We start from the raw sequence: 141,233 nt of genomic DNA, 5'->3' as shown, positions 1-141,233 counted from the left end.
TAGGCCATCACAGTGTACAGGAAGAATTCGGAGCAGCCCAGGAAGTGGTAGGAGAAGAGCTGGACCATGCAACCTCTCAACGAGATAATCTGGCCACCTTCCACAAACCCAGCTATCATCTTGGGGACAATCACAGAGGACATGGAGATGTCCAGGACGGCTAAGTTGCAGAGCAACCAGTACATTGGCTTCTGCAGCTGCTGTTTGGATGCTACAGCAAGAACAACAAGGGTGTTTCCAATGATAGTCAGCAAATAGATGAGCAGGAAGAAGAGGAAGACAGGGGCATGTAGCTTTTTAGGGTATGGAATGCCCAAGAGGACAAACTCCGCCAAAGAAGTTTGGTTTTCACATGCCATCCATGGGATATTGCCTTCTGCAAAAGAAAATTGATAGAGGTTTTTAAGGTTCAGGGGGGCAGGATAGTGAGGAATATAAGAATCATCTCTAGGTACAGAGACAGAGATTCTATGGATATAATATGTATGCACAAAACGTAAATAATTTTCTTCCTGCCCATTCATTGAGATCCTCACCTGAGGCCCCTCTGATCCTTCCTGTCTTCATCCAGATTTTAAAACCTGGTCCGATTTCCCACTCACCTTACGCCACTCTCACGTTCCTCTTCTCAGTGGGGCTTCCTTCTGATTTCAACTATCTGTCCCGGGGCTGCAACTAGCGTCGGCTTTTTTGCGCAGCAAACAGAAACCTCTAAAAACCAGTTTCTGTTTGCTGCACAAAAAAGCCAATGCTAGTTGCAGCCCTGGGGCAGATAGTGTGAAATCGGAAGGAAGCCCTGCTGAGAAGAGGAACATGAGAGCGGAGTAAGGCAAGTGGGAAATCAGTCCTGCTTTCCTTGCATGGTTCCAGATGAAAGGCTCTATTGGCACAAGTGTGAAAACCTATTAAATTTGTCAGGCTTTTAGGTGACTCCCCCCCGCCCCCCGCACAACAGACAGTGTTGGGTTGGATCCGAGTACATAGTTGTGGATAGATCTGGTTTAAAATTAAATAAGTGACAATTGGACTACCAACATACTATACACAGCTTGATCAAAGATGGAATATGACTTTATATGAGAAAAGCTGGATTTCTGGATTTTCAGCCTGGCACTCTGAATCTATTCTCTGATTTCTACTATCATACTGATTATAACAGCAGGGAAGAGATGAACAATTCAAAAGATTTTATGACTACTATACTCTCCATAAGGCAGGGAGTTTTTTTTTAGCAGAATTGGCAAAGGAACAGATGGGAAAATTCCTGGAGAATTGTAAAGAAATGGAAAATATGGAAAATATACAAGAACGGAGGTATCAAGGAGCACAAAATCTGCCTGAGAAGTGGGCAAAAATGAAACAACAATTGCCTGAGATTGCTTTGCGTGATTTTAAAATGAATGCAGTTTATGCACTTATGCAGGAGAAACAAAACCTACAGTTCACTGAGAGAAAGAAAAGGGGGAGTAACATCAATTTGGTTCCAAAGCTTTTTGTAAAAATGCTCAGCAATGAAAGGGAAAAATCAGTTGACTCAATTAAAATCTACAGCCTCAGAGCAAGTCCAACAACAAGGATTATGATCTGGAAGGATTTAGGAAGAAGAAAATATAAACTCTTACCATACAGTGGGTTGACATGAGCATAATATTATGGATCTGACATAACATCTTGGAATGGATATTCTGATTTTCGAACTAGGGGATCTTCATTTTTATTCAAACTACAAGAAGAGATTATAAGACTATTCTCTAACGGGCACAATATCATGGGACTTAATTTTGAATCCCCCCCTTTTTTAAGGATTCTTCAAACATAAAGCAGGATTATTTGGTTTTTTATTTTTCAAATTGAATGGGCAGCTTGTTTTGGTTTGGTGTGATTTTCTGCAGAACTCAAAGTCATAATGAAGTTTAACAAAAAAAAAGAGGGGTTTTAATGACTCTAACAACTTGTAAAACTTTTTAAAATTTAAATATACGCTAATGTAAGGCTAAAAAGTTAAACTGTTTAATTAGAATTTGGACTATTGTAGCTAGAATTACATACACACATACATATATATAAGGAAAGTGTGTACATATCTTTATAATATTTTTGCTTTTTCTTGAATGGTTGGTGAGGAGATGCTCTTTGTTCATTCCCATGCATTGAGATGTCTGCCAATGAATTAATCCACTAAGAGCTTTTTTCTTTGTTTTCCAGGGAACTAAATGAGTACAATTTGATGGAAGTGAGATGAATCTTTCCTATAGATCAAGGTTCCCCTTTCTGTTTAGTGTGAAGTTGTGGGAGCAATTGGGAATGGCTAGCACCTTCTGAGATGAGGGCTGCTGTAAAAACAGCATTCCATGGGTTTGTGTGTTTTTTTCTTCTCCTCCCTTGCTTACTTTTTCTTTTTTCTTTTTTGAAAACCCATCCTTTTTGTTTAATAAAGAGAGCTAACTTTTCAAGTAGATGCCTAAAGTTAACAACATTTGTTAATAAGACATGAGTATCATCTAACTCAGAAGCCTTTCATGGTTAATGAGAAGTTTGTTTTATTTTCGTTTAGCCTTGAGATTTCTTTGTAAATTAGATAGAGATGCAGCTGCTGTTGCTATATATTGAAACCACTTGGTTAATAAGCTAGTACTGAGGACCAGAATTTGAACCTTTCTTTCTCTTCTTTTTTCCCCGTCCTTCTATTGTTTTATGTAGATTAAAGATACATAGATTTGGTTTTGTATGATCACAGATACGATAGATAAGAATCTGGAATCTGCCACTAAATAGTTGGTAAAACAGGAGGATTTTACAGTAATATCAAAAGATCATAAAATATTTGTAGACTTTAAAGGTAATATCTATGTATTAATTTTGAGTACTTGCAGGTATAATGAATTATACTTTTTCTTTTGTTTTTCTTGATGTAGTAATAACTGTAATCTATTTCTTTATTATCTGTATCCTATCCCTGATCCTTCCCCCAATTCCCTAATTTTGCCTATAAAATTTAATAAAACTTGTTATTAGAAGGACAGAGGTGCCATTCAATCACAGCGGAGTGTCTTGTCACTTGGCAGAGGAGAGAGGCTAATTTTTCAGTCCCTCTAGAGACTCGCACTTTGCCTCCTGCCCTGTTCTTGTGGGTACCTTGGCTCCCAAGAGCAGATTTAGGGGGACCTCAGTGGGCAGCAGTAGGACCGTGGAGGCCAGTGAGTCCTGCTGCCTCAGTTTTAGTCTGCTATCATTGGTTTGTATCCAGTCATAAGAACATAAGAGAAGCCATGTTGGAGCAGGCCAATGGCCCATCCAGTCCAACACTCTGTGTCACATAAGAACCTAAGAGAAGCCATGTTGAATCAGGACAATGGCCCATCTAGTCCAACACTCTGTGTCACATAAGAACCTAAGAGAAGCCATGTTGGATCAGGACAATGGCCCATCCAGTCCAACACTCTGTGTCACATAAGAACATAAGAGAAGCCCTGTTGGATCAGGCCAATGGCCCATCCAGTCCAACATTCTGTGTCACACAGTGGCCAACCCCCCCCCCCCCCCCCAGGTGCCTTCAGGAGGTTCAAGACCTTCAGTATGTTTAATATGTACCCAACTGAGCCACCATTTATAATTTTTTTGCAATCTATCTAAATGTATTGTTTATATTGGTCTGGTTTTAAATGTACATTTTAAATTGTTTTTATTATGTTGTTATCCGCCCTGAGCCCTTCTCTGGGAAAGGGCAAAATAGAAATAACCTAAATTAAAAAAAAAAAATAGTACAGGGTCTACTGTAAACTCCAGGAGGATCAGCTACATCAGGGGTGCGTGGCCTAATAGGCGAAGGAGTTCTTGCTACAAAAAAAAGTCCTGCTAGTATTCATTAGGGCTAACTCTGCTTAACTTCTGAGTTTTCATGCGGTTAGGCCATCTTGGGCCATCCATTTCAGGGCAAATATATAAATACAGTTCATATTAAAAGGTGCTTTTTGGAAGGGCCTGATCCTAACACAGATTCCTAACGTTTTCACAATCATTTAAGGAACACCTTCTCTTCTCAAACAGCTCTCACTATAAGGCCCCACCAGGTGCTTAATGCACGAGCCAATAGTTATCCTGTACTCAATTTGGTGTAGTAGTTAAGTGCACGAGCTCTTATCTGGGAGAACCGGGATTGATTTCCCATTCCTCCACTTGCAGTTGCTGGAAAGGCCTTGGGTCAGCCGTAGCTGTTGCAGAGTTGTCTTTGAAAGGGCAGCTTTTGTCAGAGCTCTCTCAGCCCCACCCACCTTGTAGGGTGTCTGTTGTGGGGGAGGAAGGTAAAGGAGATTGTAGGCCACTCTGAGATTCAATGTGAAGGGCTGAGTATAAATCCAATGTCTTCTTCTACTCTAAACTGTCCCCCTTTCCCCAAGTGGTGGAAATATTTATCCAGTTTCCACTAAGACAGCAATCTAGGGTTGCCAAGTCCAATGCAAGAAATATCTGGGGACTTTGGGGGTGGAGCCAGGAGACTTTGGGGGTGGGGCCAGGAGACATGGGGGCAGAGCCAGAAGCAAGGGTGTGACAAGCATAATTGAACTCCAAGGAAGTTCTGGCCATCACATTTAAAGGGACAGCACACCTTTTAAAATGCCTTCCTTCCTTAGGAAATAATGAAAGATAGGGGCACCTTCTTTTGGGGCTCATAGAATTGGACCCCCCGGTCCAATCCTTTTGAAACTTGGGAGGTATTTGGGGGAGAGGCACTAAATGCTATACTGAAAATTTGGCACCTCCACCTCAAAAAACAGCCCCCCCCAGAGCCCCCAATACCCGCAGATCAATTCCCCATCATTCCCTATGGGAATCGTTCATGGAGGTGCATAATGGCTGTGGGGGTGGGGCTTCCCCCGCCGGCCAGCTGGCTGGGGGAGGGGGGAAGCCTGTAAAACCGGGGGATCCCCCGCTGGGACCTGGGGATTGGGAAGCCTACAGCAATCAGAGGGCGACTCTCACTATGTTGTTTTAAAAAAACTGGTTTGCTAAAATACTACACTTTTCTACCCATCAGACACAACTTGTGATTTCTTTGCATAGGTTTTTTTTCTTTCAAGTTACATGTCAGTTGGGTTGCCTGCAGGGGTCATTTTGTAGAAAAATAGGTGGCAGCCTCATTAGCACAACTCATTAGCATATGCTGCCCCCCAGCCAAAAGCAACCCAATACAAGAAAGGAGAGCCCTGGGCGAGCGAGGCCTGCTTGGGCTGGCTAGAGATCCAGCCAGCCCAAGCAGGTCTTGTTTGCCTGCGGCTCTCCTGGGCCACCCCCCCAGTCAAAAGGCCAGCAAGCTACCCGCCACGCAAAATCACATAAGAGGTGGAGAAAGGGCAGTGTGGGCTTCTCTAGGGTTTAATGAGGGCTGATGGGGGTGTGGCAAAGCCCTCGTGGTTGCCTGGCTGCCCGCTCTCCTAATCTAGGGATTGTTATGCAGCTGCACCTACTATTTAATGGACAAGGTAGGTGGGGAGGAAGAGGAGAACCCTCAGAAAGGTTCAGGAGCTGTGCTCCTGTGAGCTTCTGCTGAATCTGAGGCCTGGTTGCCTATTCTATTAGTGATGGGGTGGTCATGATGGCATAGATTAATATTTGGGGGGGGGGGCGGGGAAGCCACTCAGATTCACTCACAGGCAAACGACCTCACTGGCAGGCAGGTGTAGCTTTGTCAGGATGCATGAAATTAAGTAAGAGATTGAAGGATGAGCTTCGGCAAGATGTCTCTGTAAGAGGTGTAGCCTGTTCGGGCACACTCTGTAGAACATTCGCTTCAAGTCTTGCAGTCTTCTTCTGGCAGGTTCTCCATCTTGGAATCTAAAATCATCTCCAGCACTCTCTCCAGATCATCCTCTAAAGAGTCTCTTCACTATGCTTGAAGACTTTGCCGTTTTCCAAATATTTGAGCTCAACGATGCCATTGCTTTGGATGTGTAGAAAGCTTTGAAGAGGTGGGAAGTTAAGGACCAGTTTGCCTCTCTCCTTTTAAAGCATCTTTTGCAGAAGGAGGCGATGCACCAAAACCCTAACCAGACTGATTTGCTCATCAGGGGAGACTTTCTGCTGATATTTACCTCCAGCTACTCCCAGCAGGTTTTTAAAAAATGCTACATCATCCCATGTCCTCTGGATTCTTCTCTTCTCCCTTAGGATATCATTATTCTTCTTCAGGATCATGGCACTTAGTTACTCCATGGAGAATCCAAAAGGATGGCTTTATTCTTGAATGAAAACCAGATGGGAAGAAATGAAAGGATGACAGATCCCTTTAAGGAAGAAACTTTTGAAGAAGAACCTACAGATTTTGAAAGTGAAGTGAATGCTGCATAAGGAGGAACTGGGAGAAACAGTTCACCAGAAGTAGATGGGATATCAATAGAGCTATTCCAAGTCACAGAAACAATCTATCAAATGAAAAACAAGAATCTGCCGACAAATATGGAAAACAAGGCAATGGCCTATAGACTGGAAACGCAATCTATAACCCAGTTCTAAAAAAAGGGCGATGTCAAAGATTTCAATTATCAGGTGTATATGACAGCAAAGCTGGCATTTGAGTTTATTGCAAGCTCTGGTCCATGCTCAAATGTGATGTTGTATTATTGTGGATGAGGAGTTGTTTGAGATTGTGGGGTTGTCCGTGTGCAAGAAAAAGTTTGCCCCTCAGTACTTACGAAAGAGAGCTGTCATTGTCTAGTAAGGGTTGTAAGTCATTGTTGATGCTGTAATGGACTGAAGCAGTTAGCCTAAGTAAGCAGGGAACAGCTTGCTCTGATTGGCTGAGCCACAGCCATGGATACCAAATGTATCAATTTGTAAGAAGGCTTGTGTGAGGGGAAATCACAGTGGAGTTCAGCTTTTGTACTGAAGCAGTTCAGAGTAGGGAGTTAGCTCTGAAGGAGTTCAGTTGTGACAAGCAACTGGGAAGGAGCTGAGAACAGCCTGTGGGCTGAGTTCCTTGTGAGACTGAACTGATTTTAGGATTTCTGTCTGAGAAAGAGAGTTATTTGGAAGAAAGGGCAAAGCTAGGCTCTTTCTGTGAGGAAACTCTCTGAGTGAAAGCAGAGGAAAACTGAAGGCTCTGCTGAGGAGATCTGTCAGCACTTCAGGGCAGACTCCTGGTTCAATTAAGAACACACCAGTACACTGGGAGAGAGGCTAGATCATTGTGGCTGAGAAGAAATCCCAGGAGATAGACAGGGACACTAGCTGGCGGGGGAACACACAGGATTGAGGGACTTATGAGATAGCACTCAAAGGTGTGAGCCCTGAGGTATCACTCTAAGGTCTGGAGTGTGTCTGTATGCTAGTTAGAGAGTGTCTGTGTGGGGAAACTTTTGGCACAAGTCAGATAGTCCTTGGTGTGAAAGACAGAATGTGTGGCCCTTTTTTATTTTATAATCCTTCTCTGATTAGAGTGTTCTTAGTGCGAAGGAGGCACTGCCTGTCTGTTTAGAATCTGTTTGTTTTATAGATCTTAAGCCTGCCAGTAATTTTATAGAACTTCAACCTGCCAACATCTCTGGTGATTAAAGATTGTTTGTTTAGTTGAACTTATGCCTGCCAACTGATTTGTTAACAATCAAACCAATAACTATTATTTTATTTCCTCCCTTGCATTTTGTAAACCAATAAATATACTTTTTGGATTTTGAATTTGAAAAAGTCTGGTGCTTAGTCATTTTCTGACAGGATTTTAGTTTGTGTGCCTGAGGTACTGGGCGAAGGTGACTGAAAAGACCACAGTGGTCACTTTCCGCAAGTTGACCCTGACGGTCCCTCACAGATACATTTAACTCTTTTGAGCTGAGAGTTGTGTGTGACAACTAGTGGTGTTCTGTTATTATCTTTTTTTGGGCCTGTCTTGTAACAGGTATCACTCTGGCTTTGTTAATCTGTTTTCTGACTTCATCAGGTGGGTACTTTAGTTCCAAAAAGGTTTGTTGTAGATCCCCCAGGTGAGAATCTCTGTCAGTAGGATTGGAGCAAATGCAGCTGTAGCGTAGAGCCTGGCTGTATACAATGGGTTGTTTACTGTTTGGGATGGTAGCTGGAGGCATGCAAGTATGTTTGTTAGTCAGTAGGTTTCTGGTGTAAGGTGGTGTCTATGCATCCATTGTGTATTTTTACAGTAGTGTCCAGGAAATGCATTTCTTGCATAGATTGGTTCATCCTGAGAATGAAAAAAACTAGGGTTGCCGTTCTCCAGGTGGGGCCTGGAGATCTCCCACTTTTACAACTGTGGTGGTGGCACTACTATTAGCTACAATCTACTTCTGCTGCAAATACTATTGGTATTATTCTTAGTATATGTTATACTGTGTTATACAGGTGGCAGAGATGAGCTCCCCTGGAGAAAATGGCTGCTTGGAAGGGTGGAGTCTATGGCATTGTCCCATGCTGAGGCCCCTCCCCAAACCCCGCCCTCTCCTAGCTCCACCTCCAAAGTCTCCAGGTCTTTTCAGAGCTAGCCCTAGACTGTCTGGTACCCTAGGCAAGGCTAATTTATGGTGCACCCCTGGCATACTGATAACATTACCGAATCTCATGGGGGCACTGAATTGGGCACCCTAGGCAATGACTGGTGCTCTAGGCAATCACCTAGTTTGCCTAGTGGCGAGGCCAGCCCTGAGTATTTTCCAACACAGACCTGGCAACCCTAAAAAAGACCCAGCCAGTTATGCTTGAGCAACAGTAACAAGCATACTTGGTAGTGGCGGCGGCACTACCGTTAGCTACAATCTACTACTGCTGCAAATACTATTGGTATTATTTTTAATATATGTTATACAGTGGAAAGTTGAGGAGGGACAATCGCTCAGTGGTAGAGCATCTGCTTGGTTCAATCTCCGGCATTTCCAACTGAAAAGGGTCCAGGGAAATAGGTGTGAAAAACCTCAGCTTGAGACCCCGGAGAGCCGCTGCCAGTCTGAGTAGACAATACTGACTTTGATGGACCCAGGGTCTGATTCAGTAGAAGGCAGCTTTATATGTTCATATGAAAGTTCTGAATTTGGTGTTGTTCCCTTATTGCATTGTAAAGTCATTTTAACATGATCTCTTAACAAAATAGCCTTTGCTTTAGTTTCACTTTTCAGCTGTTATATTGGTTCTTGGCTGTGTCTGTTTATTAGACCCAGCAGGACCCAGACCAGGCCTTGCCTGTGTTCTAATAAAATTCTGTTCCAATACTGGGTGCTGTGGAGTTATTGTACCATATTTCCTCAAAAGGAGAAAAAGAAAAACCTCTGCATGTAAGTTGACTAAAGGTAAGACTGTAAGTCATATAATCTTTATTATATAACATTCAATATACAATAAACAACATAAGACTACGGGAGAATATAATTGTGCTCACTTTTTGCACTTCTTTTGCACCATAATTGTTCATAAGGAGTACTGGATCACACTGTTTCAAATTCAAAAACCAGAGAGACTGGCTTAAACACAAACAAACAAACTTCCCCTCCAAGAGACAAACTACTAGACAAGGTCTTGGATAAATTAACTAACTGACAGTGTAACCCTAAATGGAATTATACACCCTTGCAATCCTAAACGGAACCCTACCCTTCTAAATTGATTTATGTTTACATGGGAATACAAACACGGATTTCCTTAGTCTTTATTTCATCACATTTGCTCTTTAGTGTGAAATCTCGATTCCTTTCTTCTTTCTGTACTTCTCAAAACATCTTCAGAAAGTATTTCAGAGGCAAAACCCAGGGTCCCTTAATTCCATATTTCAAATGTTTTAAATCAATAACATAGAAGCACACAGGCCTCATTTTGGGCGGGAGTTAGGCTTCCCAAATCCCCCGCCTGGGCGGGGGACCCCCGATTTGGAGCCTCCTCCCCCCGCTCGCCAAAAATCTGGAAAGCAGGGGGGAATGGCGGCCCTTCCTACCTGCCCGAGACAAGACGAGCCGAGCGCGAGTGGGCCTCTGGCTGGGTTGGCTGCCGACCGAGGTCTTGCGCCGGAGGGGTGGGCTGGAGCTGGGCACTCCCTCTCGGAGCCCTTTTCTGTCTGGTGGCGGCCACGCAGCTTCCCTTCCCGTCTCAGCCCGGCTGGCTGGGGGCTCTTCCGCGCCCTGGTGGTGGAGCGCCGACTGTCCCCGGAGGGAGGGAGGGAAGCACGCGTGTGGGCCTCTTCTGCGGCGGCCCTTTGCTTTTGCAGGCGCTGCGCAGACAGAGAGCAGTGGGCAGGTCTTTGCCTGCAGCCGCTTGCCCGGCTGTGTTCTCCCCCCCCCGGGCCAGTGGCAGGCCCAGCCAGGTGGGCATCTGGCCAGGGCGGTGGGGCAAAGGAAGGCTGCCTTTCTACGGGCCTCTCCAGGAGCCGAGCTGCCCTCTCGCTTGGAAGCTGCCTGGGCCTCGCCAGCCCCTGCAGCCGGGCGCCTACCTGGCACCCCCCTGGCCCTTCTGGGCGCGCAGTCGGTCTGCGGGGGCAGGGGGAGAGAGGCCAGCCGCTGCTGCCTTCCCTGCCTGCGGCTGCTGCCCAAACCCCCTAAAGTTCCCTGGCCTGGCTGGGGTGGCAGGTAAAGAGCAGTGGCCCTGGGCAGGCTGCGTGATCCTTGTGACGTCACCGGCTCCATCCCTTGCAGTCAGAGCAGCTGTGCCAAGGAGAAAAAGCGGTGCTGCCGCCCGCGGAGCAAGGGGCTGCACACCAGCCTGGAGCTTGGAAATGACATTTTAAAAGGTATGCTGTCCCTTTAAATGTGATGGCCAGAACTCCCTTGGAGTTCAATTAGGCTTGTCACACCCTTGTTCCTGGCTCCGCCCCAATGTCTCCTGGCTCCACCCCCAAAGTCTCCTGGCTCCACCCCCAAAGTCCCCAGACATTTCTTGAATTGGACTTGGCAACCCTAGCGGGAGTTCACAGGAGTGGAGCTCCGAAACCTTTAAATTGTATTGTGCTCTTTCTTTCTTACCCTCTCCCCCAAAATACTTGCTTCTGGGCTCCATTGTTCCTGTGAGAATTTCACTGAACTCTAAGATTTGACAAACTTTCTAATATTTCCCCCACAAAAAAACCCGGAAAATAACCAAAACATATAAAGCAGACAGATGGCAATCTTCATCATCTCTGGCATCTCTTTTTCTATAAAATGACCCCTGGAAGTACACTTTCCCGATATTAACCTCATCCGATTTCCAGTAATAGGGCAAGGATAATGGGAGCCCTGGCTTCCTATTCCCGCAAAATTATGATCCACTCCACTGTCTGGTAGAATTTGGGCAGCATTAGAAGCAAAATTCTAAACAAAGCACCAATTAGTATTTCACAAATATAATACATAGCACACCAGCTACAAATTTCACAAATATAATAAACGCACACCAGCCACAAAACAAATTTCTGATTCTGTAGTCAAGTCTAAAATTGGCATAAACCTCCTTATTACAATATTATGATAAGAACTGATAAGTGAGGCACAGCTCCTGGCACCATCGCTAACTAGGTGCCCCTCCGTGGGTAACTGCAGATTTTTGTCCATTTCCATCACTGTTGACTGCTGTCGAAAAAAGCTCAAGATGAATTATATTTATATCCCTTGTGGCTACAGGGGATCCAATCTGTGCGTGGTCAAATCAGTCCTTACCGGGTACATGTAAAAGTCAGAGTGGCATGTTTCAGTGAAGCGGAGAGAAAGACCATCTGCTGAAGAAGGTTTTTGTTTGTTTGTTTGGAAAGGACAATAATATGCATGAATCTGAATATTTTACCAAACATAGTCTGTATCCTAGTCTGTATTGAGAGCCAGTTTGGTGTAGTGGTTAAGTGTGCGGACTCTTATCTGTGAGAACTGGGTTTGATTCCCCACTCCTCCATTTGCAGCTGCTGGAATGGCCTTCAGTCAACTATAGCTTTCAGAGAGGTTGTCCTTGAAAGGGAAGCTGCTCTAAGAGCTCTCTCAGCCCCACGCACCTCACAGAGTGTCTGTTGTGGGGGAAGAAGATAAAGGAGATTGTAAGCTGCTCTGAGACTCTGATTCAGAGAGAAGGGCAGGGTATAAATCTGCAGTCTTCTTCTTTTTCCTCAGTTCCAGCACTTATTCATAAGGGATCTCTGAGGGTCATTTTCTATTCCTTTGTTCTCTGTCTTGTACAGAAAAGTCAATATCCCTCAGAATTCCCTTATCAAAATTCTCTGGTGCGAGAAATGACTTGGTGACAACAACGCACAAGTGTGAACGGTGCTGCGGGTACAGCAAGAACCTCTTCTCAAAACCATGGAATGCATGCCACATTCTTCTGAAGTAGTCGACAATTTTCAAAAGCAGCATGCCTCTGGGCAAAAATAACTCAGTTCACAAAGGAGACTGTTTTATCCAAGGAAATAGACATTCTGAGGAATTGTTACCCCTGGTTCTGATTAATAGTCTACAATTTCGTCTTTATAATCTCTTGTATCCCATGTGAATATCCATTTCTTATTCCCAACACCCTCCACTCGTTCCATGTCCCTCGGTTCAAAAGGGGCTTTACTCATGAGATTACCTTTGATCTTGAGTTAATGGCAAATACCAGAAGGCCTCACTAAAAAGATCGTAACTGATTTCTCACCAGGCTTCTTCTGGGTGAAGAGCCCTTTTGCTCCTGGTGCTTCTTTCAGTTTTCGCACAAGCTACTGTGGAGATCCTCTTACAAGTAGTTTCTGCTTGCTGTAGGGAAGCGGTGCCCCAGCTCCTAGCTCCGCAGCAGCTTGTGCGAAAATGAAGAGAAGCACTGGGGGAAAAGGGCTCTCCACCCGGGACAAGCTCTAGTGTGAAATCCGTCTGTTTCTTTTTGTAGGGATTTTTCTGTAGCAGGAACTCCTTTGCATTTTAGACCACACTCTCCGATGTAGCCAATCCTCCAAGAGTAGGCTCTGTAAGAAGAGCCCTGTAAGCTCCAGGAGGATTGGCTACATCAGGGGTTGGAAGAATGTCCTTCCAAACTGTAACGGAGGGTTTCCCAAGGGAATGTGAATCCCACCTTGGGTGGCAAATTGACCCTTCCATTAGATCACACATTGGAAAACTGAAGTGAGGATGGCAACACAAAGCGGTTCAGACAGTTCTTTGCCTACACTGACTGTCTTGTTGTCTTAGAGTTTCTTTTTCCTTTTCCCCCCTTGTTTTCCCATTCTTTGATCCTAGTTTCACTGCTGGTGGAGTTTATCAGTTTTGTAATCCCTCCTTAATCTTAGGAGAGCCAGTTTGGTGTAGTGGTTAAGTGTGCAGACTCTTATCTGGGAGAACTGGGTTTGATTCCCCACTCCTCCACTTGCACCTGCTAGAATGGCCTTGGGTCAGCCATAGCTCTGGCAGAGGTTGTCCTTGAAAGGGCAGCTGCTGTGAGAGCCCTCTCCAGCCCCACCCACCTCACAGGGTGTCTGTTGTGGGGGAGGAAGGTAAAGGAGATTGTGAGCCGCTCTGAGACTCTTTGGAGTGGAGGGCGGGATATAAATCCAATATCTTCTTCTTCTTCATCATCTTCTTAGTGAAATGGTGGACTATAAATTATCATAGCCATCACCGCCACCACAACCACCACTATTGTCACCTTCTTCTTCTTCATCTTTGCTATCTTCATCATTGTCTTCATGATCGTCTCCCAAGCTATTTCCGAAGTCATCACCATCATCGCCATCATCATCATCATCTCCTTCTTCTCCTTCTCCTCCTCCTCTTCCTTCTTGATCATCGTCATCAACACCCCAGCTGACATTACAGATATTTCCAAAGTTCATTTTCACTAAAACAGTTCATGGCTTATCTCCTAATAATTTACTGTCGATTTCTTTTTCCATCCCTGTTAGCTACAGAGGAGGACATTATCAAATATATACTCTTCTGACCCCAAATGTTTTCGTTATCATAGAAGCACATGCCACGAGGTGCAAATCTTAGTATGTAGATATGAGAAAATTGCATTAAGCATCAATGCTGTGGTGAGTTACAGCCACACACACACCGGAAGGAAAACACAGGGTTGAATCCATATAGGCTTTTTACTCAAACTTGCCCAAATTAAAATTTTACTACACACTCCATCCCACAGTGGTTTTGTACATGCAGGTCTCATGATCCTGAGCATAGTCTTTTGGGCACTTGGAAGACACCTTTTTTCCCTCAACAGCAAAATGACAGGTTGGATCCAACTAGGACAGACAACATCTAGTTTCGTCCTATAGGCACCCAGCAAATCACTTCCTACATGGGGTTTACGCAGATACTAAGTAGCATCATCCAATGAAAAGCTGTTAAACTACTGGTATTTCCAGGGGTTGTTTTGTAGAAAAATAGGTGGTGAAGCTCATTAGCATATGCTGCCCCTCCCCCAGCTAAAAGCAACCCAATGCAAAAAAGGAGAGACCCAGGCGAGTGAGGCCTGCTTGGGCTGGCTAGAGATCCAGTCAGCCCAAGCAGGCCTTGCTCACCTGCGGCTCTCCTGGGCCACTCCTCCCCTCCCAGTCAAAAGGCCAGCAAGCCACCCACCGCCCAACATCACATAAGAAGTGGAGAAAGCGTGGTGCGGGCATCTCCCGGGGTTAATGAGGGTTGCTGGAGGCATGGCAAAGCTCTTGGTGGCTGGCTGGATACCCGCTCTCCTAATCCAGAAGTTGTTATGCAGCTGCACATGCTATTCAATGGACAAGATAGGTGGGCAGGAGGAGGGGGAACTCTCAGAAGGGATCAGGAGCTGTGCTCCTGTGAGCTCCTGCTGAATCATGCCTGGTTATTTCTCTTACTACACCTGCTGTTGCTGCTGCTTGCTGTGTCAGGTGGTACTGAAATAGTCAAAATCATCTGAGAACTTCCTCTCCCAGTTGGATGTAGAGCACATATTCGAACTGCTGTGAGCAGCACACATAAACACACATGTACCTGTCCTATACTGAATAACATTATCAGTCCATCAAATCAGTATTGTCTACCCACACTGCCAGTGGCTCTCCAGGATTTCTGGTAGACGACTTTCATATCACCTACTACCTGGTCCTCATAAATTGGAGATACCAGGGATTGAAATTGGGACCTCCTGCATGCCAAGCAAATGCTGTACCACTCTGCCGTAATGTCTCCCCAAGGGAAGCAACGAGGGTCAATAGACAGAACACATGCGTGAATGTCACAGATGACTCTTTAAACATCACTAGGTTGGCCCTTTCCACCTTTTTTCACTTGATCTTGCTCCATTTCTGTCCACACTTCAGCCTTAGTGTAGAGGTTGACAAGATTATGCATGGGATAGAGAAGTTAGGGAAAGAAGTATTTTTCTCCCTTTCCCACAATCTGAGAACTCGTGGACATTCAATTAAATTGCTGAGAAGCTGGGTTAGAACGGATAAAAGGAAGTCCTTCTTTACCCAAAGGGTGATGAACATATGGAATTCACTGCCACAGGAAGTGTTGGCTGCTGCAAGCATAGACAGCTTCAAGAGGGGATTGGATAAACATATGGAGCAGAAGTCCATCAGTGGCTATTTGCCACAGTGTATTGTTGGAACTCTCTGTCTGGGGCAGTGATGCTCTGTATTCTTGGTGCTTGGGGGGGGGCACAGTGAGAGGGCTTCTAGTGTCCTGGTCCCACTGATGGACCTCCTGATGGCACCTGTTTTTTTTGGCCACTGTGTGACACAGAGTGTTGGACTGGATGGGCCATTGGCCTGATCCAACATGGCTTCTCTTATGTTTGGCCTTGGTCCATGTTAGTCGTATAATTTCCAACCCAGCCCAAAGGTTTCACCAGTGGGAAAGCTGATTGGACCCAACCCACTGAACATGTCTTTCTCCGGTATTTTATTTTTAAAAACAGTATATGCTTGTATGTGATGTTTGCACATAGTGTGCTTGCTAAATGAAGTTTTGTGCAGTAATCATGATTTGTAGGGTTGCTGCCAGCAATTATTGTCGGCGTTTAGGGTATAGCCACGGATAAGCAGAGATGGCACCATAAAGAAAACACTTTTATTGGACTTTAGAGTAATAAATATGAAGAAATTGAAGAATAAATAAGTGATACTTCAAAGCAAGATCTTGTAATGACAGTTTATATTTTGTACCTCATTGACAACAGGTGATAACTGGTGTAATAGAATAGAATATACAGTATATTGTGTGCCTGCTACAGAGTGACAACATCCAAATATAAGTGGATATTGTGCTGTGAATGCATGACTGCAATTATTCTGAACTGGATTACACATGATAATATCATTGTAAATGATTGCTGTTATGACAAGAATAGCACAATATTTAGACACAGATTTAGATTATCGACTGTGTGGACATTGAACAAATTTGCAGCTTTCCGTATATTCCGGCACTGACTGTTAACACCAGCTACTCAGTAAATGTTGCAGGTTTGCACCGGGAATTAACTAAAAAAGCCCTCTGTTTTCTTCTTTGCTGTCCCACAAAAATTACATTTGACAAATGAATCTCCATTAACACCAAGGTTTCCGCCTGCATAATTTATGTACGCCATCTTTCATCTCCTTATTCCTCAGTGTGTATATGAGGGGATTTAAGAAGGGAGTCGCTGCAGCATAGAACATGACCACCACTCCATCAAAGGAGTCCTGAGATGGTGGACGCACATAGTTGTATACCACAGGAACATAATATATTACCACCAAGGTGATGTGGGCAGTGCAAGTGGAGAAGGCACGCCGTCTCCCTTTAGAAGTGGGAATCCTCAGGATGGCAGAGACAATATATATATAGGATGTCACAATCAAGAGGAAACAGGCCATAGCTACAAACCCAATGTCAATCAAGGTCACCATCTCGTTGAGGGATGTGTCTGCACAGGCCAACTTCAGCAAAGCAGGGATGTCACATAATACATAGTTCACCTGGTTTCTCCATCCATATGGCAAGTGGGAGGTAAGGGAGGAATGTATCGCACCGTGGATGGAACCTCCAAACCAGGAACCAACTGCAAGGCAGAAGGAAACTTGGTAGGTCATGATAGTGCCATAGTGCAGGGGTTTACAGATGGCTATGAAGCGGTCAAGGGCCATCACGGTGTACAGGAAGCATTCCGTGCAGCCCAGGAAGTGGAAGAAGAAAAGCTGGGTGACGCAGCCTGCAAAGGAGATGACCCCATTGTCCATTACCAGCCATGTGATCAGTTTGGGCAACGTCACAGAGGAAACCATCATGTCCATCATGGACAAGTGACAGAGGAACCAGTACATTGGCTTGTGCAACTGAGGTTCCTGAGCCACCACTAAGAGGATCAAGCTATTGCCCGAAAGGGACAGTATATACATGAGGAGGAAGAAGAAGACAAACAGGAATTTCAGGTCTTCAGGGTAGGGGAATCCCAAAAGTTCAAAGTTCTCAAACACTGTTGTTGCATTTTCACACTCCTTTTTGGCAGCATCGACCATTGCAGAACAAAATGTATGTAGCTAATCCATGATTACTAGAAAGAAGAAAAGGTCACTGTTAATAATTACTGTTTTGAAGCAGTTATTAGATTCTTGATAGTCTAGAAATTATATTAAGAACAAACAAGACATTTTTCACATTCATACATTTCCAAAGCAAATATACTGTAATTTTAAAAACCCTGTGTTCTATAAACTTCCCCAATTTACCCTAAAATAGCATGTTGCTCTAATCATCTTTTTTAAAATGTCAGAATATGTTTTTCTGTTCTTCCATTTTTGTCTCACAGCCATCCAATGAAATTTTTTGGTGAGGAAGAGGAAATCATTCAAGGTTACCCAGTGAACTTTATGGGTTACATCAAATTGGAATGTTGGATATTGTTCATTTTAGCACGACACTCTCAACTATTTCAGCACACTTGTTGTCCAGTATGAAATCTTGATTCCATCCTTTCACCATCTCAGAATATCACTATCCTCCAGCGGTTTTGGGGAGGCAAAACCCAAGGTTCCTTAACTTCATATTTCAAACATTTCAAATCAATAAAATATAAATATTTCCCACTGCAAAGTTACCAGATTGCCAATAACAAGAACACCCGGATTCTTGACTTCCTGCTCAAGCAACGTTATGATCCGCTCTTCCATCTGGTAGAACTTGGGTAGAATTAGAAGCAAAATTTTAAACAAAATACCAATTAGTATTTCAAAAATACGTAAGTACCTATATCCATATCAGCCTCCCAAACAATTTTTACCCTGTCTTCAGTTGCAAAATTGGCACAAACTTGCTTATTTCAAAATGAGGGTATGAACCGATAAGAAACTCACAGCTACAGGCCTGGATATAACACCAGCTGATAAATTACCCCAGCATGCACAATTGCATACTTTTGCCCAGGGCTTTTTTTGTAGCAGGAACTCTTTTGCATATTAGGCCACACACCCCTGATGTAGCCAATCCTCCAAGAGCTTACAGGGCTCTTAGTACAGGGCCTCCTGTAAGCGCCAGGAGGATTGGCTACATCAGGGGTGTGTGGCCTAATATGCAAAGGAGTTCCTGCTACAAAAAAGCCCTGCATTTTGTACATTTTCCCCTTAACATAACATAAGAGAAGCCATGTTGGATCAAGCCAATGGCCCATCACACAGTGGCCAAAAAAATTTAATAACTATACATATATATGTACACACACACACACACACACGTATATATATATACACACTGTGGCTAATAGCCACTGATGGACCTCTGCTCCATATTTTTATCTAACCCCCTCTTTAAGCTGTCTATGCTTGTAGCCGCCACCACCTCCTGTGGCAGTGAATTCCACATGTTAATCACCCTTTGGGTGAAGAAGGACTTCCTTTTATCCATTTTAACCTGACTGCTCAGCAATTTCATTGAATGCCCACAAGTTCTTGTATTGTGAGAAAGGGAGAAAAGTACTTCCTTCTCTACTTTCTCCATCCCATGCATAATCATGTAAACCTCTATCATGTCACCCCGCAGTCGACGTTTCTCCAAGCTAAAGAGCCCCAAGCGTTTTAACCTTTCTTCATAGGGAAAGTGTTCCAACCCTTTAATCATTCTAGTTGCCCTTTTCTGGACTTTTTCCAATGCTATAATATTCTTTTTGAGGTGCGGTGACCAGAATTGCACACAGTATTCCAAATGAGACCGCACCATCGATTTATACAGGGGCATTATGATACTGGCTGATTTGTTTTCAATTCCCTTCCTAATAATTCCCAGCATGGTGTTGGCCTTTTTTATTGCAATTGCACACTGTCTTGACATTTTCAGTGAGTTATCTACCACGACCCCAAGATCTCTCTCTTGGTCAGTCTCTGCCAGTTCACAAACCATCAACTTTTATTTGCAGCTGGGATTTTTGGCCCCAATGTGCATTACTTTGCACTTGGCCACACTGAACCTCATCTGCCACGTTGATGCCCACTCACCCAGCCTCAACAGATCCCTTTGGAGTGCCTCACAATCCTCTCTGGTTCTCACCACCCTGAATAATTTAGTGTCATCCGCAAACTTGGCCACTTCACTGCTCATTCCCAACTCCAAATCATTTATGAACAAGATAAAGAGCATGGGACCCAGTACTGAGCCCTGTGGCACTCCACTGCTTACCGTCCTCCACTGCGAAGACTGCCCATTTATACTCACTCTTTGCTTCCTATTAATTAGCCAGTTTTTGATCCACAAGAGGACCTGTCCTTTTACACCATGAGCGTTTTCGCACTGACCTTAATCGGGAGTGACGTCCCTCTTCACTGCGCAGCGTCTGTGCAGATTTCGCACTAATTGCGAAACTGGTTTTTGGCCAGTTTACATTTGCGACGCAAAAGCCGCGGGACTTTGCGGGTCTTCCGGGTTCTGAGGAGCAATTAGTGCGAAATCCGCGCAGACGCTGCGCGGTGAAGAGGGACGTCGCTCCCGATTAAGGTCAGTGCGAAAACGCTCCATGACTTTCGAGCTTTCTAAGGAGCCTTTGATGAGGAACCCTTCACAGTAGCTGTTGAGAGAAACTGAAGTTGTTTTATTTTTATGTCCCTTATTGGTTATGGAGTATCCAGTCTATGCCTGATCAACACATTCCTCATTTGGTACATGTAAAAGTTAGATTGCTGTGTTCCAGTGAAGCTGAAAGAAGTACCAGCAGTGGAGGATTTTTTTGGGGAGAGAGAGGGAGGACAATAATATGCATGAATCTAGATATTTTACCAAGTACCGTATGTATCCTTAATTCCTTTGCTCTCTGTCTTGTTTTCCAAACTCCCTGATCAACATTCTCTGGTGCAAGAAATGTCTTGATGACCCACACAATCATGAACTACATTGGGTGTTCCACAGGAACCTCTTCTTAAAGGCAACTGTGGGGTGCTTTATTCTTCTGAAATAGCTGGCAGATCTCAAAAGAAACAGTCCTCTGATAGAAGTAACAGTTTTTTCTAAGGAAACAACATCTCAGCTTCTGATTACTATTCTCTACATTCATCCTTATATTCTTTTGTGCCCCACCTGAATACTCATTTCCTGACCCCTTAGTTCTCCACTTATTCCCTATTTCTGCATTTATGAGGACCTTTCCTCACGAGACTTCTTTTGTTCTTGAATTAATAACAAGCTCCAGAAGGCCTCATTAAAAAGATTGTTTCTTTTTCGGCAGAACACAAGCATGTCCTCCCGAGCTGTAATGGAGGGTTTTCCAAGTGCTTGACAACTCACATAAGAACATAAGAGAAGCCATGCTGGATCAGGCTAAATGGCCCATCCAGTCTAACACTCCATGTCTCACAGTGGCCAAAGAAACCAAGTGCCATCAAGAGGTCCATCAGTAGGGCCAGGACACTAGAAGCTCTCCCACTGTGCCCCCCCAAAGCACCAAGAATACAGAGCTTCACTGCCCCGTACAGAGAGTTCCAACAATATGCTGTGGCTAATAGCCACTGATGGACCTCTGCTCCATATGTTTATCCAATCCCCTCTTTAAACTGTCTATGTTTGCAGCCACCACCACCTCCTGTGGCAGTGAATTCCATGTGTGAATCACCCTTTGGGTGAAGAAGTACTTCCTTTTATCAGTTCTAACTCGGCTGCTCAGCAATTTCAACGAATGTCCATGAGTTCTCGTATCGTGACAAAGGGAGAAAAGTACTTCTTTCTCTACCTTCTCTATCCCATGCATCCACTTTGGGTGGCACAACACTGTCCCTCCCATTGGATCACACATTGGAAAACTGAAGTGAAGATGGAGTCACATTGTGGTCAGAAAGTTTGTTTTGCCTGCATTAACTTTCTTGTTTCTTTAGACATTTTCCTTTTTTCTCATTTGTTTGCACCGTTCCAGTTCTTCAGTCCTACTCCCAATGCACTGTTCATTAAGTTCCTTTGCTACCCAATTTGAATGGTTTGGACCACTTTTCTCATCATCCTGAATTCTCAGTGAGAAAGGCAAGCTATAAATGAAGATCAGCATCATCATAATCTCTCTGACTTACAGTCTAGATGCTTCGAAAGAACATTTGCGGTGGGGCAGTAAATCAATTCATGGTTCATCTCTTAGTACTTTACCATTTCTTTTCCATCCCTGTTGGCTACGGGAGAGGCCACCCAGGATCAAAAATATACCACTCTGATTCCAAGTGTTTTAATTATCATTGAAGCACATACAACAAGGTGCAAATCTTGGAATGGAGCTATGAGAAAGTGAAACACTTTCATGGAGCATGATTAGACCAGGGTGTAAATTACAGGACAGTACATGTCGATTGAACATTAGGAGTAACTTCTGCGGGGCAAGAGCAGTTCAATAATGGTACAAGTTACCTAGGGCTGGGTGGGCTTTCTGGAGAACATAAGAACATAAGAGAAGCCATGTTGGATCAGGCCAACGGCCCATCAAGTCCAACACTCAGTGTCACACAGTGGCAAAAAATGTTACATACACACATACACTGTGGCTAATAGCCACTGATGGACCTCTGCTCCATATTTTTATCTAAACCCCTCTTGAAGGTGGCTATACTTGTGGCCGCCACCACCTCCTGTGGCAGTGAATTCCACATGTTAATCACCCTTTGGGTGAAGAAGTACTTCCTTTTATCCGTTTTAACCTGTCTGCTCAGCAATTTCATCGAATGCCCACGAGTTCTTGTATTGTGAGAAAGGGAGAAAAGTCTTCAAGAGGATGCTGGACCACCATCTATGGAACGTTCAAGCTTGGGGATCCTTGCATTGACTTGGGGGCTGGGTTAGATGGCCTATAAGAACCCTCCGGCTCTCATTTTAGGACTTATGATCCCCTTAATTTCAGCATGAGAGTTGGTTGGCCCTGGGATGATTCATAGAACCATTATGAGACTGTGAACACTTGCCAGAATGTGGCAAGTTTTGATCTTGAGATATACTAGGATATTAATGAGATGGCTGAACAACAATTTAATTTATTTATTATTTATTTATTACTTTAAATTTTTATCCCGCCCTCTCTGCAAGCGGACTCAGGGCGGCTAACAACATACATTTTTACAATTTAACCAATAAAACTACAATTTAAAATTATTTAAAACACTTAAACATTAAAACATTCCATTGCATTTTTGGTGCTGTATCACTATGATATAATTTAACATAAATGTAAATGTAAATGGTGATCATGGTACTCTTTAATGGTACTCTTTTAACAACAAAAGATTAGAAGAAGCAGAAGCAGAAGAGTGCAGATTTATACCCCACCCTTCTCTCTGAATCAGAGACTCAGAGCGCCTTACAATCTCCTATGCCTTCTCCCCGCACAACAGAAACTCTGTGAGGTGGGTGGGATTGAGAAGGTGCTTACAGTAGCTGCCCTTTCAAGAATATAAGAGAAGCCATGTTGGATCAGGCCAATGGCCCATCCAGTCCAACACACACACACACTGTGGCTAATAGCCACTGATGGACCTCTGCTCCATATTTTTATCTAACCCCCTCTTGAAGCTGGCTATGCTTGTAGCCACCACCACCTCCTGTGGTAGTGAAATAAGAACATAAGAGAAGAAATAAGAACATAAGAGAAGACAACTCCTGTGAGAGCTATGGCTGACCCAAGGCCATTCCAGCAGCTGCAAGTGGAAGAGTGGGGAGTTAAACCTGGGTCTCCGAGATAAGAGTCTGCATACTTAACTACTACACCAAACTGGCTCTCATAAGATATGCTTATGGCAGGCAAGAAATTTACTGAGGCATCCATGAGGGTATGGAAAGATTAAATGTGGTAAATATCAGTCCGTTATTTATTTATTTATATTAAGATTTATACCCCGCCCTTCTCACCTAAGTGTCTCAGGTTATTCATGGGTATGATGTAGGAATTAGTTTATGGAAAGTTTGTGACCAACTATATAAACATAGACATTAGAGAACTATTTTAGACAATAGATGCTCACTAAGGGGTTTATTTATCTTCAAAGAATCCGCATATACGAAGAAGAATTGCAGATTTATACCCCGCCCTTCTCTCTGAATCAGAGACTCAGAGTGGCTTACAATCTCCTATATCTTCTCCCTCCACAACAGACACCCTGTGAGGTGGGTGAGGCTGAGAGAGCTCTCACAGCAGCTGCCCTTTCCAGGACAACCTCTGCCAGAGCTATGGCTGACCCAAGGCCATTCCAGCAGGTGCAAGTGGAGGAGTGGGAAATCAAACCTGGTTCTCCCAGTTAAGAATCCGTGCACTTAACCACTACACCAAACTGGCTCTCATGTAGAAATGTAGACAGTTTGCAGTTGTTACTGAATGTTCTATTGACAGAGATTTCTCAGATATGTTAAATTCAGAAATGGAACACATGAAAGAGGCACTATATAACAGTATGTCTGAGAAGCAGGGGTGGAATTCTAGCAGGAGCTCCTTTGCATATTAGGCCACACACCCCTGATGTAGCCAATTCTCCAAGAGCTTACAAAAAAAAAGCCTTATAAGCTCTTGAAGGATTGGCTACATCAAGGGTGTGTGGCCTAATATGCAAAGGAGCTCATGCTGGAATTCCACCCCTGCTGAGAAGAATTTCTATGACCAGAAAGTAGACTTGGAGAAGGAACTAGAGGTGTAGCATCAGGAGTTAACAGATATGAAATATTGGAAATCTTAGAGAGAAATTGAGAAATTACAAATTTCATGGGAATAAAGATGACAATCTATCTCCTTAATATACCAAATGCAAAAAAGGCATTCATCAGCTAACACATTTAAAAAATCCTTGAGAAGGTTACATGGGATCTCCCAACAAACTCAGGGCCATCACAATTGCTGCGGGATGCATAGGTATTACTCATAATATATATAACATGTAAAAATATCACATATGCATCTTTAAGCATCATTGAACATCTATTTCACAAGAGATTTGTATTCTGTTAAAGAGAAATACATATTCAAGTGGGTCATTCAAACACTGAATAATCTCTAGTTGGAGTTTCCTGAAGCAGTCGTATGTTGAATTACCCTTGAGCTTTACTTCTACAGTGGGAGGTCCAGCCACACAAACTAGAATTAAAACACCGGCTTGAATCCATGTAAGCCGGGGGTGTCAAACATGCGGCCCAGGAGCCAAATCAGGCTCCTGAGCAACTGGCCTTCTTCCTCTCTCTTGCTTCCTTTTGCATCACAGCTTGCCTTACCAGGCTTGCTCACTAGCACAGGAGCTACAGAGCAAACCCTCTATTTTCTCCATTGGCTGAGCCTCCTTCCTTGGGGAGGAAGACAGGGAGGGAGAGCTTGCTTTGCCAGGCTCTCTCAACCGCAGAGCAGAGCTACTGAGCCAAGCCTCTCTTCTTTCTGTTGGCTGTGGCTCCTCCCACCCCCGTCCCCCGGGGAAGGAAGGAAAGAGCCAGTGCTTCCTTTGCCCAGGTCCCTGGATCCATTGGGAGAGATACAAAGAAAACACCTTTACGACCAAGCATGTTTTATTCTACGTTTTTTAAAAAATCTTTGTGTTTGTCTCTGTCCTTTATAAAGTTTATATCTCTGCTACCTGGCATTACATTTCATGACCCACATGGCCCGGCCTGGCAAGGTCTCATTTATGTCAGATCTGACCCATATAACAAATGAGTTTGACACCCCTGAATTTTTAAACTTTTCCCTTCATTTAGCCCACAACCTCTCCTTTCTATAGCTCCCATCCCACAGGGCTGTAGTTCATGCAGGTTCCATGATCCTGAGCATATTATTATTATTATTATTTATTTGATTTATATCCCTCCCTCCCCACTGAGGCAGGCTCATTTTGGGTATTCAAAGGGACACTTTCTTCTTTTGGAGGTTCCATAGCTCTGTGGAAAAGCATCTTCTTGGCATGCAGAAGGTCCCAGGTTCAATCCCCAGCATCTCCAGTTAAAAAGGACCAGGCAGTAGGTGAAGTGAAAAACCTCTGTCTGTGAACGTGAACAGGCATTGCCCGTCTGAGTAGACAGTACTGACTGTGATGGAAAGGTACTCTGATTTAGTAGAGGGCAGCTCATGTATTCTTCTTCTTCTACTTCTTCTTCTTTTTCCCCATAAGGAGAACTGTTTGGATCCAGCTCACAGAATTCTGTCTGTGTTCAAAGAAAAGAAGCAGGATTTTATGCTCACTTAACATCTCAATCGCGATGAACAAGTAGTTGTCAAAGGAGAATACAAATCAGGTGACTGTGGCACACTTAGGTTGCCCACTGTATTGACACGCAACAAATTTGCTTGTTAGACAGTTTTATGATGGCTAAGGTGTCTCAATAGGCCTATTGATGTCTAGATTCCAGTCCCCACTCAACCACCAAACTGGCTGGGGGACTCTGTGTCAATCTGTCTCTCTCACCCTAATTTACCTCACAGGGTTGCTACTAGGAAGAAGAAGAAGACTGCAGATTTGTACCCTGCCTTTCTCTCTGAATCAGAGACTCAGAGCAGCTTACAATCTCCTTTATCTTCTTCCCCCCACAACAGACACCCTGTGAGGTGGGTGGGGCTGAGAGAGCTCTCACAGGAGCTGCCTTTTCAAGGACAACTCCTGTGAGAGCTATGGCTGACCCAAGGCCATTCCAGCAGCTGCAAGTGGAGGAGCGGGGAATTGAACCCGGTTCTCCCAGGTAAGAGTTCGCTCGCTTAATCACTACACCAAACTGGCTCTGCTTCCTTCTCCCTTCAGGATAATGTGGAGGAGTGGAAAACTATGTACACCACACTAAGATACGTAGAGAAAGGACATAACAAAAAGATAATGAATAACTAATGGATGTTCCTTTTCTGGCACCTAATATCTGCTACTCCATGAATACAGAGTTTTCTTAATATTTTTACTAAAAGGATTAACAGAACCAAACCCCATGCACTTGATCTTTCAGCAAAACATCCTACGGCAGAGTTTCCACAGGCCGTCTTTCATCTCTTTGTTCCTCAGCGTGTATATGAGAGGGTTTAAGAAAGGAGTCACTGCAGTGTAGAACATGCCTACCACTCCATCAAAGGAGTCCTGAGATGCTGGCCGCAGGTAGTTATAAAGCACAGGAATGTAATATATCAGCACCAAGGTGACGTGAGCTGTACAAGTGGAGACCGCACGGTGTCTCCCTTTAGAGCTGGGAATCTTCAGGATGGCAAAGATAATATATACATAGGATGTCAAAATCAAGAGGAAGCATGTCATGGCTAGAATTCCAGGGTCCAACAATGACAACGTCTCAATGAGGGACGTGTCTGCACAGGCCAGCTTCAGCAGAGCTGGGATGTCACAAAAAATGTAGGACACCAGCATCCCTCGGCCAAACGGCAAGCGAAAAGTAAGGGAGGTCTGTATCACGGAGTGCAGGGAGCCTCCAAACCAGGCGCTAGCAGCCAGACAGATGCAAACTCGGTGGTTCATGAGAGTGCCGTAGTGCAGCGGCTTGCAGATGGCCACAAAGCGGTCCAGGGCCATCACGGTGTACAAGAGGCATTCCGCACAGCCCAGGACGTTGAAAAAGAAGAGTTGGGATACACAGCCTGCATAGGAGATCACCCCATTGCCATTTACCAGCCATTGGATCAGTTTGGGTACCACCACAGAGGAGATCATCATGTCTATGATAGACAGGTGGCAGAGGAACCAGTACATTGGCTTGCGCAAACCAGGCTCCAGCGCTACGAGTAAAATGATCAAGCCATTTCCAGAAAGGGACAGAATATACATGAGGAGGAAGAAGAAGAGCAACAGGAATTTAAGGTCCTTGGGGTACGTGAATCCTAAAAGTTCAAAGTTATTAGGCGTATTTGTTGCATTTTCACACTCCATTCAAGCAGTATTTACGGCTGCCTGAAGTCCACGAGCAATAATCTCACCCAGACTCATTATGGCAAAGGAGCGTATGGTGATATTTACTTAACGAATTATCTGACTCAAAAAAAGAACATAGCCATGTGCAATTATTAATGGTTATTTAGAAGCAATTACAGGATAATTGGTGTTTAGTTATGTTTTATATAATAAATAGTAAATGATACATCACAATTGACTCAGATAACCTCAAAATAGAGTTCCCAGACCCAAATTCACTTCCCTTGGCTGTAGATGTCTCCTTTTTAGTCTTGGAAAGGCAGGATTACTCTATAAATTTTGACTTCTGCTTCCGACCAATAGTTCTCTGAAAGCCACTGTTCTTCAAGAGCTCTTCGAAGAGAGAAAAATCCCACTATTTTTTATTCCCGGTTTCTTTTTTTTGCCCACTAGATCATTACAAATAGGACAAGAATGCCGGGAATTTTAATTTTAATCTCAGGCAGAATCACCCACTCACTTTCAGCCTGGTAGTATCTACTCTGAAAATGTCAGTTCCAAAATGCTGATCAGGATATTAAACTTTCAGAAATATGCCATTTTCTGTTACATCCTTGAGACAGAAATAGTTATAAATTTGCTTGTTTTAAAATTTAGTGTATGGAATAATAAATAAGAGCTATTTTTGCAGTTTTATCCCTCTTCAGTTGATGCAGTCAATCTTGGAAGCAGTTGAACAAAGCGACAGATCCACACAATAACTTAGATTTTCATCTTTTAGGGTAACAGGCAAGCCAGTCTGTGCTCAGTCAGTTCTGTCCTCATCTGGTAGATATCAAAATCAGATCTGTATCTTTCGGTGGAGGTGAGAGATGGTCTACCAGCTGAAGGTCTTTGTAAGTACTACCGTACATAGACATTTTCATAAAACAGTCTCTGTTCTTGTGTGTCTCATCATGCTTGAAAAGGTGACCTCCCTGGCTTATACTTCTATGAACAGCAACAAAATGGCAATTTATCAGTCAACATTCCCAGTTTCTGAACCTTTCAGTGAGAGATGATTTAGCTGACAATGTGCAATCATGAATGCACTGCACGTCTTCCAATCTGGAAGTAACCAATGATCGAATATGTCTGAAGAACCTGCTGACTTGGTATAAATAACTTCGTTCAAAGAGGAGAGTTTCTGGTCTCAGAAAAACAGATTTTTCCAATGAATATTTTTCTCTCTCGATCTGATTAATATAGAATCCCCCTTTATCTTTATAGCCATTCATGCTTTGTGCAAATTGCCTTTATGTGTCTCCTCTGTTCTCCACTTATTTCATGTCTCTTGGTTTAGAGGGACATCTACTCATGAGACCATTTGTTCTTAAGTTCATGGCAAATTCCAGAAGGTATTAAAAATGTCTTGCCTTTTGGTGAACTCAAGGGAACCATGGTGCAAAGGGAATTTTTCAAATGGTCCATGGGAACATTTCAAATGATCACACATTGGAAAACTGAGGTTCGGATGTGGCCACCTGAATATTCCACAATGGGCACAATTCCCTGATTCCCAGTTTGATATTACCTATACTTTAAAAGATCATTTGCAGTTATAAACTAAATCAGGAGCTCAGCTCATAGCACTTTTCTATCTCTGTTGGCTATGGGAGGGACAACCGAAGACTGAACTTACCCATGGGTGTTACCCAGCAATGAACTACATGCAACTAAGGACAACAATAATTTCTTAGAATGCAGTGCTGTCCCATATTAATCACTTCATTTCAGGAGGTAAACAAGTGATTAACTTTCATCTGAATCAAGGAAATCTTGAAGAACTGCCTCTCAAGAGCTGTGTCTGTGCCCCCAGCATTAGAGGTGAAGCAGATGATTACCAGAGACAAGGCACTTTCTGTGGTGGCACCTCAACTTTGGAACCCCCTCCCAATTGAGGCTCACCTGGTGCTAGGGTTCCCAACCTCTATGAAGGACCTCCAGATAACAACGATTATCCCCTAATAGATAATGGCTGCTTTGGAGATTGGGTGCTTTGGCCTTATTTACTTATTTATTCCTTTAGTTGTCTATCCCGCCCTCTCTGCAAGCAGACTCAGGGTGGCTAACAGTGAATTTAAAAACAATTGAAGGTTACAATTTAAAACAAAAAAATAGCAATTAAAATACATCTCATGGTGCTGCTCAAAACTTCCATATAGGCAGGATTATAACTTTCTTTCTTTTGACAGTGATCTTATAGTGATCATAATTCCTCATGAGTGATGTCGCTCAATAGTGTAAGATGGCAGTCCTCGCCCATTTAGGTATTAAAGGCCTGTTGGTTAAAATGGAAAGCCCATTTCTGATCCCTTCCTTGCAGTGGGATATAGGCAGTCCTTCAAGTTTTACAGACCCTGTGGAATTAGGAGAGATCCTGCAGGGTCTTTTTGGCATCTGGAAGGGCGTTCTACATTGTTGGTGCTGCCACTGAGAAGGCCTTAGCCCGTGTAGAGCACAGTCTGGCCTTCCTTGGTCTGGGGATAGATAGTAGGTTTTGTGTCCCTGAACACAGTGCTCTCTGGGGAACATATGGAGAAAGGAGGTCCCTTATATCTTGCTGAGCTCCCCCTCCCTAGGCTGCTTCCCCCCAAATCCCCAAGAATTTTGCAACACAGAGCTGGTAACCCAACATGGAACCTACTTCAATTCCTTTTAGGCACCAGATTAAAACGCGTCTTTTTAACCAAGGTTTTTCAGCAGGGGCTTTAACTTATCAGCTTTCTAGTTATCTATTCTGTTTTATGGCTTGTTATTTTACTGGCTTGCATTTTTATTGTTATTGTATTGTCTTGGGTATAAACAAGGAGAACACAACCGTGAATATATTAGCCAATCGATATCTTATCAGATTTATACAAAACGACAAATTTTTACACAATGTGAAACTGCATGTGCATCACAATGTATCATTCAAAATGGCCACAAAGGTGACAAATATCAATTTCCATAACTCACTAGTAAAAGCAAACAGACTTCTCTTGAGTAAGCAGCATCTCCATTTGCAATCGCACATTCCAAAGACCGTTGAAATTATTGCAGTTCCTCCAGAAGTCACAATAAATCACTACAATTGGCAAATAGCTTCACAGTTCATTTCCAAAATACTTTCTGTGTGGAATTAAAGTGTTTGTGCGATGACAGAATGCCGTTTTCACAAATTTATTGGACTCCTCGTCAACTGGCTAAAATGGTAAGCATGTTTCCGATCCCTTCCTTGGAGAGGGGTATAGGCAGTCCTTCAAGTTTTGTTGTATCCTACAAGTGAATGCATGTTACATTTGCACAAGCTGCTTACTTGAGAGTGGTCTGTTTGCCTTTACTCGTGAGCCGTGGAAATTGATACTTGTCACCTTTGTGGACATTTTGAATGATATATGGTGGAGAGTCAGTTTGGTGTAGTGGTTAAGTGTGCGGACTCTTATCTGGGAGAACCAGGTTTGATTCCCCACTCCTCCACTTGCACCTGCTAGCATGGCCTTGGGTCAGCCATAGCTCTGGCAGAGGTTGTCCTTGAAAAGGGCAGCTGCTGTGAGAGCCCTCTCCAGCCCCACCCACCTCACAGGGTGTCTGTTGTGGGGGAGGAAGGTAAAGGAGATTGTGAGCCGCTCTGAGACTCTTCGGAGTGGAGGGCGGGATATAAATCCAATATCTTCTTCTTCTTCTTCTTGCTGAACTGAGGAAACCTTTGAGTATTAAACATACTCATAGTGTGATCCTAAGACCCGGGCCTTGGATTCAGCAGGAGCTCACAGAAGTGCAGCTCCTGAACCTTTCTAAGGGTTCCCCCTGCTCATCCCCACCTACCTTGTCCATTGAATAATAGGTGCAGCTGCATAACAATCCTTGGATGAGCTCCACCACCTATTTTTCTACAAAGCGACCCCTGCTAAGACCACTTTCCTAGAATAAGCCCCAGGGAACAGATCTGAGTAGGATTCAGAATAGATCTGCTTTGGACACCTTTCTTCATTAGCAGCACCTTATCAGGCTAGGTGGTCCCTAATGTTTACAGTTGGTGGCTTTGCCCCCCCCCCAAAAAAAAATACAGAAAAGCAACTGGGGGTGGGTGGAAGGTGCTAAGTCAACATAAAACATTTGTGCAAATCTTTGTTTTATTTTATAACATACATCACTCAGTCTGCTCCACCCCAAATGAACTTTTTAAAAACCAGCTCTTCCAAATCAACAACTGGGGAAAATAAGCACACTATGACTTATTATTATTATTTGGAAAACGTTATCTCGTTCATTAACATATACAATTATGAACAGTTTTGCAATATATATTTGACCCCTTTTGTTAGGGAACAGTGCAATATTATTTTAGGGTTTGTAGAATCTTTCGGGATCAAGTTGAGTGATGCACAGCAGCCAAGAAGGTCTGAGCGCCTGCTCCGGCTGCAACGCCACTGAGGATGTTCTCCGCAGCTGAGAACGAAACGTCTGGAAGGAAAACTTTCTCCAGTAGAACACGGCACTTGATCCCGAAAGATTCTACAAACCCTAATGATGTTACCAGCCGTGAAAACCTGAAATCTTTGACAATATTATTTTATTAGTAAGGTGACTCAAAATATTGATCTGAGCAACAAGAAAGATGTGTGCTACAAACAAATAGGTTTCCGAGGTGGGGAGGTGATGGCTAAGGAATTGTTCTAACTAGCGTATATACTTCTTTAAAGCATTTCTCTTTCACCACTCTCATGGTTTGAGGCTATGCCACATGATTTTTAAACTTAACAAAACCAGCTGTAAGAAGCATAAAGTGTAAATTTCATATGTCAGCATTCCTAAAGCCAAAATATTTAAATATCCAGAAATGTCATTGGCAGAGAGCATATAATATGCAGAGTGCTTCCCAATTTTTTGCTTAACGGATAAGGAATGACCTGAACCTCAAGAAGAAGGCACACTTCTGGAGTTTACCCAGAATTTCCTGATCTGAGCAACAAGAAAGGTGTGCTACAAACAAATGGGTTTCCAAGGTGGAGAGGTGATGACTAAGGAATTTCCTGACCCTTCTTTTGGATATTGCAACTTGGTGTCAGGGGTGTGGCCTAATATGTACATAAGTTCCTGCTGGGCTTTTTCTACCAAAAAAGCACTGAGTGAAAGGCTATTTTAGAACATGAATGTTGTTTCTTTGTTTTTAGGAAATCTATGTGCCTAACCTGAGGAGGAAGAGACCATTCATTCCCTTAGGTGGAAAGGATCTAGTATTATGTTTGCTTTGACTCTATTCCACAATCATTTCGAGAATACATGAGGAATGTGACATCATGTCTAACAGGAAAGAGCCATCAAGTCACAGCTGATCTAAGGCAACTTCATATAATTTTCAAGGCAAGAGCCAAACAAAGTTGGCTTGTCATTGCCTGCCCCTGAATGACAACCCTGGACTTCCTTGGAGGCCTCTCATCTAAGTATCAAGTGCAGCTGACCCTGCTTAACTTCAGAGATCTGATGAGAGAAGCTATCCTGGGTCTTCCAGCTCAGGGAGGGCAGTCTGCTTAAGGAGTCATTCTATTTGTTATCAGTGCATTTAGGATTGGTCCACTTACTTTAAACTCAGTGTGCCTCCAACTTTCACAGACATATTGAATTCTAGCTCTTTCTAAGTACACCGTTGAGTTCTGGGGGTCTTCAGTCCCTTTCACATAAGACTATTCAGGTACAAAAGTGTGGCTAGCCTTCTGATATGTGAAAAGATAGTGGGACAGGAACTGTATTCCTCCACTTGCTTTGGAAAAGGAACAAGAAAGGCTTCCTGGTTCTGCTTGTCAAGCAATGTTAATCTTTCTTCTGATATTTTTATGCTAACTGAATGTATCCATACGACTATATGAATGTTACTAACCCTGAGCCAAGCTGAGCACATCAAAGTAGAAGATAGTAATTCGCACCCCTATCACTGTTACTAACAAATGCAAGAATGTGCCTTTGAAGATAAGCGCCACAAGGGACAGGTTCCCATGCCTGGTCCCAGGGTAAAGAAACCACAGGAGATAAGCAAGGAACCGTGTGAAGATTCACACGTGAATATAGCTTTGTTTAGAGAACCTTTGATGTGCCATCTTTAAGTATGCCCTTCACTGTTACTGTGTATCAGTTCCAATACCTAGCTCACTAGAGGCATCTTGGATTATCAATAAACCATACTTTGTTTCAATTCAAGGACTGGTTACTTTGAGATCTAATTGCTTGACACTGCTTCAATGACACTGATATAAATGTTCTGATAATGGAGTGTCCAAATCAAACACAACCAGCTGTGTTCATCATCTCTGGCTTCTCATTCCCCAAAGAACTGAAGGTGCCACTGTTACTCTTCTTCTTGCTCATGTACCTTCTGACTTTCTGTGGAAATTCCCTGATTGTCTGGGTGGTGGCATCTGACGTCCAGTTGCACAAGCCCATGTACTGGTTCCTTTGCCATTTGTCCTTCCTGGATATGACTTTCTCCTCCATTGTGGGCCCCAGATTGATTGCAGGGTTCTTCCCTGCTGGTAAGATAATCACTTCTGGAGAATGTATATGTCAAGTATTCTCTCGGAATTCCATCGGCTGTGCTGAATGTCTTTTTTACACCATTATGGCTTACAACCGCTTCATTGCAATCTGCAAGCCCCTCCACTACAGCCACATCATGCATTGGAGAGTCTGCCTCACCCTCTGTTTCGGTGCCATGACCGGAGGCTGTGTGCACTCAGTGTTAGAGATGACCCTCACCTTTCAGTTGCCCTATGGATGGAACAACCAGATTGACTACATCTTTTGTGACCTCCCTGCCCTGCTGAAGCTGGTTTGTGCAGACACAACACTCAATGAGATGGTGACCATAGTGGACATCGGACGTGTGGCCATGGCCTGCTCATCCTTACCCTGACCTCCTATGTCTATATTGTCTCCTCCATTTTGAGGATCAGCAGCAGCGAAAGGAATCGCTGGGGCTTCTCTACATGCTTAGCCCTTATCACCATGGTAGTTATCTATTATATCCCCATTGTTTTCTATTCCTGAGGCCAGAAACTCAGGACTCCATGGATGGTGTGGTGAGCATGTTCTACACCATAATAACCCCGTTTCTGAATCCTGCCATCCATACATTTAGGAATAAGGAGATGAAGGCTTCTCTGTTAAAACTGTGGGTTGGGCATCCCGATTAAACAGCAATATGTTTTTATGGCTATGTGCTTCAAAGCTGTCATCACCAATCAACTCAGCTTGGTTTCACCAATGTTGATTGGGCTGATTATCAGATTGGAGCTGAGGGTGGGGGGGGGGGTCACAGCGGCTGTAGATATTCATTTGGTTCACTTTGAAATGGAGCATGGGAATTAGAGAGAAATGCATGGCATATATATAATAAACAAGATAGAGATTGAAGTGTTTATTTAAATAATTCTAGGCATCCACAATACCACAGTTTAGCCCAAATTTTTCCAACCGATTGTTATTTTACCTTGTTAAACTGGCTCTGTGGAGCCTGAGGTACATAGACTCTCTTCTTTCTCCTATTCAGCCAGCATGGTGGAGTGGAGAGGTTCTTAATCAGACTAAAACCACTCTTTTCTGTATTGGTGGACTGGTTCTTTGTCAGACTAAAACTTGGAATGTCAGTTCAGGATGAGGGTTCAGATGCCTACTCAGGCATGATGTTCACTGTATGACTTTAGGACACTTGCTAAGACTCAGCCTAGCCCACCTCATAGTGGAGATAAAATGGGGGATGACAATCGTATGCAAAGTACCTTGAGTTCCACTGAAAAGTTGCTGGCAAGATATGTTAGGTTGACTGTCATAATGTGACGGTTTAGCAGCCGGAGCTCATTAGCACAACTCATTTGCATATTCCACAAACACCTGACATCACTGGAAGGTGTACTACATTATATCAGATCAGTTTCTACCTTAAAATGCTTCTTGAATTATAATGGTCATAATAAAACCTTACTCCCATCATACTTTCTAAATTACTTTTCTCCTATGGGGCCTCTGTGGCCTGATGAAGATTTCCATCTGTCTGCTTTATATATTTTGGCTATTTTTCCATTTGTGTGTGTGTGTGTGGGGGGCGAAATTAGAAAGTTTGTTCAATCTTAAAGTTGTTAAATGCTCACAGGGCATTTGAACAATGGAGCCCAGAAGCAATTTTTTGGATGGTGGACATGTTTAAGAAAGTAAAAGCACAATAAAATTTAGTGGTTCCGGAGCACCGCTCCTGTGAGCTCCTGCCCAAAATGAAGCCTGGTTTAACTTGTAATTTATGAATCTTCTATTACTGGAAGGGCACCTTTGGTTTCTATCCTATGGCTGAATACAACCTATAACTTACTATTTGTCATTGTGTCAAAATGTTGCCAGATTGGTGCAATCCGGGCATTGGAAATAAGGGCATATTCAAGACCTACAGCCTCCCTCGCACACACCTTGGATTAAGCAATATAAGTATTCATTACAACAGGGAAAATACAATATGGCACACACTGGGTAGTGTGCTCCCCACCCCCAACTCTTTCCCTTCCAAACCCAACACTCCAGTCAGTGTCCCAGAAATGCTGTTTTCTTGTTGAAGCTGGTCAAGACACAGTCCCTCAGAAGCAGGCCTCAAGAGGGAAGGGAAGTTCTCAGGGCCTTCTCCCTCACCATTCGAGAGGAGAAATCAGCTCCAGTTCATAGGCAGGCAGTCTGGAGGCTAACTCCTCCAAAAGAAGTGATTTCCAAAAAGAGAGGGCCTGTACCAGACAAAACTTCTTCAGCTGAAGCCTTTCAGCAATTCAGTCATTCGAGAGACTAAACAACTAGGCCTCATGTTCCACATCCTACATCTTCTTTCTTTTTCTTCCAGTCCTCCTACACTCACGCCTCCTAATATGCAAATTGAGCAGTTTAATGGCTCACCCCAACAGCATATCTCCCCAAACCTCTACACAGGTGTTCCTCCCACAAGTGCAAGCAATGGACCCCCTTCCAGACTCACCCTGACCTACCTCCAGAAATCCATGCAACAGTCACCTCCAGGTTAGACTACTGTAAATTGCTCTGTATAGGGCTACCTTTGAGACTGACCCGGAAATTACAACTGGTCTTGAAAGTAGTGGCATGGGTCCTTATGAGCAGTTAAAAGTTGCCAGCTGTGATGGACTCAGGCAACTTAGCTTGAGAAGCTGGGAACAGCCTTGCAACGTTTGGCTGGGAAGCAGTCATGGCAACTGAAATGCAGCGAAGTGAAAGGGCTTGCAGCAGTAAAAACGCTTCAGAATTTAGTCTTCGAGGAGAAGTCTTCAGTGAGATATAGAAGTGTGAAGGCTGGGACTTACGCTAGTCAGTTGTGGTGTGAAGCAACTGGATGAGGAGCTGAGAACAGCCAGTGGGGCTGAGTTCTTTGGGAGACAGAGCTGGGCTGAGCTTCTGTCTAAAAGAAAGTTTATAGGCAGAAGGAGGCAGAACCAGGCACCTTCTGAGAGAGAAACTCTCTGTGGGAGTTCTGCCAACACATCAAGGCAGACTCCTTGTCAAACTGAGATGATTCAAACACTCTGAAGGGAGGACTGGATTCTGGTGGACAGTGGGGATTCCCAAGATTCAGACTAGAAAACTAGCTGGGGCTGAGACACACAGGAGTGAGGGACTGGTATTATTAGCTCTCAGAGGTGTGAGTCTTGTAAGCTAGTGTGTATGTCTGTGTGGGAGAATTAATCTGGCACCAGTCAGGAGTTCTCAGTGTGTGTGGAAAAGGAGTGACTGTCAGTTTATTATTTTTATGATTTGAGTAGCCAGAGCATAGGGCTATATCATCTGAACTGCAAAGCATTCCTAAAGCCCAGTGGGCACTGCCTGCCTGTCAGAGAGTTCTGCAGAATTCTAAAGCCTGCCTGTTTGGTAGTTTAAATATCTTATGCCAGGGTTATATATTTAATTTTATCTCAGCCTGACAAATCTCTTTGTTTAGTAATTGATTATTTTGCCAATCATCTGCCTGCCAACTGATTCGTTGCTATTGATCAGGGCTTTCTTGTTGAAAAAGCCCAGCAGGGACTCATTTGCATATTAAGCCACAACCCCTGATGTCACCATTGTTTCGCACAGGGCTTTTTTTGGTAGGAAAAGCCCAGCAGAGACTCATTTGCATATTAGCCCCCACCCCCTGACACCAAGCCAGCTGGAACCATGTTCCTGTGCATTCCTGCTCAAAGAATGCCCTGGATCTAATCAATAATATTTTAACTCTCTCCCTTAACTTTTCTGGACCAATAAATCTTTTTTGTGATTTTTGATTTTAAACTGTCTGGCACCTAGTTTTCTTTAGTTCTGACAGAATTTCTGTGTGTGTGCCTGAGGGACTGAAAGAAGGTGACTGGGGAAAAATTTATAGTGGTCATCTTCCTAAGCTGACCCTGACTGGTTCCTCACACCAGCCTTCAAGTGCGATTGCCGCTGGGATTGGGAGTTGTAGTGTGGCTGTAACTTCCTGTGGCAAATTTGCGGAAGAAATAACTTCAAGTTTGTCTGCAAGGGTGTGTTTCTGTGTGGGGGAGGTGTGAAAATAAAGCTTTCTTTTCAGAAGCACAGATCTACCTTAAATCAAAATATTACCAAAAAATATTTCAAAGCACCCCCAAACCCAACTTAGCCCCAACAGTGGTCCCCCGTGGTGAATTCACCATGTGGAACTGACTATATAAACCTTCCAGAGAGGTTTTTGATGGTTTTTCATGTCAGTTACTCAAATCACTGGTTGCATAACTTTGACAAAGCCAGAGAGCTTACAAAAGGATATAGCTAATCATTCAGAAGGGTATTTTTTCCCCCTGTGTACTTTGTAGCACACAGAAATATATCATTCCTCCAAACAGTGTCTTTAACAACACTCACTGGAATTAGTGGAAAGGGTTCATCATAAACATCATAATTGTCACCAGCGGACATCTCTGCAAGACTTTGGGGAAATGACCAAAGTGGCAGCTACTGACTCACAGATAAAACTGTATAAAGACATTTGAGAAAGTAGAATGTGTTCCCGCTGATTGAGAACAGTCATCCTACACTTCATTTCTAGCAGCAGGTGAACCTGTATTAAAGACGATCTCTCATCTAGACACATAGTTCTGCCTGGGTTGTCTGTGCACAACAGCCTTCCATGTACAAATTCTCTTTCTTAACAGACAATATGATGGAAGCATTTTCATTGCATGATGATTGAAGCAGTTCGAAAACATAGACCTGAAAGAGTAAAGCAACATCTCTACAGAAGGTAAAAGAAAGAACGCAGTAGAAGAATCAAGTAAGAAGAGTTGGGAAAGACTTTCGTCAAGTAGGTTCTGGTTTACATGCCATGATATCAAAGCATTTCTAGAAGCCACAAGATTCTTCATTGTTTGGACTACAATCCACAATCATCGGCAGTTTTGGGGAAGGAAATTTTGGCTCCTCCATCATCCTCTGTGCTCAGGATGCTGAGGCTAATGCATTTGCTGAAGCTTGACTTACATCACTGAGCCAGGTATTCCATCTCTATAACCTTTGCAAACTTATAGCAGAAACAAACCGAAATGTTAGGTAGCCAGCAAGTAACAAGTAAGCTGTGCTAGGATTTAGGTTACCTTTGTACCTAAATTAAGGAGGAGATCATTCCTTTAGTTGGAAAGGATCTAATGGTGTGTCTGACTCTATATTCCAAGATCAATTCCAGATTGTGGGAGGAGTCTGATGTTTAATGGGGAAAGTGTCATCAAGCTGATTTAAGGCAACTGTGTAGAGCATTCCAGGTAAGAGTCAGACAAAGTTGGCTTGGCATTACCAACCTGTATGACAACCCTGGATTTTCTTGGAAGTCTCCCATCTACGTACCAACCGCAGCTGACTCTGCTTAACTTCAAGAGATCTGATTAAAGAGGCTATCCTGGGTCTTCCAGGTCAGAGAGCGCAGTCAGATTAAGGAATCAGTCTATCGCTTTATTTGTTATCAGCATATGTAGCCCTGATCCACTTACATTAAACTCAGTGTGTCTCCAACATTCTCAAACATAATGAATTCTAGCTCTTTGTAAATACATTATTGAGTTCAGGGGATCTTCAGCCTAGAAGGTCATCCGTTTCACATAAGACCAGGCCTCAGATTCAGTGGGAGCTCACAGGAGCGCAGCTCCTGAACCTTTCTGAGAGTTCCACCTCCTTGTCCATTGTATAGTATGTACATCTGCATACCAATCTCTGGATGAGCTCCACCACCTATTTTTCCATAAAATGACCCCTGCATAAGACTATTCAGGTAACCTCATGTGGATAGCCTTTTGTTATGAGAAAGGAACTGTAACCCTGCACTTGCTTTGTAAAAAAGTCTTCCTGATCGTGCTTCAAGGACCCTAATATAACTGTTCTGATAATGGAGTGTCCAAATCAAACACAGCCAGCTGTATTCATCATCTCAGGCTTCTCATTCCCCAAAGAACTTAAGGTGCCACTATTACTTTATTTCTTCCTTATGTACATTTTGACTCTCTGTGGAAATTCCCTGATTGTCTGGGTGGTGGCATCTGAGGTCCAGTTGCACAAGCCCATGTACTGGTTCCTTTGCCATTTGTCCTTCCTGGATATGGCTTACCCTTCTATTGTGGTCCCCAGATTGATTGCAGGGTTCTTCCCTAGTGGAAAGATCATCTCCTTTGGAGAATGTGTATGTCAGGTATTTTTTTTCCATTTCCTTGGATGTGCTGAATGTCTCCTTTACACCATTATGGCTTATGACCGCTTCATTGCCATCTGCAAGCCCCTCCACTACAGCCATATCATGCATTGGAGTGTCTGCCTCAACCTCTGCTTGGGTGCCATGATTGGAGGCTGCATGCACTCAGTGTTAGAGACGACCCTAACCTTTCGATTGCCCTATGGATGGAACAACCAGATTGACTATGTCTTTTGTGATATCCCTGCCCTACTAAAGCTGACTTGTGCAGACACAATACTCAATGAGATGGTGACCATGGTGGACATCGGCCTTGTGGCCATGGGCTGCTTCATTCTTATCCTGACGTCCTATGTCTATATTGTCTCCACCATTTTGAGGATCAACAGCAGTGAAGGGCGTCGCCGGGCCTTCTCCACGTGCTCAGCCCACATCACAGTGGTCGTTATCTATTACGTCCCGATCGTTTTCCATTACCTGAGGCCAGCATCTCAGGACTCCGTGGATGGTGTGGTGAGCATGTTCTACACCACAATAACCCCGTTTCTGAATCCTGTCATCTACACATTCAGGAATAAGGAGATGAAGGCTGGTCTGTCGAAACTGTGGGTTGGGAATCCCAATTAAACAGCAATACGTTTTTATGGCTATGTGCTTCTAAGATGTCATCACCAATCAACTCAGCTTGATTTCACCAATGTTGATTGGGCTGATTATCAGATTGGAGCTGGGGAGGGGGGGTCACAGTGGCTGTAGATATTCATTTGTTTCACTTTGAAATGGAGCATGGAAATTAGAGAGAAATGCATGGCATAAATATAATAAACAAGATAAAGATTAGAGTGTTTATTTAAATAATTCTAGGCATCCCCAATACTACAGTTTAGCCTAAATTTTCCCAACCCATTGTTATTTTACCTTGTTAAACTGGCTCTGTGGAGCCTGAGGTACATAGACTCTCTTCTTTCTCCTATTCAGCCAGCTTGGTGGAGTGGCGTGGTTCTTAATCAGACAAAAAACCACTCTTTTCTGTATTGGGGGACTGGTTCTTTGTCAGACTAAAACTTGGAATGTAAGTTTAGGATGAGGGTTCAGATGCCTGCTCATCCATGAAATTCACTGTATGACTTTAGGACACTTGCTAAGTCTCAGCCTAGCCCACCTCATAGTGGAGATAAAATGGGGGATGACAATCATATGCAAAGTACCTTGAGTTCCGTTGAAGAGTTGCTGGCATGATATGCTAGGGTGACTGTCATAATGTGATGGTTTTACTTGTAATTTATGAGTCTTCTATCAGTGGAAGGGCACCTCTGGTTCCAATCCTATGACTGAATACAACCTACACCTTGGTATTTGTCAGGGTGTTAAAATGTAGCAAGTTTGGTGTAACTGGGCATTGGGAAAAAGAGTAGATACAAGGCTTAGGGCCTCCCACTCACATACCTTGGCTTAAGCAAAGTAACTATTCATTACAACAGGCAAAATGCAATATGGCACACTGGGAAGTGACTCCCCACTCCCCAAACTCTTTCCCTTCAAAACCCAACAGCCCAGTACAGTGTTCCCGCTATGCTGAGTTAGTGTGAGCTACCTCACAGATTTTAGCCTCTAGCTCATACATTTTTGTCTTAGCTCAAAAATAGGGTTGCCAAGTCCAATTCAAGAAATATCTGGGGACTTTGGGGGTGGAGCCAGGAGACGTTAGGGGTGGAGCCAAGGTCAAGGCTGTGACAAGCAAATTTGAACTCCAAAGGGAGTTCTGGCCATCACATTTAAAGGGACGGCACACCTTTTCAATTCCTTCCTTTCATAGGAAATAATGAGGATAGGGGCACCTTCTTTTGGAGCACATAGAATTGTACCCCCTGGTCCAATATGTTTGAAACTTGGGGGGTATTTTGGGAAGAGGCACTAGATGCTATACTAAAAAATTGGTGCCTCTACCCCAAAACACCCCCCCCCCCAGAGCCCCAGATACCCGCAGATTAATTCTCCATGATTTTCTATGGGAACAAATCTCCATAGGGAATCATAGAGTTCCCAGCAGACATTTCCCTCCCTCCCCCCGCTTTCTGACGACCCTGAAGCGGGGGCAGGGCCTCCAAACTGGGGGGATCCCCTGCCCCCACCTGGGGATTGGCAACCCTACTTAAAAAAGATGGCCCCAGAGCACAATAATTTATGCAGCAGCACACAGCTTTAATGTCAGTAGCTCACAAATTTTTGCTCACAAGGCTCTGCAGATTAGAGGGAACATTGGTCCAGTAGTCAGTGTCCCAGAATCGCTGTTGAAACTGATCCAGCCACAGTCCCTCAGAAACTGGCCTCAAGTAGGAAGGAAAGTTTTCAGGGCCTCCTTCCTCGCCATTTAAGAGGAGTAATCAACTCCAGTTCATAGGTGAGCGGTCTGGGGGCTAACTCCTTCAAAAGAAGTGTGATTTACAAAAAAGGAGAGCCCACACCAGACAAAACTTCTTCTGCCGAGGCCTTTCAGCAATCCAAAATGACTAGGCCTCATGCTCCACACCCTACTTCTTTCTTTTTTCTTCCAGTCCTCCTACACACACTACTCCTAATATGCATATTGAGTAGTTTAATTGTTCAACCCAACCCATAGCTCCTCAAAGCTCTACACTGGTGTTCCTCCAACTAAGCCAGATCAAGCAATGGACCCCCTTCCTGTCTTGCCCTGACCTTCCTACAGAAATCCATGCAACGGTCACCTCCAGGTTGGACTACTGTAACTTGCTCTATATACGGCTCCTTTGAGACTGATGCAGAAATTGCATCTGGTTCAGAAAGTAGTGGCCCAGGTCCTTATGGGGGGACACAGAGTTCCCAGCCTCCAACTGCAATTGCCACTGGGACGGGGAGTTGTAGTGTGGTTGTAACTTCTTGTGGCAAACTTGCAGAAGAAATAACTTCAAGTTTGGCTGTAAGGGTGTGTTTGTGGGAGGGAGGGAGGTAAAAATAAACCCTTTTTATCAGAAACACAAATCTACCATAAACCAAAGCACCATTACAGAAAAATATTTCAAAGCAACCCAAAACCAGAGCTTAGCCCCAACAATGGTTTCCCCATGGAAATTCACCATGTAGAACTGGCTATATGAACCTTCCAGAGAGGTTTCAGATGGTTTTCCATGTCAATTGCTCAAATCACTGGTTTTATAACTTCACCAAAGCCAGAGAGATTACAAAAGGATGTAGCTAATCAATCTATAGCAAATAGAAATAGACCATTCCTCCAAACAGTGTGTTTAATGACACTCCATGGAATTAGTGGAAAGGGCTCATCATAAACATCATAATGGTCAACAGTGGTATTGTCTGCAAGACTTTGGGGAAATGACCAAAGTGGCAGCAAGTGACTCACAGATGATAAAACTGTATAAAGACATATGAGAAAGCAGAACGTGCTGGTGAAGAACATTCATCCTACACTTCGTTTCTAGCAGCAGGTGAATTAAATATGAACACTTATACATAGTTTTGCCTGGGTTGCCTGTGCACAACACCCTTCCATGTACACACTCTCCTTCTTAACAGACAAAATGATGGAAGCCTCTTCAATGCATCTGAAGTAATTAGAAGAAACAAATTAAAAAAGGTAAAGCAGAGAACGAATAGACAGAAAGCAGTAGGAGAATCAAATAAGAAGAGATGGGAAAGACTTTCGTCATGTAGGTTCTGGTTTACATGCCATGGTATGGACGTGTTTTTGGAAGCCACAAGACTCTTCATTGTTTGAACTTCAACCCACAATCATAGACACTTTTGGGGAAGGAAATTTTGGCTCCTCCATCATCCTCTATCCTCAGGATGCTGAGGTTGATGCATTTGTAGAAGCTTGACTTACATCACTGAGCCAGACATTCCATCACTATAACCTTTGTAAGTTTAGGAGTGAAACAAACTGAAATGATAGGTAGCCAGAAAGTAACAAGTAAACTGTAACATACTCAAACAGGAGACGCGAGTCGGGCAACCTTCTTTATTCGGAGCACGTTGCAAGAGAGGGAACACGCGGGCCGGGTCCCGCTTATGTACAACTCCCGGTACAACCTTCTAGACAGGCCAGCCCAATCCTGGCCTGTTAAACTTCCCGCTGCAGTTGGTGATTGGCGGGGTTTATGCGCCCTGTGTTGGGGCGCCTGGGGACAGCCCAGTCGCCTCTGCGCATGGGCGCGTCTGGCTTGGTTGAGTGTACTTGCGTTGTTATGTTGTCTCGCCATGGCGATACACTACACTCCTCCCCCCCTAGTTATTGTACATAGTCCCTTAGGTAGGCGGGAGGCCGGCGTTCCCTGGTAGATCGTCTTGGGGCGGCTTGAGGTGCAGGCACGTCTTCTGCGACGGGGGCTTCTGCGGGAAGCGGTGCGGCAGCGGGCTGTTGATCCGGCTCTGCTGATCATTCGGGCTCTGCTGGCCCAGGGGTCTCGCCAGTCGGTAGGATCGGTGCGGATGCGGAGTCCTCTGGTTGGGGCCCGGCTGGCTCTCCTCCGGGTCTTGCCCCCTCCGCTTCGGTAGGCCCTTCTGGGAGCGTGCGGCGGCGCAGTTGATCGATGTGCCGCCGTAATACCTGGCTCCCCTCTGTGGATACCTCGTAGTGGCGGGACCCTGTTACCCTCAGCACCCGGCCCGCCACCCACTCAGGCCCCCTGGCGTAGTTACGGGCGTATACTGGATCGCCTGCAAAGAACCCCCTGGCTGCGTCCCTGACCTCTGGGGACCCGCGGATGTCTGACGCTCGGTCGGGGTGTAGCCTGTCTAGTCGAGTTATAAGCTTCCGCCCCATGAGGAGTTCGGCCGGGCTAACCCCCGTGACTGGGTTGGGGATTACTCTGTTGTCGAACAGGAAGGCGGCTAGTCTGTGTTCCCAGTCGCCTTGTACGATTGGCCCAGGGCTTCCTTAGTGGTGCGTACCATGCGCTCTGCCTGCCCGTTAGTGGCTGGATGGAACGGGGCTGACCTTACGTGCCTGATCAGGTACCTCTGGAGGAACGCCTGGAATTCCCCAGAGGTGAAGGCGGCCCCGTTATCCGAGACAATAGTGTCCGGGATGCCGTGGGTGCACAGTGCCCTGCGCAGCGCTCGGATTGCTGCTGCTGATGACGTGGATGCCACGGGACAGACCTCCAGCCATTTGGTGTATGCGTCCACCATGATCAGGAAGGTCTGTCCCTGGAAGGGCCCCGCGAAGTCGAGGTGGAGCCTGGACCATGGTTTCCTGGTAGATTCCCACCGAGTGGTGGGGGCGCTGGGAGGTTCGGGCCGCGACTCCTGGCACACCTGGCACCTCCGGACCCAGTTCTCGATCTCCTCGTCCATCCCCGGCCACCAGACGTAGCTCCTGGCTAAGGCCTTCATCCTGACTATGCCGGGGTGGGTCTCGTGGAGGGACTCCAGGACTCGCTTCTGTAGTGGGGGCGGAACCACCACCCTGCTTCCCCATAATATGCACCCTTTGTGGGCTGCTAGTTCCTCCCTCCTCGATTTATAGGGTCTAAATTCTTCCCCCATGTTCCCTTCTGGCCACCCCCTCACCACCCAGTCGAGAACCCTAGCCAGTGTCTTGTTTTTCCCGGTGGCCTTGGCGACCTCCGCAGCGTGGAGGGGCTGTTCCGGGAGTGACTCGATCGACATGACGTGGTGTGCGGGGGCAGAATCTGGGCCCATGTCTGGTTGTGGCAAGCGGCTGAGCGCGTCTGCGTGGCCCATGGCCTTGCCTGCTCGGTGGACCAACGTGTACATGTATGAATTTAGAAATTGGTTCCACCGCAGTACGCGCTGGGACAGTATTTGAGGGGTTTGACGGTCCGGGGCAAGCAGACCCAAGAGCGGCTTGTGGTCGGTGGCTATTGTGAACTTGCGCCCGTATAAGTAATCATTAAACTTATGCACCCCCGCAACGATGGCCAGAGCCTCTTTATCAATTTGAGCGTAATTGCGCTCAGCCGGTGATAGTGTGCGGGAGTAATAGGCCACCGGCACCTCCCTCCCATCCGGGAGTTGGTGCCCCAGGACTGCGCCCACCCCATATGGCGATGCGTCGCAAGCCAGGATGACCGGGAGGTTCTCGTCAAAGTGGTGGAGCACCGCATTAGAGACCAACGTGTCTTTAACCACCTGGAACGCGGCGGCATGGCGTTTGCCCCATACCCAAGGGGCGTGTTTGTCCAGCAGCCTGTGGAGGCGTTCCGCCAAGGCTGCCTTGTGGGGGAGGAACGAGTGATAAAAATTTAATAACCCCAAGAAACTTTGGAGTTCCGCTTTGCACGTGGGGGCCGGGGCTTGTACAATGGCTCGTGTTTTCTCCTCCGTCGGGTGGATTCCTGCTGCGTCTACCGCGAACCCTAGGAACTCCACTCACGGAACGCCCAGTAAGCACTTTTCCCGCTTGACTTTGAGCCCCGCTGACTGGAACCGGCGGAGCACTTCTTGGAGGCGGTTGTTGAATTCCTCCGGGTCGGGAGCGGCGATCAGAACATCGTCAAAAAACGGTTGGACTCTGGGGATTCCTTTAAGGAGAGCATCCATTATGCTTTGGAAGATCCCCGGAGCCACGCTCACCCCAAACTGTAGCCTCCGCACCCTGAAGACCCCCCGGTGTGTGACAATGGTTTGGGCCTCTGCTGTTTTATCATCTACCGGAAGCTGCTGGTAGGCCTGTGCCAGGTCCAGCTTCCCGAAGATCTTTGACCCGGCTAGGGCTCCCAGAACGTGGCTTATTACCGGTACCGGGTACGGATTATCTTGAAGTGCCCTATTTATGGTGCACTTATAATCAGCGCAGATCCGCACCTCTCCGTTGGGCTTAACCGGCGTGACTATTGGGGTTTCCCACGTGGCATATTCTACGGGTTCCAGTACCCCTTGAGCCATAAGGCGGTCCAGTTCGGCCTCTATCTTTGGCTTGAGCGCGAATGGAACCCGCCTGGCCTTGAGCCTAATCGGTCGGACTGTGGGGTCCAGCGGTAGGGAAATGGCCGGCCCCTTGTAGCTACCCAGGGATCCATCGAACACGTCGGGGAACTCGCGGCATGCGTCCCCAACCCCGCTGGTGGATAGGATTTGCCCCACCCCTTCCAGCCGTATTCCCAGGGGTTTGAACCACGCCAAACCCAACAAGGTGGTTAGCTGGCGCTTGACCACCAAAATGTCCAACTTCCCCCTGAAGGACCCCCGCTCTACATGCACCCGGGCCCACCCCGCGGTCTGGACCGGGTTCTTCTGGAAGTCCCTCAAAACAAAGTCCGCCGGTCTTGTCTGGAACCACCGCCCGGGGCACAGGTATCTCAGGGTCTCTTCCGATATAATCGAGATGGACGAACCCGAGTCCACCTCCATTTGGCATGGGGCTCCCTCGATTAGGACCACCATTTTGATTTTGTTGGGAACGCATGGGGGCAAGTTCAGTACCTGAAGGGAGGTGGAGGCGGTGGATTGGTACTCCGCCGACTCTTGGTGGGTAGTGGGCTTCCGGCGGCCGGCTCTGGCCCGGCAGGCCCTCGCGATGTGTCCGGTCTTCCCGCAACTACGGCAGTCCCAGGTCCGGTACTGGCAGTCCCTCCTGTCGTGGGGGTCGCCACAACTGGCGCACTTGGGGGCAGGCTGCCTCTCTGCCGCTGGAGGACGTTCGGCCGCTCGGGGGCGCTGTGCAGCTCAGTTGGGCCGGCCGGCTGGCCGGCGCAGCTGGTGGGCTTCTCCCTCTTCTTGGCGGTCCTGGTCCAGATCCTCGTGGTGCACGGCGTCCGACCGGGCCTTGGGGAAGGTCTTCGAGGTCCTCTTGAACGCCACGGCCTCGCTGAAAGCGCTCTGTAGGGTGAGCTCTTCCTTGGCGAAGAGCTTCTGTTGGAGCCTCTCGTTGCAGAGCCCCCACGTGAAGCGTGCAGTTCCCGGCGATCCTGCGGAGGGCCGCCAGGTAGTCGGCGGCCGATTCTCCCGCCGCCTGGTCCCTTCTGTGGAACAGGAACCGGCGGGCCACCCGCGATGGTTGGGGCAAGAAGTGGCCGGTGAGGAGTCTGCTGACTTCCGCGAAGGACTTCTCCTTGAGGCGAGCGGGGGCCGAAAGACCCTTCGCGATCTCGAAGGTGGCCGCCCCGCAGACGCTCAGGAGGACGTCCCTTTTCATGCTGTCTTCCGTGACCTTGTTGGCCCTCAGGTAGCATTCGACCCGTTCCAGGTAGGACTCCCAGGCCTCTGGATTCGCGGGGTTGAACTGCTCGACGTGGCCGGTGCTTCCACCCTGGTTAGCCATCGTGGCTGCGGCGGCGAATGGTGCCCTTGGTCTCCGATGTAGCCGATGAGGCTAGGATCCCATCCTCGTCGCCACTGTAACGTACTCAAACAGGAGACGCGAGTCGGGCAACCTTCTTTATTCGGAGCACGTTGCAAGAGAGGGAACACGCGGGCCGGGTCCCACTTATGTACAACTCCCGGTACAACCTTCTAGACAGGCCAGCCCAATCCTGGCCTGTTAAACTTCCCGCCGCAGTTGGTGATTGGCGGGGTTTACGCGCCCTGTGTTGGGGCGCCTGGGGACAGCCCAGTCGCCTCTGCGCATGGGCGCGTCTGGCTTGGTTGAGTGTACTTGCGTTGTTACGTTGTCTCGCCATGGCGATACACTACATAAACTGTAGTAGCTTTTAAGTTCTCTTTGTACCTACATAAAGGGGGAGACCATTCCTTTAGTTGGGAAGGATCTAGTGGTGTGTCTGACTCTGTATTCCAAGATCAATTCCAGATTATGGGAGGACTTTGATCTCTTATGGGAGGGCAGTGTTTTTAAAGAATCAATCCAATGATTTGTTTGTTATCAGTACATTTAGTACTGATCCACTTACTTTAAACTCAGTGTGTCTCTCCAACTTTCACAAACATATTGAATTCTAGCAACTTATAAATAAATTTGCTGTTAAGTCCTTGAGGTCTTCGGTCTATCAAAGCTTTCCTTTGCAAATAAGACCACTCAGATACCCATGAGTGGATAGTCTTCTGTTATGTGAATTGATGTTGGGACAGGAACTGTAATCTTGCACTTGCTGTGGAAAAGGGGAGGGGGGACTCTTCCTGAACCTGTTTCAGCAACCCTGATGTAAATGTTCTGCTAACGGAGTGTCCAAATCAAAAAGCACCGGCTGTGTTCATCATCTCAGGCTTCTCATTCCCCAAAGAACTGAAGGTGCTACTGTTACTCTTCTTCTTGATCATGTACATTCTGACTCTCTGTGAAATTCCCTGATTGTCTGGGTGGTGGCATCTGATGTTCAGTTGCACAAGCCCATGTACTGGTTCCTCTGTCAGTTGTCCTTCCTGGATATGGGTTTTTCCTCTGTTCTGTTCCCCAGATTGATTGCAGGTTTATTCCCTGGTGGGAAAATCATCTCTTTTGGAGAATGTATATGTCAAGTATTCTCTCTGAATTCCATCGGATGTGCTGAATGTCTCCTTTACACCATTATGTCTTGCGACCACTTCATTGCGATCTGCAAGGCCCCCCACTACAGCCACATCATGCATTGGAGAGCCTGCCTCACTCTCTGTTTGGGTTCCATCATCGGAGGCTGCGTGAACTCAGTGTTAAAGACGACCCTCACCTTTCAATTGCCCTATGGATGGAACAACCAGATCGACTACATCTTTTGTGACATCCCTGCCCTGCTGAAGCTGCCTTGTATGGACACAACTCTCAATGAGATAGTGATCTTTGTGGATGTCAGCTTGGTGGCTGTAACCTGCTTCATCCTTATCCTCCCCTCCTATGTCTATATTGTCTCTGCCATTTTGAGGATCAGCAGCAGTGAAGGGCATCGCCGGGCCTTCTCCACATGCTCAGCCCACATCACTGTGGTAGTAATCTATTATGTCCCCATTGTTTTCTGTTACCTGAGGCCAGCATCTCAGGACTACATGGATGCTGTGTTGAGCGTGTTCTACACCACAGTAACCCCATTTCTGAATCCTGTCATCTACACATTCAGGAATAAAGAGATGAAGGCCACTCTGTCAAAACTGTGGGTTGGGAATCCCAAGTAAACCACAGCATGCTTATATTGCTGTGTTCTGCCCTAAGCTGTCATCATTAATCAACTCAGTTTGGTCTCACCAAATGTTGGTTGGGCGGAATATCAGAGTGGAGCTGGGGAAGGGGTCACAGTGGCTGTAGATTTGCATCTGGTTCACTACAAAATGGAGGCTGTGAATTAGAGAGATATGCATGGCATAAAAACAAAACAAAAACAAAGTCGAGATTAAAGTGTTTTTGTTTTACGTATTTTAAGGCAAAAGCAATTTCAGAGTTTAACTCAAATGTTGCCAGCCCATGGTTATTTAACCTTGTTGAACTGGCTCTGTGGAGCCTGAGGTACCTAGGCTGGTTTCACGCTGTGAAACTAACATGATTTTATCCTGTTCTGAAAAAATCCACTTCAGTTTCAGTGACAGGATCCCAGCAGCTGTCTGTGGTTGCCCATTTGCACTGCTAGCCCAGCTCAACCACGGACCACTGCAGAAAGGGTCATTTTTTCTAAAAAGGGCCCCTGAGGTGCACATGTCCACTTCAATCAGAGAAGCGGACAAGAGCACCTCAGAGAGGGGTGAGGGGAAAAAAAATCCCAACCTTGCCGGAAATGACTTGACATGATCACACAGCTCTTCGGCTTATGAGTCGCTCCAGGGCATTCAGACAGCAGCCGATTATGCATTCTACATCTGATTCAGGGGGAGGGTTGAGGGGAAAATCCAGGCAGCTTCTTGATGCGGATAGGAGGCATCTGGAGACGGGGTGCATATGGGTGCGGCTCAGAGGGCAGATGTGCTGGTGTGATTGTGCACTTTTAATCCGAATGGGAGGTAGGGCTAGGTCGGGGCAAATCTCCTGTGTGAAACTACCCCTAGACTCTCATCCATCTCCTGTTCATCCAGCGTGGTGGAATGGAGTGGTTTTTCTGCAGACTAAATCCACTCTTTTCTTTTTTGGTGGATTAGTTCTTTGTCTCCGCCATTTTGAGGATCAGCAGCAGTGAAGGGCGTCACCGGGCCTTCTCCACGTGCTCAGCCCACATCACTGTGGTCGTTATCTATTATGTCCTGGTCGTTTTCCATTACTTGAGGCCAGCATCTCAGGACTCCGTGGATGTCATCTACACATTCAGGAATAAAGAGATGAAGGCCGCTCTGTTAAAACTGTGGGTTGGGAACCCCAGTTAAACAGTACCATGCTTGAATGGCTATGTTCCACTCTAAGCTATCATCACCAATCACCTCAACTTGATTTGACTAATGTTACTTGGGCTGATTATAAGAGTGGAGCTGGGGAGGGGGTCAAAGTGGCTGAAGATATGCATCTGGTTTACTTCAAAATGGAGGCTGGGAATTAGAGAGATATGCATGGTATATATAATATAAACAAGATAGAGATTAAAGTGTTCTTTAATAATTCTAGGCATCCACAATACTGCAATTTAGCACAGATGTTGCTAATCCATGATTATTTTACCTTGTTGAACTAGCTCTGTGGAGACTGAGGTACATAGACTCTCTTCTGTCTCCTATTCAGCCAGCAGGGTGGAGTGGAGTGGTTCTTAATCAGACTAAAACCATTCTTTTCTTTTTCTGGTGGATTGGTATTTTGTAAGAGTAAAACTTGGAATGTCAATTTAGGATGAGGGTTCAGATGCCTACTCAGACATGAAGTTCACTGTATGACCTTAGGACATTTGCTAAGTCTCAGCGTAGCCCACCTCAAAGTGGATATAAAATGGGTGGATATAATCATATGTAAACCACCTTGAGTTCCATTGAAGAGTTGCTGGCAAGATATGCTAGGTTATCTATCATAATGTGATGGTTTAACTTGTAATTTATGAGTCTTCTTTGCGTGGAACTGGTTCCAGGTCCAAGGCTGAATCAGGGGCGTAGCTAGGGCTTTGGGGGCCCGGGGCCCAAGATTTATGTGGGCCCCCCTATGTGTGTGCACGCCGCCAGAAACAGGATATGATGTCACTTCCGGTGATGTCACTTCCGCAAGATGGCCACCACTTGCGAGGGAGCCCTGCTGGAAACAGGAAGTGATGTAACTTCCCCAAAATGGCCACCACTTGTGGGGGGGAAACAGGAAGTGGTGTCACTTTGCGGGCGGCACCCCCCCCCCCAAGATGGCACTGCTGGTGCGATCTAGGTCATGTGATTGATAACCTGATTACCCCACCACACCATGTGACAGGGGGAAATGCCACAAGCAGCCTGCTGGCCCAGCTGTTCCCCTTGTGCCCTGAACTTGTGGGACTTCTATATTAAGCAAGCTTACAAGAAAAACAAGGAAAACAAAAACAGGCATACTGATGTGGTTTTCAACAAGCAAAGCTATAAGGAGGTCCCCATGGAACGTCTAATCACTTAGATTTTCTCCCAAGCTAGGATTTCCCTTGCCTTTATGCTAGTTGCTACTATCAGATCTTTCCAGGGATCCCTGGATGTCCCATAAGTAAGAATAAGCCAGTCAGCTATTTGTTAAAAGCAGTTCTTTATCTATTCCACCCTTTGGGTGAAGAAGTACTTCCTTTTATCCGTTTTAACCTGACTGCTCAGCAATTTCATTGAATGCCCACAAGTTCTTGTATTGTGAGAAAGGGAGAAAAGTACTTCTTTCTCTACTTTCTCCATCCCATGCATTATCTTGTAAACCTATATCATGTCTAGGCTTCCCAATCCCCAGGTCCCAGAGGGGGATCTCCTGGTTTTACAGGCTTCCCCCCTCCCCCAGCCAGCTGGCCGGCGGGGGAAGCCCCGCCCCCAGAGCCATCATGCACCTCTATGAACGATTCCCATAGGGAATGATGGGGAATTGATCCGCGGGTATCGGGGGCTCTGGGGGGGCTGTTTTTTGAGATAGAGGCACCAAATTTTCAGTATAGCATCTAGTGCCTCTCCCCAAAATACCTCCCAAGTTTCAAAAGGATTGGACCAGGGGGTCCAATTCTATGAGCCCCAAAAGAAGGTGCCCCTATCCTTCATTATTTCCTATGGAAGGCATTTAAAAATTTGTGCAGTCCCTTTAAATGTGATGGCCAGAACTCTCTTGAAGTTCAATTATGCTTGTCACACCCTTGCTCTTGGCTCCGCCCCCAATGTCTCCTGGCTCCACCCCCAAAGACTCCTGGCTCCACCCCCAAAGTCCCCAGATATTTCTTAAATTGGACTTGGCAACCCTAATCATGTCACCCCGCAGTTGACGTTTCTCCAAGCTAAAGAGTCCCAAGAGTTTCAACCTTTCTTCATAGGGAAAGTGTTCCAGCCCTTTAATCATTCTAGTTGCCCTTTTCTGGACTTTTTCCAATGCTATAATATCCTTTTTGAGGTGCGGTGACCAGAATTGCACACAGTATTCCAAATGAGACTGCACCATCGATTTATACAGGGGTTTATGATACTGGTTGATTTGTTTTCAATTCCCTTCCTAATAATTCCCAGCATGGCGTTGGCCTTTTTTATTGCAAACGCACACTGTCTTGACATTTTCAGTGAGTTATCTACCATGACCCCAAGATCTTTCTCTTGGTCAGTCTCTGCCGTTCACAACCCATCAACTTGTATTTGTAGCTGGGATTCTTGGCCCCAATGTGCATTGCTTTGCAGTTTGCACTTGGCCACACTGAACCTCATCTGCCCACTCACCCAGCCTCAACAGATCCCTTTGGAGTGCCTCACAATCCTCTCTGGTTCTCACCACCCTGAACAATTTAGCGTCATCTGCAGACTTGGCCACTTCACTGCTCACTCCCAACTCCAAATCATTTATGAACAAGTTAAAGAGCATGGGACCCAGTACTGAGCCCTGCGGCACCCCACTGCTTACTAGCTTGGTGTCAGGGGGTGTGGTCTCATATGCAAATGACTTCCTGCTGGGCTTCTTCTACCAAAAATGCCCTGCAAAAACAATAGTGATGTCAGGAGGTGTGGCCTAATATGCAGATGAGTTCCTGCTGGGCTTTTTCTACTCAAAAAGCTCTGGTAATGCATGACATTTTCTCTGTATAAAAAAACCCTTGCTTACAAGAGCTAGGTGACTGGTGTCTGTACATTTCAAGTCAGTGTCCCTAAGAGCATAAGAGAAGCCATGTTGAGTCAGACCAGTGGCTCATCCAGTCTAACACACTCTGTGTCATACAGTGGCCAAAAAGACCCAGGTGCCATCAAAAGGTCCTCCAGTTGGGCCAGAGCTCCAGAAGCTCCCCCACACTGTTGCCCCCCAAGCACTAAAAATGCAGAGCATCACTGCCCTAGACATAACAACGTAACAGAAGCCATGTTGGATCAGACCAACGGACCAACGGCCCATCCAGTTCAACACTCTGTGCCACACAGTGGGCAAAGCCCAGGGGTTATCAGGAAGTCTACCACAAGCAGGGCCAGAACTCCAGAAGCCTCCCCCGACCACTGTTGCCCCCCAAGCTCTAAGAATGCAGAGCATCACTGCCCTAGACATAAGAACATAACAGAAGCTACATTGGATCAGGCCAATGACCCATCTGGTCCAACACTCTGTGTCACACAGTGGCCAAAACCCAGGTGCCATCAGGAGGTCCATCAGAGGAGCCAGTACACTAGAAGCCCTCCCACTGTGCCCCTCCAAGCACCAAGAATATGGAGCATCACTGCCTCAGACCTAAGAACATAAGAGAAGCCATGTTGGATCAGGCCAATGGCCCATCCAGTTCAACACAGTTCAACACACTGTATCACAGAGTGGCCAAAAAACCCAGGTGCCATCAGGAGGTCCACCAGTGGGGCCAGAACTCCAGAAGCCCTCCCACTCTTGCCCCCCAAGCACCAAGAATACCCGGCACCACTGCCTCAGACATAAGAATGTAAGAGAATCCATGTTGGTTCAGGCCAATGGCCCATCTGGTCCAACACTCTGTGTCACACAGTGGCCAAAACCCAGGTGCCATCAGAAAGTCCACCAGCAGAGCCAGACCTTGGCCTCTTATCCAAATGAAAGAGCAATTCGATGTAAGTAAAAACATGCTAAATACATACAGCAAAGTTGCCAGGATGCAGTCCTCTTGAAATATGTCTAATGCATTCTCAGCCCACAGAAGACTGTCTCTACTCCAGATCCCACCCCTGCCCTCCCTCGGACAACTTACAGGCCCTCCATTTTGAGACTGAATTGCTAATTCAGTTTCACAATGACACAAAGCTATCCAATGTGAAAAGGCACATTGTCGCCAATGTTGGAATTTTAATTTAAATGCTGTCCTTTCGGGGGGGGGGGGGATAAAAATACCATTGCTTTGGAGAGGCTCAAAGAATTCTTTGGGGATCCACACACTAGGATATTTCTAAATCCATTCAAAATTAGTCACCACAGCCCCAGATGGTTAGCATATTGAAAACGAGAAGAAGGGGACTCTAAGCTATTTTTCTCCTTCGTGAAAATTGGATTTCTAATTGTTAGGAAAGAAGGTTCCAAAGTCACATTTAGAGGGGGGAAAGATGCAAGTTTCTGGTTCCACTGGTGAACGGTATGTCTAGTCATGAAGCAATGTATCAAAGAACTTGTGTGTGTGTGTGTGTGTGTGTGTGTGTGTGTAATTTGGGGTATAAGCTTTAGAAGCAATAGTAGGAAGTTTGAGTCCAGAGGCACCTTTAAGGCTAAAGAAAGTTTAATTCTGGGTGTATGCACACTTCCTTACATTCTGGGTGTACGCACACTTCCTCAGATACATTATCAGGAGTTGACAAAATTCCTTTAAGTCAGGCGCCCAAGTGTTCCGAGCATTTTAAACAAAGCAGGAGTCAAGTTGCACCTTTAAGACCAACCAATTCTCATTTAGAACGTAAGCTTTCGTGTGCTCTTAAGCACACTTTATCAGACGAGGAATCCAGCACAGTGAGCAAAGCCATATATAGCTGAGCAGAGCCATTCATAGCTGGTAGGCAGTTTAAAGTCAGGCCATTAATAACAAGGCTTATGCTGTATGTGAAGAGCATCACATATGCTCAAGTGACATCTTGGAGGCAAATGCAGAATACTTGAGACTGTTCCCAGCTTGCCCGGACATGTCCAGGCGACAAGGTTTCCGCCCAGGGGAGGGAACATTTGAAGAATCCCTTTCCCTAATGATGGGCCCTGGCTCCAACTCGCAAGCGCCCTTGACAGCGGCAGGGACTGGAAAAGGGCAGAAACCAGCCACGATGCTATCCCATGCCCTCTTACCTGGCCCCACGGAGGATAGCGGCAGCTGCTGTCTGGCTGCCGCTTCTGCAGACATGCCCAAGTCGGAGCACAGGCCCGCGCACGGCTCTCCTCGGACTGGCGCCTCCCCTCGGCTGAAAAGGCGCGCCAACGCCGGCCTTCTTTCCCGCAAAGAACCGGCCTCAAGAGGTCAGAAAAGAGACTTGCTCTCGCCGAGAGAAACGCCTCGGGACCGATTGGGGCAAGGAAGGGAGATAATCATGACCAGTTGGGACTTCGCGTTGGTCTGGCAACTCATGGAACCTGGGATAAGGCCGCACGCGCGCATTCTGAGGCGAGGGAACGAGGGAGGGGGGTGGAGAAAAAGCGACGCGCCTTTCCCGCGCTTTCAGCCCGATTGCATGAGAGAGAGGGGGGAAAAAGGGGAGAGGGGGAAGGGAAGGGAACGAGGAGCCCCGCCGTGCGCGCGCGCTCCCCCTCGCAGCGCAGCAACATGGCTATTGTTTGGGAGCCCCCTTGGCAATGCGGGGACCCCACGGACCTGGGGCGGCCCGCCCCGCCCGCCCCCCCTCCCAACGCCATTGGGCTGAATACAACCTATAACTTGGTATTTCTCATTGTGTCAAAATGTTGTCAGACTGGTGTAACCCGGGCATTGGAAATAAGGACATATTCAAAGCTTAGGGCCGCCCACTCACACACCTTGGGTTAAGAAACTATTCATTATAACAGGGGAAATATGGCACATCGGGTAGTGTGCGCCCCACTCCCCAAACTCTTTCCCTTCCAACCCAACAGTCCAGTATTTTTATTTTTAAAATTAAATTTAATTTAATTTATATCTTGCCCTCCCCGCCGAAAAAGGCTCAGTAGTCAGTGTCCCAGAAGTTCTGTTTTCTTGTTGAAGCTGGTCCAGTCGCAGTCCCTCAGAATCAGGCCTCAAGAGGGAACGAAAGTTCTCAGGGCCTCCTTCCTCACCATTTGAGTGGAGAAATCAGCTCCAGTTCATAGACAAGCGGTCTGGGGGCTAACTCCTCCAAAAGAAGTGATTATCGGAGTGGAGCTGGAGAGGGGGTCACAGCGGCTTTAGATTTAGATCTGTTTCACTTCAAAATGGAGGACATCAATTACAAGCGCCACAATGTTGTTTGAATTGATTCTAATATTGGCAAGTTTACTGTTTTTAATACTGTAATTTAATACTGTTATTCTGGTTCATTGTTAGCCCCCCTGAGCCCATTCATGGAGGGGGCGGGATCTAAATCCAAAGTAAATAAATAAATAAAAAAGAGAAATGCATGACATAAATAAAAGAAACAAAATAGAGATTGAACTGTTTTTCTTTTAAATAGCTTTAAGACAAAAACTATTCCAGCATTTAACCCAAATGTTGCCAACCCATGAGTATTTCACCTTGTCTGTGGAGCCTGAGAATAGACTCTTCCATCTTGTATTCAGCAAGTGTGATGTTTTTGTTTTGTTTTTTGGCCAGACTAAAACAATTTTTTTCTTTTTTGGTGGAGTGGTTCTTTGTCTGGCTAAAACTTGGAATGTCAGTTGGGGATGAGGGTTCAGATGCTTACTCAGCCATGAAGTTCACTTTCTAAGTCTCAGCCTAACCCATCTCAGAGTGGAGGTAAAACAGGAGGATACAATCATATGTAAACCAACTTGAGTTCCATGGAAGAGTTGCTGGCAAAATGTGCTAGGGCGACTGTCATAATGTGATAGTTTAACTTGTAACACATGAGTCTTCTGTGAGTGGAAGGGCACCTCTGGTTCCAATCCCATGGCTGAATACAACCTATAACTTGGTATTTGTCCGTGTGTCTGTAATATAGTGGGTTCCACACAGTGATGAGGTGAGGTGGTAGTGATCATAGCTCTTTTATTAGATACAGCATAGTATAGCACTGCACTCAAAGACTGAAGACTGGGCCAACGGGGCCAACTATATGTACACTCAAGGTTCCCGCGCTAGCATGCTATTGGACCATTCAAACCAGCAGGGGGTTCGTGACTGGAGTAAGGCAGAAGGGATTTGGATCCTACTTCCTATTGTTCCTGAGCCCCCAAGCTTAGTCCTACAGGCTCCAATGAGCCAGGCAACAACTCCATACATTAGTCACAATTCTGATCACATATACAACAGTGTCAAAATGTTGCCAGACTGGTGTAACCCGGGCATTGGAAATAAGGGCAAATTCAAGGCTTAGAACCTCCCACACACACCCCTTGCTTTAAGCAATATATAACTATTCATTACAAAAGGGGAAATACAATATGGCACACTGGGTAGTGTGCTCCCCACCTAGGCTTGCCAATCCCCAGGTCCCAGCGGGGGTTCTTCTAGGCTCCTTTCCGCCCCCAGTCAGCTGGCTGGCGGGGGGAAGCCCCGCCCCCACAACCATCATGTGACTTTCCACCTTCGGAGGCTTGTCTCTATTAGAAAGCCTTCCTCTTTGGATGGTGTGTCTGCGTCTTTGAGGCTGAAGGGGAGCAGGGGGGGAGGAGGCAGAACAACATGGCTGTGAAAGGAGCCCAGACCCTTCGTTTGTTGCACAATCTTTGCAGAGGTTATTTGCATAGTGTGAAGGTAAACGTGAACCTTTGGTTGCCCTGTGTTACTGTGAAAAACTTGGAAATTCAGCTACTCGTGGTAGAGGTGCCAATTCCCAGGTTGGGGCAGGGGGTCCCTGGTTTGGAGGCTCTCCGGAGCTTCAGGGTCATCAGAACCAAGGGTGGGAGGGACGGAAATGTCTGCTGAGCCATAGGGTATAATGGAGTATTAATCTCAGAGTATCTGGGGCTCTGGAGGGGCGGTTTTTTGAGGTAGAGGTACCAAATTTTCAGCATAGCATCTGATGGGTCTCCTCAAAATGCTCTCCAAGTTTAAAAAAGATTGAACTATGGGGTCCAATTCTTTGAGCCCCAAAAGAAGGTGCTCCTATCCTTCATTATTTCTAATGTAGGGAAGGCAAACCCAACAGTCTAGTTGTCAGTGTCCCAGAATTGCTGTTTTCTTGTTGAAGCTGGTCCAGTAACAGTCCCTTAGAAGGAAGCCTCAAGAGGGAAGGTAAGTTTTCAGGGCCTCCTTCCTCAATATTTGAGAGGGGAAATCAGCTCCAGTTCATAGGCGGGAGGTCTGGGAGCTAACTCCTCCAAAATAAATGATTTCTAAAAAGGGAGGACCCACAATGGACAAAACGTCTTCAGCTGAGGCCTTTCAGCAATCCAGTCCTTTGAGAGACAAAATAACTAGGCCTCATGCTACACATTCTGCTTCCTCTTTGTTTTTCTTCCAGTCCTCCTACACACACTCCTTCTAATATACAAATTGAGTAGTTTAATTGCTCAGCCCAACAGCATATATCTCCACAGCTCTACACTGGTGTTCTGCCAACTAAGCCAGATTGGGCAACCAGCCTCCTTCCTGTCTTGCCCTGACCTACCTCCAGAAATCCATAGTCTCCTCCAGGTTAGAGTACTGTAACTTGCTCTACGTAGGGCTACATTTGAGATTGACCTGGAAATTACAACTGATCCAGAAAGTAGTGGCCGGGTCCTTATAGGGACCTAGATTTGCCAGCCTTCAATTGCAATTGCTACTGGAACTGGAAATAGCAGCGTGCTTGTAACTTCTTGTTTCTTTGTCAGAGTGAAATTTGGAAAGTTTAGGATGAGGGTCCAGATGCCTACTCAGCCATGAAGTTTACTGTAGAGAGAAATGCATGGCATAAATAAAATAAACAAAATAGAGAAGGAAATGGTTGTTTGTTTTTTAAATAGTAACTTAAGGCAAAAACAATTCCGGAGTTTAATCCAAATGTTGCCAACCCATGGTTATTTTACCTTGTTGAACTGGCTCTGTGGAGCCTGAGTGTAGACTCTTCCATCTCCTATTCAGCCAGTGTGGTAGAGTGGAGGGGCTTCTTGTCAGACTACAACCATGCTTTTCTGGTGGAATGGTTCTTTGTCAGACCAAAACTTGGAGTGTCAGTTTAGGATGACGGTTCTGATGCCAACTCTGCCATAAAGTTCACTGTATGACCTCAGGACACTTGCTAAGTCTCAGCCTAGCCCACCTCATAGTGGAGATAAAACAGGGGAATACAATCATATGTAACCTTGAGTTCCATTGAAGAATTGCTGGTGAAATATGCTAGTTGACTGTCAAAATGTGATGGTTTAACTTGTAATTTATGAGTCTTCTATGATTGGAAAGTAGGGTTGCCAAGTCTAACTCAGAAAATACCTGGGGACTTTGAAGGTGTGGCTGGGAGACTTTGGAGGTAGAGCCAGGAGACTTTCCCATTCCCTAAAATAAACACATAAAAATACAGCAGTACCATTCCCCTGAATACAGTCTTCATTTCCTCATCCTTCAGGATCTGGCTGTGCTTCCTCTCTCTCTCTCTCTCTCACACACACACACATACAAAGCAGCCAAAATAAACACTGTTGGAAGCACACATTTTGTGGCCTCACTGGGGCAATTTACTCACCATGGGAGTTGTTGAATGCTGCATACTCAGCCAAGTTCTTCAGATAACGCAGGGAAACCAGAGGTTCTACTTTACTCTTTACCAGGGGTCGTTTTGTAGGGGGAAAGGTGCAGGAGCTCAGCGGCATATCTCATTTGCATATGCCCCGGGATTTGTGTGCAGTGGGCAGAAAACTCCCCACTGCATGCAGACCCTGGCTGGAGGTTCAGGAGCAGTGCTCCTGTGAGCTTCTGCTGAATTGAAGCCCTGCTCTTTATTCTCTATTTCAGGGGTGGCCAACGGTAGCTCTCCAGATGTTTTTTGCCTACAACTCCCATTAGCCCCAGCCAGCATGGCTGATGGCTGGGGCTGATGGGAATTGTAGGCAAAAAACAACTGGAGAGCTACTGTTGGCCACTCCTGCTCTATTTTACTGTGTAAACCACTTCTGAAGGGACTGTAAAACAAACGGAGGGGCTGAGATCCTTCCCTTTCCTTTCTCACAACAGCCACATTGTTCTGCAGGATCACCCCACCCCCATTCTGCCTGGCTCCAGAGACTTAAAGGCACACACACCTTTCAAAAAGCAAGCCATTCCCAAGAATCTTCAAAGCCTTCCAAGGTTGAAAAGCACGTGGGGGCTGTTGAGGCAGGGCTTCCTCCCACCAGCCAGCTGGCTGGGGGCAGGAAGGAGCCTGCAAAACCGAGGGAATCCCCCACTGGGACTTGGGGATTGGCAAGCCTAGTGGAAGGGCACCTCTGGTTCCCATGGCTGAATATATAAAAGATATAACTTGTTATTTGTCAGTGTGTCAGAATGTTGCCAGACTGGTGTAACCCAAGCATTGGAAATAAGGGCAAATTCAAGGCATAGGGCCTCCTTTCTTAAAGCCCCTCTCCCACTCACCCACCTTGGCTTAAGCAAAGTAACTATTCATTACAACATGGGGAATACAATATGGCACACTGGGCAGTGTGCTCCCTGCCCCCAAACTCTTTTCCTTCTGAACCCAACAGTCCGGTAGTCAGTGTCCCAGAAGTGTTGTTTTCTTGTTGAAGCTGATCCAGCTGCATCCCCTCAGAACCAGGCTTTGAATGGGAAGGAAAGTTTTCAGGGCCTTTCTCCTCACCATTCAAGAGGAGAAATCAATTCCAGTTCCTAGGCAGGCAGCCTGTGGGCTAATTCCTCCAAAAGAACTGATTTCTGAAAAGGAAGGGTCCACTCCAGACAAAATTTCTTCAGCGGAGGCCTTTCAGCAATTCAGTCCTTTGAGAGAAAGAAATGACTAGGCCTCATGTTCCACACCCTTTTCTTCCTGCTGTCAGGACTTGTAACCTTTCTGCTTGTTTGCTTTAGCCATACTGACTCCATGTTGTAATTTAGAGTGCTTGACAACGGTCATTAACCCTGGCCCCACTGCTATGCCAACTATTTAGGGCACACATAAAATAGTTGAGACCGTGTGAATAATTGCTTTATTGTGCTTTGCGGCTAGCATAAAATGTAACCAACGGCCAGGAGTCGCCATTACTGTTATTTCGTTACTCTGGTACTATAGTTCTTCAATAAAAGTCTTAACTTGTAACAAGTATTGGACTCGACTGAAGTTCCTCCAAGTCCTGACATTATAACAGTAATCCCTTTGTCTTGGACTTATCTGTACTGGCAACCTGGCCCGATGGCGGCAAAGGCTCCAGACAACGGAGAGCCCAACATTCCACCCGATGAGGAACCCCTCGACCCGAAGGTAACGGGGGCGAGGAGAAAGCTGAAAGTCCCAGCGCCTTTCTCTGTGGATGCCTTCCCTCCCCGAACCTGGAGCCCGAGGAAGTCGACGGCCGCAATGGAGGCCGCGGAGCAACGTTACCGGATCCTCGCCACAGGCGGCGGAGAGGACGAGGGGGACGAGCCCAGGGACGAAGGGCTCGGCACCTACGGCGGAGGGGACCCAATCCGAACACTATGCAACGAACTGTTCGATTGGGTGAAGGAGATCCACGACGAGGTCCACGCATCTCGAACCCTGATGGCCGAGGAGATGCAGCAGAACCTGGGGGCGATACACGACCAGATACGCGCACTCCAGGGAGCAGGACCCGTGGGCCCGATCCCGGGCGGAGGGGCGCCCGCGGGGCCCCCGGCTGGACCTCCCGCAGGCCCCCCGGGCGGGGGAGTACCACCAGCCGGACCACCAGCGGGGCCCCCGGCAGGACCTCCCGCGGGTCCCCCCGCAGGACCGCCGGCAGGACCACCAGCCGGACCGCCCGCCGGTCCCCCGACCGGGCCACCCGCAGGTCCGCCGGCCGGGCCGCCCGCCGGTCCACCGGCTGGACCGCCGGTGGGCCCCCCGGCCCCGCCACCCGGCGGGCCGATTGCCCCGGCGCTGCCGGCCCCGATCGCCCCGGCCGGGGGCGACGGGGGAGGAACCAGGGAACTGAAAATCACGTTCGATGGAGACGGGGACGAAGTGGAGTATTTCACAATCCAGTGCAACACGTTCTTCACGCACTGGGGAGTGGGCTACCCCACAGAGGCGAGCCGGGTCGACCACATCGCCTCCAAACTACGAGGGCCGGCTCGGAAATGGTACGTAGGGCTCTACACGGGGAGGAAGCCCGAGCTAGCCACGGTGGCCGATTTCCTACAGGCGATGCTCCGACAGTACGGAGACCCCCTACGAGAGGAGAAAGCCATCGTGGCCCTACAAAGGATAGAACAAGGCAACCGCACCACCCGCGAGTACGCTACCGAGTTCATGGGGCTCTGCGCGGCGGCCCGGGGTTGGAACGAAGTTATGAAATATACCGCATTCAAGAACGGCCTGAACGCGAACATCCTCGATCGGTGTTACCACCAAGGAAGGCCAGACACCCTGGTGGGCTGGATCCAGCTGGCAGGAGAGGTGGAAACGGACCTCCAGCACGTCGGAATGCGGCGGCAGCAGCAAAGTAAGAAGGGAGGGAAGCCAACCCCCTCCCCCAGCAAAGCCGAGGAAAAGCGAGGCCCCATGACTTCGACCCCCTCGGCCACTGCGCGGAAATGCTTCCGATGTGGGGACCCCAACCACCTGGCCGCCAACTGCCCGGTGAAACCAACACCAACCCCGACGCCGCCAAAGCCAGCATCCACGGCACAAAAGAAGAAAGGTAGCCGCTTGAAGGAGCCCAGTCGGGGCGCTGTCGCCACCTCCTTGGCGATTGACGAGGATATTACCACCATAGAAGAATCCAGTGAGGAGTCCTGGGAGCAAGAGTCGGCGGGAAACGACAGCGACCTGCTTTAATTGGTGCCGCGAGGCAGGTCGACCAAACGCCGGCACTACTAACGGTGAGAATTACCGGGGGGCTATTATTTATGGCAGTCACCCTCTTGAACCCCAATCTCAAAAGATTCATGCACGCCAGGGCCCTGATCGACTCCGGGTGCACCCGAGACATCATCACCCCGCGCCTGGTGGAGGCGCTGGGGCTAGCCACAACCCCCCTTCCCCACCCCATCCAATTCGAACAAATGGATGGATCAATTATGAGGGGAGAGCCTTGCACACTAGAAACCCAGGCCACCCCCATGGGAACGGAGGAACATTGGGGAGTAGAGACTTTTGTCATAGCCCCATCCTCCTCCTTCGATGTAGTGATGGGAGCCGGGTGGCTGGCCAGGCACCAACCAGACATTCGATGGGCCGAGCAGATTGTGCAGTTCCCGGACTGGCGGTGTGAACACCACCACTGGAGGGCCGAGTGGGGCCCGAAAGCACCCCCCCAGAACGAGAGACTTTGCCTCACACTTGAGGAAGTGAGGTCGATACCCAAAGAATACAGGGACTTGAAGAAAGCCTTTAGCGAACGGGAGGCCGACGAGCTCCCCCCGCACTGCCCGACGGACTGCGCTATCGAACTAATCCCAGGGCAGGCGCTACCAAAGGCAAAGCTGTACTCGATGGGGTGGGCAGAGAAAGCGGAACTGAGAAAATTCATTGATAAAAACTTGAAACGGGGGTTCATCCGACCAGCGACGGCCCCCCATGCGGCCCCGGTCCTGTTCCGCAAGAAAAAGGATGGGGGGCTTAGACTTTGCACAGATTTTCACGGGATAAACGGGATTTCAAGTTCCAATGCTTACCCGATCCCGCTGATAAGGGACCTATTGAACACTGTGGCCGAGGGAAAGATTTTCACCAAGCTCGATCTCCAAGATGCGTACTTCCGCGTGAGGATTAAAGAGGGAGACGAGTGGAAAACAGCATTCAACACTCCCATGGGACAATTTGAGTACTTAGTGATGCCCTTCGGGCTTCAGGGGGCACCAGGGGTTTTCATGAACTTCATAAATGAGGTGTTAAGGGAATTTTTGTACAAGGGGGTGGTGGTGTACCTTGATGACATCATTATCTATTCGAAAGATCTAGAATCGCATGTACCCCTGGTGAGAAAAGTGTTGACAACCCTGTGTAAAAACAAATTGTATGCCAAATTGTCTAAATGTGAGTTTCACAAAACAGAACTAGACTACTTGGGTTTCCGAGTGTCAGGGGAGGGACTAGCCATGGACCCCGCCAAAATTCAAGCGGTTCTAGACTGGGAACCCCCCAGAACCCGACGGCAGCTACAATCCTTCCTCGGGTTCGCAAATTTCTACCGCGGATTCATAAAGGGGTTCGCCCGGGTGATGCTCCCCCTCACGGAGCTCCTCAAAACGAAGGGAAAAGGGGATGAAGCAAAAAAGCCCGGCGCGCGCTTAACTTAGACACCAGAATGCCACCGCGCCTTCCAAGAGCTCAAACAACTCTTCACTTCTGAACCAATATTGGCTCACCCCAATGAATTAAAACCCTTCGTGGTGCAATGTGACGCTTCCGACGTCGCCGTAGGAGCCATATTGATGCAGAAGAATGAAGGGGGGGAACTACGCCCCTGTGCATATATCTCCCACAAATTTTCCAATGAACAAAGGAACTGGTCAGTCTGGGACAAGGAAGCCTTTGCAGTAATGTTTGCCTTAAAAACCTGGAGATCTTGGCTAGAGGGAGCCCGAGTCCCCTTCGAAATCTGGACTGACCACAAAAATCTAGAGGCCCTCACCGGCCGCCGTAAACTGACGGCCAAGCAGATCTGATGGGCGGGGTTCTTTGCTAAGTTTGACTTCGTGTTAAAATACATCCCCGGCACCAAAAACTTTTTGGCCGATGCGCTATCGCGCCTGCCTCAGCACGAAAGCCAGAGAGAGGAGGTAGTCGATTCTCTCATCCCCCCCTCTGCAGTCGCAGGAGGGGTCACCACCCGCTCAGGGAAACAGACTGGGACCCCTGAACTACCCAGAAAAGAGCATTTCGCCACAGAAGCAGAACTAGAAGGAGGCGAACGCCCAGAAGGGCTCGAGAAGGGCGAGGGGGGGGTCTGGCTTCACAAAGGGAAAATCTACGTGCCGAAATCCTTGAGAAAGGAAGTTTTGGAACAATGCCACTCTAACCACCTAGCGGGCCACTTTGGGTATGTGAAAACCCTTAATCTAATCATTCGGCAGTTCTGGTAGCCCCGATTAAAAAAAGATGTCTCCGAATTCGTGTTCACATGCCCCACTTGCATTATGTCCAAACGGCGGGGGTGGGGGGAAGCCACCGGGCCACCTCGTCCCTCTCCCCACGGCTAGTCGCCCATGGGCCGTGGTGTCAATGGACTTTATAGTAGAACTACCCCCTTCCCAAGGGAAGACAGTGATACTGGTGGTGGTCGACACCTTCTCTAAACAAGCCCATTTCATTCCCTGCAAAAAACTCCCCACAGCCAAGAAGTTGGCCCAATTATTCTTTAATCACGTGGTCCGACTACACTCATTCCCTGAAAAGGTCATTAGTGACCGCGGACCGCAGTTCGTTGCCAACTTCTGGCGGGAGTTTTGCAAATTGGCCGGCATCGAGCAGGGACTTAGCTCCGCGTACCACCCGCAAACGGACGGACAGACGGAGAGGGTGAACAGGCTTCTGGAACAATACTTGCGGTGCTACATCAACTACCAACAGACAAATTGGGTAGAGCTTTTGCCCTTTGCGGAGTATGGGTACAATAACAGCTTTCATAGCTCTACCAAGACCTCCCCCTTCCAAATTGTCAATGGGTATGAAGGGAAGCCTTTCCCCAACCTCCCCTTACCATCCGGTCCTCAGGGGGCCACTTCATGTCAACAATGGTGGGAAGGACTGAGGGAGGGGTGGAAAGTAATTCAAGAGAATCTGGAGGAGGCAAAGAGGGAGTACAAACGGCACTTTGACAAAAAGCATGCCCTCCAGTGGGAGCTGAAAGAAGGGGAAACGGTGTTTCTATCCACCAAAAACCTGCCCCTCCCGCAAGGGTGTCGAAAGCTTGCGCTGAAATATCTAGGTCCATTCAAAATCAAAAGGGTGATCAATAAACTGACGGAAGTGGGAGGTGAGAGCCACAGTAAACACAAAAGCAGGAAGGGCCTATGCCAGATCAAGCAACGAATCCCCTTCCTGTCTCACCCTAATCTATTTACAGAAATCCATGCCACAGCCAAATCCAGGTTAGACTACTGTAACTTGCTCTACACAGGGCTACCCTTGAGGCTGACCTGGAAATTACAACTGGTCCAGAAAGCAGCGACCTGGGTCCTTATAGGGACTTCGAGTTGCCAGCCTCCAAGTGCAATCGCTACTGGGACTGGGAGTTGTAGTGCGGTTGTAACTTCCTGTGGCAAACTTGCAGAATAAGTAACTTCAAGTTTGGCTGTAAGAGTGTGTTTGTTGGGGAGGGGGGAGGGTTGAAAAGAAACCATTTTTATTAGAAACACAACTCTACCTTCAACCAAAACACCGTTATCAGAAAACCGTTCAAAGCACCCAATAAACAGAGCTTAGCCCCAACAATGGTCCTACCCCAGTGACTTCACCATGTGCAACTGGCTATATCAGGGGTGTCCAACGGTAGCTCTCCAGATGTTTTTTGCCTACAACTCACATCAGCCTCAGCCATCAGCCATGCTGGCTGGGGCTGATGGGAGTTGTAGGCAAAAAAATATCTGGAGAGCTACCGTTGGCCACCCCTGGGCTATATGAACCTTCCAGAGATGGTTTTCAATGTAAGTTACTCAGATCATTGGCTGCGTAATTTAGCAAAAGCCAGAGAGATTATAAAAGGATGTAGCTAATCATTCAGCAGGGCTTTCCCCCTTCTGTTTGCTACAAATACATAATTCCTCCAAAGAGTATATTTAACAACACTCACTGGAGTTACTGCAAAGGGTTCATCGTAAACATCATAATTGTCACCAGCGGACATGTCTACAAGACTTTGGGGAAATGACCAAAGTGGCAGCTAGTGACTCACAGACGATACAACTGTATAAAGACATATGAGACCATAGAACGTCTTTTTGCAGATGGAGAACATTCATCCAAAACTTCATTTCTAGCAGCAGCTGAACCTAAATTAAAGACGACTTCCCATCTAGATAGATAGCTCTGCTTGGGTTGTCTGAGCGCGACAGCTTGCCCTGTACAAATTCTCCTTCTTAACAGACAATAGGATGGAAGCATTTTTGTTGTGTGATGTTTGAAGCAGTTGGAAGAAATAGATAAAAAAGGGTAAAGCGACAACTCTACAGAAGATGGAAGAAAGAAAGCAGCAGAAGAATCAAGTAAGAAGAGATGGGAAAGACTTTGATCAAGTAGGTTCTGGTTTACATGCCGTGGCATGTAAATGTTTTTTGGAAGCCACAAGACTCTTCATTGTTTTGACTGCAACTCACAATCATCGGCACTCTTCGGGAAGGAAATCTTGGCTCCACCATCATCACCTGTGCTCAGGATGCTGAGGCTGATGCATTTGCAGAAGCTTGACTTACATCACTGAGCCAGATATTCCATCTCTATAACCTTTATAAGTGAAACAAACTGAAATGATAGGTAGCCGGCAAGTTACAAGTAAGCTGTGCTAGGATTTAGGTTATCTTTGTACTTAAATCAAGGGGGAGACCATTCCTTTAGTTGGGAAGGATCTGGGGGTGTGTCTGACTCCATATTCCAAAATCAATTCCAAATTATGTGAGGAGTGTGATGTCAAACGGGAAAGTGTCATCAAGCTGATTTAAGGCAACCGTGTACAGCGTTCAAGGTAAGAGTCAAACAAATTGGCTTGCTATTACCTGCCCCGGCATGACAACCCTGGACTTACTTGGAGGCCTCCCATCTAAGTATCAACTGCAACTGACCCTGCGTGACTTCAGAGATCTGATGAGAGAGGATATCCTGGGTCTTCCAGTTCAAGGAGGGCAATCATTCCATTTGTTATCATTCTATTTGTTATCAGTACATTTAGCACTGATCCACTTACTTTAAACTCAGTGTGTATCTAACTTTCACAGACATATTGAATGCTAGCTCTTTCTAAGTACACTGTTGAGTTCTGGGGGTCTTCAGCCTAGAAGGTCATCCCTTTCACGTAAGACTATTCAGGTATTCAAGTGTGGATATCCTTTTGTTATGTGAAAGGTTGGTGGGGCAGGAACTGCAATCCTCCACTTGCTTTGGAAAAGGAACAAGAAAGCCTTCCTGATCTTGTTTCAATGACCCTGATATAAATGTTCTGTTAATGGAGTGTCCAAATCAAACGGTGCCAACTGTGTTCATTATCTCTGGTTTCTCTTTCTCCAAAGAATTGAAGGCGCCACTGTTTCTCTTCTTCTTGCTCATGTACATTCTGACTCTCTGTGGAAATTCCCTGATTGTCTGGGTGGTGACAACTGACATCCAGTTGCACAAGCCCATGTACTGGTTCCTCTGCCATTTGTCCTTCCTGGATATGGCTTTCTCCTCCATTGTGGTCCCTAGAGTGATCGCAGGGTTCTTCCCTGGTGGGAACAGCATCTCTTTTGGAGAATGTGCATGTCAAGTATTCTTTTTTTATTTCCTCGGATGTACCGAAAGTCTCCTTTACACAGTTATGGCTTATGACCGGTTCATTGCTATCTGCAAGCCCCTCCACTACAGCCACATCATGCATTGGAGAGTCTGCCTCACCCTCTGTTTGGGTTCCATGATCGGAGGCTGCCTGAACTCCGTGTTAGAGACGACCCTCGCCTTTCAATTGCCCTTTGGACGGAGCAACCAGATTGACTACGTCTTTTGTGACATCCCTGCCCTACTGAAGCTGGCTTGTGCAGACACAGCTCTCAATGAGATGATGACCATAGTGGATGTTGGGCTTTTGGCCACGGCCTGCTTCATCCTTATCCTGACCTCCTATGTGTATATTGTCTCTGCCATTTTGAGGATCAGAAGCAGTGAAGGGCGTCGCCGGGCCTTCTCCACTTGCACGGCCCACATCACTGTGGTCATTATCTTTTACGTCCCGGTCGTTTTCCATTACTTGAGGCCAGCTTCTCAGGACTCTGTGGATGGTGTGGTGAGCATGTTCTACACCACAATAACCCCATTTCTGAATCCTGTCATCTACACATTCAGGAATACAGAGATGAAGGCTGCTCTGTCAAAACTGTGGGTTGGGAATCGCAAGTAAACATCAGCTTGCTTCTATTGCCCTAAGCTGTCATTGCAAATCAACTAAGTTTGATTGCACCAAATGTTGATTTGGCTGTTTATCTGAGTAGATCTGTGGTGAGGGTAACAGTAGCTGTAGAATTGCATCTGGTTCCCTTTCAAAATGGAGGACATGAATTAGAAATAAATGCATGGCATAAATAAAAAAAACAAGGTAGAGATTAAAGTGTGTGTGTTTTTTAAAATAACTCAAGGCATCCACAATAGCAGCATTTAGCCCAAAGGTGTCAAACATGGAGCCTGGGGACCCCATCAGGCCCCAAGATGGCTCCTATCAGGCTCCCAGGCAACTGACTGTCATCTGCTTCCTTCTCCCTCTCTCTTGCTTCCTTTTGCATTACATCTTGCTTTGCCAGGATTGCTCAGTCGCACAGGAGCTACAGAGAAAAACCTCTATTTTCTCCATTGGCTGAGCCTCCTCCCTTGGTGAGGAAGGGGGGAGGTACAGCTTGCTTTGCCAGGCTCTCTCAATTGCACAGCAGAGCTACTGAGCCAAGCCTCCCTTCTATTGGCTGAGGCTCCTTCCTCCTGTACCCTGGGGAAGGAAGGAAAGATCCATACCTTCCTTTGCCCAGTTCCCTGGATCCCATGGGTGAAATACAAAGACAGCACCTTTAAGACCAACAAGTACTAGTGTTTTAAGCATGTTTTATGTTTTTAAAAATATATATATTTAATTGTGTTTGTCTGTATCCTTTATAAAGTTTATATAATAGCTATATACATGGCCCAGCCCAACATGGCCCAGCCCAGCAAGGTCTCATTTATGTCAGATCCAGCCCTCATAACAAATGAGTTTGACACCCCTGGTTTAGCTCATACGTTGCCAACCCACAGTTATTTTACCTTTGTCAGCAAGCCCACAGCTACAGTGGGGCCTGGGAGGGGCCAGACCCATCCTTTCAAAATTCCTCTTACAGCTATATGACCCTTCCAATGGAGGGCCCTCAGTCAGTCCCCTTTGCTGACTGCCACAATGAACAAGTAGTAGGATTGCTACAGGTCTTTTTTACTTTTTTCTCTCCCCTTCCCTAACACAGGGAGAGCAAAGGGTGGTGGGAAGAGTCAAGAAGTCTCTGTCTCCCTGAGGGAGGGGCACGTAAGAAAGGGGTGGGGGGCCAGAGCTGCTGTGACTACCCAGGCAAAGGGGGGCTAGCTTGTGGAACTCAAGGCAGCTTACGGTTCCGAGAGCCCTGGGCTCCCAGAATGGGTGGCCCCCCAACTCCCCCAAACAACAAATCCTCCTGTGGGCCCCACCAAATATGAAATCCTGGCTATGGCTCTCTTTGTTCAACTGGCTCTCTGGTACATAACTCTCATCCATCTCCTATACAGCCAGCATGCTGTATATGTCAGAACTTGTAACTTTTACTTTGCTTGCATTGACCAAACTGACTCCATGCTGTAATTTAGAGTGCCTGACACCGGTCATTAACCCTGGCCCCTCTGCTATGCCAAATATTTAGGGCAGTAGGGCAGGCGGCAGATAGTCTCTGCTTAGCATCCACAGGTGCCCTTTGAAGGCAAACCGTTTGGCCTTCACAACAGGGGAGCATCCTCCCTTCTGATAACGAAAGCTGGGAAGACGAGACAACTGTTTGAGACCGTGTGAATAATTGTTTTATTGTGCTTTGCTGCTGGCATAAAATGTAACCAACTGCCAAGAATCGCCATTACTGTTATTTCGTTACTCTAGCACTGTAGTTCATCAATAAAGATCCTAACTTGTAACAAGTATTGGACTCGACTGATGTTCATCCAAGTCCTGACAGTATAGGTCTTCATCAGACTAAACCACTCTTTCCTTTTTTGGTGGAGTGGCTCTCTGGTACATAACTCTCATCCATCTCCTATACAGCCAGCATGCTGTATAGGTCTTCATCAGACTAAACCACTCTTTCCTTTTTTGGTGGAGTGGCTCTCTGGTACATAACTCTCATCCATCTCCTATACAGCCAGCATGCTGTATAGGTCTTCATCAGACTAAAACCACTCTTTTCTTTTTTGGTGGAGTGGTTCTTTGTCAAACTAAAACTTGGAACGCTAGTTTAGGATGGGGGTTCAGATGGATACTCAGCCATGAAGATCACTGTATGACCTTAGGACAGTTGCTAAGTCTCAGCCTAACCCACCTCATAGTGGAGATGAAACGGAGGATGACAATCATATGTAAGCCGGCTTGAGTTCCATTGAAGAGCTGCTGGGAAAATATGCTAGGCTGTCTGTCACAAGGCGATGGTTTAACTTGTAATTTATGAGTCTTCTATGAGCGGAAGGGCACCTCTGGTTCCAACGGCTTTCTCCTCCATTGTGGTCCCCAGATTGACTGGAGGGTTCTTCCCTGGTGGGAAGATCATCTCTTTTGGAGAATGTGTATGTCAGGTATTCTTTTCGCATTTCCTCGGATGTACTGAAAGTCTCCTTTACACAGTTATGGCTTACGACCGCTTCATTGCTATCTGCAAGCCCCTCCACTACAGCCACATCATGCATTGGAGGGTCTGCCTCACCCTCTGTTTGGGTACCATGATCGGAGGCTGCCTGAACTCAGTGTTAGAGACGACCCTCACCTTTCAATTGCACTTTGGATGGAGCAATCAGATTGACTATGTCTTTTGTGACATCCCTGCTTTGCTGAAGCTGGCTTGTGCGGACACAACTTTCAATGAGATGGTGGCTGTAGTGGACATCGGCCTGGTGACCTGCTTCATCCTTATCCTGACCTCCTATGTCTATATTGTCTCCGCCATTTTGAGGATCAGCAGCCGTGAAGGGCGTCGCCGGGCCTTCTCCACGTGCTCAGCCCACATCGCAGTGGTCGTTATCTATTATGTCCCGGTGATTTTCCATTACTTGAGGCCAGCATCTCAGGGCTACATGGATGGTGTGGTGAGCACGTTCTACACCACAGTAACCCCGTTTCTGAATCCTGTCATCTACACATTCAGAAATACAGAGATGAAAGCTGCTTTGTTGAAACTGTGGGTTGGGAACCCCAAGTAAACAGCAGCATGCTCATATGGCTACGTTCTGCCCTAAGCTGTCCTCACAAATACTCAGTTTGATTTCACCAAATGTTGTTTGGGCTGATTATCAGATTGGAACTGGGGAGGGGGTCACAGTGGCAGTAGATATGCATCTGGTTAACTTCAAAATGGAAGGCAAGAATTTTAGAGAAATGCATGTCATAAATAAAGTAAACAAAATAGAGATTTAAATGTTGTTGTTTTTTAAAAAAATAATAAGTCAAGACATCCACAATACCCGTGTGTAGATCAAATGTTGCCAACCCATGGTTCTTTTGTCTTGTCGATCTGGGTCTGTGGAGCCTGAGGTACATAGAGGGTATGGAGGGTCTACTCATTAAATTTGCAGTTGACACCAAATTGGGAGGAGCAGCAAATACACTGGAAGATAGAATTCAACCAGATCTGAACATGCTAGAAAAGTGGGTGGAAGTGAATATGATGCAATTCAACAAGGATAAGTGCCGAGTTCGACATCTCAGTAACAAAAAATGAGAAACACACATGCTGGATGGGGGATACATTTCTAGGTAGCAGTGTGTGTGAACGAGATCTTAGGGTACGGGTGGACCATAAGTTAACTATGAGCGGCCGGCGTGGTGCAACTACAAAAAAGGCAAATGCCATCTTGGGATGTCTCGACAGAGGCATAACTTCCAGATTGCAAGACGTCATGGTTCTACTGTAGACTGCTTTGGTTAGGCCACACGTGGAGTGTTGTGTGCAGTTCTGGAGGCCTCACTTCAAGAAAGATGTGGGCAGAATGGAGTGGGTGCAGAGGAGAGTGACAAGGATGATCACGGGCCTGGAGTCCTAGCTCTATGAGGAAAGACTGAGGGACTTGGGGGTGTTCAGTATGGAGAAGAGGAGGCTGAGGGGGGACTTGATGGATCTCTTGAAGTATCTGAAGGGCTGTCACTTTGAGGAGGGCAGGGAGCTGTTCCTTTTGGCAGCAAAGGAGAGGACTCATAATAATGGATTTAAATTAAGGATGGGAAGGTATCGACTGGGTATAAGGGAAACCTTTTTTGCAGTAAGAGTTGTTCGACAGTGAAATCAGCTTCCAAGGGAGGTGGTGAACTCCCTCTTGCTGGAAATCTTTAAGCAGCAGCTGGATGAACACGGGTCAGGGACGCTCTAGGCTGATCTCTCACTGAGCAGGGAGTTGAACTACACGTCCTGTATGGCCCCTTCCAAGTGTATGATTCTATTCTCATTCATCTCCTATTCAGCCATGGTGGTGGAGTGGAGTGGTTCTTCACCAGACTAGAACCTGGTGAAGAACCACTCCACTCTTTTCTTTTTTGTTGGAATGGGTCCATGTCAGACTAAAACTAGGTGTCAGTTCATGATGAAGGTTCAGATACTTACTTAACCATGAAGTTCACCATATGACCTTAGGATACTTACAAAGTCTCAGCCTAATCCACGTCATAGTGGAGATAAAATGGGGGAAGACAATCATATGTAAACCACCTTGAATTCCTTTGAAGAGTTGCTGGCAAAATATGCTATGTTGATTGTGACAATGGTTTCGCTTGTAATTTATGCAGGGGTGGAATTCTAGCAGGAGCTCTTTTGCATATTAAGCCACACACCCCTGATGTAGCCATTCCACAAGAGCTTACAAGGCTCTTTTTGGTAAGCTCTTGGAGGATTGGCTACGTCAGGGGTGTGTGGCCTAATAGGCAAAGGAGCGCCTGCTAGAATTCCACCCCTGAATTTCTAAATCTTCCATGAGTGGAAGGGCTCCTCTGGTTCCAATCCCATGGCTGAACTGAACCTATTACTTGATATTTCTCAATTAGTCAAAATGTTGTCAGACTGGTGTTCCTCCAACTATAGATCAGGCAACTGACTGCTTTCCTGTTTTGCTCTGACCTGCCTACAGAAATCCCTGCAATGGTCATCTCCAGGTCAGACTACTGTAACTCACTCTACATAGGGTTACCCCTGAGACTGAACTGGGAATTGCAACTGGTCCAGAATGCAGAGACCCATGTCCTTATGGGGACCCCTTTGATAGCACATATTCAGACCAGTTGTTTGCCAGCTGCACTAGCTCCAGGTTGAATACTGGATCAGGTTCAAGGTTCTGGTATTAACCTTTAAGGCCCTGTGGCCTGAGGGTAATGTACGTATGGGACCATCTTTCCTGGTATGCCTCCCAAAGAGCATTATACTCTGGAGAGCAAATCCTTCTGGTGATCTCTGGTTGTTCTTGACCAGTGGACTTCATTAAAGGTTGCTGTCTCCACACAGGACAAACACTCTAAGCCAGGGGTGGCCAAGGGTAGCTCTCCAGATGTTTTTGCCTACAACTCCCATGCTGGCTGGGGCTGGCTGGAGAGCTACTGTTGGCCACCCCTGCTCTAAGCAGTTTTTCAAAAACTAAACTCTATATCCTGTAAACTTGATTCATTGCAAATATATATATATATATATATATATATATATATATATGTGTGTGTGTGTGTGTGTGTGTGTGTGTGTGTGTGTGTGTAAATTCCAGTTAGTTATAAATTATCCTCTCCAAGAGAGATCAAAACAACTCTTTGAGGAGATAAATTTAAAAAAACCTCAAGAGGTATAAATCTAGACTTGACTCGACAAGATTTTAGCAAAAACTATATGAGAGCAGACAGTCAACGGCTAAGGTACAGAGAAACTGACTTGCCAGAAAGCAGGAGAAAGCCCAGTCTCAAAACTTCTCAACAGCATTGTTGACTTCTGTGTTAAAAAGCAGAGACAGACCTATATATATATATATATATATATATATATATATATATATATATATATATATATATATATATATATATATATATATATATATATATTTGGCCACTGTGTGACACAGAGTGTTGGACTGGTTGGGCCATTGGCCTGATCCAACATGGCTTCTCTTATGTTCTTATGTGACGCAGAGTGTTGGACTGGATGGGCCATTGGCCTGATCCAATATGGCTTCTCTGTTGTTCTTATGTGACACAGAGTGTTGGACTGGATGGGCCATTGGCCTGATCCAATATGGCTTCTCTGTTGTTCTTATGTGACACAGAGTGTTGGACTGGATGGGCCATTGGCCTGATCCAACATGGCTTCTCTGATGTTCTTATGTGACACAGAGTGCTGGAATGGATGGTCCACTGGCCTGATCCAACATGGCTTCTCTTTTGTTCTTATGTGACACAGAGTGCTGGACTGGATGGGCCATTGGCTTGATCCAACATGGCTTCTCTCATGTTCTTATGTGACACAAAGTGCTGGACTGGATGGGCCATTGGCCTGATCCAACATGGCTTCTCTTATGTTCTTATGTGACACGAAGTGCTGGACTGGATGGGCCATTGGCTTGATCCAACATGGCTTCTCTTATGTTCTTATGTGACACAAAGTGCTGGACTGGATGGGCCAGTCTGGCCTGATCCAACATGGCTTCTCTTATGTTCTTATGTGACACAGAGTGTTGGACTGGATGGGCCATTGGCCTGATCCAACATGGCTTCTCTGATGTTCTTATGTACTTCTGATCGGGACACCATGGGAGGGGGGTTCCTGCGTGCCCTCCCCATGACATTTTTGGCAGTTGAAACAACTGGGGAGCTGCAGAGGGCGTAGTTCACTCTGCCAGGAGGTTGTGCGTGCACTGAATTTTTGCAAATAACACCCGCCCCTGCAGCCCATAGGTGGAAGTAACAGCCCCTCCCCTCTGTGCATCATGGTTACAATTTCAATGGAGCCCATGCCCCACTTTATACACAGCAATTGCCATTGGGACTTGCAGTAGTAGTGTGGTTGTAACTTCCTCTGGAAAACTTACGGAAGAAGGCGGGGTGGGGGGACCAAATCAACCATTTTTTAACAGAACCACACATTGACCTTAAACCAGAACACCATTACCTAAAAATATTTCAAAGCACCCCAAAACCAGGGCTTAGCCCCAACCATGGTCCCTCCCCAGTAACTTCACCATGCTGAACTGGGTATATGTTTTTGATGTTTCTCCATGTCAGTTACTTAAACCACTGGCCGAGTAACTTTGCCAAAACTGGCAAGCTCACAAAATGTTGTAGCTAATCATTCAGCAGGTTTTTTCCCTCTGTAGCAAACAGAAATATAACATTCCTCCAAAGTGTCAAGAAGAAGAAGAAGACTGCGGACTTATACCCTGCCCTTCTCTCTGAATCAGAGTCTCAAAGCAGCTGACAATCTCCGATATCTTCTCCCCCCACAACAGACACTCTGTGAGGTGGGTGGGGCTGAGAGGGCACTCACAGCAGCTGCCCTTTCAAGGACAACTCTTGCAAGAGCTATGGCTGACCCAAGGGCCATTCCAGCAGGTCCAGGTGGAGGAGGAATCACACCCGGTTCTCCCAGATTCGAGTCCGCACACTTAACCACTACACCAAACTGGCTCTCCCTGGAGTTAACAACACTCCCTGGAATTAGTGGAAAGGATTCATCATAAACATCCTAATTGTCACCAGTGAACATGTCTGCAACGCTTTGGGGAAATGACCAAAGGGGAAGCTTGTGTCTCCCAAATTATGAAATGGTATAAAGGAATATGACAAAGCAGAACATGTTCCTGCTGGTGAAGAAGATTCATCCCACACGTCCTTCCTAGCAGTAGGTGAACCTGAATTAAAGATGACCTCTCGTCTAGGTACATCATTCTGCCTGGGTTCTCTGTCCACAACAGTCTTCCATGGACAAGTTCTCCTTCTTGACAGATGATATGATGGAAGCACTTTCATCGCACAGTGATTGAAACAGTGGGAAGACATAGATGTAAAAGTGTAAAGGAACGACCCTACAGATTGTAGAGGGAAGAAAACAGTGGAAGTATCAAGTGAGAAGAGATGGGAAAGACAAATAGGTGCTGGTTTAAATGCCATGATATGGAACTGTGTTTAAGAAGCCGTAAGGTACTTTGTTGTTCTGACTGCAAGCCATGACCATGGAATGGAAATCCTGCCTCCACCAACATGTATACTCAGAATGCTGAGGCTGAGGAAGATGCATTTACAAAAGCTTGAATTACAATTCAGAGCCAGATATTCCATCAGCAGTGAAACAAACTGAAATGACAGGAAGCCAACAAGTAACAAGTAAGCTTTGGTAGCTAATAGTGTCTTATTAAAATATGACCCTTTATTTTCTACCAGTTAGAAATTCTATTAGAGCCATAACAGCTCACTAAAATAACCATTTCACCAGCACTGATTAAATTAGGTCTGTGGCCTTGAGGAGGTGTGAAGTCGGTGTTAAATCTTTGGAAAAGCATGCAAAATTCGTATGGATGTCAGAAGCTAGTTTTGGTGTTCTCCTGTACAATGGTATGAGTCCTCCTGAAGTCTGAAGTAATCCAGTCAGCTAAAAGAAAGGCCAAAACACCAGGATCTCTGCATCTCATTCCAGGATGTTACTAGAAAGCAGTTCATGGAGCTTAAATAGGTAAGATGATATCTTTTTTTTTTTTGGTTTTAACTTTTTATTACATTTAACAACAACAACAACAATATATATATATATACAAAACATAAACTTAGGGATGTAGACCGCGGGATGCATTATATACTTATATCATTAGAATACAAATCCTTTGTTATTCTTATTATCTTTTCCCCATAACCATTCATACAATAAGTTCCATTTCCCTTCTATCTATTTGTCTATTTGTTAATTTCTTCTCTTAATATCTCCATCAGAGCATCTACCTCAGCTCAGTCTAGAACCAACCAAAAATACTTTCTTTCTTCTGCGCTATGATCCAAAAGAACATTTGGCATTTCAAGTCATCTTACTTTGTTTATAAATTACATAGTATCAATTTAATTCCCTGCAACAACAACAAAAAACCCAGCAAGTTCGGAATACACTTTCATACAATAAATTCCATTTTCCTTCTATCTGTTTGTCTATTTGTTAATTTCTTCTCTTAATATCTCCATCAAAGTATCTAGCTCAGCTAAGTCTAGAACTAACGGGGGAAAAAAAACTTTCTTTCTTCTACACTGTGGTCCAAAAAAGAAGAAAAAAAAAACATTGGCATTTCAAATCATCTTACTTTGTTTATGAATTGCATGGTATCAATTTGTTTCCCTGCAACAAAGCAACCAGCAATTTCGGAATACACTTTCTTCAGTTTTATTGGTGTAATATGCCAACGATATAACTTTAATGATTTGTCTCTCATCGTCATTGTCTCTCATTCTTTCATTTTCCTCTATATACACTTATATAAACTTCTCTCAGCAGGAGGTGTTCCTTGAAATAAATAAGGCAAGCTCTGTAGCCATTTTCTATATCTTTCTCCAATTCCTTTTTCTTCATACCAACAACTGGTGTCAAGATCTCTACTATCACCTCCTTTATATCGTCATACCTATCCTCTGGAATATTCTGCATTCCTGAAATATGCACTACCTGTGCCGTTTCTATTCTCACTAATCTGTCCCCTTCGTATTTTTGAACTTTTTCAATCTCCTCCGACTTTTCATTCACTACTTCCAACTTTCCTTCCACATATTTTGTAGATTGTGTCAAGCCATGAATCTCTTCCTTTACTTCCGTCAGTTGCTTTTGCAGGCCATCTAATTTCTTATTTACTCCATCTAATTGTTCTGTCAGATTTGCCTGCACCTGACTCAATGCATTCATAAAATACAGTTGCATAGAATTCTGCAATTCCTTTATAACTTCCTGTGAGGACATTACCTCCATCAGTTTTAAAGTTGCCGATAGCGGGACTAACCTATCTGTTTTGTCTTTCTTGTATGTCGTACTCATTTTTCTATTGTCCAAGGTCTTCCTGCCGCCCCAATTCCAATTCATATACTACTACTTCGCCTTACTTCACTCAAAATTCATACATCACCTTCCTTTAACACTCTCACATGCCAGTTGGTTTTTATATCCTTAAATTACTGTTCTTTACCACCAAACACCCTTCACCCGAACATTCACATTAACTCATTACATATAGAAAATCATATAGAAAATCAGCAGTAATCAAATTAACAATAGTTAATTATTCAATCCATTAATTATTTGTTAACTGTCTCTTTTGAATCCTTAATGTTTCCCAACCGCTTATCCTTCTGTCTTCCACTTCTTCTTCTCCCTTTTCTTCCTCTTCTTAATCTCAATCTCTGCTCCTCTTTTCTGCTACAAGTTCAAAAAGCCAGTTCAGTAAATCCATTCCTGTTCTTCCACATCTCTGCCAACAAAATTCCAGCCTCTCCACCTCACCTCCGCCCTTGCATTCCTGGAAACTCTATACTACATCAAAAGCCTCCCATCTTTAGCTCCTTGTCTCTTTAAGAAAATCGCCATGCACGAGCATATGGGAAAAGGGAGAGGAAAAGAAGTTCATGAAGGCTCCCCTTAAATCATCAGAAATCTCCTGCTTCTTTCCTCTTTTCCCCCTTTCTTCACCTCCTCTGTCTCAGTGCTCTTCACAAACTTTGACAATCACAGCCAGTCTGCGACTCCCAAGCTCCGCCGTTGCTGCCAAGGTAGTCCTCCACCACTCCTCCACTTTCTGCCTTTGTGTATTCGCCAAACCAAGTCTCTTCCCCCCAGCTTCAGACTCCACTCGAAAGTAGGGGCAAAACAACTCACTTAGTAAGTTCTTTCCTTCGTTTATATCTCCAGTTTTAGAGTCAGATATACTTTCTTTTCCCCTTCTTTACCATTTATTCTGTCCTCCAAATGCCACTTCGCCTATTCCCCTTCTCCAGTGGTCACAGCTAATTCGCCATTAAGGCGTCTGGTCTATCCGGGCTTGAAGTAGTATGTTGAATGGGCTCTATGCTCAGAAAAACCGGCACAGAGCACCCAGCACTCCTCCGCACGAGTGCCCCTCCAACAGGGGCACCACCGAGTTCTTGCCAGCTGAAGAACCCCCCCAAAAAGACCAGCACAGACGCTGCAGAGCCGGAGCTCCGACAAACACATCTGTTAGCACCATGTCGTTACCGGAAACAAGATGATATCTTAAAACGTGTGTTGTTCCTTTATTTTTAGGATATCTTTGTACCTAATCTGAAGAGGAAGAGACCATTCCTTTAGTTGTGAAGGATCTAGCATGCTTTGACTCTATATTCCAAGATCAGTTCCAGATTATCTGAGGACCGTGATATCTAACAGAAAAGTGCTAACCTCAAAGAGTTTTCAAGGCAAAAGACAAACAAAGGTGGCTTGCCATTGCCTGCCCCTGCATAACAACCCTGGACTTCCTTGGAGGTATCTCATCTAAGTACTAACCCCAGCTGACCTTGACAAGAGAAGCTATCCTGGGTCATCCAGGTCAGTGCGGGCAGTCTGATTAAGTAGTCAGTCTTGCTGGGGGGAAAATGTAAAAGACTGGGGAAGGCAATGGCAAACCACCCCATAAAAAGTCTACCATGAAAACGTTGTGAAAGCAATGTCCCCCAGAGTCAGAAACGACTGGTGCTTGCCCAGGGCACCATTCCTTTCCTAATGGTTTAAGTGTTATCTGTACAAGCAGCACCAATCCACCTACTTTAAACTCAGTGTGTCCCCAGCTTTCTCAAACTTATAAAATTCTAGAACCTTCTAAATATGGTGTTATCAGGTTCTTCAGACTAGGTCATCTCTTTCACATAAGACTATTCAGGAATACGAGTGTGGATAGCCTGCTGTTGTGTGAAAGGATGTTGGGACAGGAACTGTAATCCAGCACTTGCTTTGGAAAAGGAACAAAAAAGTCTCCCTGACACTGCTTCAATGACCCTGATATAAATGTTCAGCTAATGGAGTGTCCAAATCAAACAGCGCCAACTGTGTTCATCATCTCTGGTTTCTCATTCCCCAATGAACTGAAGGTGCCACTGTTACTTTTCTTCTTGATCATGTACATTCTGGCTCTTTGTGGAAATTCCCTGAGTCTCTGGGTGGTGGCATCTGATGTCCAGTTGCACAAGCCCATGTACTGGTTCCTCTGCCATTTGTCCATCCTGGATATGGCTTTCTCCTCCACTGTGATCCCTAGAGTGATCGCAGGGTTCTTCCCTGGTGGGAACATCATCACTTTTGAGGAATGTTTATGTCAGGTATTCTTTTTGCAGTTTCTTGGATGTGCTGAAAGTCTCCTTTACACCGTTATGGCTTACGACCGGTTCATTGCTATCTGCAAGCCCCTCCACTACAGCCACATCATGCATTGGAGAGTCTGCCTCACCCTCTGTTTGGGTTCCATGATCGGAGGCTGCCTGAACTCAGTGTTAGAGACGACCCTCACCTTTCAATTGCCCTATGGAAGGAGCAACCAGGTTGACTACGTCTTTTGTGACGTCCCTGCCCTGCTGAAGCTGGCATGTGCAGACACAACTCTCAATGAGATGGTGATCTTTGTGGATGTCGGCCTGGTGGCCGTAGCCTGCTTCATGCTTATCCTGGCCTCCTATTTCTATATCGTTTCCGCCATTTTGAAGATCAACAGCAGTGAAGGGCGTCGCCGGGCCTTCTCCACATGCTCGGCTCACATCACTTTGGTGATGGTATTTTATGTGCCAGCTATTTTCCATTACATGAGGCCAGGGTCTCAGGACTACATGGATAGTGTGGTGAGCATGTTCTACACCACAATAACTCCATTTCTGAATCCTGTCATCTACACAATCAGGAATACAGAGATGAAGGCTGCTCTGTTGAAACTATGGGTTGGGAATCCCAAGGAAACAGCAGCATAGTTGTATGGCTACGTTCTGCCCTAAGTTGTTATCACCAGTCAACTCCGTTTGATTTCACGAAATGGTGTTTGGGTGGATTATCAGAGTGGAGCTATGAAGGTGGTCTCAATGTCTGTAGATTTGCATCTGGTTCACTTCCAAATGAAGGACTTGAATTGGAGAGAAATGTGTGGCATAAATAAAATATAGATTAATTTAAAAAAAATAACTCGGGGCATCCTCGATACCCGAGTTTATCCCAACTACGCCTTTTCAAACCGGCTCTGTGGAGCCTGAGGTACAGTAGATTCTCTTCTGTCTCCTATTCACCCAGTGTGGAGGAGTGGTTAGAGTGTCAGACTAGGATCTGGGAGTTGCCAGGTTCAAATCCACACTCGGCCATGGAAGCTTGCTGGAGGACCCTGGGCCATTGAGTCTCAGTTTCAGCTCCCTCTGAGGATTCTTCTGAGGGAAAAAATGGATGAGAGGAAAGTAATGCAAGCCGATTTGGGTCCCCATTGGAGAGAAAGGCGGAGAATAAAGGAAGTAAATAAGCTAAATGGTGTTGAAAAGTCCTGTCTAGTCACAGCCAGCTTACTGAAATCCCACATGGTTTTCAAGACAAGAGACGTTGAGAGGTGGTTTCCCATTGCCCATCTCTGTGGAATGTCCCAGAATTCCTTGGTGGTGTCCCATCATGACTGACCCTGCTTAGCTTCTGAGATCTGATGAGATTGGGCTAGCCTGGGCCGTCCACATCAGGGCAAATAAATTATAGACAAAAACCATTAAAATCACTGGATAAAATATTGTGCCATTGCTGGGGAGCATGAGAGATGCTCTGAGGGCTTACAGTTCTCAAATTGTGGACCGGGACTGAAAAGTAGGCTGCCGATCCATGCCAATAATGCCAGCCCTAAATAGAAGGAACAGGGTAAATTTTGGGAGACATGTATGAAATAGCCATGAAATACAGCCTGTCACTCAATAGACAGACAGACAGACAGACAGACAGACAGACAGACAGACAGACAGACAGATAGATAGATAGATAGATAGATAGATAGATAGATAGATAGATAGATGAGAGGGGGGAGTGAGGGAGAGAAAGGGAGAGAGATAGAGAGTGAAAAAGAAAGAAAGAAAGAAAGAAAGAAAGAAAGAAAGAAAGAAAGAAAGAAAGAAAGAAAGAAAGAAAGAAAGAAAGAAAGAAAGAAAGAAAATGGAGAGCCAGTTTGGTGTAATGGTTAAGTGTGCGGACTCTTATCTGGGAGAACTGGGTTTGATTCCCCACTCCTCCACTTGCAGCTGCTGGATTGGCCTTGGTCAGCCATAGCTCTTACAGAATTGTTCTTGAAAGGGAAGCTTCTGGGGGAGCTCTCTCAGCCCCACCCACCTCACAGGGTGTCTGTTGTGGGGAAGGAAGGAAAAGGAGATTGTGAGCTGCTCTGAGACTCTTGAGTTTCGGAGTGGAATGTGGGAAATAAATACAAAATAATAATAATAATAATAATGATAACAACAACAACAATAATATTATTACTGTGAGATTCCTTGTTTTAGGTTGCTGAGTGTGGGACAGAGAATAGAGTTGCTGTACAAGGGGGGCCCAAAATACAGTAATAAGCGGGAGAAGGTTGCCAACCCCAGGATGAAAAATTCCTGGAGATTTGGGGATGGAGCTGAAGGAAGGTAGGTTTTGGGGAGGGGATGGAGCACAACAGGATGTAATGCTATAGAGTTCTCTCTCCAAACTGCCGTTTACTCTGGAGAACTGATCTCTGTTGTCTGGAGATCAATTGTAATTCAGGAGATCTCCAGGCTCCACCTGGAGGTTGGCAAACCTAAAGAGGGACCCCTTCAAAAAGTCTGAGAACTACTGCAGAAGTCCAGTCAGACCAAAAAAAAAAAATTACCCCAGCAAACAAAATAAATCTATACTACCTCCAAATAAATCATTTAATAACACTCACTGGGATTAGAGGAAACATCTTAACTCTCAATAGGAACATGACTGTGAGACACGTGGGAGGAGTACAGTGGATGCTTGGGACATGCAGATGATAAAATAATGTAAGACTTAGGAGAAAGTAGTCTGTGTTTCTGGTGGTGGAGAACAGCCGGCATTATCTTTACCAGTAGATGCATCTCCCAGAAGATGCGCCTGAATGATCTCTAGCAAAAGATACACCTGAATTGAAGAAGAACCTCCATCCAGAATGCTTCCTCCTATTCAGGTTATCTCTCCTTAAGTGAAAGTGTGTAGCAAGCAAAAGTATCATCATCTAATTAAAACATTTGGAAGACATGGATTTGAAAGAGTGAAGCAACTTCTGGCCTGAAGATCAAAGAAATTAAACAGCAGAAGAAACAAGACAACATTTTGGCCAAACAGACTCTGGACCAGTTACCGTAATATGTGACAGTCTTTGAGAAGCCACAAGATTCTTTGTTCTTGGGGGGGGGGGGAGGGAGGCAACAAAAGGCATTGTTGCCTTTCTAGAAGGAAATCTTCACTTCAGAGTCTCATGTCCAAAATGCTTCACTTTCAGATATTGATCCTGAGGAAGATTTGTTTGCAGGCGCTTAACTCATTTTAATTAGTGAGAAGCAGATCTTCCATTGATAAACATCTCAGATAAGTTTATTGGTGGAACTAACGGAAATGTTAAGAAGTCAGCAAGTAACATGTAAGAACTTGTAGCCTGTGGTATCTCACAAAACTGTTAAGCTTGCTCAAAAAAAAAATCCATTGATAGTTTCTATCAATTCTTCTAGGACAGAGCAACAAGACAACAAGAGGGGCCAATTAAAGTTGGGTTCATGTCCTTGCTGAAGTGGGGAGATAGGTTATGAAGACCCTTTCAAACTTATACTTACAAATGTAAGTAGACTTGTTGTGGGGGAGGGGGTGAAATGCAGGTTTTGGCACTGTGCTGGACAATATCCGGTTCCTCTTGCAGACTCCTGAAGTCCAGCAAGCTTCAGAACAGGCCCCCCAAGTCATAATTCTATTGCCAGTCATTAGAGATCAACAGTACACCAACTCTAAATGTGTGAAGAGGGAACCTTAAAACTTTGGGTGCTCTCTCGTTATTTTGAGAGTGTGTCTACATTACATGAGGATGGGAATTTGTTGCTTTAGGAGAAAGGGTTCTAGCAGGGTCTACTTTGAATCTAGAATCGACAATCATATTCTTGACTATATGAGAATGTCTCAGTGCTCAATAATCTGACTACTCTCACTAAATCTGTCACTCATCCACTTCCTTTAAACTTGGTGTTTCTCAATTTTATTTCTAACCAAGCACCTTTTAAATATATGTTAGGTTCTGGAGGACTCCAGGCTAGCATGGCCACCAGTTTCACAAACTGATTGTGAAATGCCTTGTGAATGGTTGTGAAGATAACCCACCTTTGCATGCAAGAATGTGCAAATAGGAATTGTAATCCTAGGATCTGAAATAGGATCTGTAATCCTACATTTGTACTGGAAGAGACAGAGAAAAAGATTGTGGGCATCTTCCTAAGATGTGTTCTCCATGAATGGAGTGCCCAAATCGGACAGCACCTGATGTGTTTGTCCTTTCCGGCTTCCCATTCCCCAATGAACTGAAGGTGCCGTTGTTACTCTTCTTTTTCTTCATGTATATTCTGACTCTTTCTGGGAATTCCTTGATTGTCTGGGTGGTGGCATCTCATCCCCAGCTGCACAAGCCCATGTATTGGTTCCTTTGCCATCTGTCCATCCTGGATATGGCTTTCTCCTCCGTCGTTGTTCCTAAAGTGATTGCAGGGTTCATTCCTGGTGGGAAAATCATCTCTTTTAGAGAATGCATGTGCCAGGTATTTTTTTTACAGTTCTTGGGATGCACCGAAAGTCTCCTTTACATCGTGATGGCTTACGACCGCTTCATTGCTATCTGCAAGCCCCTCCATTACAGCCACATCATGCATTGGAGGGTCTGCCTCACCCTCTGTTTGGGCATAATGGTTGCAGGTTGCCTGAACTCAAGCTTGCAGACGACAGTCACCTTACGACTGCCCTATGGATGGAGCAACCGTATTGACTATGTCTTCTGTGACAATCCTGCCCTGCTGAAGCTGGCTTGCGCGGACAAAACTCTCAACGAGATGGTGATCTTGGTGGACGTTGGCCTGGTGGCCATGGCCTGTTTCTTCCTCATCCTGACTTCCTACGTGTACATTGTCTCCGCCATTTTGAGGATCAACAGCAGCGAAGGGCGTCGCCGGGCCTTCTCCACTTGCACGGCCCACATCACTTTGGTGATTATATTTTATGTGCCAGTCGTTTTCCATTACATGAGGCCGGGGTCACAGGACTACATGGATAGTGTGGTGAGCATGTTCTACACCACCATCACCCCATTTCTGAACCCTGCCATATACACCCTCAGGAATAAAGAAATGAAGGCCATTCTCTTAAAACTGTGGCATGGGAATCCTAAGTAAAGGAAAGTTCATCCACCCATGCTGCCTGTCACTCTGGCCAGGGGCACCAATCAACTGAAATGTATTTTCCTATGTGGTGAGCTTACCGTGTGAAGGGTTGATGCGGTGGTTGCAGTCCTAGTGTTGTCTATAAGATGAAGACGAAGATTGTAGATTTATACTCTGCCCTTATCTCTGAATCAGAGTCTCAGAGTGGCTTACAATCTTTTTTATTTTCTTCCCCCACAACAGACACCCTGTGAGGTAGGTGGGGCTGAGAGAGCTCTCCCAGAAGCTGCCCTTTCAAGGACAGCTCTGCAAGAGCTATGGCTGACCTAAGGCCATTCCAGCAGCTGCAAGTGGAGGAGATGGAGGTTCAAACCCGGTTCTCCCATATAAGAGTCTGCACACTTAACCACTACACCAAAGTGTCAAGCATGACCTGTAATCAGCTTTCATACAGGCTTCTCTGCTCCATCTAGAAAACACCTGTGTTAAGGTTTTGAGACAGCTGCTAGAATGTGGGATGATAGTAAAAACTGGGGGGAAAATAGAATTGCATAAGATATAAATAATGCAGGACAAGCAATTGGTCTAATGTAGTTATTTGAACATTTATTTGATAGCTAACTATTATATTGTGTGTAATTTGGGTTTTTTTTTTTGCAAGATGTACCTAATTAACTTTCCCCGATATTTTTATATGTGTTACTGTCTTTCTATTTACCTGGAATAATATAATTCTTTTCTAAATAAAGTATTCTTTTCTAAATAAAGTAATACAGGGGTATTAGCTTGCAGTAAAAGAAGCTACATTTCTTCAGTGCAAGCAGCTGTGTGACTAGTTTTATCATATTATATGGTATTGTATGATAGACAAAATATAGTTTCATATGAAGGCAGGATTATGCAAGAGATGTCGGAGGAGCAGTGTTCCCTCTAAACTGAGTCAGTTTAGGTTTTTACCCTCCCAGGTTTTTATCCTCCAGCTCACACATTTTTGTCTCAGGTCAGGAAAAATAGCCCCAGAGCAAACTAATCTATGCAGTAGTTCACAACTTTAATGTCAGTAGCTCACAAAGTAGAATTTTTGCTCACAAGACTCCACAGCTTAGAGGAATTATTGTTTAAGATATAGTGTAGCAAATCTATGCAGAGTTATTTCATGTAGACTGTATGATTGGTGGCCGGTAGGGTCAATGGGACCGCACGGGTTAGAGGTTTTGGGCTTTGAATGTTGTTTGCAAGGGCACCCTATCTTCTGAGGAGCCATTGCAGTGACATGGAGAAGAAGGGGAGTTGCGCTTCATGGACGGAAACTCGGTCCATCAATGGAAACCTTCAGGTGATGCAATGACAGTTTCTGGGCTCTTCCCAGTCTCCAACCTTGTGAAGGGAGGAGGGGAGCCTTTTATCCACTGTTTGGCTCTTCCCTTGGCCAGTCCTTTCTTCTTACTGCAACCCCCTACTTGATCTTTGAGGTTTCGTTTGTGATTCATAGTTAAACCATGAATTGAACCATGACCCAAGAGGCCAGTTCATGAACTGGACCAGTTTGTATTGGTTTGTGAGCCATTTAAGGTTAAAAACAGCAGGGAGCAAAAAGCAAGGGTTGAAATAAATTAGCCTGATCCAACATGGCTTCTCTTATGTTCTTATGTATTTCAACCGTGAATAAATTAGCCAATCGATATCTATCAGATTTATACAAAACTACAATTTTTTACACAATGTAAGACTGCATGTGCATTACAACGTATCATTCAAAATGGCCACAAAGGTGACAAATATAAATTTCCATAACTTACTAGTAAAAGCAAACGGACTTCTCGTGGGCATTCAATGAAATTGCTGAGCAGTCAGGTTAAAACGGATAAAAGGAAGTAATTTTTCACCCAAAGGGTGATTAACATGTGGAATTCACTGCAACAGGAGGTGGTGGCGGCTACAAGCATAGACAGCTTAAAGAGGGGGTTGGATAAAAATATGGAGCAGAGGTCCATTACTGGCTATTAGCCACAGTGTGTATATATGTATGTGTGTGTGTGTGTGTGTATATATGCACACACACATATATTGGCCACTGTGTGACACAGAGCGTTGGACTGGATGGGCCATTGGCCGAATCCAACATGGCTTCTCTTATGTTCTGGAGAGCCAGTTTGGTTTAGTGGTTAAGTGTGCTGACTCTTATCTGGGAGAACCAGGTTTGATTCCCCACTCCTCCACTTGCACCTGCTGGAATGGCCTTGGGTCAGCCATAGCTCTGGCAGAGGTTGTCCTTGAAAGGGCAGCTGCTGTGAGAGCCCTCTCCAGCCCCCCCCACCTCACAGGGTGTCTGTTGTGGGGGAGGAAGGTAAAGGAGATTTTGAGCCGCTCTGAGACTCTCTGGAGTGGAGGGTGGGATATAAATCCAATATCTTCATCTGCCTCACAGGTGTCTGTTGTGGGGGAGGAAGGTAAAGGAGATTGTGAGCCGCTCTGAGACTCTTTGGAGTGGAGGGCGGGATATAAATCCAATATCATCATCATCATCATCATCATCATCATCATCATCATCATCATCATCATCTTCTTCTTCTTCTTCTTCTTCTTCTTCTTCTTCTTCTTCTTCTTCTTCTTCTTCTTCTTCTTCTTCTTCTTCTTCTTCTTCTTCTTCTTCTTCTTCTTCTTCTCTCTTCTCTCTTCTCTCTTCTCTCTTCTCTCTTCTCTCTTCTCTTGACCAAGCAGGGTCTCCACTCACATATTCCAAAGACAGTTGAAATTATTGCAGTTCCTCCAGAAGTCACAATAAATCACCATAATTGGCAAATAGCTTCACAGTTCATTTCCAAAATACTTTCTGTGTGGAATTAAAGGGCGTTTTCGACAGAGCTTACCGCGGAGCGACGTCCCTCTTCACCGCGCAGCATCTGCGCGGATTTCCCACCAACTGCTCTACAGAACCAGGAAGAGCCGGACCTTTTGCGTCGCAGATGTAAACCGCTAAAAACCAGTTTACATTAGCGACACAAAAGCCAGGCTCTTCCTGGTTATGTGGAGCAGTTGGTGGGAAATCTGCGCAGACGCTGTGTGGTGAAGAGGGACGTCGCTCCGCGGTAAGCTCTGTGGGAAAACGCCCAATGTGTTTGTGCGATGACAGAATGCTGTTCTCTCAAATGTATTGGACTCCTCCTCCTCTACCTCTGATGGAGCCCAGCCAGCTAAAATGGAAAGCCCATCTCTGATCCCTTCCTTGGAGAGGGGTATAGGCAGGCCTCATTTTGGGCAGGAGCTCACAGGAGAGGAGCTCCAGAACCTCTAAATTTTATGGTGCTCTTTCTTTCTTAACCCCCCCCCCCCCAAAAAAAAAGTACTTGCTTCTGGGCTCCATTGTTCAAACCCCCCAGGGAGAATTTCACTGAACTCTAAGATTTGACAAACTTTCTCATATTTCTCCCTCACAAAAAATGGGGAAATAACCAAAACCTATACAGCAGACAAATGGAAATCTTCCTCATGCCACTGTGGCCACAGAGGAGAAAGTAATTTCAAAAGTATGATGGGAGTCAGGTTTTATTAGGACAATTATAATTCAGGAAGCAGTTTAAGATAGATGCTGAGCTGGTATAATTTAGTATCCCTTCCAGTGATGCCAGAGGTGTGTGGCATATGCAAATGAGTTGCGCTAATGAGCTCTAGCACCTCTTTTTCTACAAAAGGACCCCTGGATGTAGGCAATCCTTCAAGTCTTGTTGTATCATACAAGTCAATACATGTTACATTTGTACAAGCTGCTTACTCGAGAGCAGTCTGTTTGCATTTACTAGTGAGCTGTGGCAATTGATAGCTGTCACCCTTGTGGACATTTTGAATGATATATTGTAACGCACATGCAATTTTACATTGGGTAAAAATTATAGTTTTGTATAAGTCTGATAGATATTGATTCGTTCATTTATTCACGGTTGTGTTCTCATTGTTTGTGCCCACCCGGAGGCTGGCAACTCTAGGCACAAGAGACCTAGCCTTAGGTCTGGGAAGCTGTGCCTCTCCAAGATACCTTAGAAGTTGTGGGAGTGAGCCTGGGAAGCTTTTGGGTCCCCCCACCATTTATTGACAACTGGAAGACTTTTCAACATCTTAATTCAAATTCGTGCATGAATTTTCGGTGTCCGTTCTGATACTTGATTTGCTATGGGGGATGCCTTGTCTCAACTGGGAAACTGGAAAGCCTAGTTGGCATGGATGGATATCCCTGTTCCTCTCCTTGCTGAACTGAAGAAACCTTTGAGAATTAAACAAACCTTTGAGAATTAAACATAGTGTGATCCTAAGATCACCTTGGATTCAGCAGGAGCTCACAGAAGCGCAGCTCCTGAACCTTTCTAAGGGTTCCCCCTCCTCTTCTCCACCTACCTTGTCCATTGAATAATAGGTGCAGCTGCATAACAAACCCTGGATGAGCTCCGCCACCTATTTTTCTACAAAGCGACCCCTGCTAAAACCACTTTCCTAGAATAAGCCCCAGGGAACAGATCTGAGTAGGATTCAGAATAGATCTGCTTAGAACACCTCTCTTCATTAGCAGCATCTTATCAGGCTAGGTGGTTCTAATGTTCACAGTTGGAGGCTTTGCCCCCACCCCGAAAAAAATTACAGAAGAACAACATGGGGGGAAAAGGTGTTAAGTCAGCATAAAACATTTGTGCAAATCTTTGTTTTATTTTATAACATACATTGCTCAGTCTGCTCCACCCCAAATGAACTTTTTAAAAATCAGCTCTTCCAAATCAACAACTGGGGAAAATAAGCATCGTTGTTGTTGTTGTTGTTGTTTATTTATTTATTTATTCGATTTATATCCCGCCCTCCCCACCGAGGCGGGCTCAGGGCGGCTCACAACATAAAATTCAAACAATCGGCTTAATAAATAGTAGAATACATTAAATAATTTACAAAAATTAAAACAGTAAAACAGAGAAACAGTCAATCAGTTTGGTGTTCAGTCACACAGTCAAGTCCGACTCTTTGCGACCCCATGGACAAAGTCACGCCAGGCCCTCCTGTCTTCCACCATCCTCTGACTTCTGCTCAAATTTGTGTTTGTTACATCAGTAACGCTGTCCAGCCATCTCATCTTTTGCCGTCCCCTTCTACTTTTGCCTTCTGTCTTTCCCAGCATCAGGATCTCCCTTCTCATTTGGTGGCCAAAGTATTGGAGCTTCATCTTCAGCATCTGACCTTTCAGGGAACAGTCTGGGTTGATTTCCCTTAGGACTGACTAATTTGAACTTCTTGCAGCCCAAGGGACTCTCAAGATTCTTCTCCAGCACCACAGCTCAAAAGCATCTATTCTTCTGCGCTTGGCCTTCCTTATGGACCAGCTCTCGCAGCCATACATTACTACTGGGAATACCATCGCTTTGACTATACGGACTTTTGTTGGCAGGGTGATGTCTCTACTTTTTATTATACTGCCCAGGTTCGCTGTAGCTGTCTTCCCAAGGAGCAAACGTCTTTTAATTTCATGGCTACAGTCACCATCTGCGGTGATCTTGGATCCCAGAAATGTGAAGTCTGTCACTACTTCTATGACTTATTATTATTATTTGGAAAACTTTATCTCGTTCATTAACATATACATTTATGAACAGTTTTGTGGTATATATTTGACCCTTTTGTGGTATATATTTGAGCCAGTTTGGTGTAGTGGTTAAGTGCGCAGACTCTTATCTGGGAGAACCGGGTTTGATTCCCCACTCCTCCACTTGCACCTGCTGGAATGGCCTTGGGTCAGCCATAGCTCTGGCAGAGGTTGTCCTTGAAAGGGCAGCTGCTGTGAGAGCCCTCTCCAGCCCCACCCACCTCACAGGGTGTTTGTTGTGGGGGAGGAAGGTAAAGGAGATTTTGAGCCACTCTGAGACTCTCTGGAGTGGAGGGTGGGATATAAATCCAATATCTTCATCTGCCTCACAGGTGTCTGTTGTGGGGGAGGAAGGTAAAGGAGATTGTGAGCCGCTCTGAGACTCTTTGGAGAGGAGGGCGGGATATAAATCCAATATCTTCTTCTTCCTTTTTGTTAGAGGAAGAAGAAGACATTGGATTTATATCCCACCCTCCACTCCGAAGAGTCTCAGAGCGGCTCACAATCTCCTTTACCTTCCTCCCCCACAACAGACACCCTGTGAGGTGGGTGGGGCTAGAGAGGGCTCTCCCTTTCAAGGACAACCTCTGCCAGAGCTATGGTTGACCCAAGGCCATGCTAGCAGCTGCATGTGGAGGAGTGGGGAAACAAACCTGGTTCTCTCAGATAAGAGTCCACACACTTAACCACTACACCAAACTGGCTCTCCAGGGAACTGTACAATATTATTTTATTAGTAAGGTGACTCAAAATATTGATCTGAGCAACAAGAAAGATGTGTGCTACAAACAAATGGATTTCCAAGGTGGGGAGGTGATGGCTAAGGAATTGCCCTAACTCGTGTACATACTTCTTTACAGCATTTCTCTTTTGCCATTCTCGTGGTTTGAGGCTACGCCACATGATTTTTAAACTTAACAAAACCAGCTGTAGGAAGCATAAAGTGTAAATTTCATATATCAACATTCATAAAGCCAAAATATTTAAATAATCAGAAATGTAATTGGCAGAGAGCATATAAAAGGCGGAGTGCTTCCCAATTTTTTTTTGCTTAATGGATAAGGAATGTCCTGAACCTCAAGAAGAAGACACACTTCTGGGGTTTACCCAGAATTTCATTCTAGAGTTCCCAGGCTACTGAAGAAAAGATCCTGTTCCTTTCTGCCTGCCAGCTATCCACACTTTCTAAGTGGGTCTACTCTGTAGTTGTGTCTACTCGAAGCTACTCTGAGTAAGGTTCTTCCACTGCTTTGAACAAAGGAGCCCGCCAGAGAGAAGTCTTTTCATAGGAATTCAGGTTGCAGGCTGTGAAGAGATTTAAATGCCAACACCCTGAACTGAGTCAAAGCAAGTGACTCAACAATGGGTTCGGGCAGGGCTCTTTTTCTAGCAGGAGCTCCTCTGCATATTAGGCCATGCCCCCTGATGTAGCCAATCCTCCTGGAGCTTATAGTAGGCCCTGTACTAAGAGCTCTCTAAGCTCTTGGAGGATTGGCTACATCAGGGGGGCATGGCCTAATATGCAGAGGAGCTCCTGCTAGAAAAAGAGCCCTGAGTTTGAGCAGGAACACAGTTCCAGCTGGCTTGGTATCAGGGGGTGTGGCCAAATATGCAAATGAGTTCCTGCTGGGCTTTTTCTGCAGTAAAAGTCCAACAGCACCCTGGAGACCAAGATTTTCAAGGCATGAACATTTGAAAATCTTAAGCTTCCTTTGTCAGATACCAGATCTGAAGGGAGTTTAGACTCTTGAAAGCTACTACCCTGAAAATCTTGTTGGTCCCTCAGGTGCTATGGGACTCAAATTGATTGTACCACTGCAAACCAACATGGAGAACCTCTGAAGTTATCTTGCACAGCACTGGTGGGGATTTCTTCCAGATTTCCTATTCCTAGAGAGCTACTTGGAGAAATCCCAAATCCATTTCATTTAATTTAAGACCATGTTAAATTAAGAATAAATTTTCAGCGAGACAACTGTGAAGAAGAAGAAGAAGAAGAAGAAGAAGAAGAAGAAGAAGAAGTGGATTTATAGCCCACCCTTCACTCGGAGTCTCAGTGGTTTAAAATCTCCTTCCCTTCCTCTCCCCACAATGGACACCTGGTGAGATAGGTGGGACTGAGAGAGCTCTGGCAGAAGCTACTCTTGAGCAGAACAGCTCTGAGAGAACTTGTGGCTGACCCAAGGTCACGCTGGCAGTTCCATATGGAAGAGTAGGGATTAAGACCCGGTTCTCCCAGATAAGAGTCCATTGCACTTAACCACTACACCAAAATGGCTCCTATTACATAAGGTTGGCTCTTAACCACTACACCAAGTTCTTTCTTTCTTTCTTTCTTTCTTTCTTTCTTTCTTTCTTTCTTTCTTTCTTTCTTTCTTTCTTTCTTTCTTTCTTTCTTTCTTTCTTTCTTTCTTTCTTTCTTTCTTTCTTTCTTTCTTTCTTTCTTTCTTTCTTTCTCTCTTTCTCTCTCTCTCTCTCTCTTTCTCTCTCTCTTTCTCTCTCTCTTTCTCTCTCTCTCTCTCTCTCTCTTTCTCTCTCTCTTTCTCTCTCTCTCTCTCTCTCAAATTTATATTCTGTCCTCCCCGCAAGCGGGCTCAGGGTAGATCACAACATAAAATAAACATATAAAATCAATCAATATAAATAACAATTCACTTTGCTAAAGCAGTAGACAATAATTTAATATAGGCATTTCCAGCTAGACTTAATTGATCTCTACATACGGTAGTGAGTGATACCTGAATAATATCAGTAGTATCAGCAGCATCAGGAATTCTTATTCCAATGTTTCTTACCTCTGCTAGGGACTCTTACCCCAATGTTTCATTATTGCAAGCTTAATGTCCTTGTTCCTAAGTGTGTATATGACAGGATTCAAAAATGGAGTTACTGCAGTATACAACACACATATCACGGCATCCATTGAGTCCTGAGACGCTGGTCTCAGGTAATGGAAAACCACAGGGATATAATATATGCCCACCACTATAACATGGGCTGAGCAAGTGGAGAAGGCCCGGCGACGCCCTTCGCTGCTTTTGATCCTCAAAATGGCCACCAGAATATACGCGTAGGAGGTAAGGATGAGGAGGAAGCAAGTCATGGCCACAAGCCCAATGTCAACCATGATCACCATCTCATTGAGTCTCGTGTCAGCACAAGCCAACTTCAGTACCGCGGGGATGTCACAAAAGATGTAGTCCACCAGGTTTTGTTGGCCAAAGGGCAGTCGAAAAGTGAGCATTGTCTCTCCCATTGAGTTCAGGCAGCCTCCAATCACTGTCCCCAAGGAGAGGATGAGGCAGGCTTTCCAGTTCATGAGGGTGCTATAATGGAGGGGCTTACAAATAGCCAAGAAGCGGTCGTAAGCCATCAGGGTGTAAAGGAGACTTTCCGCACAGCCGAGGAAGTGGAAAAGGAATAGCTGACTTATACATTCCCCCAAAGAAATGACTTTCCCACCGGGGAAGAATCCTGCAATCACTTTGGGAACGACAACAGAGGAGAAAGCCATATCCAGGATGGACAAATGGCAGAGGAACCAGTACATGGGCTTGTGCAGCTGCAGGTTCGACGCCACCACCCAGAGAATCAGTGAGTTCCCCAAAAGGATCAAACTGTACATAATCAAGAAGAAGAGGAACAAGGGGAGCTCCACTTCTTTTGGATATTGCAACCCAGCGAGGATAAACTCAGTTGGTACTGTTTGATTTGAACACTCCATAACTGGAACCCCCCCCCCTTTTTCCCCCCAGGAAGAGAAATGCAGTTATTCTTTGGGTTAGAAATTGAATGAATGAAAAAAAGAAAGGCATCTGTAGACAAAACCTACCTATACCAAAACTGAAGCTGATATTGTATATAGTCACTATCGCCAGAATTTTGTACGCTAAATATTGGAAGACGAACAATACTCCTAATAGGGAGGAATTTACTAACAAGCTGTTAGATACCGCCGAATCTGATTTAATGTCCACAAGACTAAGGGATGGTAATTTGCAAAAATGTCAGGAGGAATGGGAACCCGTGTATAATTGGGCAAAAAGCAGAGGTTTTGATTTGGAGCAATAAAAACTTACTAGTATTTCTATCCTTTCCATCTCCCAGTGTGTAGGTGTGGGTAAATGTGTTGTATTACTGTTATTTGTGGTTAGATTGTGTGCTGGTATATGTATATGTTCTTACTATTCTTGTCTCTTCTTGTTGTGTTGTGTTTATTTCTTGTTATGTATATCTACTTTCCTTATAATAAAAAATTTTTTCTACGAAGAAGAAAAAAAGAAAGGCATCGACCGGTTTGGTGGGTAGGATGTGCCTTGGGCAGAGATGTGACACTATCAGGGGATGGTATGAATTTTGGTCCTTTCCTCTTCCCCCGCCAGCTTACTTGTTTTTGTCCTGAATAAACTGAATGTACCTTGGTAGAAGACCCTCACTGATCCATGTTGTAATTTATTGTCATCCCCCCACCTTCCCACTATCATATGAGAAGAATTAAATGCAGGAGGAGTGATTCATTGGTTTCTGCATGTGGCTGGAGGAAGATATCAGACAGAACTTCTAATTCCAGTGCAGGATTATTTCCCCCCCATCTTCAGATCTACATGACCGCATGTGAGGATTTCTGTCTAGTCACTAAAAAAATTGATTGGTGCTGACTGAGGGAGGGAGTGGAAGGTAGAATAAATGGATAATGAGGCCACTAGAATTCAAAAAGACTTGCCCAGATTTCCAGAAAAACACCATGCTCTGAAATAATGGGATCCTTGTCTCCTTTTTCCTCCACTTATGCTTACCCCCAAAAGAAATCTGCAACAATGAACTGGAGAATCTAGAAATCCTAATTAGCAGACCTTTTGCATAGGATCACTAGACGTCAGTCATTTACAACAGCTGGGGGGAAATAATCTAGAACACTGACAAATCGTCATTTTAGGAGAACATCATAACTGACACCAGACTCGCATAACAGTTTTGACATCATGTGACTTTTTGAAGTCCTTTCCAGCTTTGTTGACTCACCTTAGGAGAAGTTATAGAACTACTTTCCCCACCTCATTTAGGACCGGCATTCAAAGTCTTTCTGAGTGGCAATAGGTTTGGCACACTGGTATGTCTGCTGCAGAATTTCTAATAGTTTTCCTGGAAGAGTCGATACAAACTACTGAGAGATGTTAGAAAGAAGAGTTCGGAGTATCAAACATTAGCAGAAACACATAGAAGCTTGTTATAATTGCAGATGATTTCATTTCAATGAACTCACTGGATGTTTAACCAATGGCAGCTTAATGAGAGTAAAATAACCTGGGCTACCCCAAACGTAACTTCACCTAGACCCAACATTTACAAGTGGAGTTTTTCATAATATTCTGAGATGAGGATGTTCTTCTAGAGGGATTAGACTTGGAGCAAAATTCACAGGTCTTTGTCAATCAAGATGAAGAGATATTTCATGGCAGATGCTTTCGTGGGCCAGAGAACACCCTTAGTCAGATGATGTCTTTCTGTTGTTACTTCTTTCTCTTGGCATTTATTGATGTCTCTATTGTTCTGCCAGCCAAATAGGAGAGATAGGGATGTCTCTTTGGTGGGAGTAGTCCAGTCAGATGGATCCATCTAGGTGAATGTTCATTTTTAGCCTGCTGCTTTGGATACTACATTGGCTGAATACTATCAGCCGACAGGCACTCTTTTCCATTTTCAGGATGTCTTTATAATGTTGCGTAGTTTTTGAGTCTTGAGACTCCCTCTTGCTTGTCTTCCCTAGAGTCCCAGGCATGCACTCAGGTGAGAATTAAAGTGTTTATGGTTTCATCCTTTTGTCAGATTCCAAACAGTGATGATGAGAATATTGCTTACTTGGATGAAATTCTTTTTTTATGCCGGTGGTCACATCTGTCAATTAATGTATACTAAAATCTTTTCAAGCATTTCAGCAAGGCAAGATCATCTAACCAGTACATTCCATGAGAGCTGGAAAAATGCCCATCTAGAAGACTGGCACAGCCATTTTGACATGGTGAGGTCGCCACGAGTTGCCATTGTTTGAACCAAGGTCAGTTTTCGTGAGGTGTGGACATATGCCATTATACGCTGGCACATGTGAATATTTTCCAGCATGGGTCAAGTTCTGTTCACTGTGGCAAGAGATATTAACATTGGCTCATGATGGTATCGCCACATCAAGGTATTCAGATGTAGGGATGGGTGTGAATTGATTGATGAATGAAAATTCATTGTGAATTGGGACTGGTTTGCAGTTTGCGAAGCAATATTTGTGAACTGAAGAGCCACCACAAATTTCCATGATGGTTAATAAAGAGCAGAAAACAGGGAGTTTAAGCCCCTGGTTGCGCTTCATGAAGGGAAGCTCCCTGCACTCAGTTTTTGGTTTAAATGGCTCTGGGCCATTTAACCCCTTGCTTTCTGCTTCTCATGGCTTTTCCTTGCGGCTTTCTGCTCTCTGTGACTGAAATGGCCATTTCACCCCCTGCTGGCTGTGACTTTTCATAGTGAGCAGAAAGCAGGGGATAAAATGGCTGGGAGGCATTTCACCCCTTGCTTTCTGCTCACTGTGAAAAACTGTGGTCAGCAGAAAGCAGGAATGAAATGGAGCCATTTAAGCCAAACACTTGGGTGGCAGCTCATCTGTTTGGTTTATATGGCTTGTAGCCATTTCAACCCTTGCTTTTTGCTCCCTGCTGTTTTTAAGCTTAAATGGCTCACAAACCAATACAAACTGGTTCAGTTCATGAACTGGCCTGTTGGGTCATGGTTCAATTCATGGTTTAACTATGAATCACAAACTAAACCTCAAAGATCAAGTAGGGGATTGCAGTAAGAAGAAAGGACTGGCCAAGGGAGGAGCCAAACAGTGGATAAAAGGCTCCCCCCACCCCCACTTCACAAGGTTGGAAAGCAGAACTGAAGGTTAAATTATCCTTCTGAGACTGGGAAGAGCCCAGACACTTTCATTGCATCATCTGAAGGTTTCCATTGATGGAACGAGTTTCTGTCCATGAAGCGCAACTCCCCTTCTTCTCCATGTCACTGCAATGCCTCCTCAGAAGATAGGGGGCCCTTGCAAACAACATTCAAAGCCCAAAACCTCTAACCCATGCGGTCCCATTGACCCTCCTGGCCACCAATCATGCAGTGTACATGAAGTAACTCTGCATAGATTTGCTACACTATATCTTAAACAATAATTCCTCTAAGCTGTGGAGTCTTGTGAGCAAAAATTCTACTTTGTGAGCTACTGACATTAAAGTTGTGAACTACTGCATAGATTAGTTTGCTCTGGGGCTATTTTTCCTGACCTAAGACAAAAATGTGTGAGCTGGAGGGTAAAAACCTGGGAGGGTAAAAACCTAAACTGACTCAGTTTAGAGGGAACACTGCTCCTCTGACTTCTCTTGCATAATCCTGCCTTCATATGAAACTATGTTTTGTCTATCATACAATACCATATAATATGATAAAACTAGTCACACAGCTGCTTGCACTGAAGAAATGTAGCTTCTTTTACTGCAAGCGAATACCCCTGCATTACTTTATTTAGAAAAGAATACTTTATTTAGAAAAGAATTATATTATTCCAGGAAAATAGAAAGACAGTAACACACATAAAAATATCGGGGAAAGTTAATTAGGTACATCTTGTAAAAAAAAAAAAAGCAAATTACACACAATATAATAGTTAGCTATCAAATAAATGTTCAAATAACTACATTAGACCAATTGCTTGTCCTGCATTATTTATATCTTATGCAATTCTATTATTTCCCCCCCAGTTTTTACTATCATCCCACATTCTAGCAGCTGTCTCAAAACCTTAACACAGGCGTTTTCTAGATGGAGCAGAGAAGCCTGTGTGAAAGCTGATTACAGGTCATGCTTGACACTGTGAATTGAACAGGATGTAAATGTTTGGTGTAGTGGTTAAGTGTAAGGACTCTTATATGGGAGAACCGGGTTTGAACCTCCATCTCCTCCACTTGCAGTTGCTGGAATGGCCTTAGCTCAGCCATAGCTCTTGCAGAGCTGTCCTTGAAAGGGCAGCTTCTGGGAGAGCTCTCTCAGCCCCACCTACCTCACAGGGTGTCTGTTGTGAGGGAAGAAAATAAAGGAGATTGTAAGCCGCTCTGAGCCTCTGATTCAGAGATAAGGGCAGAGTATAAATCTACAATCTTCGTCTTCATCTTATAGCCAATACTAGGACTGCAACCACTGCATCAACCCTTCACACGGTAAGCTCACCACATAGGAAAATATATTTCAGTTGATTGGTGCCCCTGGCTAGGGTGACAGGCAGCATGGATGGATGAACTTGCCTTTACTTAGGATTCCCACTCCACAGTTGTAAGAGAATGGCCTTCATTTCTTTATTCCTGAGGGTGTATATGGCAGGGTTCAGAAATGGGGTGATGGTGGTGTAGAACATGCTCACCACACTATCCATGTAGTCCTGTGACCCCGGCCTTATGTAATGGAAAACGACTGGCACATAAAATACAATCACCAAAGTGATGTGGGCTGTGCAAGTGGAGAAGGCCCGGCGACGCCCTTCGCTGCTGTTGATCCTCAAAATGGCGGAGACAATGTACACGTAGGATGTCAGGATGAGGAAGAAACAGGCCATGGCCACCAGGCCAACGTCCACCAAGATCACCATCTCGTTGAGAGTTTTGTCCGCGCAAGCCAGCTTCAGCAGGGCAGGATTGTCACAGAAGACATAGTCAATACGGTTGCTCCATCCGTAGGGCAGTCGTAAGGTGACCGTCGTCTGCAAGCTTGAGTTCAGGCAACCTGCAACCATTATGCCCAAACAGAGGGTGAGGCAGACCCTCCAATGCATGATGTGGCTGTAATGGAGGGGCTTGCAGATGGTAATGAAGCGGTCGTAAGCCATCACAATGTCAAGGAGACTTTCGGTGCATCCCAAGAACTGTAAAAAAAATACCTGGCACATACATTCTCTAAAAGAGATGATTTTCCCACCAGGAATGAACCCTGCTGATTTCACTGTCGAACAACTTTTTTGCAAAAAACCTTTCCCTTATACCCAGTCGATATCTTCCCATCCTTAATTTAAATCCATTATTATTATCCTTTGCTGCCAAAAGGAACAGCTCCCTGCCCTCCTCAAAGTGACAGCCCTTCAGATACTTCAAGAGAGCCATCAAGTCCCCCCTCAGCCTCCTCTTCTCCAGACTGAACACCCCCAAGTCTCTCAGCCTTTCCTCATAGAGCTAGGACTCCAGGCCCGTGATCATCCTTGTCACTCTCCTCTGCACCCACTCCATTCTGCCCACATCTTTGTTGAAGTGAGGCCTCCAGAACTGCACACAACAATCCACGTGTGGCCTAACCAATGCAGTCTACAGTGGAACCATGACGTCTTGCGATCTGGAAGTTATGCCTCTGTCAAGACATCCCAAAATGGCATTTGCCTTTTTTGTAGTTGCACCACGCTGGCTGCTCATAGTTAACTTATGGTCCACTCATACCCCAAGATCTCGTTCACACACACTGCTACCTAGAAATGTATCCCCCATCCAGCATGTGTGTTTCTCATTTTTTGTTACTGAGATGTAGAACTCGGCACTTATCCTTGTTGAATTGCATCATATTCACTTCCACCCACTTTTCTAGCATGTTCAGATCTGGTTGAATTCTAACTCTATCTTCCAGTGTATTTGCTGCTCCTCCCAATTTGGTGTCAACTGCAAATTTAATGAGTAGACCCTCCATACCCTCTATGTATCTCAGGCTCCACAGACCCAGATCGACAAGACAAAATAACCATGGGTTGACAACATTTGATCTACACACAGGTATTGTGAATGTCTTGACTTATTATTTTTTTTTTTAAAAAAAGCATTTAAATCTCTATTTTGTTTACTTTATTTATGACATTCATTTCTCTAAAATTCTGGCCTTCCATTTTGAAGTTAACCAGATGCTAGGGTGGCCATAATATCTGCAGGCCAGCCAGGGACACCTTGAGGGGGGGAATGATGTGTGTGCGCGTGTGCGCAGCGGGCGTGCGCCGCCGGAAACAGGAAGTGACGTTACTTTCGGTGACGGCATGCCACCGCCGGAAACAGGAAGTGACATCACTTTCTGTGACATCATTTTCCCCGGGCCACCTGCCGGAAGCAGGAAGTGACATCACTTCCTGTGACATCATTTCCCCCAAATGACATCATTTCCCCCAAATGCCACTGCCGGAAACAGGAAGTGACTTCACAGCACTTCCTTTGACGTCCCCAAAAATCCCCCAAATATCACCGCCGGAAACACCAAGATTATTTATAGAGAGGGAAAGGGGGAAATAAAGTTAAATAAAACTGGCCCCACTACTGGACCTCCTGATAGCCCCTAGTTTTTGGGCCACTGTGTTTTTGCGCCACCTTCATCACTTTCGGGGTGTGGATCCCCCAGTGGGGTGGGCTCCCGACTCCCTCCGCCAGGTGTTTCTGATAGCCCTGTGACCCCTCTTTCATTTGATATGTGTCCCGTGCGGGTGCCACCCTCCTGCCGGGAGATGCCGCAAAATGAGCCCCCTTGAGGCTTATGGCGGCAGGGCTCGGGGGAAGTGAGCTAGACTGCTGTTCTTTTGAGGGGTTATAGAGTGTTTCGAGCCCGTCCCTGTGGCATCGGTCCCATCATTGTGGGACCCAGGGGGCCGGTGCAGCGGCCCGCTGAAGCAGCCTGTCAGTCACTTCCGGGTTCCTGTCCTGCATCTTGACCTGTGTTATTAGTGACAGGCTGCTTTGGCGGGCCGCCGCGCCGGCCCCCTGGGTCCCACAATGACTGAATTGCTGAAAGGCCTCCGCTGAAGAAATTTTGTCTGGAGTGAGCCCTTCCTTTTCGGAAATTAGTTCTTTTGGAGGAATTAGCCCACAGATTGCCTGCCTATGAACTGGAACTGATTTCTCCTCGTGAATGGTGAGGAGAAAGACCCTGAAAACTTTCCTTCCCATTCAAAGCCTGGTTCTGAGGGGATGCATCTGAATCAGCTTCAACAAGAAAACAACACTTCTGGGACACTGACTACTAGACTGTTGGGTTCAGAAGGAAAAGAGTTTGGGGGTGGGGAGCACACTGCCCAGTGTGCCATATTGTATTCAGCCAAGGTGTGTGAGTGGGAGGGGGGCTTTAAGAAAGGAGGCCCTAAGCCTTGAATTTGCCCTTATTTCCAATGCCTGGGTTACACAAGTCTGGGAACATTCTGACACACTGACAAATAACAAGTTATATCTTGTATGTATTCAGCCATGGGATTGGAACCAGAGGTGCCCTTCCACTAGGCTTGCCAATCCCCAAGTCCCAGTGGGGGATTCCCCCGGTTTTGCAGGCTCCTTCCTGCCCCCAGCCAGCTGGCTGGTGTGGGGAAGCCCTGCCTCAACAGCCACCATATGCCTTTCAACCTTGGAAGGCTTTGAAGACTCTTGGGGAGTGGCTTGCTTTTTGAAAGGTGTGTGTGCCTTTAAGTCTCTGGAGCCAGGCTGAATGGGGGTGGGGTGATCCTGCAGAACAATGTGGCTGTTGTAAGAAAGGAAAGGGAAGGATCTCAGCCCCTCCGTTTGTTTTACAGTCCCTTCAGAAGTGGTTTGCACAGTAAAATAGAGAGTAAAGAGCAGGGCTTCAATTCAGCAGAAGCTCACAGGAGCACTGCTCCTGAACCTCCAACCAGGATCTGCATGCAGTGGGAAGTTCTCTGCCCACTGCACAGAAATCCCTGCACTTTTCCCCCTCCAAAATGTCTCCTGGTAAAGAGTAAAGTAGAGCCTCTGGTTTCCCTGTGTTAGTCTGAAGAACTTGGTTGAGTATACAGCATTCAACAACTCCCATGGTGAGTAAATTGCCCCAGTGAGGCCACAAAATGTGTGCGTCCAACCTTTGTTTATTTTGGCTGCTTTGTGTGTGTGTGTGTGTGTGTGTGTGAGAGAGAGAGAGAGAGGGAGGGAGGGAGGGAGAGAAAGCACAGCCAGATCCTGGAGGATGAGGAAATGAAGACTGTATTCAGGGGAATGGTACTGCTGTATTTTTTATCTATTTATTTTAGGGTTAGAGTTGGCAACCCTACCTTCCAGTCATAGAAGACTCATAAATTACAAGTTAAACCATCTCATTTTGACAGTCAACTAGCATAATTTGCCAGCAACTTTTCAATGGAACTCAAGGTTACATATGATTGTATTCCCCTGTTTTATCTCCACTATGAGGTGGGCTACGCTGAGATTTAGCAAGTGTCCTGAGGTCATACAATGAACTTTATGGCAGAGTTGGCATCAGAACCGTCATCCTAAACTGACACTCCAAGTTTTAGTCTGACAAAGAACCATTCCACCAGAAAAGTGTGGTTGTAGTCTGACGAGAAACCCCTCCACTCCACCACACTGACTGAATAGGAGATGAAAAAGTCTACACAGGTTCCACAGAGCCAGTTCAACAAAATAAAATAACCATGGGCTGGCAACATTTGGATTAAACTCTGGAATTCTTTTTGCCTTAAGTTATAATTTAAGAAAAAACAACAACCACTTCCTTCTCTATTTTGTTTATTTTATTTATGCCATGCATTTCTCTCTACAGTAAACTTCATGGCTGAGTAGGCATCTGAAGCCTCATCCTAAACTTTCCAAATTTTACTCTGAGTGGTTTTAGTCTGATTAAAAACTGCTCCACTCCACCATGCTGGCTGCACAGGAGACAGAAGAGAGTGTATGGGCGGTTTCACACAAGAGATTTGCCCTGACCTAGCCCTGCCTCCCATTTGGATTAAAAGTACACGATCGCACAAGCACATCTGCTCTCCGAGCTGCACCCATTTCTCACCCCGACTCCAGACGCCTGCTATCCTCTTAAAAATGCTACCTGGATTTTCCCGGTAGCATCTCCCTGAATCGGATGTAGGTCGCATAATCGGCTGCTGTCTGAAGGCCTTGGGGTGAATTATAAGCGGAAAAGCTGCGTGATCGCACCAAGCCCTTTCTGGCAAGGTCAGGTTCCCCCCCTCGCCTCAAGCCCTCTCTAAGGTGCGCTTGTGCGCTTCTCTGATTGAGCGCGCACACAGGAGGCTTTTTGGAAAAGACAACCCTTTCAGCAGCGGGTCTGTGATTGAGCCGGGCTTGTAGTGTAAATGGGCAACCGCTGACTGATGCCAGGATCTTGCCACTTCAACAGCAACTGTCTGATAGCCCAGAAACAGGTCAAACTTAAGTAGATTTTTTTTTCCAGAATAGGATAAATTCGTGTCAGTTTCACAGTGTGACACCAGTCTATGTACTTCAGGCTCCACAGAGTCAGTTCAACAAGGTAAAATGACCATGGGTCGGGAACATTTGGGCTGAACTGTGGTATTGTGGATGCCAAGAGGTATTTAAAAAAAACAACTTTAATGTCTATCTTGTTTATTTTATATATGCCATGCATTTCTCTTTAATTCACATGCTCCATTTTGAAGTGAACCAGATGGCTATCTAAAGCCACGGTGACCCCCTCCCCAGCTCCACTCTGATAATCAGCCCAATCAACATTTGGTGAAATCAAGCTGAGTTGATTGGTGATGAGAGCTTAGGGCCGAATGTAGCGATACAAGCATGCTGCTGTTTAATTGGGGTTCCCAACCCACAGTTTCGACAGAGCGGCCTTCATCTCTTTATTCCTGAATGTGTAGATGACAGGATTCAGAAATGGGGTTACTGTGGTGTAGAACACGCTCACCACACCATCCACAGAGTCCTGAGATGTGGGCCTCAGGTAATGGAAAACGAGCGGGACATAATAGATAAATACCACGGTGATGTGAGCTGAGCATGTGGAGAAGGCCTGGCGACGCCCTTCACTGCTGCTGATCCTCAAAATGGCAGAGACAATATACACATAGGAGGTCAGGATAAGGATGAAGCAGGTCAAGGTCACAAAGCCGATGACCACCGCGGTCACCATCTCATAGAGTGTTGTGTCTGCACAAGCCAGCTTTAGCAGGGCAGGGATATCACAAAAGACATAGTCAATCTTGTTGTTCCATCCAAAGGGCAATTTAAAGGTGAGGGTCGTCTCTAACACTGAGTTCAGGCAGCCTCCGATCATGGTACCCAAACAGAAGTTGAGGAAGACTCTCCAATGCATGATGTGGCTGTAGTGGAGGGGCTTGCAGATAGCAATGAAGCGGTCATAAGCCATAACGGTGTAAAGGAGACATTCAGCACACCCGAGGAAATGGAAAAAGAATACCTGACATACACATTCTCCAAAAGAGATGATTTTCCCACCAGGGAAGAACCCTGCAATCAGTCTGGGGACCACAATGGAGGAGAAAGCCATATCCAGGATGGACAAATAGCAGAGGAACCAGTACATGGGCTTGTGCAACCGGACGTCAGTTGCCACCACCCAGACGATCAGAGAATTTCCCCAGAGAGTCAGAATGTACATGAGCAAGAAGAAGAGTAACAATGGCGCTTTCAGTTCTTTGGGGAATGAGAAGCCAGAGACTATGAACATAGTTGGCTGTGTTTGATTTGGACACTCCATTAGCAGAACATTTATATCAGGGTCCTTGCAGCAGGATCAGGAAGGCTTTCTTGTTCCTTTTCCAAAGCAAGTGGAGGATTACAGTTCCTTTCACATAACAACAGGCTATCCACACAAGGATACCTGAATGCTCTTAGGTGAAAGGGATTACCTTCTAGGCTGAAGACCCCCAGAACTCAATAGTGTATTTTCAAAGAGCTAGAATTCATTATGTTTGAGAATGTTGGAGACACACTGAGTTTAAAGTAAGTGAATCAGTGCTAAATATGCTGATAAATCAAACGATAAACTGATTCCTTATTCTGACTGTCCTCTCTGACCTGGAGGACCCAGGATAGCCTCTCTCGTCAGATCTTTGAAGCTATGTAGAGTCAGCTGCAGTTGGTACTTAGAGGGGAGACTTCCAAGAAAGTCCAGGGTTTTTATACAGTGGCAGGCAATGGGATGACAACTATGTTTGTCTCTTGGCTTGGATATTCTTTGAGGTTGCCTTAAATCAGCTTGATGGCACTTTCCCATTAGAGATCACAGTTCTCCCATAATCTGGAATTGATCTTGGAATATAGAGTCAGACACACCACTAGATCCTTCCCAACTAAAGGAATGATCTTCTCCTTAATTTAGGTACAAAGATAACCTCAAACTACCACAGCTTCCTTGTTACTTGCTGGCTACCTATCAGTTTGTTTCACTTATACATTTATAAAGGTTATAGAGATGGAATATCTGGCTCAGTGATGTAAGTCAAGCTTCTGCAAATGCATCAGCCTCAGCATCCTGAGCACGGGTGATGATGGTGGAGCCAAGATTTCCTTCCCGAAGAGTGCTGATGATTGTGGGTTGCAGTCAAAACAATGACTTACATATCTTTAGGGGGTGGGAATAGGGTTGCCAAGTCCAGTTCAAAAAACACTTACATATCATGGCAAGTAAACCACAACCAACTTGACCAAAGTCTTTCCCATCTCTTCTTTCTTGATTCTTCTACTGCTTTCTCTCGTTTACCTTCTGTAGAGCTCCTTCTAAAACTGCTTCAGTCGTCATGCAATGAAAATACTTCCATCCTATTGTCTGTTAAGAAGGAGAATTTGTACATGGCAGGCTGTTGTGCACAGACAACCCCGGCAGAACGATGAATCTAGATGAGATGTCATCTTCAATTCAGTTCATCTGCTGCTTCAAATAAAGTTTTGGATGAATGTCCTCCACCAGCAAGAAGATGTTCTACTTTCTCGTATGCCTTTATATAGTTTTATCATCTGTGAGTCACAAGCTTCCACTTTGGTTATTTCCCCAAAGTCTTCCAGATATGTCCACCGGTGACAATTATGCTGTTTATGACAAACCCTTTCCACTAATTCTAGCGAGTGTTGTTAAATACAGTGTTTGGAGGAATTATATATTTTTGTTTGCTGCGGAGAAAAAACCCCCCTTCTGAATGGTTAGCTACATCCTTTTATAATCTCTTCAGCTTTGGCTAAGTTACACAGCCAGTGATTTGAGTAATTTAACATGGAAAACCATCCAGCTGGGGCAGGAACAGTTGGGGCTAAGCTGTTTTTTTGGGGGTGCTTTGAACTATTTTTTGATAATGGTGTTTTGGTTTAAGGTAGATTTGTGTTTCTGATAAAAATGGTTTATTTCCACAGCCCGCCCCCCCCCTACAAACACACACAGCCAAACTTGAAGTTACTTCTTCTGCAAGTTTGCCACAAGAAGTTACAAGCACGCTACTATTTCCAGTTCCAGTGGCAATTGCAATTGAAGGCTGGCAACCCTAGGTCCCTATAAGGACCCAGCCACTACCTTTTGGACCAGTTGTAATTTCCAGGTCAGTCTTGGGTAGCCCTACATAGAGCAAATTACAGTACTCTAACCTGGAGGTGACTATGGATTTCTGGAGGTAGGTCAGGGCAAGACAGGAAGGAGGCTGGTTGCCCAATCTGGCTTAGTTGGCGGAACATCAGTGTAGAGCTGTGGGGATATATGCTGTTGGGCTGAGCAATTAAACTACTCAATTTGTATATTAGGAGGAGTGTGTGTAGGAGGACTGGAAGAAAAACAAAGAGGAAGTAGAGTGTGTAGCATGAGGCCTAGCTATTTTGTCTCTCAAAGGACTGGATTGCTGAAAGGCCTCAGCAGAAGAAGTTTTGATCGGTGAGGGTCCTAGGCTTCCCAAACCTCCCGCTCTGGCGGGAGACTTCTGGGTTCGCAGCCTCATCTCCCGCTCTTCAAAACTCTGGAAGCGGTGATGGGGGGTGGAGGGGGGGGGAGAACATACCTTTAGGCTTCATGTTGTAGAGCTCCTGAGCCATTTGCAAAATGTCTGCCCCTTTAAGGCTGGGCAGGAAGCAGAAAGGGCTTCTGAGAAGGGCCCCTCCCTTTCTTTGCTTTGGTTTTCACAGGAAGTAGAGTTGTCCGGAGGAAGATCTGGTAAGTGTGTGTGTGTGTGAGAGAGGGAGGGGGCAGGGGATTCCCTAGTTTGGAGGCCCTCCCCCCCTTTAGAAAGCGGGGGGGGGAATGTCTACTAGGCACTCTATTATTCCCTATGGAGAACGATTCCCATAGGGAATAATAGGAAATTGATCCGTGGGTATTGGGGGCTCTGGGGGGGCTATTTTTTGAGGTAGAGGCACCAAATTTTTAGTATAGCATCTAGTGCCGCTCCCCAAAATACCCCCCAAGTTTCAGAACGATTGGACCAGAGGGTTCAATTCTATGAGCCCCCAAATATGGTGCCCCTATCCTTAATTATGTCCTATGGAAGAAAGGCATTTTAAAAGGTTTGCTGTCTCTTTAAATGTGATGGCAAGAACTCCCTTGGAGTTCAATTATGCTTGTCACATCCTTGTTCTTGGCTCCACCCCCAATGTCTCCTGGCTCCACCCCCAAAGTCCCCAGATTTTTCTTTAATTGGACTTGGCAACCCTAGAGGGTCCTCCCTTTTTAGAAATCATTTATTTTGAAGGAGTTAGCTCCCAGACCTCCCGCCTATGAACTGGAGCTGATTTCCCCTCTCAAATATTGAGGAAGGAGGCCCTGAAAACTTACCTTCCCACTTGAGGCTTCCTTCTAAGGTTCAACAAGAAAACAGCAATTCCGGGTTCAACAAGAAAACAGCAATTCCAGGACACTGACAACTAGACTGTTGGGTTTAGAAGGGAAAGAGTTTGGGGTGTGTGGATAGGATTGCCAAGTCCAATTCAAGAAATATCTGGGGACTTTGGGTGTGGAGCCAAGAGACTTTGCGGGTGGAGCCAGGAGACACTGGAGATGGAGCCATAAGCAAAGTTGTGTCAAGCACAACTGAACTCCAAAGGGAGTTCTAGCCATCACATTTAAGGGGACCACATACCTTTTTAATGCCTTCCCTACATTAGAAATAATGAAGGATAGGGGCACCTTTTTGGGGGGCTCATAGAATTGGACCCCGTAGTCCAATCTTTTTGAAACTTGGAGAGCATTTTGAGGATACCCATCAGATGCTACGCAGAACATTTGGTACCTCTACCTCAAAAAACCGCCCCTCCAGAGCCCCAGATACCCTGGGATTAGTTCTCCATTATACCCTATGGCTCAACAGACATTTCCGACCCTCCCTCCTGGTTCTGGTGACCCTGAAGCTCCAGAGAGCCTCCAAACCAAGGATCCCCTCCCTGCAACTAGAAATTGGCACCTCTACTCATGAGTTGCTGAACTTCCAAGTTTTTCACAGTAACACAGGGCAACCAAAGGTTCAAGTTTACCTTCACACTATGCAAATAACCTCTTCAAAGATTGCGCAACTGTTGTGTCCTAGGTTCAAATGGGAGAACTGTTACTTTTGGAGGGAAGCCGAACAAGCCAGAGCTTGAATTCCACACCAGGGTTCCAGAGAAGTCCTAAGCATGCCCAATCAGGGGAAGGATTGAAACATAAGTAGCCAATCAACATCCAGGCTCATACTGTACCCTGATAGGCCCTTAGGGCCCTGTAAATAGCCAATCCGTGTAGATAGTTAAGGACCAATCAGAAGGGGGCAAGAATTGTATAAAGGAGCGGGAAGTTTGAACAGGGTTGTTGTTGTTGTGTGTGTTCCTGAAGTAAAGCTTGCTGAAATCACTATCAGACTCTGGTCTCTTACTGCGCTGACCCCAGTACTTTACAGCAACAAATGAAGGGTCTGGGCTCCTTTCACAGCCATGTTGTTCTGCCTCCTCCCCCCCTCTCCCCTTCAGCCTTAAAGACAAAGATACACCATCCAAAGAGGAAGGCTTTCCAATAGAGACTGAAGCCTCCGAAGGTGGAAAGTCACATTATGGCTGTGGGGGCGGGGCTGACTGGGGGAGGGAAGGAGCCTGAGAAAGCGGGAGAGCCCCCGTTGGGATTTGGGGATTGGCAAGCCTAGGTGGGGAGCACACTACCCAGTGTGCCTTATTGTATATCCCCTTTTGTAATGAATAGTTATATATTGCTTAAAGCAACGGGTGTGTGTGGGAGGTTCTAAGCCTTGAATTTGCCCTTATTTCCAATGCCCGAGTTACACCAATCTGGCAACATTTTGACACTCTTGTATATGTGATCAGAATTGTGATTAATATATGGAGTTCTTGCCTGGCTCATTGGAGCCTGTAGGACTGAGCTTGGGGGCTCAGGAACAATAGGAAGTAGGATCCAAATCCCTTCTGCCTTACTCCAGTCACGAGCCCCCTGTTGGTTTGAATGGTCCAATAGCATGCTAGCATGGGAACCTTGAGTGTACATATAGTTGGCCCCATTGGCCCAGTCTTCAGTCTTTGAGTGCAGTGCTATACTATGCTGTATCTAATAAAAGAGCTATGATCACTACCACCTCACCTCATCACTGTGTGGAACCCACTATATTATAGACACATACCAAGTTATAGGTTGTATTCAGCCATGGGATTGGAACCAGAGGTGCCCTTCCACTCACAGAAGACTCATGTGTTACAAGTTGAACTATCACATTATGACAGTCGCCCTAGCACATTTTGCCAGCAACTCTTCCATGGAACTCAAGTTGGTTTACATATGATTGTATCCTCCTGTTTTACCTCCACTCTGAGATGGGTTAGTCTGAGACTTAGAAAGTGAACTTCATGGCTGAGTAAGCATCTGAACCCTCATCCTCAACTGACATTCCAAGTTTTAGTCAGACAAAGAACCACTCCACCAAAAAAGAAAAAAGTGGCTTTAGTCTGGCCAAAAAAACAAAAACAAAAACACCCACTCAACTCCATCACACTGGCTGAATAAAAAGATGGAAGAGTCTAGTCTCAGGCTCCAAGGAGCCGGTTTGACAAGGTGAAATACTCATGGGTTGGCAACATTTGGGTTAAATGCTGGAATTGTTTTTGTCTTAAAGCTATTTAAAAGAAAAACAGTTCAATCTCTATTTTGTTTTTTTATTTATGTCATGCATTTCTCTTTTTTATTTATTTACTTTGGATTTGGACCCCGCCCTCTCCGGGAATGGGCTCAGGGTGGCTAGCAATAAACCAGAATAACAGTATTAAATTACAGTATTAAAAACAGTAAACTTGCCAATATTAGAATCAATTCAAACAACATTGTGGTGCTTGTGATTGATGTCCTCCATTTTGAAGTGAAACAGTTCTAAATCTATAGCCGCTGTGACCCCCTCTCCAGCTCCACTCTGATAATCAGCCCAACCAACATTACGTGAAACCAAACTGAGTCGATTTGTGATGACAACTTAGGGCACAACATAGCCATACAAGCATACTGCTATTTACTTGTGATTCCCAATCCACAGTTTCGACAGAGCGGCCACCATCTCTTTATTTCTGAATGTGTAGATGACAGGGTTCAGAAATGGGGTTATTGTGGTGTAGAACACACTCACCACACCGTCCATGTAGTCCTGAGATGCTGGCCTCAGGTAATGGAAAACGACCGGGACATAATAAAGAAGTACCACAGTGATGTGGGCTGAGCATGTGGAGAAGGCCCGGTGGCGCCCTTCACTGCTGCTGATCCTCAAAATGGCGGAGACAATATAGACATAGGAGGTCAGGATAAGGATGAAGCAGGTTGTGGCCAAAAGGCCAACATCCACTATGGTCAACATCTCATTGAAAGATGTGTCTGCACAAGCCAGCTTCAGTAGGGCAGGGATGTCACAAAAGATGTAGTCAATATGGTTGCTCCATCCATAGGGCAATTGAAAGGTGAGGGTCGTTTCTAACACTGAGTGCATGCAGCCTCCGATCATGGCACCCAAACTGAGGGTGAGGCAGGCTCTCCAATGCATGATGTGGCTGTAGTGGAGGGGCTTGCAGATAGCAATGAAGCGGTCGTATGCCATAATGGTGTAAAGGAGACTTTCGGTACATCCGAGGAAATGGAAAAAGAATACTTGACATACACATTCTCCAAAAGAGATGATGTTCCCACCAGGAAAGAACCCTGCAATTACTCTGGGGACCACAACGGAGGAGAAACCCATATCCAGGAAGGACAAATGGCAGAGGAACCAGTACATGGGCTTGTGCAACCGGACATCAGATGCCACCACCCAGACAATCAGGGAATTTCCACAGAGAGTCAGAATGTACATGAGCAAGAAGAAGAGTAACAGTGGCACCTTCAGTTCTTTGGGGAATGAGAAGCCAGAGATGATGAACTCAGCCGGCTGTGTTTGATTTAGGCACTCCATTAGCAGAACATTTATATCAGGGTCATTGAAGCAGGACCAGGAAGCCTTTCTTGTTCCTTTTCCAAAGCAAGTGGAGGATTACAGTTCCTGTCCCACCATCTTTTCACATATCAGAAGGCTATCCACACTTTTGTGCCTGAATAGTCTTATGTGAAAGGGATGACCTCTTAGGCTGAAGACCCCCCAGAACTCAACAGTGTTTTTAGAAAGAGCTAGAATTCAATATGTCTGTGAAAGTTGGAAGCACACTGAGTTTAAAGTAAGTGGACCAGTGCTAAATGCACTGATAACAATTAGAATGACTCCTTAAGCAGACTGCCCTCCCTGACCTGGAAGACCCAGGATAGCTTCTCTCATCAGATCTCTGAAGTTAAGCAGGGTCAGCTGCACTTGATACTTAGATGGAAGGCCTCCAAGGAAGTCCAGGGTTGTCATGCTGGGGCAGGTAATGCCAAGCCAACTTTGTTTGGCTCTTACCTGGAATGCTCTACGTGGTTGCCTTAAATCAGCTTGATGACACTTCCCCTGTTCGACAGCACACTCCTCACATAATCTCGAATTGATCTTGGAATATAGAGTCAAACACACCACTAGATCCTTCCCAACTAAAGGAATGGTCTCCTTCTCGCTTTAGGTACAAAGATAACCTAAAACCTAGTACAGCTTACTTGTTAGTTGCTGGCTACCTATCAGTTCAATTTGATTCACGTATGAACTTATAAAGGTTATACAGATGGAATATCTGGCTCAGTGATGTAAGTCAGACTTCTGCAAATGCATCTGCCTCAGCATCCTGAGCACAGATGATGATGGTGAGGGCAAAATTTCCTTCCCGAACAGTGTCAATGATTATCCGTTGCAGTCAAAGCAATGAAGAGTCTTGTGGCTTCCAAAAAACACTTACATATCATGGCATGTAAACCAGAACCTCCTTAATGTCTTTTCCATCTCTTCTTTCTTGGTTCTCCTGCTGCTTTCTTTCTTTTACCTTCTATAGAGTTGTTGCTTTACACTTTCAGGTCTATGTTTTCCAGCTGCGTCAATCATCATGCAATGAAAATGCTTCCATTCTATTGTCTGTTGAGAAGCAGGATTTGTACATGGAAGGCTGTTGTGCACAGACAACCCAGACAGAACTATGCAGGGGTCGTTTTGTAGAAAAATAGGTGGTGGAGCTCATCCAGGGATTGTTATGCAGCTGCACCTACTATTCAATGGACAAGGTGGGGAGGAAGAGGTGGAACTCTCACAAAGGTTCAGGAGCTGTGCTCCTGTGAGCTCCCGCTGAATCTGAGGCCTGGAACTATGTACCTAGATCTGAGGTCATCTTTAATTCGAGTTCACCTGCTGCTAGAAATGCAGTGTTGGATGAATGTTCCCCACCAGCAAGAAGATGTTCTACTTTCTAATATGTCTTTATACAGTTTTTTCATCTGTGAGTCATCTGTGGTTATTTCCCCAAGGTCTAGCAGACATGTCCACTGGTGACAATTATGTTTATGGCAAACCCTTTCCACTAATTCCAGTGAGTGTTATTAAAGGCGCTGTTTGGAAGAATGATATATTTCTGTTTGCTACTGATAAAAGAAAACCCTTCTGAATGATTAGCTACATTCTTTTGTAATCTCTCTGGCTTTGGCGAAGTTATGCAACCAGTGATTTGAGTAACTGACATGGAAAAAACATCTAAAACATCTCTGGAAGCTTCATACAGCCAGTTCCACATAGTGAATTCCCCATGGGGGAACCATTGTTGGGGCTGAGCTCTGGTTTTGGGGTGCTTTGAAATATTTTTCTGTAATGGTGCTTTGGTTTATGGCAGTTTTGTATTTCTGATAAAAATGGTTTATGTTTTACCTCCCCCCACAGACTCACCCTTACAGCCAAACTTGACTTTACTTCTTCCAAATGTTTGCAACAGGAAGTTACAACCACACTAAACTCCCAGTCCCAGAGGCAATTGCACTTGGAGGCTGGCAACTGTAGGCTCCCATAAGGACTCGTCCTACTACTTTCTGGACCAGGTGTAATTTCTGGGTGAGTCTCAAGGGTAGCCGTATGTAGAGCAAGTTACAGTAGTCTAACCTGGAGGTGATTGTTACATGGATTTCTGGAGGTCGTTCAGGGCGAGACAGGAGTGGCATTCGTTGCTTGATCTGGCATAGTAGGAGGAAGACCAGTGTAGAGCTTTGGAGATGTATGCTGTTGAGTTAAGCAATTAAACGACTCTATTTCTATACCAGGAGGACTGTGTGTAGGAGGACTTGAAGAAAAATTACAAGGAGGTAGGGTGAGGACTAAGAGGCCTAGTCATTCTGTCTCTCAAAGGACTGAATTCCTGAAAGGTCTCAGCTGAAGAAATTTTGTCTAGTGTGGGCCCTCCCTTTTTGAAAATCACTTCTTTTGGAGGAGTTAGCCCCCAGACCGCTTGTCTATGAACTGGAGCTGATTTCTCCACTCAAATGGTGAGGAAGGAGGCCCTGAGAACTTTCGTTCCCTCTTGAGGCCTGATTCTGAGGGACTGCGACTGGACCAGCTTCAACAAGAAAACGGAACTTCTGGGACACTGACTACTGAGCCTGCTTTGGTGGGGAGGGCGGGATATAAATAAAATTAAATTAAATTTTAAAACATAAAAATACTGGACTGTTGGGTTCGGAAGGGAAAGAGTTTGGGGAATGGGGAGCACACTACCCGATGTGCCATATTGTATTTCCCCTGTTGTAATGAATAGTTTCTTAACCGAAGGTATGCGAGTGGGCGGGCCTAAGCTTTGAATATGTCCTTATTTCCATTGCCCGGGTTACACCAGTCTGACAACATTTTGACACAATGACAAATACCAAGTTATAGGTTGTATTCAGCCTTGGAAGTGGAACCAGTTCCATGCAAAGAAGACTCATAAATTCCAAGTTAAACCATCACATTATGATAGATAACCTAGCATATCTTGCTAGCAACTCTTCAATGGAACTCAAGGTGGTTTACACAGTGGTGTAGGGAGGGGGGGGGCGGGTTGCCCCAGGTCTGGGGGGTCTGGGGGGCCCCCACATTGCCAAGGGTGGTCCCGAATAATGGCCGTGTTGCTGTGCTGCATCATTTTAACAAGCAGCTTGTTAAACTTCTGGATGACCACTTTGGAGGAGCTGGACCTTTCCTCCGATCCAGCAGGACTCCGAATCTTGTGCCCACTTGCTATCTAGGAAAGAAGCGCCAATCAGGTCTCGGGAGGGGGTGCTGCGGGGCCTCTGGAGGCCGGGTCTCCGGGCGGCCACGTGCGGCGCCTGCAGGGCGCTGTGCATAAGAGGGCGCCGCGGGGTCGCCCGGGCACGCTTTGTCCCTGCAGGCTCTTGGAGAGTCTGGGCGCCTCTTCTGCGGCTTTCGGTGGAGAGCCGGGCGTATACCTATCTGCATCTTCACCAGCACTGCCTTCCTCCTCCTTCTCCTCGAGTTAGGGGACTAGCCATGCTGCACTGGGGATGCGATGAGGACAACGGTGAGGGGGGAGAGCTCCAGCCGGCTCTCTGGGGAAATAGGGGCGGGAGGGGGATGCGGGGAGTTGGGTGGGCTCTGAGCCCCGACGGGCACAGCTGGGGTGAGTTCGTCCCCTTAGCCCCACTGCCATGGCCTGCTTGCTTCCCGCCGGGATCCTCGCGCAAGTTGGGAAGCGAGCGGCGAAGCTGCCCAGGCGAGGACAGGCGTAACATTCCTGACTGATGGGGTCGTCTGAACACTCGCGCCCTGGCTGCCTTCGGGCGCGGAATGTGCCTTCAGCCCCTACTTCTCCCCACGATCAGATTGTTACGGCTGTTTACACTTCTAAACTTTTAAGAAACTTTCCCTGTGACTGCTTAAACTGTTATTTAGAGGGCGGACTCGAAAAGCATCCGAACCCAGCCAAACCAAGATCAGGTTTTCAGATCCAAATTAACTAATCTGCAAATGGCGGGGGGTAAATAAGAGCACCCTTATTGGTTAATATAATTTGATCCCCCCTCTTTTTGTAGTACTGCATTAACGGTTTTATAAGTAATATTAAGTTCTGCCGTATGCTTTTGTCCCTCTTCCTTTCTCTTACACATGCCCTGGTGTATTCTATAGGACATATTTCTAAGAAAGTGCATAGGTTTGCAGCCCTATTCACAAATGACTACTCAAAAAGTCTGTTTTGGTTTCCCTCTCATTCCATTGCACACTTGTTAACATAAACATATTTGGCTACAGTTATGAGTTATTAAAATGAGAGGCTAAACTAGTTGAGCACAACACATTTTTTTAAAAAAATTCAAATGTATAGGCATCTGTGGTTGCTAGTTAGTAGCTATAATGGGCTTGCTGGGTAGTAGCTGTGAGTCCCATTGATTTCAGTTCTGTTTCTGCCCGTGTGTATTCTGATCCTTCTTGGACTTTCTGGCCTGAGTGCCCAAACCCCTGCAATATTGGTGTGCTTGCAAACTAAAGTGGAGAAGGGAGAATTGTACCTTGCCCAGTTGTAGTGGAAACATACTGAGTCTTTGGGGGGCGGGGGGATGACAACTGGCCCTCTATGCTGAACGGAAAGGTTGGATGTACTGTGGTCTGATCTGGCATGCATGGTTCAGGGCACAAGGGGAACAGCTGGGCCAGCAGGCTGCTTGTGGCATTTCTCCCTGTCACATGGTGTGGTGGGGTAATCAGGTTATCAATCACATGACCTAGATCGCACCAGCAGTGCCATCTTGGGGGGGGTGCCGCCCCCAAAGTGACACCACTTCCTGTTTCCCCCCCACAAGTGGTGGCCATTTTGGGGGAGTTACATCACTTCCTGTTTCCAGCAGGGCTCCCTCGCAAGTGGTGGCCATCCTGCGGAAGTGACATCACCGGAAGTGACATCATATCCTGTTTCTGGCGGCGTGCACACACATAGGGGGGCCCACATAAATCTTGGGCCCCGGGCCCCCAAAGCCCTAGCTACGCCCCTGGGTTTACATATGATTATATTCACCCATTTTATATCCACTATGAGGTGGGCTACGCTGAGACTTAGCAAATGTCCTGAGTTCATACAGTGACCTTCATGTCTGAATAGGCATCTGAACTCTCATCCTAAATTGACATTCCAAGTTTTACTCTTACAAAGTACCAATTCACCAGAAAAAGAAAAGAATGGTTTTAGTCTGATTAAGAACCACTCCACTCCACTTTGCTGGCTGAATAGGAGACAGAAGAGAGTCTATGTACCTCAGACTCCACAGAGCTAGTTCAACAAGGTAAAATAATCATGGATTGGCTACATGTGGGCTAAATTGCAGTATTGTGGATGCCTAGAATTATTAAAAAACACTTTAATCTCTATCTTGTTTATATTATATATACCATGCATATCTCTTTAATTCACAGTCTCCATTTTGAAGTAAACCAGATGCATATCTTCAGCCACTTTGACCCCCTCCCCAGCTCCACTCTTATAATCAGCCCAAGTAACATTTGTGAAATCAAGTTAAGGTGATTGGTGATGATAGCTTAGAGCGGAACATAGCCATACCAGCATGGTGCTGTTTATCTGGGGTTCCCAACCCACAGTTTTAACAGAGCAGCCATAATAATAATAATAATAATAATAATAATAATAATAATAATAAACTTTTATTTATATTCCGCCCTCCCCGCCAAGGCAGGCTCAAGGCGGCTAACAAGACATGGTAAAACCATGATACAATAAAACAATATATAATATAATTAATAATTTAAACAGTAAAACCAATAAAACAATATAACATTATAAAATAATCAAATTGTGTATAAGATGGCTCGGTGTTATTGATGTTATCAGGGGTTCCATCTTAGAAAGCTAGCTGGAAGAGGACAGTTTTGCAGGCCCTACGGAATTGGTTAAAATCCCACAGGGCCTGCATCTCTTCTGGCAGTTGATTCCACCATTGGGGGGCCTTCATAGAGAACGCCTGTTCTCTGGTAGTTTTTAGTTTGGTTTCTTTTTGGCCCAGGGATTTCGAGAAGATTTTTTGAACTTGATCGTAGTGCTCTCTGGGGAACATATGGAGAGAGGCGGTCCCTAAGGTAGGCTTGTCCTCGACCATATAGGGCTTTAAAGGTAATGACCAGCACCTTGTAACGGACCCGGTAAACAATTGGCAGCCAGTGCAACTCCCGCAGCCCAGGCTGCACATGTTCCCAACGAGGCAGTCCCAATAACAGCCTGGCTGCTGCGTTCTACACTAGCTGCAGTTTCCGGGTTCGGTACAGGGGCAGCCCCATGTAGAGGGCATTACAGTAGTCTAACCTCGAGGTGACCGTTGCATGGATCACTGTTGCCAGGTCGTTGCGCTCCAGGAAGGGGGCCAACTGTTCGCCCGTCTAAGATGAAAAAAGGCAGACATGGCAGTAGCTGTTATCTGGGCCTCCATTGTCAAGGAAGGCTCCAGTAAGACTCCCAAGCTCTTAACTCTGCGCACTGCTACCAGTTGCGCCCCATCAAAAACTGGGAGAGGGACCCCATTCTCTGAACCGCCGCAGCCCAGGCAAAGGACCTCCATCTTCACTGGGTTAAATTTCAGCCCACTCAGCTTAATCCAGTCTGCCATGGCTTGCAACGCCCGGTTCAAATTTTCCGGGGCATTTCCAGTCCGGTCGCCCATCAATAGATAGAGCTGGGTATCATCAGCATACTGATGACAACCCAGCCCATATCTCCGGGCTATCTGGGCAAGGGGGCGCATGAAGATGTTGAATAGCATCGGAGAGAGAACTGCTCCCTGTGGCACCCCACAGTCAAGTGAGTGTCTCCAGGATAGCTCTCCCCCAATTGCCACCCTTTGTCCCCGACCCTCAAGGAAAGAGGAAAGCCATTGTAACGCGGACCCCTGAATCCCTGCGTCGGCGAGGCGGCGGGTCAGCAGCCGGTGATTGACCATATCGAACGCAGCTGATAGGTCTAGCAGCAGCAAAACCGCCACGCCGCCTCGATCCAGATGTCTCCGGAGATCATCCATGAGAGTGACCAAGACTGTCTCCGCCCTGTGTTCCTGGCGGGAGCCAGACTGGAATGGATCTAAGGTGGAAGCGTCCTCCAGAAAACTCTGTAGCTGCAGCGCAACAGCCCTCTCAATAACTTTGCCCAAAAAGGGCAAATTTGAGACCGTCCGGTAATGTGCCAATTCGGTCGGGTCTGATGTAACCTTTTTTAGGAGAGGGCGGACCACTGCCTCTTTCAGAAGGGCAGGAAAACGGCCCTCTGAAAGAGATCTATTTATGCTGTCCCATATAGGACATCTTAGCTCCTCCAGGCAAGCTTTAATTAGCCAGGAGGGGCACGGGTCGAGATCACAAGTTGTTGCACGTGCAGCAGAGAGGACTCTGTCAACTTCCTCCAAGCTGAGAGGGTTGAAATGATCCAGGATCAAGCTGGAAGGCGTGCACGGAGCCTCGAGTTTACATACTGAGTCCAATATGGCAGGGCAGTCGCGGCGGAGTGATTGGACCTTGTCTGCAAAATGTTTCGCAAAAGCCACACAGCCTATCTCCAATTCCTTAACATTAGTTTGCCCTGTGGCAATATAGTAAGCGTTCGAATTATCCTAAATAATTGTGCCAGGCGCGCATTTGCAGACGCAATCTTAGCCGCAAAGTATGTTTTCTTTGTGGCCTTGACTGCCATCTCATAGGATCTCATAAATTTCCTATAAGATGCTCCAATCGCTTCATCTCGAGTATGCCGCCATTGCCTTTGTAGCCATCTGAGGCTGTGTTTCAGCTGGCGTAGTTCCGGGGTATACCACACCGCCAGCCTAGTCCGGGGTCGCAGAGGGTGTCGAGGTGCGATCTCTTCAATAGCCCTGGAGAGTCGGCTATGCCAAACCTCGACCAGGGCCTCCAAGGAATTGCCAGAGGGCCAGGGATCCCGAAGAGCCATTTGGAACCATTCCGGGTCCATTTGGCTCCGCGGGCGAGCCAAAATAGGCTCGACTCCTAAGCAGGTTTGGGGTGGGGCATTCACACAAGCCCTAAGGGCGCGGTGGTCCAACCATGGCACAGCTTCTATAGTTATATCGTCCACCACAACCCAGGCTGCAAAGATCAAATCTAACATGTGCCCGGCCTGATGCGTGGGGGATGTTACAAATTGAGAGAGTCCTAGTGTCGCCATGGATGACACTAGGTCTGTCGCCTGACTAGAGGCCGGGTCATCCGCATGGACGTTGAAGTCACTCAGGATCACCAGCCTTGGGTGCTCCAACACCCAGCCTGCCACCGCCTCGAGCAGGGATGGTAGGGCATTGGCCGGTGCGCTAGGTGAACGGTACACCAGCCAAATCGCCAACCCCTCTCCAGCCTCCCACGCCAGACCGGCACATTCAATGCCCTTGATCCTTGGAGCCGGGAGCGCCCTAAAGGAGTAAGCCTCTCGTATGAACAGCGCCACTCCTCCCCCCGCCCGCTAGTCCGCGATTGGTGAAAGACCGAATAGCCCGGGGAGCTGTTTGTGAGAGGGCCACAGTATCACTCTCTCATACCCAGGTTTCGGTCACGCAAACCAGGTCCATGTCCCGTTCGAGTAGAAACTCTCGAAGGACAGAGGCCTTATTATTAATGGACCTGGTGTTGCATAACACCAATGACGGAGGCGGGTCCAACCTGACCCTACTACCTGTCACCCTCGGGATGGGGCACAGACTGGAAGGAGGCCGAGCCCTCACAGGTCTCCGCCCCCTTCCCTTATATTGCTTTCTGCTCCCACCGCCATACCTCCCCCTCCCCAGGAGCACTGGAATCCCTAGGCCAGTCATCCCCCGTTGGTGGTAATAGATGCTAACGTAACTGCCACCACTAGTATCTCAACACTGTCCTTAATTAGCCCCCCAATTCACTCTGCTCCAACAATCCCCATTCTCAATCAACCCAATTAAGCCTACCCCATAATTCCTTATATCAATTGGTAAAATATATATAGCCTTATCTGATGGTAAAAATGAATATAATCCCACCCCCCAATAATGCTTCCAAATTAATTTACCACAAACAAATCAATCCAATTAATACAGACAACCAATCCCATGAGTTAATTGATTAAAATTTACACTAAATTTAGCAGAGCCTAAAAATGTATACAGGAGGTTACAAGGAAAGTGCTAATGTGCTAGTCCATGCAAGATCTTCTGATTTGAGCATAGTACAGGATAAGTGCTGGGTAAGTAAGGTGCTGGTTGAATAAAGATTTAAAGTGCGCACAGGGCAGAGCCCGGTCGCTTCAAAAGCGCGATGGTTGTGGTATGTGGAGCAGCAGTCCCACATCTGAGCAAAGGGTGGTACATGTCAGGGTCAGGGTTTCTGGTAATGCCTCCGGTGCAACCTGGCAGTCCCGAGGGGGGGGGGGGGGTGAGTCCTCTCGTGGCTCCCAGTCACACAGGGTTGGGCAGTCCAAGACCCTTACTCTGCCCGGCTGTGTGATGTTCAATGTCCAGTGGCCCCAGGCAGTTCCCACCAGCTCCCTTCTGCCGGCTTATGGTGCTACCAAATGCCTCAAATCTTCGGCCACACCTTTTCTCAGTCGCTGCTTGTAATTGTACACCGCTCGTCAGCCGCTCCGTTCGCAACTCGGCTCCGGACAAGCTGGAATGCAGCCTAGGGCGGCGCCTCAGCACTCGCGGGTCTTACTCACCGGTCGCCCAGCTCTGCCCGGGTGACCGTTCATCTTTATTCCTGAACGTGTAAGTAAGGTGCTGGTTGTAAGTAGGTGCTGGGTAAGTAAGGTGCTGGTTGAATAAAGATATAAAGTGCGCACAGTGCAGAGCCCGGTCGCTTCAAAAGCGCGATGGTTGTGGTATGTGGAGCAGCAGTCCCACCTCTGAGCAAAGGGTGGTACATGTCAGGGTTTCTGGTAATGCCTCCAGTGCAACCTGGCAGTCCCGAGGGGGGGGTGAGCCCTCTTGTGGCTCCCAGTCACACAGGGTTGGGCAGTCCAGGACCCTTACTCTGCCCGGCTGTGCGATGTTATGAACATATGAAGCTGCCTTCTACTGAATCAGACCCTCGGTCCATCAAAGTCAGTATTGTCTACTCAGACTGGCAGCGGCTCTCCAGGGTCTCAAGCTGAGGTTTTTCACACCAACTTGCCTGGACCCTTTTTAGCTGGAGATGCCAGGGACTGAACCTGGAACCTTCTGCTTACCAAGCAGATGCTCTACCACTGAGCCACCATCCCTCCCCTGCTCTCCATGGTCTCAAGCTAAGGTTTTTCACACCTATTTGCCTGGACCCTTTTAGTTGGAGATGCCAGGGATTGAACCTGGGACCTTCTGCTTACCAAGCAGATGCTCTACCACTGAGCCACTGTCCCTCCCCAATGAAGTAGCCAATCCTCCAAGAGCTTACAGGGTTCTTCTTACAGGGTCTCCTGTAAGCTCTTGGAGGATTGGCTGCATCACAGGGGTGCGGCCCAATATACAAAGGAGTTCCTGCTACAAAAAAGAGCCCTGTTTGGGAAGAAACTTCAGCTCAGCCTTTGATACATTTCCTACTTTTTTTTGCCCTCTAGAACAGTTTCCAATATCAATAGGAGGCCGTTGTTGTTGTGTCTCCTTTTACTATTCCCATGTGACAGATAAATAGAAGCTGAAGGAGGGGCTTTAACCTCTGAGACACGAGGCGTGGAGGGCTGCACAGGGATTTGAGCCAGGGTCCCAGACCTTCCATATATAACTCCTGCAGAAAGCAGCACTGAAGGCATAATTTTTTTAATGAAAAAGCATCTGACTAAAAAAAAAAATGCAGACGTAGCACTAGAGAGCACCTAGAGTTAAAAACAGAAGAATATAAGAGCAGCCCAGCTGGATCAAAGCAGCGGTCCATCAAGTTCAGCATCCCGTCTCATAGATGTTCAATGTCCAGTGGCCCCAGGCAGTTCCCACCAGCTCCCTTCTGCCGGCTTATGGTGCTACCAAACGCCTCAGGTCTTCGACCACACCTTTCCTCAGTCGCTGCTTGTAATTGTTCACCGCTCGTCAGCCACTCCGTTCGCCACTCGGCTCCGCACAAGCTGGAATGCAGCCTAGGGCGGCGCCTCTGCCTCAGCACTCGCGGGTCTTACTCGCCGGTCGCCCAGCTCTGCCCGGGCGACGTTCATCTTTATTCCTGATTGTGTAGATGACAGGATTCAGAAATGGGGTTATTGTGGTGTAGAACATGCTCACCACACCATCCACAGCTGATTAGTGATGAGAGCTTAGGGCAGAACATAGCCATACAAGCATGCTGCTGTTTACTTGGGATTCCCAACACACACTTTCGACAGAGCGGCCTTCATCTCTTTATTCCTGAATGTGTAGATGACAGGATTCAGAAACGGGGTTACTGTGGTGTAGAACATGCTCACCACACCATCCATGTAGTCCTGAGATGCTGGCCTCAGGTAATGGAAAACGACTGGAACATAATAGATAATGACCACAGTGATGTGGGCTGAGCACGTGGAGAAGGCCCGGCGACGCCCTTCACTGCTGCTGATCCTCAAAATGGCGGAGACAATATAGACATAGGAGGTCAGGATAAGGATGAAGCAGGTCATGGCCACCAGGCCGATATCCACTACAGCCACCATCTCATTGAAAGTTGTGTCTGCGCAAGCCAGCTTCAGTAGAGCAGGGATGTCACAAAAGACATAGTCAATCTTGTTGTTCCATCCAAAGGGCAATTGAAAGGTGAGGGTCGTCTCTAACACTGAGTTCAGGCAGCCTCCGATCATGGTACCCAAACAGAGGGTGAGGCAGACTCTCCAATGCATGATGTGGCTGTAGTGGAGGGGCTTGCAGATAGCAATGAAGCGGTCGTAAGCCATAACAGTGTAAAGGAGACTTTCAGTACATCCGAGGAAATTCAGAAAGAATACCTGACATATACATTCTCCAAAAGAGATGATGTTCCCACCAGGGAAGAAACCTGCAATCAATCTGGGGACCACAATGGAGGAGAAAGCCATATCCATGATGGACAAATGGCAGAGGAACCAGTACATGGGCTTGTGCAACTGGACATCAGATGCCACCACCCAGACAATCAGAGAATTTCCACAGAGAGTCAGAATGTACATGAGCAAGAAGAAGAGTAACAGCAGCACGTCTAATTCTTTCGGGAATGAGAATCCAGAGATGATGAACACAGCCGGCTGTGTTTGATTTGGACACTCCATTAGCAGAACAGTGTCGCTGAAGAAGGGTCAGGAAGACAATTTTTTTGCTCTTTTTCCAAAGCAAGTGCAGGAGCACAGTTCCTGTCCCACCATCCTTTCACATAACAGAAGGCTATCCACACATTGGTAGCTGAGTATTCTTATGTGAAAAGGAATGCCTTCTAGGCTGAAGACCCCCCCCCCCCCCCAGAATTTACAAGCAAATTTAGAAGGCCATAGAATTCAATAAGTGTGAGAAAGTTGCAGACACAGTGAATTTAAAGTAAGAGGAACTGTGCTAAATGTGCTGATAACATTTAAAGCATTAGACTGATTCTTTAATCAAAGTACCCTCCGTGACCCAGAAGACCCAGGATAGCCTCTCTCATCAGATCACAGAAGGTAAGCAGGGTCAGCCCTGGTTAGTACTTAGATGGGAGACCTCCAAGGAAGTCCAGGGGCAGGTAATGGAAAGCCTCCCCTCTTTGTCTCTTGCCTTGAAAACTCCATGAGGTCACCATAAACCAGCAGTGACTTGATGACAGTTTCCAGTTAGACATCATAATCCTCACATTATCTGGAACTGATCTGGGAAGATGCAGTCAAAGCAGGCACAACGCTAGATCCTTCCCACCTAAAGGAATGGTCTCTTCCTCCTCAGATTAGGTACAAAGATATCCTTAAAATAAACAACACTCATGTTTTAAAATATCCTTTCACCCTATTGAAGTTCAGTGAAATGATTTCTAATAACAACTGGGAATGAGATTCAGAAGTCCTGATGTTTAAAAAAGAAGAAGACGCCAACGACTGCAGATTTATAACCTGCCCTTCTCTCTGAATCAGAGACTCAGAGCGGCTTACAATCTCCTATATCTTCCCTCTCCACAACAGACACCCTGTGAGATGGGTGGGGCTGAGAGGTCTCTCACAGCAGCTGTCTTTTCAAGGACAACATCTGCCAGAGCTATGGCTGACCCAAGGCCATTCCAGCAGCTGCAAGTGAAGGAGTGGGGAATCAAACCCGGTTCTTCCAGATAAGAGTCCATACACTTAAGCACTACACCAAACTGGCTCTCACTACATCAAAAAGCTAACTGGACTACTTCAGGAGGAGTCATACTATTGTACAGGACAATACCAAAAACAAGATTCTCATAATATTTTTTCATGCTTTTTCAAAGACTTAATGCCACCTTCACACCTCTTCAAGGCCACAGACCCAGCCTTAATTGGTAAGTACTGGCGAAATGGTTGTTTTAGTGAGGTGTTGTGGCTCTAGTAAAGCCACCCCATGGTGCAGAGTGGTAAAGCAGCAGTATTGCGGTACTGTGATCTGAACTCTGCTCATGACCTGAGTTCTATCCCAGCGAAAGCTGGTTCAGGTAGCTGGCTCGAGGTTGACTCAGCTTTCCATTCTTCTGATGTCGGTCAAAGGAGTCTCCAGCTTGCTGTGGGGGGGGGGGAAGTGTAAAAGACTGGGGAAGGCAATGGCAAACCACCCTGCAAAAAGTCTGCTGTGAAATCTTCCATCCTTCCGATGTCGGTCAAAGGAGTCCCCAGCTTGCTGGGGGGAAAGTGTAAAAGACTGGGGTAGGCAATGGCAAACCACCCCGCAAAAAGTCTGCCTTGAAAAATGTTGTGAAAGCAACGTCACCCCAGAGTCGGAAACGACTGGTGCTTGCACAGGGGACCTTTCCTTTCCTATGGCTCTAATATAATTTCTGATAGTCTGTCCTAGAAGAACTGGTTGAAAATAAAGGGTTATCATTTAACAAGACACCCAAAGCTACCAAACCTTGCTTGTTACTTGCTGTCTTCCTATCATTTCAGTTTGATTCACGTATAAATTTATGATGATTATACTGATGGAGTATTTTGCTTAGTTATATTAAGTCAAGCTGCTGCAAATGCATCTGCCTCAGCCTCAACAACCTGAGCATAGGTGATGGTGGAGCCAGAATTTCCTGCCAGAAAGGTGGCAATGGTCATGGGATGCAGTCAAAGCAGTAAAGAGCCTTGTGGTTTCTTAAAGACACGCATAGATATCATGACATGTAAAATCAGCACCTTCTTGACCAAAATCTTTTCGGTCTCTTCTTCCTTGATGCTTCCACTGTTTTCGTTCTTCTACCTTCTGTCGAGTTGTCGCTTTGCCCTTTTTCATCGATGTCTTCCAACTGCTTCAATCCTCGTGCAATGAAAATCCTTCCATCCTATTGTCTGTTAAGAAGGAGAGTTTGTACATGGAAGACTGTTGTGAGCAGACAACCTAGGCAGAACCATGTATCTAGATGAGAAGTCATTGTTAATTCAGGTTCACCTGGTGCTAGCAATGAAGTGTGGGATGAATGTTCTCTCCATCAGCAGGAACACGTTCTACTTTCTCACATGTCTATATAAAGTTTCATCATCTGTGAGTCAGAACCTTCCACTCTGGTCTTTTCCCCAAAGACTTGCAGACATGCCCACTGGTGACAATTATGATGTTTATGACGAACCCTTTCCACTAACACTATTTGGAGGAATGATATATTTCTGTTTGCTACGGAGGAAAAAAACCCAACCCTGTTGAATGGTGAGCTATTTCTTTTTGTAACTCTCCAGTTTTGGCAAAGTTACGCAGCCAGAGATTTGAGTAACTGCCATGGAAAAATGTCTAAAACATCTCTGAAAGTTTCTTATAGGCACTTCAACGTGGTGAAGTCACTGGGGAACTGTTGGGGCTAAGCTCTGGTTTTTGGGTGCTTTGAAATATTTTTAGGCAATGGTGTTATGTTTTAAGGTAAATGTGTGGATCTGATAAAAATGGTTTATTTTCTTCCCCCTCTCCTTACAGCCAAATTAGAAGTTACTTCTTCCACGAGTTTGCAACGAGGAAGCTACATCCACACTGCAACTGCAAGTCCCGGTTGCAACTCCTGAGTAAAAATTTGGCATGGGCTCCATTGTGATTGCAACCATGGTGCAGGGAGAGGAAGGGCTGTTACCTCCACCCACCCCATTTTTGGCAGCCAAAATGACCTATGGGCTGCAGGTAGGGTTGCCAGGTCTGACTCAAGAAATATCTGGGAACTTTGGGGTTGGAGCTAGGAGCAAGGACTGTTGGGTTGGGAAAGGAAAGAGTTTGGTGGGTGGGGAGCACATTATCCATTGTACCATATTCAGGGCCTTTTTTTGGTAGAAAAAGCCCAGCAGGACCTCATTCGCATATTAGGCTACGCCCCCTGGCACCAAGCCAGCTGAAACTGCGTTCCTGCTCAAAAAAGTCCCGTCCATATTGTATTTTTCCTGTTGTAATAAATTGTAATGAATAATTACTTTGCTTAAGCCAAGGTGTGTGAGTGGGACAGGGGCTTTAAGAAAGGAGGCCCTAGACCTTGAATTTGCCCTTATTTCCAATGCCTGGGAGTGATGGACTGAAAGCAGTTTGCATGAGTGACAGTGGAAACACTCACTGTGATTGGCTAACCACCTCCATGGTAACCAACGTAAGAAGTTAAAGAGGAGAGGGAGAGAGAAATCTCAGTTCAGAGCAGACTGAGAGAAGTCTGAGGGAGACTGCAGTCTAAGCAGTCTGAGACAGAGCTGGTGTTTATTAGAGTTCTTGTTTGTGTGATGGGGCTAACAGTGGCTCCTTCTGAGAAGACTCTCAAGGCTGTAGTGCAGAAGGCTTGTTCACTCAGTGTGTTGAGTCCATGTTAAACTGACCCAGTTCCTTCATGAATATCTTTGTTCCCGATATTAGCGATCAGGCTGCCATACTGCAATTCACATCACTCTGGGGTGAAATCGTTCTCTGCCTTCCACACGACGGTACTGTGGAGGCTTTTATTTGTTTCCCTCACTTATTCGCATAAGCGCATAAATGCTACCTCAGCGCATGCGCATAGGTCAGAAGAATTTCTCCCTTTGCCCTTCTTGTTATGGCGCTTATGAGGTTTTGCGCTTATCCGCATATTGCTAAATAGTAAAAAAAAATGGCGACCATAAATTGGATGTACTTCTTTTGGAGGAGTTAGCCCGCAGACCGCCCACCTATGAACTGGAGCTGATTACTCCTCTCAAATGGCGAGGAGGGAGGCTCTGAACACTTTCCTTCCTACTTGAGGCCAGTTTCTGAAGGACTGTGGCTGGATCAGCTTCAACCAGAAAACAGCAATTCTGCGACACTGACTACTGGACCAATGTTCCCTCTAATCTACAGAGTCTTGTCAGCAAAAATTTGTGAGCTACTGACATTAAAGCTGTGTGCTACTGCATAAATTAGTGTGCTTTGGGGTCATCTTTTTTGAGCTAAGACAAAAAATGTATGAGCTGGAGGCTAAAATATGTGAGCTCACACTAACTTAGCATAGAGGTAACACTGTGCTGGGCTGTTGGGTTTGGAAGGGAAAGAGTTTGGGAAGTGGGGAGTCACTTCCCAGTGTGCCATATTGCATTTTGCCTGTTGTAATGAGTAGTTACTTTGCTTAAGCCAAGGTATGTGAGTGGGAGGCCCTAAGCCTTGTATCTACTCTTTTTCCCAATGCCCAGTTATACTAAACTGACTACATTTTGACACACTGACAAATACCAAGATGTAGGTTGTATTCAGTCATAGGATTGGAACCAGAGGTGCCCTTTCCACTCATAGAAGACTCATAAATTACAAGTAAAACCATCACATTATGACAGTCGCCCTAGCATATCTTGCCAGCAACTATTCAATAGAACTCAAGGTGGTTTACAGATGGTTGTATTCTCCCATTTTATCTCCACTATGAGGTGGGCTAGGCTGACCCTTAGCAAGTGTCCTAAAGTCATACAGTGAATTTCGTGGATGAGCAGGTATCTGAAACCTCATCCTAAACTGACATTCCAAGTTTTAATCTGACAAAAAACCAATCCCCCAATACAGAAAAGAGCGGTTTTAATGTGATTAACAACCACTCCACTCCACCATGCTGGCTGAATAGGAGAAAGAAGAGAGTCTATGTACCTCAGGCTCCACAGAGCCAGTTTAACAACGTAAAATAACAATGGGTTGGGAAAATTTGGGCTAAACTGTGGCATTGTGGATGCCTAGAATTATTTAAATAAACACTTTAATCTCTATCTTGTTTATTATATTTATGCCATACATTTCTCTCTAATTTCCATGCTCCATTTTGAAGTGAAACAAATGAATATCTACAGCCACTGTGACCCCCCCCTCCCCAGCTGCAATCTGATAATCAGCCCAATCAACATTGGTGAAATCAAGCTGAGTTGATTGGTGATGACAGCTTAGAAGCACATAGCCATAAAAACATATTGCTGTTTAATTGGGATTCCCAACCCACAGTTTCGACAGAGCAGCCTTCATCTCCTTATTCCTGAATGTGTAGATGACAAAATTCAGAAACGGGGTTATTGTGGTGTTGAACATGCTCACCACACCATCCACGGAATCCTGAGATGGTGGCCTCAGGTAATGGAAAACGATTGGGAAATAATAGATTATGACCACCCACCCACCTCACAGGGTGTCTATTGTGGGGGAGGAAGGTAAAGGAGATTGTGATCCACTCTGAGATTCTGAAATTCAAAGTGGAAGGTGGGCTATAAATCCAATATCTTCTTCTCCTTCTTCTTCATTTCTCCCCCCCCCCATCACTTATCTGAGATTAGCTGTAGTCTCATATTGCTAGACTCATGCCGCTTGTAAAAAAAAAAAAGATATGAAGGAAAGAGTAATCACTGAGCTGGCACATTGATGAATGGGGAAAGGTACAGATCTTGCTGGGGGAGGGGGGGTAGCCTTCTAGGGACAGCAAAGGGGCGGGAGGAGGATCCAAGTGAATCTGTAAGCTTTTAAATTACCTTTGGCTCCTAAACGAAACACAGGGGCCAATCAGTACAAAACCACTTCCAGGGAAACAGCAACCAGAAAGCGAACTGAGGGGGGGGGGGAGGGGAGGGGAATCAATGCAGAATGAAAAAGAAACCTGACAGAGATGTGTGGCAAAAGCAAGGGAAAAACACCCGTGTGTAATAGGCCCCAGTGATTATCTTCTAATGCCTGTAGACTCTTTAGAGAACATGACTACCCCTCCATCCTCTTGGGACATTAATCATTTATAAAATGAGTTTGCTATAAAGAACATCAACATTTCTATCCAGATGAGTACTCAACAGACCCAGTAAGTTGTATAAACCCTGCAGCTATATCGTGCTGATCTTTTAGAACAGGTTTTCAAGGACCGTTTCCGCTTGATGCACCCACAAACAAATTTCGTTCACAATATCTTTTGAAACGTTTACCCTTTTGACTTCTGCAAAGACAAAACTAGATATGGTAAGTCAGATACAGGTTTCTTTTGTAAATGAAGGGAGAGAGAAGTGAATTCAGTTCATCCAGCATAATCCAGTGAAAGACAAGGAACCTTGTGACTTTTGAGGCATTTTAAAAGGATCTATGGCATGCATTCTGATTCTCGGGTTGTCTCAAAACTAGGTTTGCCAACGTCCGGGTGGGACTTGGAGCTCTCCTGGAATTAAAAGGGACCTTCATATGATAGAGCTCAGTTCCCCTGGGGAAGATGGCTGCTGAGGAGGGTAGACTCTATAGCCTTATGCAGGGGTGGAATTCTAGCAGGAGCTCCTTTGCATATTAGGCCACGCACCCCTGATGTAGTCAATCCTCCAAGAGCTTACAAAAAAGAGCCTCGTAAGCTCCAGGAGGATTGGCTACATCAGGGGTGCGTGGCCTAATATGCGAAGGAGCTCCTGCTAGAATTCCACCCCTGGTCTTATGCTCTGTGAGGTCTGTCTCGTCCCCAAATTCTGTTCTCCCTTGGTTTTACCTCCTCTCCCCCCCCCCAAAAAAAAAATAAATCCAAGAATTTCCCAACTCAGAGTTGGCAACTCTACTCGCTGAAGTGGATCTGAAATGCGATTCTGCTCCTGTCTAACATGTGAATACTTTTTGCACTCAGAACATACAACCCAACAGAGATTTCTTGTCCTCAGCAACAATTCTTGACTGCTTAGGGAAGCTGGAGTCGACAGAATCTCTCTTCACTGTACACTGGATGCTGTCCGTTTCCCAGGAACAGTGTCCCAGATGTTGACTGTGCCTGGTGCAGATTTGCCAGTTTCAATTTGGAAATACATTTGCCATCCACAAAATATTCCTTCAGGTTTTCCCTTGGGAGGGGCTGTGGTTCAGTGGACAAGCACCTGCTTGGCATGCAGAAGGGCTCAGGTTCAATCCTCGGCATTTCCATTTCGAGGAACCAAGTCATAGGTGATGGGAAAGACCTCTGCCTTAGGCGCTGGACAGCTCCAGCCAGTCTGAGTAGACAAGGCTGGCTTTTGATGGACCAAGGATCTAATTCAGTATGAAGTAGTGTCGTGTATTTCCTTCTCTGCACCCTCACCTTCTTCCGCATCCTGCTTCTCTTCTGTTCTGTGCAGACCATCTGAAGGGATAGCTGACTGCAGAGATGACCGGCTTCAGTTCCTTCCTGGCATCTACTCAGGTGAAAATTATTTTACATTGTCAAGACTTGGGCTACCATGAAAGAGACTGTTACGCTGTTTGTTTGATTTACCTGTTGCTTCTGCTGTTTGAGTTGCAGCATTTTGAAAAGTTGGACTTTGGTTAACTTGCCTTGATCAGGTTTCATCTTATTGTACACCTGTGAGAACCTCTCTGCTTAGCAGGCAAGAGAGAAATGTCATCATCATTGTCCTATTTGTGTACAGTGGCCAGCACTGGGCTGAAATTAAGGATTTTAGTTTAACTGAGAGCCAGTTTGGTGTAGTGGTTAAGAGCGTGGACTCTTATCCAGGAGAACCTAAGTTTGATTCCCCACTCCTCCACACGCACCTGCTGGAATGGCCTTGGGTCAGTCATAGCTCTTGCAGGAGTTGTCCCTGAAAGGGCAGCTGCTGTGAGAGTCCTCTCAGCCCCCCCTACCTCACAGGGTGTTTGTTGGGCGGGGGGAAGGTAAGGGAGATTATAACCGCTCTGGGACTCTTTGTTTCAGAGTATAGGGAGGGATATAAATCCAATATCTAAATCCAAATTTTAAAAAGCTGTGTCAAGCTTGATGATACTGAGAGAGAAGTGACTCTTTTAGTGCAGTCCTAACGATACCTTGTTGGGAGTGAAGCTCAGTAGATTTAAATAGAATTATGCTGTCACCACTACCATGACTGCTTGTACTTATCTCTTCCATATTTTTAAAAATGCCAAACTGTTAATGATGATGATAGCATTTACAACAGTCACTTAAAACGCTACCATTTAGGTTTAAAATAAAAAAGAAATTCCCAGAAATTGAGAGAGTCCCTATAAACACAGGGATATAACAAATCTCTATCTACATTACTCAGATCCTTAAATATCTGCAGAATTGTGCCTATTTTAGTTTATTTCGAGCAGCTCAATCCACATCTCAGTGAGTCCTACTGGATCTCCTAGCTGTACACAGGAGCGGGCTTTAGATTTCTGTTTGAGGTACTCTTCAATGAAATCAGTTTCAAATTCTCTTTCTCTTGAACAGGCCCAAGACTGTGAGCTCATAAGATGTGGAATACAGTGAAAGACAGATGAAAGAACCTAACCTCACTGCGGAGATTCAGTTCACTCTCCTGGGGTTTTCTGAAGTTCTGGGGCTCCAGTTTCTCTTTTTCATGTTCTTCCTGGTCATTTACATGTTGACACTTCTTGGCAACTTCCTCATACTCCTCACTGTCCTTTTTAGCCCTCAACTCCATTCTCCCATGTACTATTTCCTTTGTGAGCTGTCCCTCTTGGACATGTTGTATTCCAGCGCCACTGTGCCCAAGATGCTGACGGACTTCCTCACTGGCTTGAAAGTCATTTCCTATAAGGGCTGTGTAGCTCAGCTCTACGCCTTTCACTTCTTTGGAGGCACTGAGTGCTTCCTGCTAACCATCATGGCCTACGATCGCTACGTGGCCATATGCGACCCCCTCCATTATGCTGGGATCATGAACAAAATGGCTTGCACCAAGCTGGTGGCTGGGACATGTCTGGTGGGCACACTCCATTCTATTCTTCAAACCGTGCTCACATTCCACCTCCCTTACTGTGGCCCTTACCAACTTGACCACTATTTCTGTGACGTTCCACCTTTGCTGAAAGTGGCCTGTGCAGAAACCACTCTCAACGAAACCATCGTCATGGTGAACATCGGCCTTGTGGCTTTGAGCAGTTTAACGTTGATCCTGGGCTCTTACATCCGCATCATCAACACCATTCTCAAGATGCGCTCTGAAGAAGGGAAGAAGAAGGCTTTCTCCACTTGTGCTTCTCACCTCACTGTGGTCATCCTCCTCTACGGCCCTTGCATACTGATTTACATGCAGCCAACCACCAGCCACCCAATCTTGAAAGGCGTGTCGGTTTTTTATACATCCGTGACTCCTGCCTTGAACCCCATCATTTATGCCTTGAGAAATGAAGAGATCAAGAAGGTTATGAGGAAACATCTATTCAACAAGATCTTTTCATGAAAGGTGGCAATGCAGGAGCTTTGAGAGGCATGCTACGAATAGTTGTGATTCATTAAAACCTTGCCTTTATATTAATTTGGGCGGTTACGTTGCATTCTTAAAGATGGCGCCTACTAATAACCACATTAGCTTAGACTGCAGCTTTCATTGGTATGTTATTTTGTTAGGCATACTGATTTCCTTTGGTTTTTGTGGCAACTGTGTTAGGTCTATGGGTTGGAAAGCAGCACTCCAGACTAATGATGTATATGAGGTAGTGGTGGCGGCGGGCAGGTTGAGGACCTGCTGATGTGACCTTGAGTCAGTCACATGTTCTTGCAGAGCTGTTCTACTCAAGAGCAGTCTTGTTAGAGCTCTATCAGCTCCACTTATATCACAGGGTGTCTGTTGTGGAGAGGGGAAGGGAAAGGAGATTGTAAGCTTCTCTGAGACTCCTTTGGGTAGTAAAGGGTGGGGTATAAATCCAATTTCCTCCTCTTCCTCTTCCTGCTCCTCTTCTTCTTCTTTCTTTTAAATTCATGTTCTCAATTCAAGGCACTGATACTGCCCTTTAATGCCCTGTATGGCCTGGAACCACCATAACTTAAGGACTGCCTCATCACATATGAACCCTACACTGTGGTCATCTTTGCTGACCCTCCCTCGGAAATTAGATGGGCGGCAACCAATGTTCCCTCTAAGCTGCAGAGTCTTGTGAGCAAAATTTCTACTTTGTGAGTGCCTATTATTAAAGGTGTGAGCTCCTGGCATTAAAGTCATGAGCTACTGCATATATTAGTATGCTCTGGGGCCATCCTTCCTGAGCTAAGACAAAAGCGTGTGAGCCGGAGTCTAAAAAACTGTGAGCCAGCTCACGCTAACTCAGCTTAGAGGGAACACTGGTGGCAACTCATAAAAGGGCCTTCTTGGTGATGGCACCAAAATGTGGAACTCCATCCCCAGGGAGAGTTATCTGTCTCCCTCTACCAGTGCCATTTGCCAGTGGGTGAAGTGCAAGTTATTTTGGCATACCCCCGAGTAACTGTTCCTGGCCTTCCTTCTGATGTCATTTGTTCATGTGATGTTAACAGAGATATTTTATAATTTTCAATGCATTTTTAATTATTCTAATGTTTTAGTGTTTTTAGGGTCTTCACCTTGTAGATCCTGATTGGGTTGAAAAAAAAGAATAAACTTGCTTTATATAGAGTAAACAAAAAGAAAAGAAATCTCTTCGCTCATTTCCTCAGTCAACAAGAGCCTGTAATAGGAAGTTTATCAAGATAAGGTGCATCATTTGAAGAAGTGGTGATTAAACTGGGATTAAACTGGTGATTAAACTGTCTGCTCTGTAGTCTCCAGCGGTCCCATGGCGCAGAGTGGGAAAGCAGCAGTACTGCAGTACTGTGGTCTGAACTCTCTGCTCACGACCTGAGTTCGATTCTGGCGGAAGCTGGATTTAGGTAGCCGGCCCAAGGTTGATTCAGCCTTCCATCCTTCCGAGGTTGGTAAAACCCAGCTTGCTGGGGGGAAAGTGTCAAAGACTGGGGAAGGCAATGGCAAACCATCTCGTAAAAAAGTCTGCTGTGAAAACGTTGTGAAAGCAACGTCACCCCAGAGTCGGAAATGACTGGTGCTTGGACAGGGGACCTTTCCTTTCCTTCTGTAGTCTCCATGGTACTGGAGAAGTCACCACTGTGCACAGTTCTTTTCATCATTGCAGTCCAAACAGTGTGTGTTGCAGTGCGGTGTAATGGTTATAGGATGGAACCATGCCTTGGGACATCTGGCTTTGAATCCCCACATACCTGTTTACCTCATTGGGTGTTCTGAAATCCGTTATTCCCTTTCTTATCCTCACCTATTTGCTGAGGAGTTGTGGGGAGGGGTGGGGTTGCTGAGAGGACAAAATGGAGGGCTGGAAAACCATGTATACTACCTTGGACTCCTTAGAGGAAGGGTGGGATACAAACACAACAAAGAAATACATTGGTCCACTTTTTCTCTGATCTTGAACACATACAAAATGAATTATAAGCACATGATGAAGAAGAAGAGGAGGAGGAGCTTGGATTTATACCCTGCTCTTCACTTAGCGTCTCAGAGTGGCTTAGAATCTCCTTTCCCTTCCTCTCCCCACAATGGTCCACTTTTTCTCTGATCTTAAGCACATACAAAATTAATTATAATAACATGATGATGAAGAAGAAGAAGAAGAAGAAGAAGAGGAGGAGGAGGAGGAGATTGGATTTATACCCTTCCCTTCACTTAGTCTCAGAGTAGCTTACAATCTCCTTTCCATTCCTCTCCCCACAATGAAGATACATGACTACTGACACTTGTGGGAAGTACTGATGATCTACACCCTTCTTGACGTAGATCGAGGCCATGTTAGTCGGTCTGTAGTAGCAGAAAAGAGCCCAGTAGCACCTTCCTGACCAACAGAATTCATGGCATGGAATGAGCTCTCATGAGCCTCTGCTAAGTGAGCAGTGACTCCAACTAAGTATGAAGTTCTCCTCCATCCTCAGGAGTGTACCTTTGACGGAAAAGCTAGATTCAAGCCCTGTGGCTGCCCTGAGTCTGCTTTGGCAGGGAGGGTGGGCTATAAACAAATTAAACTAAACTAAACTAAACTAAACTTAAAGACCAATAAGATCTCCAGGTATAAGAGTATCATTTGGAGAGCCAAAGCTCCCTTCGTCAGGTATCTTATCAAAGCAGTTTTCATTCTTGAAAGTTCCTGTTATAATTCCTTGGATATCTTCTTGGCCTTTCCAGTGTTACTGGCCACTCAAATCTAGCTTTTCCATCAGAGGAACACTTCTGAGGATGGAGAAGACCTTCATACTTGGCTGAATGGAATGGCAGGGCACACATCCATGGTTTGGATTTAGCACAAAAATTCAGCTCATGCTAGAACTCTTGCTCAGTGCTTTTGGGACTAGGATGGATTAGCCATTTACTTTCCCCAGACAAATCTTAGAGGGATTCTGCCTTCAAGATCTCTGTCCAAGTAATGGGGCCACCAAGGAAAAGCACAGTGGTGCCCGGCTTCGGCTGGGTTGACGAGGAGGAACACTGGCACAGTAATGCCCTGCTTTTTCCTGTGCAGGCCTAGGTGCAGTGAAGCTGGTGAGGAGAATCATGGTAGTGCCTTCTTTCCTACCAGCTGGCTTTTCAGCCTTCCATGAGGAGATGGTGGGAGGGGATGTGGCAGCAAGGTGGTAGACCTCCTGTGGTGTTTTGACCTCCTGGTCTGCCCCTGCTTTGGGGAGGGACCCATGGTAGATCATCTGCTTGGCATGCAGAAAGTCTGAGGTTCAATCCTTGGCATTTCTAGTTAAAATGACTGGGCAGAAAGTGATGTGAAAGATCTCCGCCTGAGACTTTGGAGAACCACTGGCAGTCTGAGTTGACAATACCGACCTTGATGGACCAAGGGTCTGACTCACATGTCCTTTATTTGTACTTCTTGTGTACTTTTGCCTGAACCAGAGAGACTGGGAAAATCCACTCCATGTCTAGGTTTTGACTCAACTGGCAAGATTTTACCATGGTGATAAATATTCTTCTTGAACCAGCATAGCAGGAATCTGTGCATTCACAGCAGATTAGACTACACATTTGAAAATCTGCCTGAGGACTTTCCCTCTTTCCTAAAAATCTACTGTTTCACCTGCTGTTCACCAGTTTCACCTGCTGTTTATAAGCAACTTGAGGCTTTCTTAGATCAGTTGCTGACCTGGCCCAGGCTAGTCTAATCTGGTCAGAGCTTGGAAGCCTAAGCAGGGTTGGCTGGAGTTATTATTTTGATGGGAGTCCACCCAGGAAGTCCAGGGTTGCTCTGTAGTGGCAGGCCAGGGCAAATCACCTCTGAAGATCTCTTGTCTTGACCCTACAGGGGTCACCATAAGTCAGCTGTGGTTTCCACCACCAGATCAGTTGTTAGGAGACTGAACCTTCTCAATGCTTCTCAGATGGGTAACATAGATGTGCAGGATACTGATTGGGATCAGGTTGGGGAGAGGCTGGGTTTGGTTTTACATAGATTCACCGAGCAGAACTGATGCCCTGCTAGTATTAGCCTCGGAAGGAACAACAACCGCAACAACAAAAAGGAGTGTGATAGGGTTGCCATCCTCCAGGTGTGGCCTGGAGTTCTCCATGAGTTACAGAGATCCCATGGGGAAAATGGCAGCTTTGTAGGATAGACTCTGTGACATTATACCCCCACTGTAGTCCTTCCCAAATCCCAACTTTCCCCAGGCATTGTCCCAAATTTCCAGGAATTTCCCAAACCAGAGTTGGCAACCCTAATAGCAGTGCTTAGGAGGTGGTCAATTTTGATTTGTGAAACCACCTAGGAGAACAGTTAAACCACTCTCTCCTGTGCCTGAACAACCCCAATCCAAACTAAGCCCTTGCACACGTGTTACCATCTCAAAAAATATTGGGAAGAAGAACCGTTGACAGATCTCCCAGCATCTTCTCTGGCTATACCTGAGCCCGCTTTGGCGGGGGAGGGCGGGATATAAGAATAAATTTATTATTATTATTATTATTATTATTATTATTATTATTATTATTATTATTATTATTATTATTATTATTATTATTATTATTATTATTATTATTATTATTACCTGTCAAACATTCTCTTTCCTTTATTTAATGAAATAAATTATTTATGCCCCAGCTCCTCTCTTCCTCTTTTTAAATAACTCTCATTAGAATTTATAAACAGGAGACATCATTAAATATTTTTAGGCAAAACAAATGAAAACCTCACTGCCACCTGAGGGTGATCTTGAGGGAAAGAGGTTCACGAAATGGTGTGCAATGGAGGCATGCCTTGGTGACATAAATACTCAGCTCCAGCCAACGAGGAGGGCTGACAGAATCTTGGAATCCCTGAGCACAACACACTATGCAAAGGAAGGTTTTGGATTTTCACAGCTTCTGGAGGGACTTTGTCTTCTTAGCCAAGACTGTTGTATATATTAGCTGGAATTTGTTACCGGCTTCTTCAAAGTTCATTTAATGAGGCACAATGAGAATAGCTCGATGTTCTTCTACCAACTCGTCATTGTCTTTATGTACAAAAGCGGCAGCCATCTTAAATGCCAAGGAACAAAAATAAGTAGACGCTGCAAAAGAGTGCAGCACAAATGAAAGGAATCTTCAGCTGGCTACAGAAAATCCAACTTTCATCCAGATTAAAGGTATCATATTTAGAACTCGTTAACCTTCAGAACTGATCAAAATGAAGTCAGATTCAGAGTTCACCTAACCCAGTACTGTCTATTCTGGCTGAAAACAGCTCTTCAGAGTCTCAGACAGAGAAGAAGTTTATGGAGTAA

The 141,233-nt window shown here is 45.7% G+C and overlaps 15 protein-coding genes and 1 pseudogene across 15 annotated transcripts in view; 8 read left to right on the top strand and 8 right to left on the bottom strand.

The window, feature by feature from the left end:
- The window catches only part of LOC132583059 (olfactory receptor 10G6-like), a 924-nt gene extending 565 nt beyond the window's left edge, over positions 1-359 (bottom strand). The window contains exon 1 of the mRNA XM_060254724.1: positions 1-359. This exon is cut by the window's left edge and continues 565 nt beyond it. Coding sequence (XP_060110707.1) covers positions 1-359 — 359 coding nt within the window.
- Positions 360-1,053: 694 nt separating this feature from the next.
- On the bottom strand, positions 1,054-17,398 carry LOC132583058 (olfactory receptor 10G6-like). The gene is made up of 3 exons (XM_060254723.1): positions 16,467-17,398; positions 9,923-10,328; positions 1,054-1,146 (listed from the first exon to the last, which is right to left on the bottom strand). The coding sequence occupies exons 1-3, from the start codon at positions 17,396-17,398 to the stop codon at positions 1,054-1,056; spliced, it is 1,431 nt and encodes a 476-aa protein (XP_060110706.1).
- An 8,883-nt stretch (positions 17,399-26,281) lies between these two features.
- Positions 26,282-27,211, bottom strand: LOC132583056 (olfactory receptor 10G6-like). Its single transcript, XM_060254722.1, has one exon. It carries the CDS (start codon positions 27,209-27,211, stop codon positions 26,282-26,284), a length of 930 nt encoding a protein of 309 aa, XP_060110705.1.
- A 6,268-nt stretch (positions 27,212-33,479) lies between these two features.
- On the top strand, positions 33,480-34,404 carry LOC132583055 (olfactory receptor 10G6-like; annotated as a pseudogene).
- A 5,219-nt stretch (positions 34,405-39,623) lies between these two features.
- LOC132583054 (olfactory receptor 10G6-like) lies at positions 39,624-44,130 on the top strand. The gene is made up of 3 exons (XM_060254721.1): positions 39,624-40,528; positions 43,476-43,536; positions 43,999-44,130. Exons 1-3 carry the CDS (start codon positions 39,624-39,626, stop codon positions 44,128-44,130), a joined length of 1,098 nt encoding a protein of 365 aa, XP_060110704.1.
- Positions 44,131-46,070: 1,940 nt separating this feature from the next.
- Positions 46,071-51,137, top strand: LOC132583053 (olfactory receptor 10G6-like). Its single transcript, XM_060254720.1, is given in 6 exon segments — positions 46,071-46,142; positions 46,638-46,903; positions 47,661-47,751; positions 49,045-49,156; positions 49,159-49,960; positions 50,939-51,137. Coding segments are annotated over 6 exon segments (1,542 nt in total).
- Positions 51,138-69,222: 18,085 nt separating this feature from the next.
- Positions 69,223-70,149, top strand: LOC132583052 (olfactory receptor 10G6-like). The gene has a single exon (XM_060254719.1). The coding sequence runs from the start codon at positions 69,223-69,225 to the stop codon at positions 70,147-70,149; it is 927 nt and encodes a 308-aa protein (XP_060110702.1).
- Positions 70,150-72,455: 2,306 nt separating this feature from the next.
- LOC132583051 (olfactory receptor 10G6-like) lies at positions 72,456-73,193 on the top strand. The gene has a single exon (XM_060254718.1). It carries the CDS (start codon positions 72,456-72,458, stop codon positions 73,191-73,193), a length of 738 nt encoding a protein of 245 aa, XP_060110701.1.
- An 8,806-nt stretch (positions 73,194-81,999) lies between these two features.
- LOC132583050 (olfactory receptor 10G6-like) lies at positions 82,000-82,938 on the top strand. The gene has a single exon (XM_060254717.1). The coding sequence runs from the start codon at positions 82,000-82,002 to the stop codon at positions 82,936-82,938; it is 939 nt and encodes a 312-aa protein (XP_060110700.1).
- Positions 82,939-86,463: 3,525 nt separating this feature from the next.
- LOC132583049 (olfactory receptor 10G6-like) lies at positions 86,464-87,390 on the top strand. Its single transcript, XM_060254715.1, has one exon. The coding sequence runs from the start codon at positions 86,464-86,466 to the stop codon at positions 87,388-87,390; it is 927 nt and encodes a 308-aa protein (XP_060110698.1).
- An 8,405-nt stretch (positions 87,391-95,795) lies between these two features.
- Positions 95,796-96,719, bottom strand: LOC132584099 (olfactory receptor 10G6-like). The gene has a single exon (XM_060255893.1). It carries the CDS (start codon positions 96,717-96,719, stop codon positions 95,796-95,798), a length of 924 nt encoding a protein of 307 aa, XP_060111876.1.
- A 4,611-nt stretch (positions 96,720-101,330) lies between these two features.
- On the bottom strand, positions 101,331-105,834 carry LOC132583048 (olfactory receptor 10G6-like). The gene is made up of 2 exons (XM_060254714.1): positions 105,795-105,834; positions 101,331-102,019 (listed from the first exon to the last, which is right to left on the bottom strand). Exons 1-2 carry the CDS (start codon positions 105,832-105,834, stop codon positions 101,331-101,333), a joined length of 729 nt encoding a protein of 242 aa, XP_060110697.1.
- Positions 105,835-106,615: 781 nt separating this feature from the next.
- On the bottom strand, positions 106,616-107,542 carry LOC132583047 (olfactory receptor 10G6-like). Its single transcript, XM_060254713.1, has one exon. It carries the CDS (start codon positions 107,540-107,542, stop codon positions 106,616-106,618), a length of 927 nt encoding a protein of 308 aa, XP_060110696.1.
- A 5,752-nt stretch (positions 107,543-113,294) lies between these two features.
- LOC132583046 (olfactory receptor 10G6-like) lies at positions 113,295-114,221 on the bottom strand. Its single transcript, XM_060254712.1, has one exon. The coding sequence runs from the start codon at positions 114,219-114,221 to the stop codon at positions 113,295-113,297; it is 927 nt and encodes a 308-aa protein (XP_060110695.1).
- An 11,254-nt stretch (positions 114,222-125,475) lies between these two features.
- On the bottom strand, positions 125,476-126,402 carry LOC132583045 (olfactory receptor 10G6-like). Its single transcript, XM_060254711.1, has one exon. The coding sequence runs from the start codon at positions 126,400-126,402 to the stop codon at positions 125,476-125,478; it is 927 nt and encodes a 308-aa protein (XP_060110694.1).
- Positions 126,403-134,961: 8,559 nt separating this feature from the next.
- On the top strand, positions 134,962-139,940 carry LOC132583044 (olfactory receptor 4E2-like). The gene is made up of 3 exons (XM_060254710.1): positions 134,962-135,865; positions 136,509-136,560; positions 139,775-139,940. The coding sequence occupies exons 1-3, from the start codon at positions 134,962-134,964 to the stop codon at positions 139,938-139,940; spliced, it is 1,122 nt and encodes a 373-aa protein (XP_060110693.1).
- The last annotated feature ends 1,293 nt before the right edge of the window (positions 139,941-141,233 follow it).

The sequence above is a fragment of the Heteronotia binoei genome, chromosome 15 (genome assembly GCF_032191835.1).
Source record: "Heteronotia binoei isolate CCM8104 ecotype False Entrance Well chromosome 15, APGP_CSIRO_Hbin_v1, whole genome shotgun sequence".
Lineage (NCBI taxonomy): Eukaryota > Metazoa > Chordata > Lepidosauria > Squamata > Gekkonidae > Heteronotia > Heteronotia binoei.
Note: the sequence above shows the minus strand (reverse complement) of the source record. Positions and strands in the feature narration are given on the sequence as shown.

Coding starts and splice junctions, on each gene's coding strand:
- LOC132583058 (XM_060254723.1), bottom strand. CDS start 17,398: ATGGTCGATGCTGCCAAAAAGGAGTGTGAAAATGCAACAACAGTGTTT. Junction 10,329..16,466: donor GGCGTACATAAATTATGCAG/GCGGAAACCTTG, acceptor GCCCGTAGAAAG/GCAGCCTTCCTTTGCCCCAC. Junction 1,147..9,922: donor GCTCGTCTTGTCTCGGGCAG/GTAGGAAGGGCC, acceptor TGTTATAATCAG/TATGATAGTAGAAATCAGAG.
- LOC132583056 (XM_060254722.1), bottom strand. CDS start 27,211: ATGGAGTGTGAAAATGCAACAAATACGCCTAATAACTTTGAACTTTTA.
- LOC132583054 (XM_060254721.1), top strand. CDS start 39,624: ATGGAGTGTCCAAATCAAACACAGCCAGCTGTATTCATCATCTCAGGC. Junction 40,529..43,475: donor AAGGCTGGTCTGTCGAAACT/GTGGGTTGGGAA, acceptor CCTTCTTAACAG/ACAAAATGATGGAAGCCTCT. Junction 43,537..43,998: donor GAAGAAACAAATTAAAAAAG/GTAAAGCAGAGA, acceptor ACAACCTTCTAG/ACAGGCCAGCCCAATCCTGG.
- LOC132583052 (XM_060254719.1), top strand. CDS start 69,223: ATGGAGTGTCCAAATCAAACGGTGCCAACTGTGTTCATTATCTCTGGT.
- LOC132583051 (XM_060254718.1), top strand. CDS start 72,456: ATGAGCGGAAGGGCACCTCTGGTTCCAACGGCTTTCTCCTCCATTGTG.
- LOC132583050 (XM_060254717.1), top strand. CDS start 82,000: ATGGAGTGTCCAAATCAAACAGCGCCAACTGTGTTCATCATCTCTGGT.
- LOC132583049 (XM_060254715.1), top strand. CDS start 86,464: ATGGAGTGCCCAAATCGGACAGCACCTGATGTGTTTGTCCTTTCCGGC.
- LOC132584099 (XM_060255893.1), bottom strand. CDS start 96,719: ATGGAGTGTTCAAATCAAACAGTACCAACTGAGTTTATCCTCGCTGGG.
- LOC132583048 (XM_060254714.1), bottom strand. CDS start 105,834: ATGGGTGCAGCTCGGAGAGCAGATGTGCTTGTGCGATCGT. Junction 102,020..105,794: donor AGATGTGCTTGTGCGATCGT/GTACTTTTAATC, acceptor GTTGTTCGACAG/TGAAATCAGCAGGGTTCATT.
- LOC132583047 (XM_060254713.1), bottom strand. CDS start 107,542: ATGGAGTGTCCAAATCAAACACAGCCAACTATGTTCATAGTCTCTGGC.
- LOC132583046 (XM_060254712.1), bottom strand. CDS start 114,221: ATGGAGTGCCTAAATCAAACACAGCCGGCTGAGTTCATCATCTCTGGC.
- LOC132583045 (XM_060254711.1), bottom strand. CDS start 126,402: ATGGAGTGTCCAAATCAAACACAGCCGGCTGTGTTCATCATCTCTGGA.
- LOC132583044 (XM_060254710.1), top strand. CDS start 134,962: ATGAAAGAACCTAACCTCACTGCGGAGATTCAGTTCACTCTCCTGGGG. Junction 135,866..136,508: donor CAAGAAGGTTATGAGGAAAC/ATCTATTCAACA, acceptor TGAACCCTACAC/TGTGGTCATCTTTGCTGACC. Junction 136,561..139,774: donor TTAGATGGGCGGCAACCAAT/GTTCCCTCTAAG, acceptor TTGACCCTACAG/GGGTCACCATAAGTCAGCTG.